The following is a 144,179-nucleotide window of genomic DNA, read 5'->3' as shown; positions in this document are numbered from 1 at the left end:
CAAGTCCAGATAGATTTTTCTTTATTCAAACAGAATTAAAGACTGGAAAAAAACGAAAGATAAGAACGAAACTGCTTGGGCCAATAGAAAAAAAAATCCTGTGGAACAAGGGAGTAGAACCACTACAGTGAAGGCTTGGTAGAGGAGCATAATTTTGAAAGAAAAAAATTTCAGAAAGTTTAAAATTCACTTAAAATACCTAAAATTTCACTGGAGTACTTCAGGAACAAAGGTCTGCGTGGGGACTTTAAATTCCGAGCCAAAGACAAGGCAAAAAAAAAAAAAAAAAAAAATACCAGGAAGTTTCTACATTGGCCCTAAAAGAGACTCTTCCTTTCTCTAGTCACCCAGTTGATGTCACTGAGAATTAGATTTGGGTCCCGTAGTTAATAATTACATGGTTGATTGATGTTATAGCCTTGTCAGATTTCATGTAAAAATAAAGGCTTTGGTTGGAAAGAATGAAACACTGAGATTTGAAATGGCTAAGATTTGGAGGATTTAGATAGCTCAGGATTTAGAGTGCCTCAGACCCCAAATCCCTCTGTTTCCTCTACCAGCAAAAGTAGTCTCTGTTGAGAGGCTCATCTTGCCTTGCTTGGAGACTATTATGACTTTATGTAAGGTAGCTAGTTTGGAAGAGGATGTCAATTTTCCCCGTGATCTAACTTTAGTACACTTCAGTGCCTTTAGATCAATAGTGAGAGCTAGATAGCAGCATATTCCTAAGGGTCAATTATGAACCAACCCAGGAGGAAAAGACCCACATTCCAAGAGAACTGTAACATTTTCTAACTTATTTTGGGTAGGACGTGGGAAGTATGGCTTCCATTATGGAAATATGGAAGTAATGGCTGCGGAGAATTCTAGACTAGATAGGATAAAACACAATTTTAGAGTTTATTTATATAGCTGCACTTAACAGATTTTGGTTTTAGTGTTCTAGCTTGAGGATCTTATTTGTTTGCTTAGTTGGTAAGCCAAAATTGGACTCGATAGTGGTTTGGACTGAATAAATTTGAGATACCAGACATAATGTGCTTTATTGCAGAGGATGAAATAAGATGATTAGTGATATAAAGATGGATATAAGGTGGATTTATCATGTGTAAGTAGTTACCTTCCAACCCTGTCCCCTGAGAAGACACACCCTTCATCAAGACGTGGGAAAATACACTAGATAACTAATGCCAATTCCCTAGAAAAGTGCTGCACTGGAGGCTAAAATGAGGGGCGATACTGCCTTGGAAATATGTCCCCAGATTTTAGTGGAGATAATGGGATCCTGGGGTAGCAGAAGCTGGGAATCAACACTTAACCTCAAGGATCAAAATGGATATGAGTATCATAATAGGCATCAAGCCTGAGATTTTTTTTTATAGCAGCTAATTGATCACTAAGACTGAATTGCCTGGATAGCCCTCCAAAATCTAAATTAGTGTTTAATAAGCAACAGAACTCTAGATCTAATGAACCAAGGCCTGAATTGGGTCATTACCTGAGTCAAATGACAGATTCAGAGGCTTCAGTAAGTCTTCCTTCTAGTCTTCCCTAAAAGGATCTGAAACCACTTCCAGAATCATAAAATACTGATGATTAGGTTAGGATCAGAGGAGGAAATACCCAGAATTTTGGAGAATTACAAACTACTGGTTGGGAGTTATTTCCTGGGAACACAGAATTCTACCTGTGCTGTGCTGTATCCTTTATAGTGGAAGCTTATGGAATTCAGGTGAAAAATGGAGAATTTATCTTAGTGTGAGCTAAGAGAGTCCATGAAGCTATTTGGTGTTTGTTTCATCAATGCCTAAATGTATAGTTGGAATATACTTTTTTTTTTTTTTACCATCTTTCAGAATCCTCAATTCCTGTCTTTGTCTCTCTAACGTGTGGTGGAACATATTAGTACTGATAGAAAGCATGATTTGGAAGTCCCTGGAGTTCCCATTAATTAACAAAATTGTAAGCCAAAGCAATATTTATCCCTGAGGAAATCAGGTGACAGTACGTTGCCAAATATTTGAATGATGAATCTTAGAGAACAAGAATAATTATTACAAGTTTAATCAAGTGTGACTTCAATTCTAGCTGCTGTTGCATTGGACACTCTGGCAGGTGGTACTCCTCAATAATCTTGAAAGTGGCTTTTTTCACATAGCAAGGATAGCTGTATACTTTTACCAAGTTACTTCAGGGTTATGTCAACTCTCCGACTCTAGATATTAGTTTAGACTGAGAGACTTGATAATTTTGCCCTCCCATAAGACATCATGATGATAGAACCCAATCAGAGATAAGAAGAAGATATCTTTGACCCTTCTTGCTTAAAATGTGGGGGTGGGGGGAGAAAGGGGCTAGGGAGACACTCCCTCTTGCTGTGTATGAGTTGAGCACTTGTGAGGAATCTAAAAATGTGATTAAAGAAAGTGTGTTTAGATAAATGAGGTGAAGAATGTTTGGCCAATCCACAATCCACATGTTTTTGCCTTTGCACCAAATTCACTTTTAGGACTCTAGATCACATCATGCCTAAAAGTCAGAACTGGGTGAGGGCTTGACCAGGGAAATGGAGCTTATATCTATAGAAGTCCCTACTGGAGAGAAAGAAACTAAAATTCGGGTTTCACTTCCTGCTCTTCTCTTGGTGCTGGATTCAACTCTACTGTTCCTGGAGTTCAGTTAAGGAATTCCTTGCTGGTTTATCATTTGAGAGTCCAGCCCCAGAGTGGATTAAAGATTTAAACACAAAACATGACACTTCTACCACTCACAAAACTCGAAGAATATATCAGAAAATATTTAACTAATTTCAGAATTGACAAGGAATTTAAAATCATAAAAGCAATGCAAGAAATAATAAGATATATTTGATGGTATACATGTTTCATATTTCTAAACACCAAAACAAACCTCAAAGAAAACAGAAAACTTAGACAATGTATTTATGGCAAATAAGACAGGCAAAATGTCCTTAGTAATGATATTTAATGAATAAGAAAAACTACAAAACAGGCATTCTTATTTGCAATTGCTACATGTATAAATTGGTTCAGTTTTTCTGGAAAGAAGTACACCCATGTCAAGAGCCTTACACCTAATTATTTGACTTAGTTATTTAATTTCTAGGAATCCATTCCAAAGACATAATCACAAATATGGACAAGGTTATGTGCTACAGACTTTCTATTGGGAAAATTATAAACAATTCAAATAGTAAACCATAGGGCAGGTAATTGCTTAATAAATTATGGTCTGGTCAAGTGATAAAAAAATACATGAGGCCATTAAAAACATATTTTTAAATAACATCAATAGCATAGTTTGAATATGCTCAAGATAAGTTGTTAATTTTAAAAATAATCAGTAAATAATCTATACACACAATTTGATTAATAGATATCTATATTAATATAGACAGACACAGAACTACATTTATTTTTTAATGTAATTTATTGTCAAATTGGCTTCCATACAACACCCAGTGCTCATCCCAACAATTGCCCTCCTCAATGCCCATCACCCACTTTCCCCTCTTCCCCACCCCCAATCAGGCCTTAGTTTGTTCTCTGTATTTAAGAGTCTCTTATGGTTTGCCCTCTCTGTTGTAACTTTTTTTCCCCCTTCCCTTCCCCTATGGTCTACTGTTAAGTTTCTCAAGATCCACACATGAGTGAAAACATATAGTATCTGTCTTTCTCTGACTGACTTATTTCACTTAGCATAATACCCTCCAGTTCCATAGCAGCACTTTCAACAATAGCCAAATTATGGAAAGAGCCTAACTGTCCATCAACTGATGAATGGATAAAGAAGATGTGGTTTATATATACAATGGAATACTACTTGGCAATGAGCAAGAATGAAATCCTGCCATTTGCAGCAACGACATGGAACTACATTTAAAAGTTAGCATTGTAGCTTTGCGCCGTGGCAGTATCATAGCCGATGAGGTTTATCTGAGGTGCGATTATTGCTAATTAAAAGTTAGCATTGTAGTATCCAAAATCTATAAAGAAGTCACCACACTCCACACCTGAAAAACAAATAATCCAATAAAGAAATGGGCAGAAGACACGAATAGACACTTTTCCAAAGAAGACATCCAGATGGCCAACAGACACATGAAACAGTGCTCAATGTCACTCATCATCAGGGAAATACAAATCAAAGCCGCACTGAGATACCACTTCACACTGGTCAGAGCGGCTAAAATGAACAAATCAGGAGACTATAGATGCTGGCGAGGATGTGGACAATCGGGAACCCTCTTACACTGCTGGTGGGAATGCAAACTAGTGCAGCCACTCTGGAAAACAGTGTAGAGGTTCCTCAAAAAATTAAAAATAGAACTACCCTATGACCCAGCAATAACACTGCTAGGAATTAACCCAAGGGATACAGGAGTGCTGATGCATAAGGGCACATGTACCCCAATGTTTATAGCAGCACTTTCAACAATAACCAAATTATGGAAAGAGCCTAAATGTCCATCAACTGATGAAGGGATAAAGAAGATGTGGTTTACATATACAATGGACCACTACCTGGCCATGAGAAAGAAGGAAATCTGGCCATTTGTAGCAATGTGAATGGAACTGGAGGGTATTATGCTAAGTGAAATAAATCAGTCAGAGAAAGATAGGTACCATATGTTTTCACTCATATGTGGATCTTGAGAAACTTAACAGAAGACTATGGGGGAGGGGAAGGGGAAAAAACTTACAAACGGAGAGAGAGGGAGGCAAACGGTAATAGACTTCTCAATACAGAGAACAAACTGAGGGTTGATGAGGGGTGGGGGATGGGCATTGAGGAGGGCAACTGTTGGGATGAGCATTGGGTGTTGTATGGAAGCCAATTTGACAATAAATTATATTAAGAGAGAAATAAAGACAGACAGAGAAAGAAAGAAAGAAAGAAAGAAAGAAAGAAAGAAAGAAAGAAAGAAAAAGAAATCCCCAGGTGATTCTAATGCATAGCGCACACACACACGAAAGTTAGCATTGTTTATATTAGAAAGTGATATGCTGTGGACAATTTAATTTTTCTTTGTTATATCTCACATATTTTTAATACAATACATGTATGCTACTGTCATTACCAGTAACCAATATGAATTTAAAAATTAGCAGGCCTGTTTTATTCATTATTGTGATGTCCCTTATCTCACCTCTTCTGATATTTTAGAATACTTTGGGGAGTAGCTATGAGATGAATAAATTTGAAGAAGTGCTTTGAAATATCTTTCGAGAGGTTATTGGTGACTGGTCTGTTTATGAAATTTTTTAAAATAGTCCTACTATTTTGGCCTGTGCAATCTTTCCATTATTTGATATTTATTTTAAAATATGTAACAGCTTCTCTCCTAAGATATTTTAAGGCAGTTTACAATACAGACTATATGCAGTAAGTTCTTTTATAAGTAAATGAAAATGTTAAAAGCAAATGGAAGCATAGGGCTAGGGAAAGAAGGATGAAGCAAATAAGGTATTGTTCGGCATTGCCATGATTTATATGACTGAGCATTAGACATGACTCTTGTGTGGCTAGCACAAAGAAAAACCAGTGAAAATATCATAGGCCTTAATATCAGGAGGGAAAATGGCATGCTTGGGGAATGGAGTAGGAGTGGGTGGGGAAAGGGTCATTAGAATGTTTTTCTGGAATGGAGCATGTGTGGCTTGAAGTCTTCCTTCAAAGGTGATAATGGTTAATATTTCTCTGCCAGACATTCTGTCATAATTAATGTCTGGCAGAAATAGGTGTTAGAAAAAGACTCTCCATCGGCTTCTCATGTTTCTGCAAGTCCTCCAACTAGAGGTGCTGATTACCTTTATCTTTACACGGATTTTTGTGTAAGAGAAAGCCTTTAAATAGAGAGATAGTGTCTCCCTCTAGAGCAGAAGGCAGGTTTACTTCCTGTCCAATATGTTAAAGACAGTTTTTTCCTCTAGAACAAGTCACATGGGTTTGCTTGGTGCCCATTATAAAAGATCAGGGTTCTCTACACATGGGGCTTTTGAGCTGTCATTCAAATTCATTTTGTGTGTCACATCCACCCGCATCCCTGTCTCATTTGCATGGGATTTGAGATAAAGAGAAGTGTAGCAACCAAGGTGCTTCTGCTGCCTGCTGTGCATCCGTGAAGCTAGAAGATGAACTCATTGGCTTGAAGAAAGGGTACAGTTACAGACTCTCCACAGTTTTCCAAAACGATTTGAAAGAGGAGGCTTTTCATGAAGCCCCAAGGGCTCACAGGCCTGGGCAAGTCTGTCTGAATGGATGCATACTGAAGTGAAAGTCAGAGAAAGGAGGAAATCGTTGATAGCCAGCGAGGGCCCCAAGTTAATTTATTTAAAGGAAACTAATTGCAGTGCACAGTATGTGAGTTAATCAAACAGGTTAACAAGACAGGTAACAACTCTAGCAATTCCTGAAGTTAATGGCTGAAGCAATGGCTCAAAAATGTAATTATTTTCAAATATCTTGTAATTCATGTTGAAGAAATCAAGCTAAAAAGATGTCTCCTTTTTGTGTAACATTTGTACATAATGACACCAATGCAAGGCATGCTTAAGTCTTCACACTTCAAAGAAATGACCTTTAAGCCACACTTAGGGAAAGTAAGCTAAAATCAGTAGGCATTCCAGTTGCCAAGGACACTTGTAATCATTTCCTTAATTGTCTTTGACAATCTTATCATTAAAGATGTGCGACATTAATTAATGATGGAACATCTATTCCTGGAAAAATAGGCCTTGGAGGCACAATAGAGAGCTTATTCTTCCTACATTCTTTGTGAGCGCTGTTTCTACAGCATGGGTCATCCATGTTGCAAGCGTTGCCTGGATGGCATGTAAACATTTGGAGCACTCGATTGTATGAGAATTGGATTGAATAAAATCAATGCTGATAATGCTGAAAATATGTTCAAAACCGATGTTCCCTAAAGAAGCTTTTATGCCTAGATTAGTATCAGTGTTTAATTGACAGCCTCTTCACTTGGTTAATTACTTGGTCTATTGTGGCAGGGAGAGGGAGGAAAGGACAAAAAGCATTTGTGTTACGAATAGTTGCCAATAAGGGAATTGAATGAGAGCAAGCCGAACACCCTGCTGCAGAATATTATATTACATAAAGTCTTCCTTGTATACAATATGAATTTTTTTGAATGACTGTCCTTAGAAAAATGGAAATTGTTGAAATAGACCCTGTCTTTCAAAACACAAATTAGCGCCTTTGTGTTTTTAAGATACCATGGAGGACAAACTCTGGGGTGAATTTTTGCCTTCGTGTACCATCTGCTGTAAATAAAAGGATACAGAAACTGAGATATGAAAGCACATGTTGAGGATTTATCCTTTGTACCTTTGAACTTCTGTGTAAATTAAACTTTTTTTGCCACCAAAGGAAATATAAATTGAGAAACTATGAAAACATATGCACACATTTATTCTTTATACCTTTAATTTATCATACGGTAGTTTATAATAGCTCTTTCTTTTTTTAAGTTTATTTATTTTGAGAGAAAGAGAGTGTGAACAGAGGAGGGACTAAGAGAGAGAGAGGGAGGGAGAGAATCCCAAGCAGGCTCTGCGCTGTCAGTGCGGGGCTCTACCTCACAAACCGTAACATGGTGACCTGACCCGAAATCAAGGGTTGGATGCTTAATTGACTGAGCCACCCAGGTGCCCATGAAATAGCTATTTCTTTCCTAGATTCTTCTGAATAATTTATGGCAACCCCTATTTACTCTGCCATAGCACCATGATGTTCAAAGATAGTGAAAATATAAATAGATTCAGAAAAGGAGCTAGTCTTAGTTTGTCTTCTTTTCTGGTACATCCTCATCAGTCTGACTTCCAAACGTTGGTGCTCCCAAGACTGTCTAAGGCTCAGCCTGTGGTCCTCTGCTCTCCTCTTTTTCCATGTACTTCTTTGGTGACCTCATTTAGCCTCATGGCTGTAACTGTCATCTATATACTGATGACTCCCTTGATTGTATTTCCAGCCTGTGCCTCTTCCCTGAACTCCACGTGGATGTCTGTTGAGTATTTTCAGCTTACCAAGTTCAGCTTTAAACCTCTGTGTTCTCCTTCTCCTCTGCTCCTCCCACAGCCCTCCTGTTTATTGCTCCATTTTCTCCCGACCACCCTATCATCCCTACAACTGGAGTAGATCCCAGAAAACACTGAGGGTTTTTTAAAAATCTCTCACCACTTTATCATTTCTTACTTATATATTACAATAGTCCCCTAACTGAGACCCTTCTCCCATTCTCTTTCCTCTTTCATACTATTTTTAGTTGCCTTTATTTGAAACCTAAGTATTTTACACATGCTACCTATTTTAATTCTCATGAAACATTTTGGCGTGAGCACAATTACACCAATTTTATAGACAATATGAAGATCATAAAGGTTGAGGCATTTATAAGGAGCAGAACGTGACTTTAAGCCCAGCCTTTCTGATTCCTATGTTTATGTTCTTTCTATTAAACCGCAGCATGTATTATATTCAGGATATTAAACACCTGTTAACATCATGAAAACATTGGTCAGACCAGTTGTTTTCTGTCATCAGATACTGATGGAATGAATACTTCATTTTCAGGCATTGGTTTTGTTAGAAACAAACCTGTATCTGCACTTTAATAAGCCTCTTCCTTTGTGTGGGCTGGACACTGAGCAAGTCACTGTCCTTTGTGGGAAAAGCAATGGGAACATTGGACAGGGAGCCAAGGAAAAGCACAGGGAAAGAGCATGACTTGGCTCTACCAGTCAAAACTTGATCTGTGCCACGGGTACTCATTCAAATGAATTTATGGGCTTTTTAAAAAGATCATCATTAGTGCCAAAAATCAAAGCCAAAGAGTCAGGCCATGCTGAATGATGTGAGGGACACTAAACAAGTAAATGGTCAGGCAATTCCTACAGTTTTATCTCAACGTGCATCATACTTGGATTAATATTTATTTATGCAAGATATTTATCTTTTTGTTTCAGTTGGAAAGAGAACTAGACCTCACAAGTCATCTAATTTGTCCTTTTTAATTTAGGCCTAGATTGGTATGTGTCCAAATGAATGAGTATCTTCTGTGTGCTTAAAGATTTCTAGACCAGAATTACCCTCCATTGCCTATTCCAGCAAAATGGCAAGGATCGTTACACTGATGGCACGCTGATTTCTGTACATAAATGTGATATCAGCCCTACTAAAGCCAAGATTAGAAAACATTTACTGAGTGCTTTTTACATGCAAAGTAGGTATTATTATTCCCAGTTTGCAGGTGAGAAAATTGAGACTCAGATGGATTAAGTAACTGGCTAACATCATACCACTAGTTAGTTGCAAACATTCTCTCTGGGCTGTACATCTGCAGCCTAGTGTCCCTCTCCTCTGTGATTATTAACATGAAAATGTAGGACAACAAAAGCAAAGGCAAACACCTTACACTTGGATAATGATGTTTTATTTACATAGAAATGTAATAATTCTGCCCTTGTGAACACAGGACTTCACACACAGTTAACATCATATCATAATGCCACTTCAGTGGACTCATGGCTGTGACTTTATCCATAGAGAAAACATTATTCAGATGAAATAATAATTGAATATGCTTAATTTGTTTATTGTCTGTGGTTCCCCTCTCAGAGTATTCCTCTTAACCCATAAAAATGAGTTTATTATTACTAGAAGTATAGTTTCGTATCCATCATGCTTAAAGTCCAGTTTAAGAATTTGAACCACCAGTCACTTTAATAATGAAATATAGCAGAATGTTGTAGCACCAGCCAATTCTCTAAAGAATACATTGATACCATAAGATACCTTCTTAAAACTGGTAGATGCAAACAAAACTGTTATCTGATTTGTTTATAATCCCTGTGTAATATATTTGGTTTGACTCTAGGATATACTCGGATTTAAGATTTACTATGCCAAGATTGCAGTGAGATTTCCTAGATATTTATCACAACGAAAGAAACGCCTGTAATGTTTATCCCAGAAATTCACACACGGAATTACAGTAACCTGCTGCTCGTTACAGGTTAAGAGGCACGTACTTGTGGAATTCAATGCCTTAGTGATAGGGCCATAATTTGACAGACATGGCTGTGTTCCTGCCAGAGGCACAGGTCTCTATTTCAAAGCAGGCAAAATGAGAAGATAAAAGTAGAGAAAGAAAAGATCTAGGAAAGAAGTCAATTGAAAAAAAAAAAGATTAATAATGCTTGGTGGGTAGCAAAATAAATCACATACCAGTTCTATAATTATTCCAGGTTTAAATATACTAGTGGGTATCTGACTAATTTGACTACAAAAGTCTATATTACTCATTTTGACTCTTAATTCCTTAAGTCTAGAATTTTCTTTAATTCCTACACACACATACACACATGCATGATTCCTTATAACATGAATACATAAATACAATTATGTATTTAAGTCTAGAATTCTCACCTTCTCATCACCCTTCAAACCTTACAAATGAGCTGATTTTCCCATCTGAGGAACTGAAACGGGTCATGTTAAGGTCACCAATGTTCTCCATGTTGCCAAACCGAATTGAAACCACCTTCCTCATCTTATTTGGTTTATTGACCGTGTTCAATACAACTGACTATTCCCTATTTCCTGAAAAACTTCCTTCTCTTAACTTCTATGAGACATATGCTTCTGATTTGGGAGATGTCATATGACAAGGCAATTTAGATTGTGGTGCCAGACTGCCTGGGTTCGAATCTCAGCTCACACACTCACTGACTCTGTGATCCCAGCAAATTAATTGTCATTGACCTATAACTAACCATTCTCATATACAAAATGGAATGAAAATAGGATTTGACTGATAGGGTTGTTATAAGGAATAATGAGCTAATATTTATAAAGCATTTAGAAAAGTGCCCTGCGTATAGTATGCAGCGTAAGAATGTTGGCTGTTATTTTATTACTAGCTGTTCCTGACTTCTTTTCCTTAGTCTTCTTTGCTGACTCCACTTAACCTATAAACATTGGCATTCCCTGATGTCATATCTCTACCTATGCCTTCTTTCAGTCCCAGGGCTTCAAATTTCATTAATTTGTTGATGACTCTCAAATATAGATCATCTATCCTCTAGACTCCTGACTCCCATATACAACAGTCTAACTCAAAATAGCCTAAATGATAGACAAACAGATAGTTCACGTAACAAGAAGTCCTAAGGGAAAGTTGTTGTAAGTAACAAGTTGATTGATTTAGTACTGAAAGATATCAGTACAACCTCAGAGTCTTTATGTTTTTTTCACTTTTTCATCTTTAACACATTAGCTAACTTCCTGGTCACAAGATAGCTATAACATTTAGATGCAATAATGTCTAATACAGGGTTTCTCAACCTTGGTAATATTAACATTTAGGTCTGGATAATTCTTTGCTGTGTGTATAGTTCTATGCCTTATAGGATGCTTAGTGGTAATCCTGACCTGTAAGCACTAGATACCAGTAGCATCCAGATGTTGCCAAATGTCCCCTGGAGTACAAAATTGCTCCCAGTTAGGAATCACTGGTTTAGTGAAAGATGAAACTAACTCCTTTTGTGAGTCTCCTTTTATAGATAAGGGAACCCTTCCCAGAAAACTACCCTTTAGATCTCTTTGTGTGGGTCTCTGTCACTTGCCTTTTCTTGAACCAATCACTAGCCAGATAGATTGGGTTGCTATAATTGGTTTATAGTAATTAGCATTTACTCTGGGGATAGGACTAGACACTTGAACAGAATTGGCTAGACCTTCAAGAGAGAAGGGGATGTTGGGAAGAATGAGCAAAGTAGGTCTCACCTACTTTGTGTTTGCACTGAGATTAAAAGTTAGTCTATACCTTTCTTATCTCATATCCCACCCCTTTCCTCATCACTCTATATTCCAGCCACACTGTTTTTTCTGTTCCTCAAATACACACTCCTCATTCCAATGTCAAGCCCTTTGTATTTGCTAGTTGCTCTTGGAATTCTCTTTCTTCAGTCCTTTCTATTGGTCGTACTTTCTTGTCATTTAGGTCTCAGATCAAGTATCACCTCCTCAGTAACTCCTAACTTAAATTAGCATCCTTCTGTCCAGTTACTCTCTATTTATTTCCTATATGGTAGCTGCTACTTTCTGAAATATATTTTGTTCAATGCTGACTTCCGTCCAACAAAACGTAAACTGCTAAAAGCATGAAAATTTTCTTTCTTGTCTTTCATCATATCTCAGTAGTGACAATAAGACCTGGAATATTATAAACACTCAATAAATATCTATTATGTGAATAAGGGAATCAATGAATGAATAACCTGAGAAAGGTATTCTGGAGCATATGAGAGGAAGCACCTGAGAAATTCTCAGAAGTAGCTGAGGGACAATTTAGTGTGATAATTTTCAGTACTCAGTCTGGAACAGGCCTATTACATAGATTTTGGAATGTAAAAAAATACATAACTTGACTTCCACTTTATGCCAAGATGGAGTAACAGTGACAGGATTCACTGGCCTACCTTAAACAACCAGAAACAAGCCAAATATAGGAAACAATTGTTTTCAGACAATGGACACCAGGCAGCACAGGGCAGCAAAACTTTTTTTTTTAAACTTTTATTTAAATTCTAGTTAGTTAATATACAGTGCAATATTGGTTTAAGGAGTAGAATTCAGTGATTCATCACTTGCAAAACCCAGTGTTTATCATAATAAGTGCCCTCCTTAATACCCATTTCTCATTTAGCCCATCTCTCACCCCATCCCTTCACCGACCCTCACTTTGTTCTCTATCTTTATTTATTTTTTTTTAATAAACTTTGTTTTATTTTATTTTTTTTTAATTTTTTTAACGTTTATTCATTTTTGAGACAGAGAGAGACAGAGCATGAATGGGGGAAGGTCAGAGAGAGAGAGGGAGACACAGAATCTGAAACAGGCTCCGGGCTCTGAGCTGTCAGCACAGAGCCCGACGCGGGGCTGGAACTCACGGACTGCGAGATCATGACCTGAGCCGAAGTCGGACGCCCAACCGACTGAGCCACCCAGGCGCCCCTGTTCTCTATCTTTAAATGTCTTTCATGGTTTGTTTTTTTCTCTATCCGCCATCCCATATGCTTATCTGTTTTATTTCTTAAATTCCACATATGGGTGAAATCATACTGTATTTGTTTTTCTCGGACGGACTTATTTCACTTAACATAATACACTCTAGTTCCATCCACGTTATTGCAAATGGCAAGATTTCATTCTTTTTGATTGCTGAGTAATATTCCATTGTACATACATACCACATCTTCTTTATCCATTCATCAGTCAATGTACATCTGGGCTCTCTCTATAGATTGGGTATTGTTGATAATGCTGTTATAAACATTGGGATGCATGTGCCCTTCAAATCTGTATTTTTGTATTCTTAGGATAAATACTTTGTAGTGCAATTGCTGAATAATAGAGTAGTTCTATTTTTAGCTTTCTGAGGAACTCCATACTGTTATCTGGAGTTGCTGAATCAGTTTGCAATCCCACCAACAGTGTGGTATCCTTGCCAACACCTGTTGTTTCTTGTGTTGTTGTTAGCCATTCTGACAGGTGTGAAGTGGTATCTCATCATGGGTTTGATTGTATTTCCCTGATGGTGAGTGATGTTGAACATCTTTCCATGTGTCTGTTAGCCATCTGGAAGTCTTACCCTCAGCAATGAGACAACAAAAAGAAATAAAAGGCATCCACATCATCAAGGAAGAAATCAAACTTTCACTATTTGCAGATGACATGATACTCTATGTAGAAAACCCAGAAGACTCCACAAAAAATTGCTAGAACTAACATATGAATTCGGCAAAATCACAGGATATAAAATCAACGTGCAGAAATCTGTTACATTTCTAATCACCAATAACGAAGCAGCAGAAAAAGAAATCAAGGAATCGATCCCATTTGTAATTGCACCAAAAACAATAAGACACCTGGGAATAAACCTAACTAAAGAGGTAAAACATTTGTACTCTGAAAACTATAGAAGACTTCATTGAAAGAAACTGAAGAAGACAAGAGAAATAGAAAAGCATTCCACGATCAGGGATTAGAAGAACAAACATTGTTAAAATGTCTATACTACACAAAGAAATCTACACATTTAATGCAATCCCCATCAAAATACCACCAGCATTTTTCACAGAGCTAGAACAAACAATCCTAAAATTTGTATGGAACCACAGAAGACCCCGAATAGCCACAGCAATTCCTGAAAAAGAAAACCAAAGCTGGAGGCATCATGATTCTGGACTTCAAGCTACATTACAAAGCTCTAGTCATCAAGACAGTAAGGTACTGGCACAAAAACAGCCACATAGATCAATGGAACAGAATAGAAAACCCAAAAATGGACCCACAGCTATATGGTCAGCTAACCTTTGACAAAGGAAAAAATATCCAATGGAAAAAAGACAGTTTCTTCAATAAATGATGTTGGGACAACTAGACAGCAACATGCGGAAAAATGAAACTGGGCCACTTTCTTACATCATATACAAAAATAAACTCAAAATGGATGAAATACCTAAATGTGAGACAGGAAACCATCCAAATCCTAGAGGAAACACAGGCAGCAACTTCTTTGTCCTCAATCAGAGAAACTTCTTACTAGACATGTCACCAGAGGCAAGGGAAAGAAAAGCAAAAATGAATGATGGGGACTTCAAAATAAAAATCGTCTGCACAGAGAAGGAAACTATCAACAGAACTAAAAGGCAGCCTACAGAATGGGAGAAGATATTTACAAAAGACATATCTGATAAGGGGTTAGTATCCAAAAATATTTGCAAATGACATATCTAATGAAGGGTTAGCATCTACGAAGAACTTAGCAAACTCAACACCCCAAAAACAAATAATCCAGTTAAGAAATGGACAGAAGACATGAAAAGACACTTTTCCAAAGAAGACATACAGATAGAAATTCTTAATAAATGGGAAACAAACTAGAGGAGCCCTACCATGCCCTGCTTAATGCCTGGGGAGTCTTCAGGCCACCTTGCAGGGAAGGGGAGCCCAGGCAGACCCCAGTAGTTTCTCATAGTTTAAGAGATGGAGTTGGAGTTCAGGGATACCAAGGTTATTAGAGTTTGCAAGACAAAATACTGGAGAGGAGAATGCTGCACAGAGACAGAATTTGGGAAATTTACAGAGTCCCTCCACCCACTATCTACACCTGAGGACTGATCAGCATATGCATGTAAGGAAACTATCTTTAGCTTGGGGGAAATGTCCTAAAAGAAGCAGATGGAGCAATCCTAGGAGCTGTCATTGGGAATGGTATACGTTCAACAACCAAAATGTAAAAACCTTATAATATACATGGAATCAGGCATACTCTTCTGAAGGGTATTGCCTCAGTAGTGCAGAAAACTTGCTTGAGTCTACAGGCTGCTCCAACTCTGCCTGACAAAGCTTAGTGACAAACCTTGAAAGGACGAAATGATTTCCAAGTAACTTAGCTGCGTGAGCATATCAGAATGGAGACAGAATGCTTAATGAAATACAAGAATATCTAACATTCGATAAAGTGAAATTCACATCTAGCATCTAATAAAAAATGCTAGGCATGCAAAGAAGTAGAAAATGTGACTCATAAGAAAAGCCAATGAATACAAATAGGTCTAGAAATGTCACAGATGGTAGAATGGATAAGAAAGGGCACTAGAGTTGCTATTACTACAGTCCTTATGTCCAAAAAGGAAGAGGAAAGCATAAGGATGTTAAGAGAGATGTGGGAGTATTTTTAAAGGCAAACTGAATTTTTAAAATGAATACTATAAATGTCTAAGATGAAAATACAATGAATGAGACTAGTAACAGGTTAGAAACTGCATAAGATTAGTAAATTTGAAGAGATAATTTAAAAAATAATTAAGGAGGAACAAAAGCCTGAAAAAACTCTACAGTTCCAGTGATCTTTGGAAAGACTTTCAACAGCGTCACATAGATGTAATTAGAATGCCCAGAATGGGAGGGGGTAACAGGAGAAAAAAATTGTGAATAACTAATGCATGAAAATTAAAAAAATTTGATGATAAAAGCAATAAACCCACAGATCCCAGAATTGCAATGAAACCTAAACATAAGAAACATGAAAAACTATCCAAAATACATTACAATCAGATTGCTTAATACCAATGGAAAAAAGACAGAGTTAAAAAAAAGATATACTGCACTCATAAAACAAAAGTAAGAAGACAGTGCACTTGTTGTGATGAGCACTGGGTGATGTATGGAAGTGTTGAATCACTATATTGTATACCTGAATATAATATAAAATGTATCTTAACTATATTGGAATTAAAGTTAAAACAAAAAGAATTGAGGTGCCCGGGTGGCTCAGTTGGTTTAACGTCTGACTTCAGCTCAGGTCATGATCTCATAGTTTGTGGGTTCGAGCCCCACATCGGGCTCCGTGCTGACAGCACAGAGCCTGGCACCTGCTTTGGATTCTGCATCTCCATCTCTCTCTGCCCTTCCCCTGCTCACACTCTCACTCTCTCTCAAAAATAAATAAACATTAACAAAATTTTAAGTTAAAAAAAAGAATACAGTGGAACATTTTTAAAAGGAATTTTAAAAAATTATGATGTAATTCATATACCATAAAATTCATCCTTTTAAATTGTACAAGTCAATGATTTTTAGTATAGTCACAATTCCTTGCAACCATCACCACTATCTTTTATTCCAGAATAATTTTATCACTCCCAGAACAAACTGTTCCCATTAGCAGTCAGTCCCCAATCCCCACCCCCAGCCCTAGCAACTACTAATTGACGTTTTGCCTGTGGATTTTCCTGTTCTGGACATTTCATATGAATGGGGTCATACAACATGTTATTTTTGGTATCTGACTTTTTTCACTTGGCATAATGTTTTCACAGTTCACCAATCTTATAACAATTATTCTTCATTCTTTTTTATGGCTGAATAGTATCATTGTGTTGATATACCATATTCTGTTGTTCATCCATTCATTAGTTGATAGACATTTGGATTATTTTCACTTTTTGGCTACTATGAATAATTATTCACATCTGATACTACTTTTTGTATGGATATATATTTTAATTTCTCTTAAGCAAATACCTAAGAGTGGAATTGCTAGATCATTTTGTTTAACTTTTTAAGGAAGTTCCAAATTGTTTTCCACAATGGCTGCATTATTTACATTCCCACAAACATTGTATGAGGGTTCCTATTTCTCCACATCCTTACAAACCTTTGTTATTGTTTATCTTACTAATATAGCCATCCTAATGCTTGTACAATGGTACTTGTGGCTTTGAATTGCATTTCCCTAATGACTAATGACTAATGATGATCCTTTCATATGCATATTTGCCACTTGTATATATTCTTGGGAGAATTATCTAGTCAAATTCTTTGCACAATTTTTAAATTGGGTTATCTTTTTATTGTTAAGTTGTAAGTGTTCTTTATATATTCTGTATACTAGTCCCTTATCAGATATAAGATTTTCTCTGAATAATTTTCTCCCATTCTGTGGTTTGTATACAAATTTTCTTTGATGTTGTCTTTGAAACAAAAGTTTTTTTAAGTTTATTTATTTTGAGAGAGAGAGAGAGAGAGAGAGAGAAATAGAGAACCAGTGGGGGAGGAGCACAGAGAAAGGGGACAGAGGATCCCAATTGGGCTCTGTGCTGACAGCAGAGAGCCCAATGTGGTGCTTGAACTCACAAGGTGTGAGATGATGACCTGAGCTGAAGTCGGATCCTTAACTGAGCCACCCAAGTGCCCCCAAGGTTTTATTTAATGTTTATTTATTTATTTTGAGAGGGTGAGAGAGAGAGAGAAAGAGAGAGAGAGCACGTGGGCAGAGAGAGAAAGTAAGAGAGAGACAGGGAGAGAGAGAATCCCAAGCAGGCTCTGCACTGTCAGCGTTGAGCCTGATGCAAGTCTCAAACTCATGAACTGTGAGATCATGACCTGAGCCAAAATCGAGTCAGATGCTTAACTGACTGAGCCACCCAGGCATCCTGAAGCACTAAAGTTTTTAATTTAAGTTTAATTTGTCTATTTTTTTCTTTTGCCACTTCTGCTTTTGGTCATATTAAAAAACCATTATCTAATCCAAGGTAATGATCATTTACACCTATGTTTTCTTCTAAGAGTTTTTAACATTTTAGCTATTATGTCTAAGTCTGATTCATTTTTGAATTGTGGCAAAATACATGTAATGTAAAGTTTACTACTTTAACCACTTTACGTTTATAGTTTAGTGGCATTAAGTATAGCAACATTGTTGTGTAGCCCTCACCATCATCCATCTCCAGAATCTTCTCATTTTGTGCCATCAATACTCAGTACCCATTAAACCAGAACACTTCGTTTCCTCTCTTCCAGCTGTTGGCAATCACGATTCTACTTTCTGTCTCTATGAATTTGGTTACTCTAGGTACCTCATCTAAATGGAATCATATAACATTTGTCCTTTTTATGACTGGTTTATCTCACTTAGAGTAATGTCCTCAAGGTTCCTCTGTGTTGTAGTATGTGTCAGAATTTCCTTCCTTTTTTTAGGCAGAATAATTGTGTGTGTGTGTGTGTGTGTGTGTGTGCACGCACATTGCATTTATCCATTCATCTGCTTATGCACACTTGAATTGCTTTCACCTTTTGACTATTGTAAATATTGATGCTATGAACATGGGTGTACAAATATACACTGGTTTTGCTGGTTCATATAGTAATTCAATTAAATTTTTTTGATAAATACCATACTGTTTTCCATAGCAGCTGCACCGTTTTATATTGCCAACAACAATGCACCAGAGTTCCAATTTCTCCACATCCCTGTCAACACTTGTTTTGTTTTGTTTTGTTTTTATAGTAGCCATCCTAATGGGTAAAAGGGGGTATCTCATTGTGATTTTTGACTTGCATTTGCCTAATGATTAGTGATGTTGGGCATCTTTTTATGTGCTAGTTGGCCATTTATATGTCTTTGGAGAAATGGTTTTCAAGTCCTTTACTCATTTTTTATTCAGGTTGTTTGGTTTTCTTTGTTGAGTTATAGAAGTTCTTCAAAAATGTTTAAAATGTTTTATTTATTTTTGAAAGAGAGAGAGACAGAGAAAGAGATAAAACAGAGAGAGACAGAGAGAGAAAGACAGAGAGAGATAGAGGAAGGGGCAGAGAGAGAAGGAGACACAGAATCCAAAGCATGCTCCAGGCTCTGAGCTGTCAGCACAGAGCCCAACGCAGGGCTCGAACTCATGAACCATGAGATCATGACCTGAGCCAATGTCGGACACTTAACCAAAGGAGCCACCCAGGTGCCCCTTATAGAAGTTCTTTATATATTCTGCATATTAACCCCTTATCAGAGGTATGGATGCAAATATTTCCCCCCATTGTGCAAGTTATATTCTCACTTGATTGTGTTTTTTGGTGCACAGAAGCTTTTAATTTTGATGTAGTCCAATGTATCTATTTTTTGTTTTGTTGATTGGCTTTGGTGTAAGCCTGGTCCATTTTGAGTTAATATTTTATTATGATATGAGCCAGGGTTTCAAATTCATTCTTTTTCATGTGGCTAATTGTTTCAGCTTCATTTGTTGAAAAGACTGTTCTTTCCCCCATGGAATTGTCTTGGTGTTTTTGTAGAAAATCAATTAATTATAAATGTAAGGGTTTATTTCTGAACTCTCATTTCTAGTCCATTAATTTATATATCTATCTTTATGTCAATACAATGCTGTCTGATTGATTATAGGGGTCTTATCATAGGTTTTGAAATGCGTAAGCCTGAGTTTTTCAACTTGGTTCTCTTTCAAGATTGTTTGGCGATTCTGGGTTCTTTGCATTTCTATTGGAATATTACAAAATCTTGTCAATTTCTGAAAAAAAAGTTAGCTTAGATTTTGATGAGGATTGCATTGAATCTGTATGGCACCTTGAAGATTATTGCCATCTTAATTTTAAGTCTTCCACCATATGAACATGATATGGTCCCATTTATTTAGATTTGTTCTAATTTCTCTCAATGCTGTTTTATGGTTTTCAGTGAATGAATCTTAAATTTATTCTGGCAAATTTATTCCTAAGCATTTTATTCTTTGAAATTATAAATGGAATCATTTTCTTAATTTTAAGTTTGCTCACTGCTACTGCAGAAAAATACAATTTATTTTTGTATATTGCTTTTGTACCTGGCGAACTTGATGAAAAGTTTGATAATAAATTCTAAAATATTTTTTGTAGATTATTATTTTAAATGTACAAGATGATATCATCTGTAAACAGAGATAATATTAATTCTTCTTTTCAAGCTGGATGTCTTCTATTTATTTTTCTTGCCTAATTGCCCTATCTAGAACATTCAGTACAACAATGAATATAAGTGGCAAGTGTGAAAATTCTTGTCTTGTTCCTGATATGGGGAGGGGGGCACATGCAGATTTTCACATTAAATATGATGTTACCAGGGGGTTTTTTTCTATATGGCCTTTATCAGGTTGAGGAAACTCTTCTACTTCTAGTTTGTTGGATGTTTTTATTGTGAAAGGGTGTTGGACTTTACCAGATCATTTTTCTACATTTATTTAGATAATCATGTGGTTTTAGTCCTTTATTCTATTAAAATTGTGTATTACATTGATTGTTTTTGTATGTTGAACCAACCTAACAATCATGCAATAAATTCCACTTGATCGTGGTATATAATACTTTTAATATGTTACTGAATTCAGCTTGCTAGGATTTTACCGAGTTTTTGTTATATTATGCACCCGTATTTATAAAACATATTCGTCTGTAGTTTTCTTTGTCTGGTTTGGGTATCAGAATTATACTGGTCTCATAAGATGAGTTAGGAAAATTTCCCTTCTCTTCCGCATTATGAAAGAGTTTGTTAAAGGTTGGTATTAATTTTTATTTAAATGTTTGATAGGAGCGCCTGGGTTAAGTGTCTGACTTCGGCTCAGATCATGATCTCACGGTTCATGGGTTCCAGCCCTGCATCAGAGCCAGGAACCTGCTTCGGATTCTGTGTCTCCCTCGCTCTGCCCCTCCCATGATTGTTCTCTGTCTCTCTCTCTCTCTCAAAAATAAACATTAAAAAATTAAAAAAAATAAGTGTTTGATAGAATTCCTCCATGAAGCCATTTGATCTTGGGCTTTTCTTTATGAGAAGTTTTTAGATTGCTAACTAAATCTTCTTACTTGTTTCAGATCTATTCAGATTTTCTTCTTTAGTCGGTAGTTTTTGTCTTTTTAGTAATTTATCAATTTGATCTAGGTCATATAATTTGTTGATAAAGTTATTCCTAATATTCCTTTATAATTCTTTTTATTTCTCTAAGGTCGATAGTAATGTTGCCTCTTTCATTCCTGGTTTTTAGGAACTTGAGCTCTCTCTCTCTCTCTCTCTCTCTCTCTCTCTCTCTCTCATAAATCTTAAGTTTGTATAAACTTCATTAATCTTTTCAAAGAAACAACTTATGCTGTGCCTGGCTGGCAAAGTCAGTTCAGCATGCAACTTGATTATCAGGGTTGTGGGTTCAGGCCCCACATTGGGTATAGGAATTACTTTTAAAAAATCTTTAAGATAAAGAAAAAAAAGGAACAACATTTGGTTTAAGATATAGCCATTTATGGCTAAATTTCCCTCCAAGTGCTGCTTTACTTGCATCCCATAAAAGTTGGTACACTGTGTTTCACTTCATTTATCTAGAAGGTTTTCCTAAATATCCTTTTGATTTCATTTTGACCCATTGATTATTTAAAAGTATGTTGTTTAAGCCCCATATTTGTGAATTTTCCAAATTCCTTTCTGTTACTGATTTCTAATGTTATTCCATTGTGGTCACAGAACATACTTTGAATGATTTCAGTACTTTTAAATTTATTGAGTCGGTTCTATGGAAATAACATATTCTGTCCTGGAGAATGTTCCATGTGCACTTGAGAAGAACGAGTATTCTGCTATTTGGGGTGGGATGTTTTTTAGATGTGTGTTAAGTCTAGTGGTCTATGTGGTAATCAACTCCTCTAATTCCTTGTTGATCTTCTATCTGGTTGTCCTATTATTGAAAATGGAATACTGAAGTATCCAACAACTGTTGAATTGTCTGTATCTCTTTCCAGTTCTGTCTATTTTATTTTGGGGCTCAATTTTTAAGTACTGTGCCGATCATTATTACATCTTGATGAGTGAAAGATCTTTTTTAGTTTTTGATTATTGATAATTGGGATACATAAAATATGTAAATTCACACACAAACATATCACTATCTGTATTTTTGACAAAAGTTTATGCCTTACCAATATAAAAATTCTGATAAATTCTATTTCATGAGATTCCCATAGAAAAGGGAAAAAAATACGTGGTGAATTTGCAGTACTCTGTACTACATAACTGAGCACATTCTCCAGGGGAATAACTTCTTTTTTAATTAGGTATTGGTGAAAATTGAGAACGTGGCTTATAATTTTACACATCAGATAAAAGGGAAAGTTTTCTAAAAACTAGCTTCTACCTCAAAATAGTTAAAACCTTGTTTCTCCTCTACTGCTCATTCTTTGGGTATTGGGGTTATTACGGGACACTGCCAGAGAATTTTCTCTGCCAGCAGGCTATTTTGTTTGATATTTCCTCTGTTCCTGGCCCTTTGTGTCACAATGCTGGATGAGTTGTCCCAGCAGGCAGAAGGAGTCTTCCTAGGACAGCTTAGCTACACTCAAAAATGACTGCCAAACACATAACTGTATCTCACTAAACCCCAGCTAACCATATCTTCAATTCAACTTCCTGTTGGCCAGATTCCAAAAAGGATCACAGCTATTCTACAATGCCACCCCAGTATGAAGGCAAGAGTGATTGAGGGAAAGTCAGAGTGGAAGGGGATGGTAGACTCACCTGTTGTCGTTATCTTTCTTTTGATGATTTTACAAAAAGATGACACATACACACATGGTTAAATCTTGGAAGGCAACCTGCACAAAAGTGAAGGGACCTGAAATTTAAGCTTATGTACTTTGTTGTAAATCCACCTCTGGTTCCAACTCAAGAAGATTTGTTATAGAGAATAGCTACCATTCACACATAAAAACCATTCCGTTGCTGAAAATTCGTGCTCTTCTTGGAACCATCACCCAAAACTCTTTTCTCTTACACCTTCATTTGGTTAACCGTATTTACTGAGCACCTACTATGTACTATTGTTCTGTGCTCAGCCCTGGAAATGCAATGATGTATAAGATACACATGCTGTTTCCACTCAAAGGGCTCAGAGCCAAAGGCAATACCTACCTCTCTCTAGCTGGAACACTTCAGGTTTGCAATCAGCTGTCTGCCCGCTTAGGCCTTGTCCCACCGTGACCGATTCTTCAGGCTACATGCAGGCTCACCCTGGCCTAGATCACCATACCATAGCCCAGTTCACAGCACGAACGTGGGTTCCCATCTCTGGACTTTAGGGTCAGATTCCTTACACTCAGTAATAAGGCTCCTATTGCACTCCGTTGAACGATTCGGTGAACTCATTTCACTGTGTTTCTATCCCATTACCCTCGTTCAGCTCATGAGAACTTCCTTCTGCTGTTTGCCCTTTCCATCCTGATGTTCCTCTTTTTGATCCTCGTTACCTCACTTGCAGAATGACCTCACTCTGTGCAGAATGCTCCCCACACCGACTATTTCACTCAATGCTGCCTATAACCTGCGCCAAATCCTCCCTGGAATAAGTGAGATAGTTTATCTTCATCACCATACACTTTGGGGAAAAAATGATAAATTCACTTTCTACATAAAACCAAATTACTAATAATCATTTAGTCCTTAACAGGAGCATGATACTATAAATTTGGTAATCTTTTATATATATATATATATATATATATATATATATATGTGATTTTAGGTAATTCTTTCGATGTTAGCTTTCAGTTAAGAAATCATTGTTTTTTAACTGGAATTTTGGAGGAAAAGGACATTGAAATGATGAGATCTGATCATATCCATACACAACAGCAGTATTTCTTTAATGTTTTATTATTTACTTTTGAGCGTGAGAGAGAACACGAGTGTGGGAGGGGCAGAGAGAGAGGGAGGCACAGAATCTGAAGCAGGATCCAGGCTCTGAGCCTTCAGCACAGAGCCCAATGTGGGACTTGAACTCATGGACCACGAGATCATGACCTGAGCCAAAGTCAGACGACTAACCGACTGAGCCACCCAGGCGCCCCCACAACAGCAATATTTATTGTGTGATCCAGAGCTAGAGTTCGTTGAGGTGGTGTTTGGCTGGCCTCTTTAGGCTGTCTCCCCAAATTAGCGTTGCTTGCCAATTCAGATGTAGATACATGAAATGGTTGCCAGGCAAACGCGGAAGGACATGTAATCTGGCTGCAAAACATGATGACCTATCTACTAGAAAGATGAATATAACATAGACCCGGAGATGGGCTCACATTCCACTCCGGATGCTTAAGAATGTGGTAAGAAGCGTATTTAAACCTCAAGGGGAAATGGTGAACTTGAAAATGTACTAGCTGAAATGTGCAAAAGGCTCAGCCCAACCTTCTCTTGTCCTTAAGGATTTCAGAGAGTAAATCCACTATCACTACCACGGACTTGCTAATGACAATCGGGGCCCACATAGACAGAGCCAAAATCAATTATATGCAAATCAAATATTCCAAGTACATAAACAACCTTTGTAATCGATGAGACATGTGTGGCCCTAAGGATGAGGGGAAAACAGGTGTATGGTCATTGTTTTCTCAGGGCTGGTCACATGAAAGGAGAAAGCAATGATGCGTGCAGCTGTATTTATATCCTGCATTCAATCATGGAAAATGCAGCATTCAATTTCATTGTCCACCCATTGAAAGTAAGTCTAGAATAATTCTTTTAGGAATCTCGCAAGTTATCTGGACACAGAATTTAGTCCTTAATTATGCAGCTCTGCTGACTTTTAAAATGTAATTCCAGTCAGTAAACAAAGTCCTTTGAAATTTGTGAAGTCAAGGTAGTTAAGACATATATTTTGTGAGAGTCTCTTAGAAAAAGTGGCACCATCCCATCAGAGCAGGCACAATGCCTCTCTTAACAGATGGCTGGGAGAGAAGGCAGCCAAAAGACCATGTATGAACAACAAATGTGCTTGCTAAGGGCGGGAGTCCAAGTGGCGAATGTCGAAATTGTTTTCCATCCTAAGCTTGCAGGGCTGTGGCAAAGGCAGTGGGGAGTCAGTTGACTCTTGTACGCTAAAGTGACCAAACAGCTCCCATGACTGTAGGAAAGGAGACCAGCAGACTTGGGAGTGGCAGAGTGTTCTGAATGTGCCATTATAATTGCTTATCGCCCTTGTGCGCTTGTGTAGAAGTTCTTCTTGCCGTCTGTTAGCATTGTATTTTATCTCGTTTTCATTTTATAAGCTAAAACATGAGTGTCACAAGTACACAGACAGGCAATTTGGCATCTCTAGAGATGAGAAGTATTTCTGCTAGAGGGATCAGGTACAAAGTTACATTGCTCAAAAAGAGAGACATTATTTACAGGACAGGAGCTGTCTTTGATGGTTTTCACCTTTCTTATTGGGCTCTAAGCAACTTTCTGCCACATAAATGTGGGTAGAACTAGTTTATTGGCTTCTGTCTTCTTCAAGTGCTATAAGGATGTAGTGAAACATCTTATGTTTTGCTTACATGTGACAAGATCTCTGGGGTAAAAAACTGCAATTTATGTGGATTTCGAGGCTGTGTTGTTGAATGACAATTTTTACATGAATGTGAGTTTTTCAGTATAGTCTATGAATTGAACCAAATTTTACTAGAGACACCATTTTATTGAAGTCTAGTGTCAACAGGTGAAGGCTGTGGAGGGTGTGCGTGCGTCTGTAGGAAAATGGGTCCTCTATGCAAATGACTATATCCGTATGTCTATGAACATGACAAAGTGTTAATTTCGTGGAATTTATCTATATTAATTCTTCAAAAAAGTAGATTTATTTATTCGTTTTAAGTATTCTCCTGAAATGATACCAAAATGTGACAAAGGACAGAACCGTGAGATAGAAAACAGGTCCCATTGTAAAATGACACCCTTTATTTTTAGACTTTTTTAGTTTTTAGAAGTGATCCCGCTTTTTAAATTATTATATATTCACAGTGAGTGAAGGTAAGAGGCAAGGAAGATCCCTTTGGTGCCATTTGTGTAAGCCTGTGTAAGAAAGCCTACTACTGGGGCGCCTGGGTGGCGCAGTCGGTTAGGCGTCCGACTTCAGCCAGGTCACGATCTCGCGGTCCGTGAGTTCGAGCCCCGCGTCGGGCTCTGGCCTGATGGCTCAGAGCCTGGAGCCTGTTTCCAATTCTGTGTCTCCCTCTCTCTCTGCCCCTCCCTCGTTCATGCTCTGTCTCTCTCTGTCCCAAAAATAAATAAACGTTGGAAAAAAAAAAAAGAAAGCCTACTACTGCTTCTCCAAGAGTAACCCACCAAGCCACACATCCCCCTCCTCCCCAAGAAAATTTAGGGAATAATCAATTTCAACCTACTCTTTATCAGATTGAGTACACTCTCTATTATATTATTATTAGGCCCCACTCATGTTAAATATAGTGTGGCGATAAAGGCATTTTTAAAGTCATGTATTTTCATGTGTTTGAAATAAATGAGAATCTTTAAGTGAAAAAGACTCAGTTATTGGCTCAAGAATTCTCCCACCTGCTGAATCTCAATAATACACCATACATTTATTGATTATTCTAAAAAACTGATGCAGTTTTGTGAAATACTTTCACAGGAATTCTTTCCACATCTCTTTGCTGCATTTTGTATTTTGAATTTCTAGGATTGAAAATCAATCATATGCTGACAACTCATGTTATTAAAAAATGTTGTATATAATTTACCAAATCCAGAAATATTTTCTCTAGCTTTTATCAAAACATAAATTTGGGCTACCTGGGTGGCTCAGTCGGTTAAGGGTCCGACTCTTGATTTTAGCTCAGGTCATGATCTCGCACTTCATGAGTTCGAGCCCCACATTGGACTCTGCACTGGCAGCATGGAGCCTGTTTGGGACTCTCTATCTCCCTCTCTCTCTGCCCCTCCCCTGCTTGCATTCTCTCTCTCTTGTTCCCCCTCTTTTAAATAAACTTAAAAAACAAACAAAAAACATACATGTTATTTATTATGGTAACTTTTTTGAGTTTTTCATCTCTGGTTTAAAATAATGTTGCTTTAAAACAATGCAGTTTATAATGGCCTTTGGGTCATTGTTGAAATTACTAAATTCTGTTCAGAATCTAGATCGGAGGTTTAAACTTTTAATTAATGTAAATTTTATAGAATTACAAAATAGAGTTAAAGCTTACATTGTTGTAGAATAAGAAAAAATAGTTTTATAATAGTGGAATATTTAATTTAAAATGCTGAAAAAAAATCTATCAGTTTAATACGAGAGGTTTGAATTCTTTAATTATTGAGGCAGTGCTGCCCTCTACTGATAGTATTAGGAAATTAACTTCATTTATTTGATTATTACTCTCATCACCTAGCACAAAGCTGGTTAATTTAGGCTCCTGTTCTCATTCCTGGTTGCACATTAGAATCACTTGGGAAGCTTTTTAAACAATGCCCATTCCCAACCCCTAAAAATGTTATTTATTCACGTATGGCCCAGCATCAATCATTTTTATAAGCTCTCCTGAGATTCGAATATGCATCATATTAAGAAATGCTAGTTATGGCACGGAACTCAAGTATTCACAGTTAGAAAAAGTTGTATCCCTGCCACCAGAGCGTTTAGCACACGCATGAATACGATCTCTTTCGTATGTTCCACACTGGCATTTTCAGAGACATAGTTTCTGGTCCCCAAATTTCCCTGATTAACCACCGGCCGGGTCAGCACACATGCACAGCAGGATATACAAACATGCATGTGGAAACACGTATACATTCACGGTCTCAGAAGCCAGCCTGTCCATCCTACTGCGTCTTCTGCACCTCCTCTTACTGCCAACTTCCAACCAAAACACAGCCTTCGTACTGGAACTCAGAAGGCTCTAAAACTGATGCCAGTCTCCTTGGCAAGAAAAGGGAACAAAAATAAGAGGATGACATTGAAATTGAAAACAGGAGGAAGTGTTTCTGTATGTTGAAGTGTATGTGTGCGTGCGTGTGTGTTGTCTGTGTGTGCATGTTGGTGTGTGTGTTTCTGTGTCTGTGCACGTCTCTCTGTGCAGATGTATCTGTGTATGTGTCTGTGTTTGTTGTCTTCTTCATCGGGATACAATTCCAAGAAGAAAGGGATTTTTATGTTTTAGAACAATGCTTGGTATACAGTTGTCACTCAACAGGCATTGTTTCATACACAGACATATAAATGAACAAATGCATGAATGAGTAGACTTATGTGTGAAACAGGGTGAGAGAGTCTGATTGTAAATAAATGTTCAAGGCTGTGCAAGAAAGAAGAGGTAAACCCAAGCCGAATGAAAGAAAACACCTATCCAACTGAAAGACTGAAAATACATATTGTTGTTCAAAAAGCGATAGAATGAAAATAAATACCCAAATTGATAATAAATTTGTGGAAAGATGTGAATTATGTCAAAACCCAACCATTTCAAGACTAGCCTTAGAGTTTCTTTAAGAACACCTGGCTAGAAACAAAACCAATTGGTTATCTCTGGAGGATTCAAGGGAACCAACTCATTATTTTGCTAACTGGCAAATAGAAATAATAGTCATTTCTCTTGCCTTTCTTATCCAAACTCTATCACTGGGTAACCAAATACTAGTATACTTCCGTAGAACTATTCCAATTAACAAATGAATAAGAAGTCGAATTAGAATATAATAACTTTTCCACCCACAAAGAATGAATGGTTTAGGCACTGAGCATCAACAACTGTGAACAGAACAAAAGGAATGATAATCAGGTGTTAGATGGAAGAACACGCCCACTGCCTATGAAGCCTTCTTGCTGAAAAGAATTAAGCCTAAACCCGGCAAGCCTCTAGGTCCAACTACCGATATATTTTTTCCCAAACGTGCAGTATTTTATTCTTACCATAGTTATACTATATGCAGAAATAGGGGGCCACAAAGGCACCCCCAAGCCTATTTAACTATACCACTGAGATGCAGCAGACAAAATCCTGATTCTGGAAAATTCTATAAGACAATAATCTGGTTTCATAAAAAATAAATCACAAGAAAAAGGAGAGTCAGTGGAGGAATGTATACATTAAAATATCTTAAAAGACATATCAACCAAGCACAGTGTGTGCACCTTATTTGGAACTTAATTCAAAACAAACTGTAAAAAATTAATCACAGTTATAGGCAGTTGGAATTTGAACATTTACTGGATACTTGTTATTAAGGACTTGATAATTTTGAGGTGTAAAACGATTATTTATGTTTTAAAAAATCATCCTTATATTTTAAAATGAATACTGAAATATTTATGAGTGAAATAACATGTGTGAAATTTACTTGAAAATAATACAACCGAGGGAAATTAGTAGGGGTGCAGACACTTTGGACTGGCCCTCTGTTAATAACTGTTGAAGTTGGATGGTGAATATATGGAAGAGAGTCCTATTTTTTAACTTTTGCATAGGTCTGAAATTATCCATAATAAATTTTTAAAAAATTATCCCCTGAAAAGCTTCCTCACTCGCATAGGAGAGTTTGGGGAGGGATGTTCATCACAAACTATTTTAGCAATGGAGAACAAAGAAAGAGGGTAGAAAGAGGGAAATACTTTTAACAGATTATGTTGTGTCCATGGTAAGCTATTTATTCTTACTGGTTTTCTCTGGAAGTCCATTTAAATAATGCAATATCACCATCAAAGCCAGCATGCCAAGAGCATTGCCATTTGCTCTGAGGAAGAAGGAACCCCTCTTTGTGCTGGGGGCGGTTGTGGGAAAGAAAAAGAGGAGAGGAAGTTGCATAACTGTTGTTTCACTAGCACATGGAGAATATTTATTCGTTCTTTCTAGGGATATTTTTTATAATATATTTATATTTTTGCTATTTAGAAGGTATTTTTTTTAAGTTTATTTATTTTGAGAGAGAGAGCACAAGCAGGGAGGAAAGGAAAGAGAGGGAGAGACAGAGAATCCCAAGCATTCCCCTCACTGTTAGCGCAGAGCCTGACCCGGGACTCAAACTCATGAACCATGAGATCATGACCTGAACCCAAATTATGAGTTGGATGCTTAACCCACTGAGCCACCCAGGTATCCCTAGAAGGTATTTCTTCTTGGGGCCCTTATATTTTTCTTTTCTGGGGAATAACTTATACTGTTGTGCTTTATTTCTCCTATCCTGTAACACAAACTGTCAGCAAAATGTAAGGAGCCTTTTTTCTCCCCATTAAAATGTCATTCTGTACTTCAGAGCAGGTGCTTGATTCATAGAGGACCCATAAAATGAAAGAGTTGGAACTTATAAATCTGGTCCTCTATTCTCGCAGATCCAGCAGAGGGAGCAGTGAGCATGGATTTGCAGACCCCAGAGAGGATGAGGCTACTTCAATGGGAGATTGTAATTAGACACAACTGTTCACTTAGGCGCTGGTTTCCTGCTTCACCTCCATTTTGCCGACGCTGGAGCTCCAGGTTGGCGAGTGAGCATCCATAAGCAGATTCTATTCAGTCCTTACCCTACAGTCATATAAGATTCTTCCCCATGTAAGATAATGGGGAGCCAGGGGACATAAATCCAAGATTCTCTTTTTGTGTGTGATTTTAATTCTTCTTCAGAGCTAGAAACTTAATTCTATCCATTTATTTAATGGAGCTCTTGGCATGCTGGCTTCGATGGCCATATTGCATTATTTAAATGGACTTCCAGAGAAAAACAATAAGAATAAATAGCTTACCATGGATACAACATAATGTATTAAAAATATTTCCCTCTTTCTACCTTCTTTCTTTGTTCTCCATTGCTAAAATAGCTAAACTAGTCCTCCCATGCCCTTTTCCTCTTCTCTATTTCCATTTCCTCAAAGCCTGGTCAATAGTGATTCAGGAGCCTATTTTTGTACTGTCCACGTCAGGTTCAGGACAGACACTCAGATAGGAAACATGTTCTGTTGTGTCTAACCAGGTGTCCCTTTACATGCCCCAATGATAAACCTTTCCCATAGAGGCCCCAGGACAAGTGGGATAGCTGCTTCTTCATATACATTCAGTCAGCAAACGTGAGGCCATAACGGGCACTTTTTGTGCAGAGCTGTGGGACAGTGTAGCTCCGTGGACAGGATGAGGCACTTGGCACCTTTTCCGCTCCTTGCCTTTGAAAACGAACCAAGCCACAGAAAGAAAGGCTTAAAGGGGCCGTGATAGCAGCTGATCCACTTTGGCCTTGCTGTAACACTCTAAGAACACACCAGCTCAGCTCTATCAAATCCTCATTCTATAAAAAGCAAGAGAGACCGGCACCAGCTTAACTGCCTCAGTGATAATGAATGTGGTTTAACTCCTCGTGGGCATCGGCCTCCTCCTTCATTGACCGTTTTTCCCATAGGACCCAGAGAGGAGAAAACTCGAGACAATGTGTCCCGTTAAAATCACTTTGTTGTTGTTGTTTAGGGCAATGGAAATTAGTCCACGTAGTGTCTCTTGAAGGAGGAACTTTCCCTCTTAAATCAGAAAATCCATATTCTAGATTAGTGTTGCTCAGACTTTAGAGTACATAGGAATCGCTTGCAGATCTTGTTGGACTGCCGTTCTGGAGGACAACCAGATATTCTGAAAGGGTCCAACCTGGCTTCTCAATGTGCGTCCATAATCAGCCCCATTGGCATGATCTAGGAACTTATGCAAAAGTGAAATAGCGTAACCGTATTTTTCCCTCCGTATGTTCAAAGATCTCTGATGCTGAGATGATGATTTAAAAGTACCTCATTAGGTGCATATTACATGTTAACAACTACATACATATTCACTCTAATGCAAATAGCATTGTCTTATTTTAATATAAAAACTAAAGCTCAAGAAAGATAGGTAATTTGTCCAAAGTCACATGGTTGGTAAGTGTCCCCAACCAAGTCTACCAATGCCAAAGCTAGGGCCGTCGTTGCCACTCCATGGTGCAATGAAAGCCTTCACCCCACAACTGACCCCCTGTAAGATCCCCTGACTGCTTGCTTCCCCAGCCTCAGCCATTGCTTGATCCTCCTACTGAGTTTTTTTTCCATTGCGCTTGCTTTGTCTGCAGCATCTGCACATGACCTTGTGCAACACAGCTGGTTAACAGCAGTCATTCATTCTTGGGGCATACTCTGTATTTGGCTTAGTTGGGAGAGATCACTGTGTCCCCTAGAGCAATTTACCAACTGTCTAATCTTAATTTCAGAGGGTTTCTTTCTCTAGTGTTTTACTAAAGGATTTCACTTTATTTTCTTCACATTGTGATTAATTCTATTTGTATTCTCCTTTTAATATGCATATTCTCATGTTACACTGTCAGATTCAGGACAATTTTTATGTAATTCATTTCCTAAGGGGCATTTTGATTTTCTTGCAAAAATTGATAATCACTTCTGAAGACTTACAGATTCTTATGGGCTAGCTGCAACAGTTTTCCCTAGTCTTTCCCCAAATGCCTACATGTATTCATCCAATAAATACTTTCTGAGCACCCACTCTAGGCCAGACATTGTGCTGGGCTCGAGGGTATAGCTTTAGCAAAATATACATGGTCCTTGCTTCCATACAGCTGTATTCAATTATGATTTCCTGGTAAGCTGGCTTCAGTTCTTGTGGGCCTTTCTGTATGATAGCAGAATTAAAACCTCAAGTGGAAAGCCTGAAAAATCTAGGAAATTTTCAGTTTTGTATGGAGTATGGTGTACTAACAAGAATAGATTAGGAGTTTGCACACCTGACCTAGCTCTGTTTTCTTCTCTTCCTTTCCTCCTTCTCTCCTCCCTCCTTTTTTTTGTATCCATCTCATTGTTTTGCCCTTCTCCTACCCCTCCTCTCTTTCTCATTAAATATGCACCCAACATTGTGGATACAGAAGGAATCTGGTATAAGAGACCCCTGTCCTCACAAAGCCCTGAGTACGCTGGGGAAGGCAGACGCTGCTCATTTTAATTACCAGAAAATTGTGTGAGAAGTCATTCAGTTTCTCTAAGGCCTTGTTTGTCTGTTTTAAATGGTAAACATAGGGCGTGTGTGTGTGTGTGTGTGTGTGTGTGTGTGTGTGATGGGGTTGAATTTAACAGTTCTTTTAACTCTTAAAGTGTCAATATTCTAAACAAAAACTTTACCGCAAAGTAGATATAATAGATTATAAAGTTTTTCATTCATATATAAAAATTCAATTAATGTACAGCATAATAAAGAGAAATGCGCATGCTTGCAGTTTAGAACTCTTCAGAATTGAACGAAGCCACCATGACACAAGATAATCTCCTCTTCAAATTTAGAAATGTTTTGCTACCACTCTAAGTGATACCACGTTCCCCTCCTTCTCAGTTACAGGACTGGAATATAACCACCTGTAAAGGTGATTGGCATAGGATATATAGGAAATGTAGGTAAAGGGATATAATCACCTGTAAGGTGTCTGGTAAAGGATAGCAGTCAAATAAAACGGTAGAGTTGCCCTTCAGACACCTGAATTACAAATAAAAGTTACCCTTAAGGACTCCTTTCCCAGCGTTGGTTTAAATTGATTTCATATATAATAACATTATTTATGCATATAAAGTCACAAAACTGGATATAAATCTTAATAAACAAAATAAAATTTCAAATCATATATAAACAAAATTACAAAACCAACACTATTCATAGTAACATTTAATTTAACGTGACAGATGGTTTTGTTTTGATGAAACCAAGCATCTACTTGAAACACGAAAGGACGCTGATGGCCGGGGTGTGGGTTCTTGTATCAGGGGTGCTGTCACTGCTGAACGCAATGCAGAGACTCAGTGTCCCGGTGCTTTTTGGATTTTGATCTACTGTGCTCCTGTCATTCCTAGCATGCACATCATTTGGCCTTCACTTGGCATGAATGAATCAGTTAGGTCTGCTTTTATTCTTTTCTCATTAAGATACAAACCATGAAATCAGTTATCTAAACAGCTGTAGGCACCAAAAGCCAGTGACAATTAAAATTAGACGATCTTGATTAGAGAGTGAATATCCAGATGACTCAGAATAGTTTTGTATCACCTTTGAAAGATTTTTATAAAGTCATATAATTTTATTACATATAATATATTTACAAATTTCACATATGTAGAGGCACCTGGGTGGCTCAGTCAGTTCAGCCTCCAGCCTTGGCTCAGTTCATGATCTCATGGTTAGTGGGTTTGAGCCCTGCGTTGGGCTCCATGTTGTCTGCTCAGAGCCTGGAGCCTGCTTCAGATTCTGTGTCTCCCTCTCTCTCTGTCCCTCCCCCACTCATGCTCTGTCTCTCTCTTCTCTCTCTCTCTTTCTCAAAAAGTAAATAGACATTTAAAAAATGTCTTATTTTTTTAATGTCTATTTATTTTTTGAGAGAGATGGAGACAGAATGCGAGTGGGTTAGGAGCAGAGAGGGAGACACAGAATCCAAGGCAGACTCCAGGCTCCAAGCTGTCAGCACAGAGCCCGATGCGGGGCTCGAACTCACAAACTGCAAGATCATAACCTGAGCTGAAGTCGGATGCTCAACCGACTGAGCCACCCAGGCGCCCCTAAAAAGATCTTTTAAAATGTCACATATGTATAATTACACATAGGTATATATATACATATAATCACATGTATCTATATGTATATATTGTATGTCTTTATAATTATATTATGATTCAATATACATAAATATGAATATATTTATAAATTTTATATTTATACATTTATAGAAAATAGAGAGCTTACCGATACTTGAAACGATGTCTGAAATTGTCAGTTTGAAAATAAGCAGCAATAGAAAGCACTGGAAGATGTTGGTCAGTGAGTGATTCATAAAAGCCAATCTGAAGGGTGAGATCAAATTTACAAATTTTATTTGTCTTTGGAGAAATTAGAAAAAAGAGGACTAGATAGATTTCTGTTGAAATGACTTACTATACTTTCTTGTCAGGGAAAACCATCTTATTCTGAAATCATTTGCTTCCTGACTTTTCTGGCAATGACACATCCTTTCAGTTGTAAGATGGGAATAGTGTAGTTTCTTTAAAGCATCATCATTGCTTTAAAGACTTTTTAAAAGTATTTATTTATTTTTTAGAAAGAGAGAGAGAGAGAGCACGAGTGTGAGTGGGGGAGGGGCAGAGAGAGGGAGAGAGAGAGAGAATCCCAAGCAGGTTTCACACTGTCAGTAAAGAGCTGCACATGGGGCTTGAACTGAAGAACATGGGATCATGACTCGAGCAGAAGTCAGGGCTTAGCCGACTGAGCGACCCAGGTGCCCCAGCTTTAAAGAGTTTTAAGCCTCCTTTCAATTGTTCCAGATCAGTCTGACAATTCTGTCTCACCTTGTTGAAGTTGAATAACCTGGACCACCACAGGATTTGGGCCAAATCTTTCATTGATTTCTAATGATGCTGCTACCAAGCCTAAATCACTTCCTCTCCCTGGCCTTGGTTTCCTTCCAGGTAAAGTGGAAGCCCTCTTAGCAACCCCATCGGATTGTAGTCGGATTCAATGAGAGGGAACATGGTATTAACCTCTCTACACAGAATAGCAACTCAAAGAGTTTGGGCAGCCTTCCTCTCCACCGTTGGTCAGCTTCTGCAGGAGAAATGTCACTGAGACAAAGTTTCAATCCAGAATTGTTTTACTTCAAACTTGAGACGAGATCGAGCAACTGGTACCTGCATAAACAAAAGGATATTTTCACATCCTTTCAGTTATTCTCCACAGAATCTCAAAGTGTTTACAGATCTGTTTTCTCAAGATGGGGGCAAGTTTCCTAACGCACTGTGGGTTATAATTGCTCCAGGACCAACGGTGTAGTGAGAAAGCAGTGAGAGTACCTTGGTTGCCATACCTGAGAACTCTGCCCAGGTTCAGAGGTACCACGGTCAGGGTTTCCATTACACATCATATCTGGTCTTGGATTCAGTGAAGCACAAGCCAGCAGTAAGAACTTGAGCTGCAGATTTTGGAGGTGAACACAGCCCTGCTCTTGGCATCCAATGACTTTTTGATCCTCTGTCCTACCTCAGTTTCCTTCAATATGTTCCAGCCAGGCCTGTGACCTTCCATGTGATGAATTTTCCCTCTCATGGACCATGCCAATTTTTTCTTCCATCCCTTAGCAGTTCAAACTACTGTTCTTATCCATGTTGTCGTAATTTCCAAACCTCATGGGGACATTATTCTTAGCCAGACTCAACCTCAGCCCACCTTTCTTGAAGTTTGTGTGTGTGTGTGTGTGTGTGTGTTTAATGTTTATTTATTTTTGAGAGAGAGGGAGAGAGAGAGAAAGTGGGGGAAGGGCAGAGAGACAGGGAGACAGAAGATCCGAAGTGGGCTCTGCCCTGATAGCAGAGAGCCAGATGCAGGGCTCGAGCTCTCCAACTGTGAGATCATGACTTGAGCCGAAGTTGGCTGCTTAACTGACCGAGCTCCCCAGATGCCCCTTCCTTGAGGTTTCTAAAAGGAAGTATATGCCCTCTGACTTCTTCTGAAACAACCTTCTACTCTAACTCTGGCTTTTTAGTTACTTTTATCAGCATCATTTCTGGTTTATGCTTGAAGAAAAGTCCTGAGTTCCTGCTCCCAGCTCAACTCAGTCTGTGGATTCTAACTAGGTCGTCTGGACTGGGACCGGGTTTTTCTATTGATACCATGGCTCTGGTTCTGTTGAACAAGTAGTGTAGGGCAGTGGACACAACACCCAATGGGAAACTCTGAGTCCAAGTTTGTAGCCCCAGGTCTGCCACTCACCGACCTGGTGATCCTGACAAGAGGACCTTCTTGGGTCCCGTTTCTCATCTGTCAAATGAGGCGAACTATGGCTGGCCTAGTTCTCAGCACACATAAAAATCATCCCAAGAATGGCAAAAATTGCAAATTTGCCTGATGCGGGTCTCACTGTTTTAAATAAGCACAAAAAAAGTCTGGTAAAAATTGGTTATTGAACTTCACCTTGACAAATCCAGGGCCTATTAGATTATGTCTGTGACTGTACTGGAACTCTCCCCTTCTGGCCCAAGTTCAAGTACTCTCAGGTTCCCCATCTGAGCATCTCATTGCTGCCTCCCAACCCCTGCCGTTCTCCTACCTTGGGACAAACTTTCTAGCTGCTTTCTGAAGAAATGTGCTTAACCTTTTCATTCTTGTGATTTTCTTAATTGATCTAAGTCAGGAATTGTATTATGGAGGTCATCTGGTAGTACTAATTTACAGGGGTGAATGGCTACTCTATAGTGCTCACTGCTTGACAGATTTTCAACATATTTTTGTTAAATGAATTATCAGTTTAATGAATTGAATCATGATGAGAGGGAGAGCTGGTTTAAAAAAAGAAGGATGCATTTCATCAATGTTGATCTGTATCTAGGGATATTTTGGATATTAAAATTAAATAAAGATCTTCAGACATACATGAGTGAGATCATTGAAAGTTGATTCTTTCACAGTCCCTGCCAAGAAGGAGGGGATCATAGCACCTGAATCTTCCTAGGGTACCCGGAACATTTTTCACAGCCACTTCCTCTTCCTCACTTGTCGAACTGAGAACAATTTCAAGAACATTACATACCTATGGTATGTGGAATTACAGAAGTAGTTGCACAAAACAATTTAGCATGAGTGAGGATGGTCTAGGGTGATCTCTTTTAAATTTTTTTTTTTCAACGTTTATTTATTTTTGGGACAGAGAGAGACAAAGCATGAACGGGGGAGGGGCAGAGAGAGAGGGAGACACAGAATCGGAAACAGGCTCCAGGCTCTGAGCCATCAGCCCAGAGCCTGACGCGGGGCTCGAACTCACGGACCGTGAGATCGTGACCTGGCTGAAGTCGGACGCTTAACCGACTGCGGCACCCAGGTGCCCCTAGGGTGATCTCTTTTAAAACTCAAGTGCATCATTGACCATCCATTCCATAAACATTAATAGACGGAGGCTTTGAATCTCAAATAGCCATGCTGAGAACCAAGGTACCTAATAGAGGAAATAGAAAATGAAAGTCTGGTCTCTTATGTCCCTGGAGGCACCTCTGCAAATGGTAAATCTCCTTAGTGGAGAAGAAAATGGTAATATGGAAGGAGCTGAAATAGCAGTCAATGAGGAAGCCTGGTTCATCCTCAGAGGGCGGAAATAAGAATACTTTTGTAGCTTGTAAACCTTATTTTATAGAAGACTAGAGATGAGTGGTCTTAAATCAGGCAAGTCAATGGTCTTTTCAGTAGAGAACTTTTCATGCCATTATTTGGACTCTAAATCTGATGAGACTTCAGAACAAATAAGAACCTTTTCCAAATGAGAACAATCAGTTTAGGCTTAACATTTGGGGAAGTCGGAGACTTTTTTTTTTTAGCTGTCCATGATAAATCTGATGTTTCACTTGAAAATAAGCCATAGAAGTGACAGAGGAAGGAGCTGAAATTCTCCTACCTGAATAACGTGATTATACAACACTATCTCCTTCACCTCCATGTGCTGTTTTAAAGACTTCCTCTTGTACAGACAATAACACAGCCAGCTTGAGATGCTAAGTGATATTTAACCCTTGGCATTTTCTTATTGGCTTTTGAGTTTTGTGATAAGTAGGTCTTTTTCCTCTCAGGGAGAACTGATTGACACTTATGTTCCACCTAATGCAGTAGTAAAAGATTTAATATAAGTGGAACGTGGTTGCTACAGTATATTTTCGGGCACTAAAGTTCGAGCAAAATGGAATAAGGGCCAGGTGGCGGTATCTACAAACTGTGCTAATAGCTCCATCAACAGATGTTTAATGTACTTAGAGTTATTCTCCACATCCTACTGTTGCTAATACATTTCCTCCCATACCTCCTCTCAACACAAAAATTTTGAGAGGAAAGGAAACATTAATAACCCCAAAGTGTTTAATTTTAAAGGATATTTAAATCTTAATACTGGTCATAAGGTGACCTATTTGACCACTGGATGGCTTATTGCAGGCTCCAATAATTTTGTTGCCATCATTAGTAAAAGTTGTTAACCAAGAGAAGGCTTAAAAATGTATAGGTCTTCTCCTTTATTTACCCTTGGCTTGCACACTGCCTTGAAGTTATTTTTCAATGGATCGAAAATATAGAAGTGCTGTACGGTGATGTTTTAGCCTTGGGTGCAGGTGAGGCCAGCCAGCTGCCTCACCATGTATGGAAAGGACACTGGTCTGCTAAGCAGAGCCTCTGCTTTCTGTCTAGAGTTTTCAGTTGTGTGGTCAGTCCATCAAGTCAGACAACCAAGATGGATTAGACAATTTTAGAGACTCAAAAGTCAGTATCAGAGCATGCTTTTTTTTCCCCCCTCTTTTTTTTTTTTTTTACTACAGTTGGAAAAAAAGAACGAAGAGGTGATTCCCTTCAGTGCAGCACCTTCAGGGAGATTTATTTATATGATTATCCTGGCTCCAGGTTGCTAGACACAGAGAATGGGGGCCTGGTGGGGATTAGCTAAAGGACAGAAGAGGCCGTCCTTTGGCTCTTTGAGACAGAAAGGTAAGCAGGCAGGATGGTTTGGGAGCATGGGGTTTTGGCCCTCTAAAAGCTTCCTAGAACAATTTGAAGCAACTGTGGGGAGGAAGGGAGGGAACAATGTGGCCCAGCCCATAGAGGAGTCCCTTACCCAGGCAGCTACTTGGACAGATCCTTCTTCTCATGTACCCCATCCTTGTGTCTCCGTGTCATCTCCTTTGTCTCTTTTCCTCACCTCTTCAGATTGTCAAGCTCTTCCATTTTTAATATTTTTGTATGAAGGAAGGGGCCTACAAATAATGCGTCGGGCTCCTAAAAGTCATGATGCAGCAGTGCTCGAGCATTCCCGTTTGGCAAATTTTAACCTGTTCTATAATTTAAAGTATTCTAAACATGGGTTAGATATCATCTGGTTAATTGGCAAATGAACATAAGAAGAGACAAGGCATCTTAAAACAAAATTACAGCAGGTGGATTTTCTGTAACACTTGTTTTAGGTTAGACATCAACAACAATAGAAAGAATAACCTCATCCCTAAAATTAGACTGAAATGGAAGCACCATAGGATGGTTGAAAGAGCTTTGGAAAGGAAGCCAAAATGCTATCTCTAGTTTGTTCCTAGTGAGGCCTTACCCAGCTATGAAAGTTTGGGAAGGTCACCCAACCTATGTGGTCATCACTGTAATTCAATGGCCACTACTGTCTGTCCTTTCTAAACTGTAAAATGTTTCTTGATCCTAATCATTAAGTGTCATTTCTGCTTGAGAGAATGCCCACTGACATTTCTGCTTGTAGCCAAGAACACGGAAGAGGTTAAAGTAGAAGACAAATTGAGTAACATGAATCCTTGTTCTAATACAGATTAAAATTGTAGAAGGGCTCTGTCTTATGTTGGATCCTATTTCTATTTGGTAACATTAGCAATTATAATTTAAAATATTTTCTGGGACACCTGGGTGGCTCAGTCGGCTGAGCGACCGACTTCGGCTCAGGTCATGATCTCGCGGTTTGGAATTCAAGCCCCGCTCAGGCTCTGTGCTGATGGCTCAGAGCCTGGAGCCTGCTTCGGATTCTGTGTCTCTCTCTCTCTCTGACCCTCCCCCATTCATGCTCTGTCTCTCTCTGTCTCAAAAATAAATAAAAATGTTTAAAAAAAATTAAAAAAAAAAAAGAAATGAACTTGAGGGGCGCCTGGGTGGCTCAGTTGGTTAAGTGTCCAACTTCGGCTCAGGTCATGATGTCGCGGTCCGTGGGTTTGAGCCCTGCCTCGGGCTCTGTGCTGACAGCTCAGAGCCTGGAGCCTGTTTCAGATTCTGTGTCTCCCCCTTTCTCTGACCCTCCCCTGTTCATGCTCTCTCTCTGTCTCAAAAATAAATAAATGTTAAAAAAAAATTAAAAAAAAAGAAATGAACTTGAGAAGAGAAAAGCCATCTTAAAACGAAGCAACATGATGTGGGTTTTCCATAATTTAATTCTACAATTTGAAAAATATCAACAGCATGCAGGAGAGGCTGCTGCTCCCTTGAGAAGAGAGGGATGTGCTGAGTTTGAGTAGGCCTTTTTTTTTTAAGTTTACTTATTTATTTTTCAGACAGAGAGTGCACTTGCACCAGTGGGGGAGGGGCAAAGAGAGGGAGAGACAGAATCCTAAACAGCCTCCATGTTGTCAACACATCCTGGGGCTTGAACCCATGAAGCAGGAATCCTGAGAACATGACCTGAGCTGAGACAGAGAGTCAGACACTCAATCCACTGAGTCATCCAGTTACCTCTTGAGTAGGTCCTGTTTCTCTGTTTCTTTTTTAATGTTTATTTATTTTTGAGAGAGAGAGGGGGTGGGGGAGGTGCAGAGAGAGAGGGAGACACAGAATCCGAAGCAGCCTCCAGGCTCTGAACTGTCAGCACAGAGCCCCACGCGGGGCTTGAACTCACAAGCTCTGAGATCATGACCTGAGCCGAAATCAGACACCTAACCGACTGAGCCACCCAGGCACCTGAGTAGGTCTTTCTAATGAAGAAAGGCACAGGGAGGAAGACCAAACAGAGAGGAAGACAAAGATATTAAAATGAAGTAATAATTTAAAGAGATTACATAATGAGTTCACTTAAACTGCAAATAATAATTACAAAAACAATGATGTGAATTATAATGGGAAAACATGATTGAGACATAAAAAACTAAGAGTGTTTTCTAACACCTTTTAACTCATGTCAGTAAGACAGAATTCATGTTACATATTTTATTTTCACTAACCTTTTCCTGGTTGTAATATCTTTGAAAAATACAGAAAATATAAAGAAAAAAGCAGCCTAATTCCTATATCATAGTAAACACTATTTATATATGGTGTATTTCTTTTCAGATATATACATTTAAAAATAAAAGTTGGATCATCCTTTATAAACTGTTTTATATTATATGCCTCTTTTTCTATATTGATTTTCATGAATATTTCCCACAAAATCAAATAGTATTCACAAGCATGGTTTTAAGGACGCCAAAATATTTGTTGTCTGGGTGAAACCATTCCTCTGTTGTTATAAAAATATCACTATTCATCATCAGATGCTAATGTGCTGTTAGAAGCAACAGACTCGATGTTCACGTAGCAGCATGCACAGATCTTTTTTTTTAATTTTTTTAAATCTTTATTTATTTTTGAGAGAGAGACAAAGTGAGAGCAGAGGAGGAACAGAGACAGAGGGAGACACAGAATCTGAAACAGGATCCAGGCTCCGAGCTGTCAGCACAGAGCCCAACGCAGGGATCGAACCCATGAACCACGAGATCATGACCTGAGCCGAAGTCGTATACTTAACCAACTGAGCCATCCAGGAGCCCCAGCAGCATGCCCAGATCTTAATCCTAAGTGGGAAAAAAAAGTAGGAAACAGAATGAGATGTATAATGTAAAACCATTCGTATAAAAAACATGTGCACGCAAAACAACAGTTCACAGTATACAAGAACAGCGCTCAGCACAAATACTTTCTATAATACGGCTTTAGCCGTGTTAACTAAAGGTGAACATATTCTCTATACTATGACTTACAGTTCCACTCCTAGGCAAAAGCCTGACGGAAACATGGACATGTGTTCACCAAAAGATGAACTACAAGGTTCTCAGCAACACTAACAGCAAATGCAAAACCAGAACCTACTCAAATCCCATTGACAATAGAATGGAAATGAATGGCAAATAGTCACAAGCTGGGATGTTATACAGCAGTAAATATGAACAATCTTCAGTCGCACACAAAAACATAAATTAATCCTAAAAACACAATGTTGAGCTAAAGAAGCCAGATACATAAGAGTGAAAATGGTATGGTTCTGTTTATATCATGTATTAATGTATTAATCTCTCCTGTGTCAGGATAGGGGCTCCCCTGAACTGACAGTGACTAGAAGGTGCCCAAGAAAGGCTTGTGGGGTGTTGGCAACATCTGCTTCTTGATCATGGGGCTGATGGCTGAACGGGTGTGTTCAGTTTGTGAAAATTCACTAAGCTATACACTTAGGAGAAGTATAACTGTCTCTATTCTTATGATATTGCAATATAAAAGTTTTTTTTTTAATTTTTTTATTTTTAAGTGATCTCTACACCCAGCATGGGGCTCGAATTTATAACCCCCGAGATCAAGAGATCAAGAGTCACATGCTCTACCAATGAGCCAGCCAAGCACCTCAAAGGTCTTTTCTTAAGTTACACATTAAATACATTAGAGCGGCTGCTTATCGGGGAGGAAATGAAAGAATGAATGAACGAATTTCAAGTGTATGGTTTTCAAGAACTTCTTGCTGAGGAGTACCAAGGAATTTCTTAATTTTACTGAGTTTTAGAAGAGTAAATCGTTGTTCACCATTGCTTCAGGGCTTTTTAGAAAATGTGTGGTGGAGGATGAAATTACATAAGCAACTAGATATAAGTCTTGTTACTAAGAATTGGGGTAATTAAATCTTTTTTTTTCTTTTTTCTTTTTTTGGAATTTGGGTAATTAAATCTTATGCTTTGCCAAAAGTGAAATTAATGTGTGATAATTATGATTCAGAAAGCTACTTCTTCTGCCTTAATGTAATGTTTTCAAAAGTCACCTTTTTAGTCATTTTTATTTTTAGAACAGAGTACTTATTTCCCTTTATTTTTCTTTTCTTCACATTTTAACCTCAACACCAACCTTTCCAAATGTTGCTGAATGCAATCCCAGGCACTTCCTGCTGGAATGAGGCATTTTTTCCTTCCAGAACAACCTAAACAGATTAGAAATCACAAAATGCTTCTGATTTTAATTCCCTGCAGAGAGTTGCTAGAAGAGTTGTTTTAGGTTATCCTGGTGACATTTATTAAGACCACAAGGTGCAGAGATAAGACCATCAGAGATGTTTATTCTATTTAACTATTTAGATCCTCCCACACCTGCTTAGCTCAGTGACCCCAACTATCCTATAATTGCCTATATTAAATGTTTAGTGAGTATGAGGCAAGAACATACCAGCTTAAGCAAAATGCATGTGGTTTCCCTTTACATCAGTTTTTGTGGATCGTTCTAATTCCACTTAATGGATAAGATGAAAAGAACTTCACTAATTAAGTCATTTAGTATATGAGCATATTGCTAAGCATATAGGAAAGCTTTCACCAAGCACTTTAATTTTAATTTTCAGTATTATAAACATAATTGGCACCAAATTTAATCTACAAATAATTTTTTGGATCCTCTAATTCTGTTTTGGAAAAAGGATGATAATTTTTGTAAAGAAAGTCAACTTAAATTTTCTCTCTTGTGTGATTTAAAAAAAATTAACTTTGCAAAAACATCTAGCAATTGAATCATTTCTTGGTATGTCATTGCTTTTTCTTTGAGTTTTAAGCCAAAACTGACAATGTAATGTTTGGACACATGACTTATTGACATATAATTTCAGAATGACATCCTTTTGCAATGAACTGCAAATGCATCCCTGTAGCAAACTCCTTCCCTGTATTCTTAATTTTTTCTAATTGCTGATTTTTGCAAAAATTGAACGCTATGTCATAGTATTGGGTTCCAGTAGACCTCTTCAGGTCTTATTCGTGCATGTGCATATATTGCTTTATGAAATAGATGCAGATGCATATAACTCTTCGTTCTTGAGGACATTCAATGAATAGGAACACAGAATCATGTGCCCTGTGGTTTACTAAAGCCCCATGGAAAACCCTACTGCAGTAGCTATGCAAAGTTCTGGTTAAACATTGTCCCAGCGTTTGCACTGCTCCGTCTGTTGTTTTTACGCTGAAGACTCAGCCCAGGTTGGAGGCAGTATTGACTTTGTAATTAAACCATTTTACCTTCAGAATTTTGTAATCACTGCATTTAAAGCCATCTGTTGTGGTAAGAGGGTAAACTCTTTTTCCTTTCAAGGTAAAGAAAAAATCTACAGTGGCTTTTTTTTTTTTTTAACTTTCTGAGTCCTGATTTTAGGGCCTTGATTTGGTCACATGTAAGTGGAAAAATGGAGGAAATTCTGAGTGATGGAAAAGGAAGGCTGTCATAGAACTCAAAACGAATGCAAATGAAATACCTGCTTCTCCTGTTTCCTCCTGTACATGCAGAGCTATTAGTATCAGAGGATGAATGGGGTGATATTAAAGATAGGTTTTGGTGTATTTCACAGTGTTGGAAATTTTCCTTACTAACTTGTCATGATATTGTCAGGACTCTAAGAGTGTACCTTTGCTGTGGGTAGCATGGTTCTTTTTCCAGTCAGTAAGGAGGGCTCATGACACAAACAGAACGATTCAGGAAGGGGAAAATACTTTTCAAATAAGTGGCTTATGAAATGTATTGGCTTTGCAGTGATGTAGAAGATCTAGGCTGTGTCTTCCCCTTCCCAGAAAGACGACTCAGAAGAGTGGCCTAATTTGCACCTCTGTTAAATCTTTTTTTAAAAGTCTATTTATTTATTTTGAGAGAGAGAGAAAAAGAGGGAGAGAGAGAGAGAGACCGCATGCAAGAAGTTGCAGAGAGAAAGGGAAAGAGGGAGAGAGAGAATCCCAAGTAGGCTCCATGTTCAGCAAAGAGCCTACTGACATGGGGCTCAAACTCTCAGACCCGTGAGATTATGACCTGAGCCAAGATCAAGAGTTGGACGCTTAACTGACTGAACCACCCAGGCACCCCTCTGTTAAACCTTCTTAAAGGGCAGGAAATTAATCCCATACCTCACCCCCACATGGTGGACGTGAGTAGTGTCTGAACTACTATAAATTGTACCTTTTGCACTCAGGAAATGTAGCAAAAAGGGTTTGAAAATACAAACTTTGGAGTTAGAACAGAACCCAAGTCATGGCTTTATCACTTTCTAGCTTTCGGTCTTGGGCAAGTCACTTAATCTCACTAACCTGATGTCCTGTCATCTATAAAACAGTGAAGATAAAAGTACCTCTGTCACAAGGTTGTCATGGGGTCTTTATAAGATAATGTGGTAAAATACCTCACGTGGTGCCTGGCATGTAGGAAGCGTAGAGAAAATCTCTTTGGGTCTCAATCAATTGCTCTACTGGAAAACAAATACTTGAGGCATTTCACCTTTAAGTTTCAGTGTAGTTCATCAATAGAGATAACTGGATATGTGGGCTAATAGTGGACTTTTAAAGCAATTTCATAGTTCTATTTGGCTGACATCTATTATGTATGTTCATTTGGGGAGAGAAGCAAAACAAAGAAATAACTGCCAACCATCATAAAATTCATTATTAATTGAATAATTCCTCCCTCCCCCAAATAATTTGGAGACTGAGCAAAAAGCCCAATTCAGAGATTCCTCTTAAACATCCCATAGCTAGCCAACAATAACTGACTGTCACTTGGGACAGGGGTGCAATGGGGGTGAGGAGCAGGGCACAATGGCAGAATTGTATAATCTCAGAATTCAAGCTTTAACCTCACAACGCCTGGCTTCTTTAACTCAGTCCTGTTGCTTACTAGATGTATGACTTTGGGGAACCCTCTAACGTCTCCAATATGTAGTTTCCTCATCTGTAAAATGAAGATAACAAAAGCACCGACCCCATAGAGCTGATATGAAGATTTACCAAGGTAATGCATATAACCTATTTAGCACGATGCCTAGCACATAGCAGACACTCAGTAGATTGATTTTTTATTTTAAGAATGCCATAATAAATTTGTGATGACTGTCCTTTGAACATTGGAATTCAAGATAAGAGAGTTGCCACTGATGTCATGAAGGTTCAGAAATAGTTAAGAGTATCCAATTTCCCTTATAAGTTTGCTCATCCTCTGCCAAATTCAAGGCTTATTTTCTTCTTTTATAGAGTTATTGTGACCATATCAATAGGAGCTATTATTAAAACCATGCCTATGTCAGATGACCAATAGGTCAATGATCTTTTTACCCTGAAATGGGAGATGAGTAACTTACATTTAGCGGCCCACCATGGTAGGCACATAAAAATTACTTAAGGAATGTGCATTCAATTGAATTGTATCAATAATGTAGTCAATCCTCGAAACGATGGATGTGAGAAAATGTTCATAGGATGGTTCTGATTAGAAACGAAATAAAAAGACAAACAATAACTTCATAAAAATTTATCCTATTTATGTTTAGGAAAACTATGCATAATTTTATTTGTCATTTGTCATGGTAAGCTTGTAAGTATTTATAATAATCCAAAAAATTCTGAAACTTATAAAAAAAGTATTGCATAAACTTATGAGGGCACATTAGGATACGTAACAGTCCTAATTGGTAAAAAGTTATAGAAAATCTATAAAAAAAATAAGTAAAAGTATGTAGGCTTGAAAAGAAACTAAAGCTAACATGAGGAAATTATTTTGGCAACTGCAGGGATTTCTTACTGCTTGAACATCCCGCGGATTAAAAAAAACCCATTTCACATTCCATAATCAGTTCATAAAGCAATACCTTCTAGAACCCTGAATATCAGAGAAAGTGCTATTTCCTTAAAACTCAATCTGCTTTACAATTCCCATGGAGTAGGAACTTTCTCCTGGTTGAGAAATGGGTGCTTTCACGAACCAGCATCTGGCCTCCTACAATAGCTTAGCAACAGATCAATGGTGCCGTGTTCAGCTATGGACAAACTCCTTCTCTCTAAGCATGGGAGGTAGGATGGCAAACTCTGAAGTCTTTCTGGAGGGAAAACTGTGTGTCCAACACAAATCACAGTCAGAAGATTAATCTTATACTGCTTGGGGGGTTACAAGTGTTCCTTCAGGTTTTTATGTGAATGTATTAATAACATGCTATCATTAGCCTTTGTCCAGTTCAAATACTTTTCTTCTTCTTATCAGGATAGATAAAATGAGGTAAACCAGATGTGAGAGAAAGCACGGGAACCCATCAGCTGTGCATCAGCCACCCGATTGTTCTTCTATGACTGTCCTCATCTTGCTAGTCAACCGGTCACAGAGGCCACAGCTTTGATCTCAATCTGACTCTATTTGACAAAGCCAGTGGCAGATGCTGTTCATGGAGACGGCCGATTACAGACAATACCATGCTGAAGCAAAGCTATCTTCCAGCCATGGATACTCTGAAAGCTATCTCTTTAATCTGGGATATGCTTGTGTCAAGGAGTCCCAGAAATGAGGTGACTGTGGAATGGAAGGCATGTATTCATCACAGTTACAAAATCTCTCTGAGAAAGACAAAATTTAGCAGCAACAACGAAGTAAAAATTGCATATGCCATAAAATCATATAGATGCATTTTCAAGAAGTGACTACAAAGACTGATGGTATACTCAGGCAGCTAAATATTCTCCACTCTCCCCAGAACACGTCCACTCTCAGCTGTTGAAAGTAAGCTACAATAATAGAATCAGATGGTGGGGAGTTAATGTGCAGGCATGTGACAGATATCTTAAAAATCCATTTTGACCTTTGCTATCCCCATGACTTAGGAAGGAGATTTTGATTTCACTTCGGCCAATAACTGTGGGAAGAAAAATGTCATTTTAACAATTTAGTTCAAAGTAATCTTCACTACAAGATAAACGGCCTCAGTTGCCATAATGTGCAAAGAGCTTTTCTTTTGTTAATTTGAAATTATAACATCAGAATTGAGCAAATGACTTCGTTAATGTCAAAAGAATGACCTTTGAGTTTGATCTTCATGTTCAGGTGGGCACAATGCCCTGTAGTCAAGTCCCTTCCCGCCTCAGCAGCCCTACAAGTCAGATAAAATGGCACTGAGTTCCAACCACATTTCTTTCATGCTACACTTCAACGTCTTAGTCTAATCTTTTAAAGTTAATGAATAAAACTGAAGCCCTTTCTCAGTTTCACTTCCCTTTAAAAATTTCAAGAAGATACACTTATCTTTACGACCCGCAATCTCATGCTCACAGTGACATCACTCTGGGCTGGCTTGATGCTTCTCCAGACTCATCATTTTGGCCACTCCTCTTGTCATTCAAATTTGAGAGCTTCTCACCTTCTGAGCTTACTATTTATTTACCTCCACTACACACATTCTCCAAAAGCTTTTACTTGTCCAAACAGCTATTGGTTTAATTCTGGTTTTAGCTGGAAAGGTAAAAATAGTCTGCTGTATTTTGGTTTTCATCTTGGCCTTGGGAAATTGCAATAATTTCTCTAAAATTTTTTGTGTACATATCTGTCATCAACCAACCTATCACTTCCCCTTGACTTGGGACCAATATAAAGGGATAATACAGGGGTGCCCGGGTGGCTCAGCTGGTTAAGCGTCAGATTTTGGCCCAGGTCATCATCTCGCAGTTTGTGGGTTTGAGCCCTGCATTGGGATCTGCGCTGACAGTGCGGATCCTGACTAGGATTTTCTCTCCCTTTCTCTCTCTGCCTCTCCCCAACTCACACTCTGTCTCTCTCTCTCAAAAATAAAGATAATTTTTTTTTTTAAAAAAAGGGATAATGTAAAGAGTTTCCTTAAAAACAAGGCAAGTATTCAGGGTTTTTCTATCCACAAATCCGGTTCATCAGGTTCAAACAGGGCTTGCTCAGTGGCAAAATTCTCAAGAAAACACATATTAGCTCCAGGTCACTAGCAAAATATTCAACATTTTTTTTATGATAGCCACTGTAACTACCCTTTAATTATCAACTCCTAAATATGATATTGTATATATTACAAGATATTTTATACTTATTCTAATTACAATAGTAATCAATAAAATTAAATAATTATAAGAAATCATGAAACACAAAGTCTCCTATAGTTTTCCCCACCCTAGAAAATCACTATCAACAAAATGAGGCCTAACTCCCTCCCCCAAATTTTCTTAGTTATGTTTATTCTCCCCCCTCCACCTCGCCCCCCAAAATATATGTTTTCAAGAAAAGTGTGATATCATGTATATGAATTTGCCATCTGTTTCCTCGTCTTCTACCACAGCGAAATGTTTTCATGTTAACATGTGTTTCAGAAAAGCACTAGGTTTTAAAACTCATTTTGGAGGAGGGAAAAAAAAACCCATTTTGTGGAGTGTTTGGTTTCAGAAATATCTAGTTACTCCAAATATCTACCAAATGTGTTAAGCTCAAATGGAAAACAAGAAGATATTGTTCAGTGAGTATCTTATCCTCTTAAATGATGGCATTTCCAAAGGCTCAAACAATATGGAGAAAAGCATGACTTCTCATCCTGCAGAGGGACAGACGCAGAGGTGGTTGCAGGAGTCCCTAGGTATCCGTATTCCACCAGGATTCACTGTGAAGTCATGAGGAGTCACTGCTCTCTGGCTTTTTCCCTATTCTTCCTTTCCCCCGTACCCTTTTTCTTCTTTTTTCTGTGTGCACATTCTATGATGATTCTAATTTTAAAAGCTTGCATTTGTTGCAGGACATTATCATTTCCATTACGAGAGTAAGTGATTTTTTGGGAACCACTTGCATCCAGTGTTAATGCTCTCTTTTTAAAAATGAAGACTTTGAACGCATGGAACGTGCTTGTACTCAAATGATATACAAATTCATACAAGAATATCTATCTTGTCTTATGCCTTCTTTCTGTTTCTCTTTTTTTCCTTCCTTTCTCTCACTGTGGTAACCAGGGCATAAGGGCAGCTGGAACATGTGGCCTTTTATTTGATCAAGGGTAATGATCAACCAGGCCCAGAGGAAGGTGGGCCAGCTTTCCTAGTTCACCTGTGAAAGAGAATCTTTTTACGTGCTCTCCAATTGTGAGTCCATCTGTGCCATCATCGAGAAGGAAAAATGTACAGAAATAAAGGAGCTGAACACAACAGGAATGAATATTTGAAGTTCATTTGAATATGCATACATAGGGGCTGCCATTCTATGAATGGAAATGTGTCCTTTATTCCTTTCTGTGACTCGAAAGAGCCACAGATGGGTTGTTTTTGTTGTTTGCTTGCTTATTTTAATTTTCTTCTCCTGCATCATCATTTTTGAGTCTTTTGCATTTATCTTTTTTATTTTTTAGATTTTAAACAGAGGGCACAATTCTCCAGGTTATACCAAGAAACATCAAAACATGCAGTTATATGTTTGCTAATCATCGTTTCCAGAACAAATGGTCTTCATTTGTGAAGAAAGACAAAGTAGGGGAATTCATTCCTGGGCTTTCTAAATATTTGCTATACTAGTATGTCTCTTATAGCCCTTGAGGAAAATTTATACAGTATCTTGGAGTTCCTATGAATTCTGACTATTTTTCAAATACAAGTCATTCGAAGTGATGTTAACACGTCAGATTTCCCAAGTTTCTAATGTAACAGCTTGTTAAACACCATTGGGTTTCAGGGCCATTCTGATGCTATAAGCACCTTTCTTGCCCATATTGGATTCTATATGCTGTTTCTTGGGCAAAGGACTCAGATTTTAATTATTAGTACTACTCTCTGTTCAGACAAGCACCAGAAAATAAAATGAAGCATACCTGCCAATGGCTGTTGGCTCTAGAAACCTCATGTTACCACACCTCAGGATAACAGTGCTTGGTGCTTAACAAGGCTTGTTGATTGACATACTAATTACTTCATAAAAGGCTTCCAGAACTGCTATTGGAAGGTAGTGATAGTTGGCTGTGAGGTGAGGGCAGTGGATAAAGAATTGTCATGTCTGCTATGAGGCTCAGTGGGAAAAAACGGGGAAAAAGAAATAGAAAAGGGTCATTGGTAGAAAGTGAGATTATTAGGAATGAGAAGAAGATAGAACAAAGGAATCTAGAAAAGTCACATGTCATCCTTACAAGACTTTTTTGATGTTACTATCTTCACAGTATGACTATTCTAAATTTTATATGCATTCATGAAATTAAAAAGACAAAGCATTAACTTCCCAGGTTGTAAGAATTACAACATTGTAAGTATAGCAGGACACCTTCCCCACATTTCTACTCCTCACTCTGTCTTCCAGGTCGCACATGGAAATGGAGGAGTGAGTCTGAGGGGTGGGCTGGGGGTCAGGAATGGAGTAAGGATATCTACTGTGCATTTTACTAGGTTTTACTAGGTAATTTAAAAAGCTGAAAGTTTAATATTCACCTGTGGACTGGCCTAAATGTGTCTATGGCATGTTATTCCTATATCAGAACTTCCTGCTTCACCTAAGGACCAGGAGAATAACATAGCTTTGTGTGTTCTCTTTGTGTGTGCAAGGCATTGGCTTAAAACCTACCCTAATTCAATTCAGAGAGTCAGGGAATTCTATGAGATGTGACTGACCATTAACTTGGATTTTTGCAGAAATCTGTGCTCCATCATAAAGGTTTTGTGGCTATGTTGCTTTGATAACCGAGCTTGTCTTTTGAATCAGCAAAGCCAAATGATGAGGTCATTTCATTACTGTGGAGCAATTAGGAAAGAACACAATGTGGTAGAGAAGTCTTTCTGGTTAGATTCTGCTCTCACTCACCGATCACAAGGTCCATCCCATTTTTCTTCTGCCAGGATTTTGCAGGAGGGCTTGGAAGAACAAGACTCGCTGCAGATTCTGCCAAAGCTTGTGAATAGATCATGAACAGCATGTGAATAGAGAATGTTAGCACAGGGTAGTGAGAAGAAAAACAATAACAATCAGTGCGCCCCAGTGATGTAGCCAAGCCTGGATAAGAACACTCTTCTAGTATGTCACTCCTTCATTACCTCCGTCTCTCCTATACCTTCAGTGCCTTCCACCCACTCTGCCACCAGTTGTTTTCCTGTAGTCCATAATCCATATCCGTGAATTAAGTCCATATCCGTGCTTAAACTTTTCCCAGTCAAAATGAAGAAAACAAGCAGCCCTCTTTTAACTCTAGAGGAAAGATGTTTAAGGAATGTCCCATACTCATGGTCTTCCTTTCCTCACTTTCCATTTACAGCTCAGTCCAAACCCATACAAGCTGGCTTTTGCTCAGAACCCTCCACTCAAACGGCCCTCACACATCCCACCGGTCTTCACATTACCAAATGCAGTATCTTCCAAATCTCTTCTTATAGAGCATCTACACTGTGTTTGCCTCTACTGACCATCACATGTTCTTGAAACTCTCCTTGACATCAGATCATAACTTTCCCCTTTTTCTGTTCTCAGCTCTGACCATCCGTCTCCTTCACGAAGGTTCTCTCTGTCTTCTCTTTAAGTGCAAGATTTTCTCAGGGATCTTCTTTTGGCCCACTGTTCTGCCTACCTATGAATTCTCCCTGGGCAGTAACTTTAATACTTACAGTTTTAACCAACACCTTATCTTAAAGACCAACAAGTGAAAATTTACAGCCTTTGTAGTTCCCCTGAGTTTTAGACCAGAAATAGGTCCATCCAGGCATACCTCCAAGGCACCTTAGAATTAATTTGGATAAAATGATTGTTTCTTGTGACTCTTCACCCATGTATCCCTCACAGAAACGCTATACTTGCTCCTATTTCCTAATAAGTTGTTGACATCAGCACAAACCAAGTCTCCAGGTCAGCTGTTCTTTCCTATCGCCCTGCCCACCATGTCCATCCTCCACAGCCAATTAATCAAGTCTTGTCTCCTCTCTTTTGTAACCTGTTGACTTCTACTGGAATATTATAGAATCTTCCTTGCTAAGTATACAGATTGTAGAAACCCAAAGAATTTGGGCACAGCTTTTATATGACACATGGGGCTTTGTCGCATGAGTTACTTGTATTCCAACATAAGCACGAACGCATAGACCTGCCTCAAAAAAACAGTCCAAACACAAACTGGTTTTGTTAAAATGACTTGGAAAAGTCCTTGATTGTTGAGTGCTGCTGTTTGCACTGACCTTGGGTGGAAAATTGGATTTTATTCCTTCGTGGGGATGTGTGGAAGATTTGTCTGAATCATTCCTTTTATCTAAGGGAATTTGTAATACACCAGCCTTGAAAACAGAAGGCAGATGAGTTGCTAGGCTATTGAGAGGTATGTTTGCATGGATGAATACTTTCCAGGGAGGGAGCCATGTGTTTATAACCTCATCAATATTAACTGAACTTGAAAGAATGAATTGTGACATTGACATTGATAGGGGATCAAATCATAATCTCCACAGTGCCCGAATTTCACTTGATTTACCTTGCTTCCTTTCTACTTGCTTGTGCTCTCCATTGGGCATTGTGTTCATCCTCTCTTACCTAGACTGCTGTCATATCCTCAGGGATATGTGAACATGGATATTCGTGTGTCAGAAGGTCTTTTTTTGGCAGTGAAGGCCAACAAGACTATTTTGTGATGGTCTATTCTAAAGGAATCATAAAGCAGTTGCTTTTTACATCCAGCATAGATGTTAATGTAATTTGTTTAAAAAATGATTAGAGAAGACAATTTAGGTAACACAGACAAGCTTTATTTAACACTTCCTGAAACAACAGTCTCCAGTCAGAGAACTGCAAAATGGAACGGAAGGCAGGCAGCTTTTATAGGATAAAGGATAAGGAAGAAGGAAGGAAGCAAAAAAGCCCAGAGGTGGCCTGGAGTTTAGGGACTGACTGGTTATCATATATTTCTGGGGAAGCACAGCACTTACAGGAACACAGAAGTTATCTAAATCTCTATTTGCTGACATGGTGCCCTGGATAGGAGAAACTCCATCTTGGTCCTAGAAATACACTTCAACAAAAATATTCCTTAGGGTTGTCGTGACGATTAAAAGTTCATATCCACTACTAGTATTATTAATATTTTGCAAATAATTCCCATTTAAGAATATTTAAATAATATTTAGTTTTTTTTAATTTTAAACACTTTTAGGGTGACATCCCCTTGCCCCACTTCCAAAGTAGGCAGGTCAAAATCGTGTGGAAATCCATCCATTGTCTAGACATGCCAACTCCCAGACATGCTAATAGCTGACTAAGGTGTCGCAAGAGTTTGGTCTCCTGGACGTCAGACATGCCAAAAGTACCTGGGAAATTTAATTCATCATCTGGATGATTTCATATGTTTAAAACAAAAATCAAGTGTGTGTGTTTTCATGTTGGGGTTCAGTGAAAACAATGCTAGATTAGAAAATATTCTAGGCCGTATTATTTTCAGTGAATCAAGAAATTTCCATCTCTTTGGCACCTGGGTGACTCAGTCGGTTGAGCGTCTGACTCTTGGTCTTGGCTCAGGTCATGATCTCACAGTTCATGAGAACCCCACAACAGTCATCAGTGAGGAGCCTGCTTGAGATTCTGTCTCTCCTTCTCTCTGTACCTTGCCTGTTTGTGCTCTCTCTCTCAAAATGAATAAATAAACTTTATTTTTAAAAATAAAGAAATTTCCACCTCTTTCCCCTTTAAAAAAAAATTTTTTTTTTTAATGTTTTTATTCACTTTTGAGACAGAGAGAGACAGCATGAGCAGGGGAGGGGCAAAGAGAGAGAGAGACACACACAGAATCTGAAGCAGGCTCCAGGCTCTGAGCTGTCAGCACAGAGCCTGACGCGGGGCTCAAGCTCACGGACTGCGAGATCATGACCTGAGCTGAAGTCTGACACTTAACCGACTGAGCCACCCAGGCGCCCCTTTTTCCCCTTTTTTAAAAGTTTATTTTGAGAGAGAAAAGCAGGGCGCATGTGCGCAACAGGGGAAGAGAGTGAGAGAATCCCAAGCAGGCTCTGCTCTAGCACGGAGCCCAGTCAGGGCTTGAACTCACACACTGTGAGATCATGACCTGAGCTAAAATTAAGAGTCAGACACTTAACGGACTGAGCCACTCAAGCACCCTTGCCACCCTTTTTGTTTTAGATCTAGACATCTTTTTTTAGACTAAATCTTCAACTGTAAAAAGTTGGTTGAGTAAATTATAATATATCCATATGAAGAAATTCTAATAGCTATTAAAAATCTTCTGTCAAGGGAAACTAAATAACAGAAAAAATGTACATCATCTAATACTAAGCATAAACTAAGTATACACAAGAGAGATGTTCTTAAGTTGCATATGCACACAGGTATGTACATGTGTGTAAAAGTATAGATTTTATTTGTAAGAGGTAGGATTATGTGTGGATTTTCCCCTTTATTTTGCATTTCTGGGCATCTTTTACTTTTGAGATTAGGAAAAATATGCAAATTTCTATAAAGGAAAAATATTCTCCCCCATCTTATCTAACAAAACCATTTATTACTGTCTAGTTGTCTCCCCAGAGTTATGAACATTTGCTAATGAGACTTAAACTCCCAATAATAGATGGCTTATTCCACTCACTGTTGCACTGCTGAACTAATATCTATGGATAAAGTTTTAATATTTTAAATATTTTTTAAATTTACTTAAGTGATCTCTACACCCAACGTGGGGCTCTAACTCACGATCCCAAGATCAAAAGCCACATGCTTTTCCAATTGAGCCAGCCAGACGCCCCGAAAGTTTTAATGTTTTAAACTGAATAGACTCTTCCCTCTTATAGCTTATTTTTCTCTATTATAATCTAAGAAATAATTATGAAATATTTAAATTTATTAAAAAGTATACAGAATAACACTATAAACACCAATGAATCCATCACCACACTGGCACACACATCTGGCATTTTGCCAGATGTATTTCATATCTTTTTTTTTAAGAAATAAAGTGTGTAAGATAAAATTGAACCTTTACTCAGTATTATTACCTTGCCTCCCTCCTCAAGGTAATCATTATAATGAAGATACATACAGCTGACCTTGAACAATACAGGGGTTAGGGGTTAGGGGGACCAACATCTACTCCCATGCAATCAAAAATCCACAAATAACTTTGATTTCCCCAAAACTTAACCTGCCTAATGTTAAATAGCCTACTCTTGGTCAGAAGCCTTACTGATAACATAGTCATTTAACATTATTTTGTATGTGATATGTGTTATACACTGTATTCTTAAGTAAGCTAGAGAAAGGAAAATATTATTAAGAAAATCATAAGGAAGAGAAAATACATTAACAATACCGTACTGTATTTATAGAAAAAAATCCACACGTAAGTGACCTGTGCAGTTCAAACCTGTGTTGTTCAAGCGTTAAATATATACACCACCCAACCATATATTTATATTTTTACCACATATTTATATATATAAACAATAAATACTTTGTGATATGATTTTTTTAATTTACATAAATATTAGATTTTACTTATGCTTTTAAACTTCTTTTTCCACTCAATATGATCATCTTATAATTTATTCTTATTCATATGTGTAATTTTAATTCATGACTTTTGTCTATAGTATTACATTGTGTGAATTTTTTCTTATCCAATTATTGATGGTCATTTAAGTTCATTCTAATTTTTTTTTTTCTGTTGCAAATAGTGTTGTTAACAGCCAACCATCTGTCTCCTTAAGCAAAAGTACAAGCATGTATTTTGGGTGTGTGTCTGGATCTTATGGCTTCAAAGGCATTTTCCAGTCCTCTCCAATCAACCAATCAGTGAGTTAATCAATATTCACTGAGGGCCTACTCTACTAAGATAAATAACTAGAACTTAGTTTTTAAGAGCAGACTTGTGTTTCCACTCAATGATTCAAAATAAAATCAAATCTAAAGACAAAAAAGTGTGACTATTATTGTAAACCATACAAGACTCTTAAAAACTGAGAATAAACCGAGGGTTGATGGGGGGTGGGAGGGAGGGGAAAGTGAGTGATGGGCATTGGGGAGGGCACCTGTTGGGAAGAGCACTGGGTGTTGTATGGAAACCAATTTGACAATAAATTTCATATTTAAAAAAAAGAAAAAAAAGCACAACTTTCTTCTCCAAGGAATATTTCAGACTGGTGACTATGCCAGGGCAAGCCCATTTTCAGTGAATTTTCATACTTTGTGCAGTTCCAGTCCCTTATTAGATAACAGTGACTGTTGATTCACCCTGGTTCTTGCTTCATTGTGTTATTTGGTATACAGCATCCTGACCAATGAACCCAAGAGTGATTATTCATTCTGTGTTTAAAAGTGTTCCTTACATGCAGTTTTCATTAAACATGTGTTTATTGTAGGAATGCACCAATAAGCCTAACGATCACCTCAGCCACCCTAGAATTTACAGTCAAGTTCAAGAGAGAAAAATAACATGTTCAGTGTCATGTTGGAAAAGTATAGGATCTAAAGGGAGCTTATATGAGGGACACTAACCTGGACTTTGGGGTTTCCAGGGGAACTTCTTAGACAATGCAATGTCTGTACTGGGAGATTAAGAATCATCCAAACACAGGAAAGGCAGAAGACAAAAGAAGAGAGTTTATTGTGTTTATTGAATTCCTGTGTTATTAACTTGTTTTAAATCTCAACCTTAGCCTCAATTAAGCCTATCAGCCTGTACGTCATTGAGGTCTAGCAAGGTCTATTTCCTCAGTCTTTCAATATCACTTTGTCACACATTAGAAAGACTCAGAATTGAGCCAAAATTTTCCATTAAATAAGGCTTCCTTCAATGTTGTTTGTGTCAAATACTGATGTCCTGCAATATTTTAGATCCATTAAAGCTATTGATTTTTATAAGCATTTTATCTCTATTGACCATTTATCATTAATATTCCTACACGTTTTACTCTGACCATAAAACATAAAGGAAATCCCAGTACCTACACAGTGATTACCTTTGACATCAAAAATCTTATGAATCTTCTATCTGCAGACAAAATTCCAAAGAGTATATGCATTATATTGATTAATACTAGGTCCAAGCAGGAAGAGTGAAAATGCCCTAGGCCCATATTAATGAGTCTGGGCCTTGTTCTGAGGTCAAAGAAAAGCCATAGGCTGGTCTTGAGCAGCGGGTTTAAGGAAAATCCCTCTGGAAGTGATAGAGAAATGGATTGAGTTGCGGCTAATACCACCATCCTGGAAAGAGATGAGAGTGTGCATGAGGATGCTGTCTATGAGGATGAGGACGATGAGATGAGAGCTCAGAAAGATAATTAGAAGGAACAATGTGAAGGAAAAGGGGGCAAGGAGGGAGAGGTTAGGGAAACTTCCTGGCTTCTGGCTTCCAGAGCACTGTAATGACAAGAGGGAAAACACGGTGAGCACACAATCTGAGAATAAATCAAGTGGCTCCTGGTCTGCACATGCAGAGCTTCGGGTACCTGCAAAACATCTTGGAGGAGACACCCAGTAATCAACTGACGTTCAGCTTTCTGGCATGAAGGAGTGCTTTTGGCTAAGGTAAAGGTTTTCCTTCCAGTAATAATAAAGAGAACAGAAAGCACCTTGTCCCCAACCTGGCAGTTATGAAGGCATTAGGAATGTCCAACACTTAATAATTTTTTATTATAAATGTCACCAATTCTATTTTTAAAAATATGAATTTAATTGACTTTTAAAGGGAAATAAAAACTAATCAATGAAAATATTGTCTTCCTAATATAAATTTCCACGGGAAAATCACCTATTTTTATAGCTGCTTATTACAGGCCTCTGAAAACAAAGACAATCAGACTGAAATAAACATTGATAGCTCACTCCCAGAATTATTGATTAATCGAGGAAGGACTTGCATCATTGTATGAAACCAGTGAAATATATATAAGCACAAATTATTTTTAAATATTGCTTGCAATAATGTTTTCATATCTAACAATCAGACCATATTGTATCTTGTGAGTGTCACTTCTATGTAACCATATTGGCGTGGTTAATGATTTACCACGTTTTGCTTTTTTCCTTTACTTTTACATAATAAATTCTTATTTAATTACACCAGTTTAGGTTATCTTGCTGGACAACTCTACCAATACAGCAGTCTACATGACACATAAAGGCACACAAGAACAGTTTGCACTGCATTCAATAACATTACTGATTCCATTGGGATCTGAAGAATAGTGATAATTAAAAACAGTTACCATTTGTTTAGCCTGTGCAATATGACAGAAACGATCCTGCTAAATATTTTATAAACCTTAGCTCCGTTAACACTCACAAAACTTTTTGTGGTAGATGGTATTATGAAGCCCATTTTACAGATGAGGAAAATGAGTCTCAGAGAAGTTATTTGTCACACAGATAATGTGGTTTTAAACATAGATTTGCCTGACTGTACTAAACCTTTTCAATTGCTACATATTGTGTGTGTCTCTACTTTGAAATCATAGTTTATGTTAATTCTGTCTTCATATTTTATTTTATTATTTTTTAATGTTTGTTTATTTTTGAGGGAGAGACAGAGCATGAGTGGGGGAAGGGCAGAGAGAGAGAGAGGGAGACACAGAATCTGAAGCAGGCTCCAGGCTCTGAGCTGTCAGCACAGAGCCCCATGTGGGGCTTGAACTCAGAACGGCAAAATCATGACCTCGGCTGAAGTCAGACACTTAACCAACTGAGTCACCCAGGTGCCCCATCCTGTCTTCATATTTTAGCAGAAACTTGAAAAGTCACTTCAAAGCTGTTATATAAAGGCAAATCTGTGGCTCTTGGGGTGGTGCCTTTCCTAGAACTTAAGACTAGCTCACAACATCCTGATGCTTCTTAGTCCTTACTGCATCCTATCTGAATCTTTTATGGTCTCATCTTTTCAAATGCAGAGCCCAGGAAAAGCTGAAAAGGAGTTTCACTGGGGCAAGCCACTTAGAACTGAAGCCTCTGACAGGGACAGGCCATTCTTTTGGGTTTCCTGAATTCGCTAGTCCATTCTTGGCCACTTTTCCCTTATATTCCCTGGGAGCATTAAGATGTGAGATAACTCTTGATGTGCCAAGGGGTTATCTTTCATCAAAGGATCCATGCACTCTCAGAGTGGTTTCTTTGGTGGTTTGTTGTCCAAGTACCCTTAACAACTCTCCCCTCACTCCCCCCTTCCCTCCTCCCCAGGCTCCCGCAACTGAATACTCAGCTTCCTGTCAAAATACATCAGGTACCATCTTCAGGCACACTTTCTAGTGGAGGGTTGAAATGATATTGTAAATTATAGAGGTACCCAGACAATGAGTAATAAGTAAAAAAACAGTCTATATGTGGGGAGAAGGGATGGCAAACAGTACACACATATTACCCCCCAAATTGACAGGCAAGAAATCTTGCCATTTTGTAACATAAAATATGGTAACAGTTTTATTTTCCACAGGGATCATGCAGAGAGCATTAATAAGCTAAAGCACACAGAGCTAAATGACAAATCTTGATTAACAAACTACCCACAAAGCTCATATTTGCCTCGGTGTGTTTAAAGATGCTTGAAGGCTGTAAATCCCTGACCCTCATTCTGACTATTGATTGGTAAGAACAACACCCTTGTTTTTAACTAATAAAAACAATGGTTTCTCTTTACTTTAGGGCAGGTATCATATTAAGTAGTTAATTTTTCACTTTCGTAAATGTGTTCCTCACCCAATTCTCACTTAAAGACCCTATGACATCTATTTTAAGAAGGTCACCACATCACACTGAGAATCTTGGTTTTGACCTTCTCTTCACCTTTAGTTCCCTTCAATTTTAGGGTCACATCAGCAATACAGGAAAATGCATTTGAAAGCATTAACAAATTTTTTCTTCCTTGATATTTAAATACCTTTTTCATGGGAGAAAGTCTGGGATTCAATTTGTGAAAAGGAATAGAGAATTGTATTAAACATTATTTGATTAGCTGAAATCATCATTTTTAAAAAGAGAACAAAATTAAGACCTTCATGAAGAAAACCAACAACTAAAATGAATACAATGTTACATGTCAATTATATCTCAATTAAAAAAACCCCAAAAGATTAATTTCCTTAATTTTGTGTTGTCATAGAAGACATAAAAGGGGCTTAAAGCTTATTTTTAGTAGTGGATTCTAGGAAAGCAAGGGTGTTTGTTGAAAATATTTTAGCATTTCAAAGTTTATAAAAATCTCAGCTTGACATTCCTACCAGCCTTGTCTAATACTTTGTGTATCTTCATAATCATGTTTCTCATGTTTCATCACTAAATCACTATGATTATCATTAAAGTTTGAAAGCTTCAGGAGTTTCTCTCTAGATTCATTCTGGCTGCTCTCCCTAACTCTTTGTGCCCCTTATCTTTTCATCTCTTCTGCCAACCCTAGGTTCCTTACAGGCTGCATTCCTGTCCTGAACATTCATCCCGCCTGCCAAGCCCTCCCCCACCCCCCCACCACTTCCTTCCCCAACATCACCTGCTTTCCATTTATTCTTCTAGTCTCAGTATGTCACTTCCTGCAAGACATTTCCCTGACCAGCTCTCCCCACCCCATCCCTGCCCTGGAGGCATCTCCATGGGCTCAACTCTTATTATTATTTCTCTGAGCCACCTTCACTTCTTTTCACAATGTCAATTGTGTAGATGTTACAGTTAATGTCTGCCTTACCTCATAAACCGTAAGATCCATGGGGGGGGGGAGGGGAACCTTATCCTTGTTATCAGCGTGAGCAGACATATTTGTTAAAGTGGGATAAAATTGAATATCTCTTGGAAATTTCAACATGTTAACTCCTTAACAAAAAGCTAACCAAGGCTAAGAACATGACCAAGACATTTCATTAAAATATTCAAGTAATAAATAGAAGTCTTGAGATTAAATGAAATATTTGTAAATAATGAGATAAGGTTTTTAATAGGAACAGGAATCTAGAAGTATTCTACATTTATATGTACGTCCAAAGCTTCCCATCCTATTGAACGAACAGAGAACTAGAACTTTCTAGTTATGACAGAACTTCTAGATATGACAAGTAAAACAGTCAATCTAATGAGTGGTCAATTTTATCCCCATAAACATCTGCATGTAATACCTATTACATGAGAATTTTAAAGAAGAAAATCAGAGATCTCTCCAACTGGATTAGATGCCAGAAAACAAAAAACAAAAACAAAAACAAACAAACAAAAAACAAAACAAAACAAAAAAACCCTAAATTACTTTGGTCATTCTGGAAGTAGACTATTTTTATAAGAAGAAACATTTCTACCATAATATCATATAGCCAAGATGAAGAAAAATTAAGCACTATTAATAAGATTTTGATATTAGAAAACTAATTGAAAACCTTTTTACCAAACAGAACAGAGATAAGCCCTTATTTTGTAATCAAATATCTCAAAATTACTGAATAGATTACTCATTGGAACTACCAATCATTTCCAACCATTGCTAACACCTATAATCAAGGAGTAACTGAAATTTATTTTCTTTTCATTTAAGCAGTGTGCTTTTGGAACAGACAAGTTGCGTTCTCTGCCATTTACAAACTAGAGGATTTAATTTAGAATTCTATAATTGAATGAGATAGTACAATAACCTTTTATATAAACTCATCATTTCTTATCTTTCCCAAAGCACAAAATGTCCTGTATGCCATAATCACCATTGTTTACTTTTCTGGAAGGTTTTTGTTTAAATTTCTCTAACTGACCTGGGATTATGAATCTGCCTTCAAAATACACTATGAACAGTTTGCTACTCCAGTCCTTATAAGAGTTCAAAGCTGTTATTGTGAAACTTGTAGGACAACTAATTTTGCTTCCTGTTATACTAGAAATCTGAGTACCTGTAATATCTCTTTCCAGGGAGTTCATACATATCACTCTCATTTGTCTCCTGCTTTTTTGAAAAATTGGAACTTTGGGTTTGGGTTTCAGAATTCATTTATCTCAAAGCATTTTTCTTTCTTTCTCTTTTTTCTTTTTCTTTTTTGGGGAGTTCGTGGGGGAGAATGCACTACCTGGCAGTATTCTTTGTTTTTGTGGACTGCGTTTGAGCATAAATTTATGAGCATAAATTCAGTGGTTGGAAAACATCACCGGTGATGTTTGCTGTTTATCATGTTTGCTGGTTATCTAATTTGATGTTTATCATGTTTTTCTGAAGAAGAGGAACATGCTGCTGTGGACTGGTGACTGTAGTCAGGGAAGCTGTACTCTGAATGGCTAAATGGAGACCATGTCAATAAGGGCTCCAAGGGTAAATTTGGGAGAGCAGGAGAGAATTGGGCATTGTGCCTCACTGGTCAGGATGGCACAGTCTCAGCTCTGGTGTTCTAGAGTCTAGGTCCAGGCACCTACCTGTGGCCTCAGTGTCTTCTTAGGGGGGCCCACCCATTGCTGCCTACTGGACCCCTCTCACAAAGCTGGTCTCTAGCTCTCCTTCCCTCTCTTTCTCCCTGCTTCTAGTCCTACTCTTCTGCTTGTTTGCTTCTCTAAGCCATGTGTAGGAGTTTCACAGTCACAGTAGCTGAAGAAATCATCTAATTGGGTTAGTTGGATACTATTTAATGTAGAGTGCCATTACTGGTCAGAGTTTGGGGACATTCATCTCACAGCCTACTCCATTTCTCCATGGAAGTGTTACTCGCTTTATTTCTTGCCACAGTTCTTCATTGTGCAAATCTGTCCCACACGCTGCAAGATATTCACATCCCTGGTCTTGACACTAAATGCCAGTGCACCCACCGGCTGTCTTTAAGTATCATGTGAGTAAAAAATATTCTCTTTCCCACATCCAGAATGGGTTCTTGACATGGGCGGCCCCGAGAGTCTCACGGACTTTTTTCTCTCAAAGCAGAAACAAAGAGAAAGATTTTACATCACAACTGTAATTAGAATTTAGCTTAAATAATTTTTTAAAAAATCCTTTCTAACCTGAAAGCATACTTGGGAACATATAACTGAGGAGAGCTCTAACTTTTCTCCACCACCTGGAGAGAGGAAAATAAATCAGATCTCCTTTGATTTGTAATTCTATGTTAATGACATAGCTGGGTTTTAGTTTTTCTTCAAGCTGTTATAAAATAAACTCTTGGCTTCTGAATCGTATTGAGTCCACCGAATTATTTGGAATGCTCATTTTTCCTTATGCCATTTATCTATAGTAACCACTAAAACACAAGATTTGAAAGATAGTACTTCAAGAACGGAGTATTTAAACCTCTATCTTTTTTATTTCTACCCTTAATTTTGGGCTTCACATAGGCATTAGCTTGAACAGGTCACTTTTTTTTTCTCTTTTTTTATTTATTATTTTTGAGAGAGAGAGAGAGAGAGAGCACATGAGTGGGGAAGGGGTAGGGGTGGGGAATTGAGGATCCAAAGTAGGCTCTGTGCTGACAGCAGAGAGCCCAATGTGGGACTCAAACTCACAAACCGAGATTATGACCTGGGCCAAAGCCGGACACCCAACCGACTGAACCACCCAGGCGCACCCAGGTCACTTCTTTATAATTGATAGTCCACAACTTCTAAAAATTACTTGATTTACTTTTAAAAACAGAAACACTAGAAAGCTAGGCTAAGATCCTTTAACTATATTAAAATTAACCTAAAGAATACCAGAAAAAGCCTTGCGCATCCAAAGTTTAGATCCATGAAGGAAGCAATTCTAGAATGATGAGTGCAGCTGAAAGGCAGGAAGGTATTAAATGTCTCAAGCTCCTTCTAAGTAAAATTAATGATGCTGTCACTTTTAATTCATGCAGGAATGGCACCACCTCTCCAGAGGCATTTGGAAACATAGATGTTGTTAGTTGTCGCAAGGCTGGGTGAGTGGAGTGCTTTGGTGTTTGAGTGCCGGGGATACTAAATCTTGTGCAATACGCAGAATGATCCTGCAAAACAAAGAACTGTCCTGCCTGAAAGCCAGTAGTGCCCACAATAAGAAACGCTATTATACATCTAATAGACATAAACCCAAGTCCCACTGCTTGGGGAAAAGAGCAAGTTAGTCTTCCTGATGTCAAAATTTAGCACCTTGTCATTGTACATGAAACCCAGAGATAATGTTTACTTTTCTTCTGCACTTCTCCCTGCTCCATATAATTTTCCCTCATCTATGAAGGGGTTATCAATCCAGGGTCAACTATTTATACTGAAATGCTTTGCAAACAGGGTTAAAGAAAACTTTAGCGCCACTACTAACATATTCCTTTTTTTTAAATTTTTTTAATGTTTATTTATTATTGAGAGACAGAGAGAGACAGAGCATGAGAGGGGCAGAGAGAGGAGGAGACACAGAATCTGAAGCAGGCTCCGAGCTGTCAGCACAGAGCTCAACCTGGGACTCGAACTCACAAACTGCGAGATCACAACCTGAGCCGAAGCCGGATGCTCAACCGACTGAGCCACCCAGGCGCCCCTAACATATTCCTTTTTAATTCCTGATATCTCCCTCAGTCACCAATCCTTTAATTGTACTAAATGATGCTTATGCTTCTTTGAAATTTCTTTTTCCTGCTCCTTTCACTCTGCTTCCATGTAGTCTCTGCACTTACCTGCTGGACATCTGGATGAGAGAAATAGCCTCTCAAATAGCCCATTCTTGGGCTAGTTCCTCTCCTGTCTGGTCCTCCTCCCTTTCCAGCTGCTGCTGGCTGTTCCTTAAACAACATGTCCCATATTACTTTTTACTCAAAAATCTTCAATGAGCTTCTACTTCCTATCACATCACCCCTTCTTCATCATATCAGAACTTACCAAAGGCATTGGCAGGGGTTTTTTTTTACAGTCGTATTTTCATTTTCATCTTTTCAACTTGCATTTTTCAATGTGCCTGACGTAAAATAGATGCTGAGTATATATGTAATTACTATATGGTGGAAATTTGGCTCTTAATTTTCAAGACTTATGTCCAAACATTTCTTAAAGCTGTTTTGCTTTTCACTTCAGTCCAAGCCCTTCATAATTTCACTCTCCTTTGTATTCTTACAATATTACTACAAATCATAGAACATTTATTTCTATTTCTCATCATTTGTTACTGTTGCAGAACTTTCTGCTCAATTAATTAGCTCATAAACTACATGCTACTAAGCAAATGGTAGCAACACTCTGAGAAGTCCACAATTAATTTTTTTATTGCTTTCTGAAAACAATCTGCAGTTTGTCTTCACCAAATTACATCATGATGTATAATGGGTATTTGGGGCTTACAAATCCTTTAAAAATGTACTCGGAGCTCATAGTATAACCCAATCCTTAATACAAATAATAGAAGTCCTGTCATATGACTGTAGGAAAAGCCTGTGAAGTTAATGGAGGTCTCCCATTACAGGCCATGAGTCTTGCAACAGACCGTTCAGCTAAGATATACAAAAATGAAAAGGAAACAGACCTAGATAGATGGTGTATCAAATTCTATTAACTCGTATGGAATGAATTCCTCACTTCTGAATTTCTCTTTGCATTCAGATGGTCCTTGAACACTCATTCACTCTTAGTTTATAAGCCAAGTACTTGATTAAAGACTGCTTCTAAATCTTTAGAAGTTCAAATGGTCTATAAGCCACAATTTCCTTATATTTATATGCATGGAGATGATATGAAAATATTCTTGAATTATGATGTTTTCACCAACCAGCTTTACTCTTTAATTCAGTATCCAAAGGAACTTTGCCTGTGAATCCTAAGCATTCTTCAGAAACAGTAACAGTTCTAAGAGCAATCAAGTATTTAAAAATATTTTCATACTTTATTTCTTTCATTTCTTCTTACCTTTCTTAAATAAAGAGGGAAAGCATTCATAATCTCCGTTCAGTTACATAGAATTGGAATACTTCTATGTAACAGAACTCATCACACTAATGCACAGGATTGAAAGTCAAGCAACTTTGGTCTAGGCTGAATTGAATTAAGTCTTGACCTTGTAAACATTTCCACAGGAGGTAGAACACACACACTTGACTTTTTGTCAAATAAGGGATAGTAAACAATGATTCTGAGACCCTAATAAATTAAAGGTATTTTAAAGGTATTAAATAATTTTTTCTTTTCATAGACCGAAGATGAAGCAGCACACAGATTTTCAATAAATTAGGAAGCAAAATATTAAATCTTCATAGCTGAAATGTTTGCATCTTCAAAGCTCCAGTGGTTCAATTTGATAATATTTGAAACTATAATTAATAACAAGATCACATTTTAAACAATTTGTGTGCAAGGCAAAGTCTGCAAGTATCTCCATTCATTATGGAGTTGTCCATAGTTTTGTACCAGTGACTTGAAAACAATGTCCTGTCACTGTATATTCCATTTTCTTTACCCTGATGGCAATCTGAATGAACAATATTTGAGCAGTAGAGATTCTTAGTTTCAATCCTCACTCAACATTGTTGGTTTAAGTGCCTCCAGCTGCTGTTCCCATGAACACAGTGTTGATGGGTGGTAAAGAGGACACCATTTCTCTACCATTTGCTCCATGGGAATCCAAGGTCTCTTGAGCTGGATACTGATTGGAAGCTCCATACATACATTGGGACGTGGAGGAAGGAATTGGGGTTTGCAAGCTGGATGCTGTAAGGGAAAATGTAATCAGCAATTGAATATTGACTGACATTTTTTTTCCTTTCCAAGTGCCACTCATTTTAAGCCTCCTGTATTTATTTTTGCATTTATCACCCATATCTATGCTATTTTCCTAGAAATTGTTTTGACTTCTACACATTTCACAAAGAAAACTCCATTTCAAACTTAAATTCAGACAACTTTATCACCAAAATATATCCCCAGTCTACTTCCTCTTTCCATCCACACTTCCTCAATTATTCAAACCCCCGTGTTCTCTTATCTGGACCCACACAGCCGCCTCCTAACTAGTCTTAGGACTGTCACCTTTGCCCCACCCTCTCATTCTGCAGGGAACAGCCAGGATAATGCTGCTGATGTATACATCAAATTGTTGCTGTTCTCAAACTCTACAAAGACTTTCCCCCACTCTTAGAATAGAATCCAAGCTCTTTGCCCTGGTTCGCAACGTCTTCTGTGAACTGGTCTCTGCCTTCTGATTGATGTTACTCTACTGTCTTCATTCACCATGCTCAAAGCACATTGGCCTTTCTTGCTGCCCACTCAGTTTTCCTTGTTCCCACTTCAGAGACTGTGCACTTGTCATCTCTTCTGCCACCACTCCACCATCAGACCTTCAAGTCATCGCCTCCTAATCACTCAACTTTCAACTCTAATATCTCTGCCTCAGGATTCCTTTCCCAACCATCTTACCAAAAGCAGTTTCTCCATAACCATGTGTCATTTTACCCTATTTAACTGACTTCAGAGTACCTGACACTATCTTTTTTTTTCTGCATTTGTCTATATAATCATCCCTCAATCTCTCCTTCCTAGAAGGTAAACTTCTTATAGGCAAGAACTCTGTCTGATCACCACCATAACCTCAAACTTGGAATGAAGTTTGGCACACAGTAGTTGGTTCTCAAAAATTTGACCACCTGGCTCTCTGACACTACATTTCCTTCATGTATGGTTGCTGGCTTCTCATTGCTGTTTTTCTCATTTTTCTAACTACCATCTTCTCTGTCCCTGGAAACTAGGTTTTCTAACTAAGGAAACATAGAGTGGGTCCTAAGTTCCCTCGCACTACTTACCCACTTACTCTGTTCCCTTTTTTCACTCAGAAGCCCTCTTTGCTATTTACTTGTAAGCCAGCTCTGACAACTAAAGCTTAGAATCCATCCTACACCCAAGCTATGTTCCATCAAAGCTTCCACTATCTCTACGAGTAAACAGAACTAATAGTAACAATAGCAACACAGTACATTTTAGTCTCACGGTGAGGAAACTTCCTGAAGTGGAATTTTCTGCTTCATTAGAGTAACCTAGAAGCAATGACCATCTGCAGATAGCATGAGATGAGCTGCTAGACTCTGCTCAGGGAGCATCTGTGATGGTCACAGGGAGGGAAGAAGTGCTTCCTATTGAGTTATTGGAAAAGCACACTGAGAGAGGAGAGATGGAATTTATCTTATTTTCCCTTATGCTCCAGCTGGGTGTCAATGGCCTTTACTCCAGCTAGCTTGAAATCTATTCCATTGGAATATTTCCACCATCTCATATAAACATTAACACTCTGCCTTGATACTTACATGCATATATACTTGCCCTGTGATCCCTTATTAGCCATATTGGAGATTAAATCTATACATATATTTTTGCCCCCTTTTTCAACTCACTGATGTATGGAGTTCCTACCATGTGACAGACACTTTGCTGGGTGCTGTTGATGTACAAATTGTACAAGTACAAGTTGCAGGATTTTCCCAGGGACAGCAACCTGGTTGGAAAAAGATGCTGGGGACTTTATGGCAAACACACCGTTTTGTTCATTTTTACTTAAACTACATGTAACAGAGCAATAAAAATAGCAGCATTTTCTACAGAGCTGTCTAATCACATTTTACATACAATTGAGAAAATGACAGCAAACTCTATCACAAATCACCATTTTTTAAAACTTGGAGTGGTTTTAGGGTACTAGTGGAGATTATGGGGTCCAAAGATACCTCTTGGCACTGTCCCTGGGTCCAACTGTGAACAGGAGAGAGTGAGAAAAAGACATCATTACTGCCCTCGTAAAACTTAAAGTCTTTTAGGGGCACCTGGGTGGCTCAGTCGGTTAAGCGTCCGACTTCGGCTCAGGTCACGATCTCACTGTCCGTGAGTTCAAGCCCCGCGTCGGGCTCTGTGCTGACTGCTCAGAGCCAGGAGCTGTTTCAGATTCTGTGTCTCCCTCTCTCTCTGACCCTCCCCCGTTCATGCTCTGTCTCTCTCTGTCTCAAAAATAAATAAACGTTAAAAAAAAACAAAAAAAAGTCTTTTAGACTGCATTTGACAGATTATATTCATGTTTTGCATACATAGTAGGTGCCAGCTATTTTTTTGAAAGAATAAGAGATTTAGCAGTGGGTTGCAGAGTGACCAACAGACTGAAAAAGGGGAGACTGTTACCAACAGACACAAAAATATGACTTTCGATCCAAAGTGATGAATCACTTGTAGGAATATGACCTCCAGGTTTACCTCAATAGTCACCCTCCAAAGGAAGACTACCTACCTGAGGTCAGCAGCCTTTTAAAATGTTTTCAAGAACTACTAAAATAATTTACCTACTACTGGAGTTCGACACGCAACTGATGGTGATGTGTCTGCGTAAAATGAGCTGGTCTGCTTTCTACTATTGTCATCTAAAATGTTAAGTGGATCGTGGATGTCACTGTAGGGAGGCAGTGAGCGAACACTGCTGATGACAGAAACATGTTGGTTCACCATCGATCCGAGTCTGTGAGACTCTGGGTAGTTTATGTTGCTTCCATAGTATCCTACAACAGAAAAAGTCAGGAATGTATTGTTAACGTACTACAAAGAATATTCCAGGAATGAAAAAAAGGACAAGATAATAGGGAGGGGCCTAAAGATGCCATATTATAAATATTACATTCACATCCATCTTTACTATAGAGTTGGATTTGTGCTTGTATAAGGATACGCTTCACTCTGCTGGGGTTTTTTTGTTTTTAAAAAAATACAAAGGAGTTATCCTATTATTAATTTTCAGATGTAAGACTACATCTCTCTCATATTTTCCTCATCTAAATTAACAAGATCTTCCTATAAAGAAAAAAAGCACTACTAACTTCTCACAAAGATTACACTACTTGTCAAATACCAATTTTATCTACAGATTTATGTTACTGGGAGAAGGACTGGTCTACATCTAGAAGAGAGGACACAGAACCCACATTGGTGGCTGAAGAAAGAAGTCCACAGACCTTTCCAACTCCCTAAACTTTAAGTGTTTTATCAGACTAATAGGGGGCACAGTTTCTGTCCTAATCTGTATGATCTGCTGCTAGTTCTCTGGAAGAAACATTATTTACTACAAATAAAATGGACAGAACATTCTTCTTTTGGGCTTATTAAGGGAGATCTCAAACACACAGTTTGACATAGTATTTTTTTCATCATTTGTGGCATTTAAAAGGGCAACTTAAAAAAAAAAAACCACAAGAATTGTATCTGGAAGAAATTAGCTCCAAGTGTCTAAGATTCCATGATCTTTGGAAACTTTACGTGGGATGGCATACTACTCAGAGAGGTGGAGCTCAATTCAATGTCTGATTTTGTCTTACTGCCATCTCAAAAGCCAGGAAAAATTCTTTAAAAATTTTGGGGCGCCTGGGTGGCGCAGTCGGTTAAGCGTCCGACTTCAGCCAGGTCACGATCTCGCGGTCCGGGAGTTCGAGCCCCGCGTCAGGCTCTGGGCTGATGGCTCGGAGCCTGGAGCCTGTTTCCGATTCTGTGTCTCCCTCTCTCTCTGCCCCTCCCCCGTTCATGCTCTGTCTCTCTCTGTCCCAAAAATAAATAAACGTTGAAAAAAAAAATTAAAAAAAAAAAAATTTCAATACCATTCGGTGAATTAGGAGGCAATGTTGTTCCTTGGCAGCTGGCAGCGCCCGCATTGCTCAGGAAATTGAAGCTTCCTGTATTTAAAAACTGCATACTGTGTGAATCTTGGCTGTGTGAGGATGGTCCGTAGCTGGAAGGTGGTCGAGAATTATATGGAGACCCAGCACAGCTGCCACTGAAGAAGTCTCTAGAAAGCTGCTGTTCACTCCAGGCCATGCATCGACCATGCTCTGGGCGATGAGGATAGACTCCTGATGGGGGGTGAGGCTGTGCCCTAAACACAGTCTGATAGTTAGAGTTGGTCCCATAAAAGTCATGGCTGGTTTGAGGATGAGTTGGATAAATGGGCTCTGGGAATGTTGAGCAGTGGGGTGGAGCTGACAAGACTGGGCCCACACTTTGAGGTCTTCCTGCCATTGGTCCCTGGTTAATGACGCTTCCTCGGCTCGCCATGGCTGGAGAAATGGGTGGTGTCATCAGATGACCAGTGTTCTGGGAAAGGTCCATTTGACCTGGAAAAAATTACCAGAGCCTTCACAAGTGGCATATAAAAATAGATGGATGCATATCTTTAAAAATTATTCAAAAGATTTATCAATATGCTTTTTTAAAAAAATGGTTCATTCTTACTCTCTAAAAATTACAGAACTGGGGAACATTAAAAACCTAGGTTTAAAAGATACCATCACAAAAAAATAAACAAACAAATAAATAAAAGACACCATCACAATACATGTATATTTCACAATACTGAAGTGTTTTACACTTGATCATGGCCAAAAGGCCGAGAAACAATAATAGTGAAGTGTTTTGAAGTTAGTCACTATGAACAAAAGTCTGCGATGGTTTCATGCTTCCATGGGTATGAAGATGGTTAGAGCTCAAGCTTGGGAAAGTCAAGGGATCTGCTCTTCACAATTTCCCATAATTAAAAAAACAAACTGAATGTTAAATGGTTTGATTTTTAGGATAACAGAAAAAGGCAATAGTGTCAAAATGCCCATGGCTTCAAAGCAAGCCAATTCAAAACATCATGCAAACACCCCTGATCAACAACGAGTTATGAATGCCACCCACTCTGAGGGTGTTTGATTTTCCACTGGTGGAATTGGGCCCCTGAACTATAAGGCCCTCCCAGGTTTAAAATTCTGTGTGTCCAATGAAGTTATATATTTCAGAAAAGACATAATGCAAGAAGCAGACGTAAAATATCATCTAGTAGTGAGTTCCAGCCACTTAACATTTGGACTGATACAAAGGGGATGCTAGACCAAAGATGAAAATTATTATAATGGTTTTCTAAAATGGCCAAATCTACTTTTTAATGGAGGAGAAATAGTCTCCTCAAAAGCCAAAAACAAATAAGAGGCCCAGTTTTTTGACTCCCAAAGCATCTTCAGGATTTTATGTGTACCTAATCTAATTTTTTCTTCCACTTAATGAAGATAACTATTCGTATTTCTGATATAACTGAGAGAGCATGTCACAGTGTGGTACCTATGTTAATAATGGCATTGATAAAAATGTGAATGAAAAATGTTGAAAATCACAGAAACTTTACAAAGCTTTCATGCAAGTTAGGTAAGACAAGTCTTGTTTACTCTTTGAATGCCTGAAGGTCACCAGTTTTGAAGAACACACAGGAATAGGCTCCTGTGAGATGCACTGAAGCCCAAATGTTTCCCAGTGTACCTGTGAGCGGCATGGTGTCTGTATTCCCAGCAGGAAATGGGTGTAGAGCAGAGGGTAAGCCTCCAGGATGACTGGATGATAGAGGAAGATAGGGTGTTTCCACATGGCTTTCATTCTTCACAGTGTCACTGGAAACAGTGCTCCCTTTATTACGGTTGGCCAGAAAGCAAGAACTCGGAGAAGCAGTGAAGGCAGCTTTACTTGCATCTGGAAAGATTTTTTTTTCTTAACAGGAAAGCTAACGTCATTCTCATATTCCTAGTATATAAGCCCAAGAAAAGGAAACTGAAAACGCTTTAGGGTCATGTCATAAATCTGGAAACTCCGGGGAAATATGTGCCATGGGAAACAAGGCTGGCAGATCTCTGGTCTTGGCAGTGGTGCTGGATTTTTGCTGTTGTTGCTACCTGTACCTTTGTGAGTGTGAGGCGTGTTCTGAAGGGCGCCAACCACCACCCCGCCCCCGCCCCGGGAGTGGACAGTCGTCAAAATGCAAGTCATCACATCCCAAATGGACATGCTCTCTTTCTTCTTTAAGCTCCCATAGAACTTCTTTCTACACCATTTATAAGGTGTGTACCACAGGTGTTGTCTTTAATTCTGATTATTTTTTTTATTTTAATCACCTAGCTACCTTAATTGATTTCATATCCTTTAGAACTTCCAGTAAATTCCTCTGACTACTCTAAGTATAAATGGTGGAGAGAAAAAATAGTGCTCCCATGGTGTTAATATACTGTGTTAGTGGTAACACGCCTGGGGAAAAAACTCTGAGACTGTTATAGCCCCACACAACATGTGCTTACAAATTCTCGAACTTGGGTTTAAATACAGAAATACATAAAACAAAGTATACATTTTAAATTACCTGAATTCTTCATATACTTGTCCAATAAATTCTGTAACTCCTGCTCTTTGTCATTATTGAACTGGGTCTCCATGGCAAGGAGAATGTATTCATCAAGAAGCATTCGGATCAAATGGAAAGAACCTTGTTTGTGGATGGGAAGAGGGAGAGGACAATGTGAGATGAAAGGAGGGAGAGAAGGAGAAGGAAAGAGAAAGAGAGAAGTCGAGTTATCTTTGTGACCATCTCACAACACTTTACAAGGAGCAACTGAAATAAACAAATACTTGTTGGACTTTAAATGACCTGCTAAGACCAACATGCTTAACTTGGGTCTCTAATCTTTCTGTGTACCGCCTGCCCAGCTCACTGTGTATACTGTCCTGCCAGCTCTTTGGCTGCTAATTACATCAAAGGAAAATACGGATGAAAGTGAGACATGCTTTATGCTTTAAGAGGGCACACATTGGAGTGTGATAAGCTTTAACCTGAGGAGAATGAGCTCTACTCTGCTGTATTTCTGTTGACTTTGTACTAAATAATTAGACAATGGCCACCATGGGTCTGAAAAAAAGTATCAAGTAAGATGTCTTTCTAGCCTGAAACAAAGTTCCCTTTGGTTTCAAAAAACCAAGAGAGTTATTTTCATTTGGAAGTTGTCTTGGAAAACCTTAAACTTCTTTGAAGAGATTTCCCAACAAAAGTCTGTTTTCATAATAAAGTCAGGCTTCAGTGTGGTATGTTTTAAGAAACCTCACACAAAACCAAGATATTTCAAATAATAGGCTCAATACATTTTGTTCATCCTTCAATACAAGTTCACTGATTTTATCTAATTCCACTGAGGATTAAATAAAAACAACTTAGTAAACTGTAACCTATTTTATAATGTAAAGATTTCTTGGAAAGCTAAATGCAGGAGTACTGTCCACAAGACAGCATTATAGCTGCAAACTAAGAATCCCAGAAATTTTAGAAAAAGGAAGATATTCAATTTTTAAAAGAGCTAACTTGACTCAGTTTGTTTCACAAGTCAAATCAATCAGGAAAGAGGTTTCAGAAACATATGAAAGCATGTCTTCTCAGCTGCTCTTTGACTGCAGCTATGCAGTTCCTGAAAAAGATGCAAAAATTTGCCATATTGCAGTTGGTGCCTTTGGAAAATCATGTACTAATTACTGTTTACTTGCCTGTCTAACAAAAAAAAAATTATCCAAGCACTGATGGGATGTAATGATAATAGCTGCCATTCTAGAAGTGTTCACCGGGTACTAGACTGTGTTTTTATATATATTGTCTCACTAAAGTGCCAATACAACCCAGCAAGAGGGATATTCATCCTCTTCGACCAACTTGGAGCAGGGGGTAAAAACCCAAGCCAGAGAGAAGCAGTGTTAGGATTTAACTCTGCATGCGGTCTGACTCCAAAACCCAGGCTCCTACCTACCATTCTCTATGGCTCGACAGTCAGGTTTGAGCAGTAACAGTGCGACACGTTTAAAAACTGATAGGAAATGTGACTGGAAAGTGAATTATGTATTCAGATAGGAAGAGCTTTATAAAGCACTTAGGATACCAAAACTGGATGCATTGTTCAAGGTGAGGTTATGCATTACTCGAGCACCAAAAAAACTCCACTTGAGCAGAAAGTCTTGAGCCCTCTTCTTTAATGATCTTCCATTTTGTTTGCTGGTCTACAAGTAAAGGAACAAAATGAAACTATAAAATCTGTCATCTCATTACTACATGCATCCTGCATAAAATCAAGAGGTTGATAAGCTTTCTGACAAATGGACAGATGGCATGACACGCAATTTATTTTGTCAGATATAATGATCTGTCCAGGGATTTTAATTTTAGTCTGTCTTTGCTGTGATTTTTAAGGTTGATAGATCTTTATTCTGTATGGTTTTGTTACCTAGCAGAATCAGACAACACAATGAAATAATTTACAAAATACTTCATCTCTTCATTTTCCTTTGACAGAACTTTAAAAAGAACAGAAGGTGAAGTGTGAAAGAAGGGTTATATATTTCTGTGAATGATTAACTCTGACTTCTCTGGTCCTGAATGATAATCTGTTTTCCTTCCAGGAGGAAAAGAAAAGTCCCTACAATATAACCAGTTTCCTTGATACAGAATGGCTAACACCAACTAGTGATGGATCTATTTGCTCTTATATTGCCTTGTTTCATGATGGATTGACTTGCAGGTTAACTGAAAGAGTTGAAAAAACACAGAAAATACAAAATACTGCACTCCCAGAATTTAAAAATGCAAATACTTAAAACCACATTTTCTGTCAGCATTTATGAAAATTTGCTTTTTAGAGAAGGGTCAGATCTTTTCAGCTTTAAAAAAATTTTTTTTAATGTTTACTTATTTTTGAGAGACAGAAAGGTGAGCAGGGGAGGGGCAGAGAGAGAGAGAGGGAGACAGAGAATCCAAAGCAGGCTCCAGGTTCAGAGAGGTCAGCACAGAGCCTGATGCGGGGCTCGATGTGGGGCTCGATGCGGGGCTCGATGTGGGGCTCGAACTCATGAGCGGTGAGATCATGACCTGAGCCAAAGTTGGACACTTAACCGACTGAGCCACCCAGGCGCCCCAGATCTTTTCGGCTTTTATCTTTCACCACCTATGTTACTCAGCTGTAACTGTACTGACTGACAGGGAATGCATAGTGTCTTGTAGTTCTTTGTCAAGAAATGATGAATAGAATTGAATCTATGCCCAACACTCTCAAATCTGGTCTATTCCGAATTTTGATATTTGGGCCACCTTATTTGCAAGTCTTCAAGAGCTTTTCAAGGCATTTTTACACACAGACTATCACCCCTCCCCCACCATTCAAGGAATTACCAGTTTAGCATTTACTACTAAGAAAAATTTTATTTTCTGAATCTGTCATTGAAAAATACCTTAATAACTCTCTGCTCTACCACGGTATCCAACCATTCAATAAAAGCCTCCACGGTGGCATTCTTCTTAAGAAGATCTTTCAGTTCTTGGAACACTGTGATAGAATCATCTAAAATGAAAAAAGAAAGCAGAATATTACTCTACTTTGAACTCAAGAGAAAACCTAAAACTAGGAATCATTTAAGAATTTTGTAGCATAAAAGGGAAAGACAGAATAAATTAAATGTGTTAAAGAAATTATTTCATATCCTGAGAACAAGGAGCAAAAAATCCTTAGTTTTTACTCTTCAACATTTTAATAATAAGTGTATGTATTTTGGCACATATTGAAATATAGGCTTATGTATTATATAAGCATGTATATACTGGGGAAGAGTAAGTTGTCAGTATAGTTGATTATTCATTCTGAGTCCAAAGCTTTCATTAAATGCAACAGCTTCATTGAAAGCTGATGAATGAAATAAGCTAAACTTGTTGATTTCCTGCTTTCTGAACTACTTTTATCTTTAGCCAAAATTAAACTCTGCACTGTGGAACTGAACCACCTACATGAATAATCTTTCATCTTATAAAAGTTAAAGGGGCCATTTAGAACTACTGTTTATTAAAGAATTTGAAGTTTACTGAACCCCAAAGGGTAATACAATTTTATACTAGGAAACAGAAAGCAGGGCTGATGTTGGACCACCCCAGAGAGCAGCCTATCACTTGTGCAACAGCCTATCGGAGGCTACACTTTGTCTTTTTGGAGAGAGAGGATGGGGAAATAGTGGATTGCTGTCCCTTGAAAATAGAACCTGGTAGTCTAGTCACACATATTAGCTTGCTAACTCTGTCAGATTGTCCAAACCTGCGCAGGTAATTTCTGCTTTGAAAAACAGTATTATATTGAGACATCATTTTGATATGCATCATATACCATATGATGCTAAGAGTGTAAAACACACGGAAATGTGTATGCATATAAAGTTGGAAGAGAGCTCACAACACTCAAAAACATGTTCATTATTGCCAAGTTATTTCTTTTTTTCTTTCGTTTATTTTTTACTTTTTTGGTTATTTCTTTTAAAAAAATTTTTTAATGTTTGTTTATTAGAGACAGACAAAGAGAGAGAGAGAGAGAGAGAGAGAGACAGTATAGAGAGACAGAAAAAGAGGGAGAGAGACAATCCCAAGCAGGCTCCACACTGTCAGCACAGAGCCTGATGTGGAGCTCAAACTCACGAACCAGGCGATCATGACCTGAGCCGAAACCAAGATGTCACTTGTGCCAAGGAGTTGACAGACCCAGCTCTAAACAGGAAGAAGACTTACGTTCAGTGTAGATATCTGATTCAGTGTCTGTGCTGCCAGAAATGGTGAGAAGGGCCTGCGATCCAATACTATTCAAGTCAACCTTTTCAATATCAGATACCATAGAATTCACAACATGCTGGTCGAAGAGAGCTGGTCTGGCAATCTGCATAAAGAAAGTAAAAAAGACACTAAACTATATTATCAAGAGTCTATCTAAAGAAAAGTTTTGGCTTCTAGAGAAAAAGTTCCTTGAGACAAAAGTATCACAAATGCTTTATTTTAAAACTAAAAGCAATAGCTGAGACTCATGATCATCTCTGTTAAAGCTTTAAAAACTATTTTTGGAACTAGAAAATGAATTTTTTAATTCACAGTCATACAAGAAGGATTTTACAATGTTATGCTTCTTATCTAGAACTAGCCCAATCAAGTCTTTTAAAATTTAGGGGGCTAAAAACTTCCACAAAGCAAACAATCATTTGAGAGGAGGGGAAATATATATTTTTAACAATATACAAACCTGTAATCCTAATTTAAGAATTACTTTTTTCTTCCTATTTGAGAGATCCAAATTAGTAGTTTAAAATGTGTTGTTTGTGGGTTTCACATAAAATATTACATGGGCTCATTCCCCACAACCTTAATTTTTATTAACTGGATTCATAATGCAAAGAACTACTTTGCATTTTACATTGCACTCAGAAATTTTGTATTTTTTTACTTTTTATTTTGAAAATATTAAATTTACAGAAAAGGAGGAAAGATAGTGCAGAATATTTCCATATTCTCCCTATCCCCCTTCTCCTATTGTTATCACCTTATCTAACCATTGTTTATTGCCCAAATCAGGAAATTAACATTGGTATAACACTGGTAGATAGACTACAGACATAATTCAAATTTCCATCAGTTTTCCCACTAATGTCCTTTTTCTATTCTAGCATTCACTCTGGGGTCTCACATTACATTTAACTGTCTACTTAGTCTTCAATCTCTGAAAATTTCTTGCTCTTTGCTACCAGAGGGTTTTTTTTTTTAATCTGGTGACTCAAATACCAACATACCTGAGCAAGGTGTAAGAAAGATGTTTGCCGTTTCAGAGAAGATACAAATCTTCGCACGATAGGTATCTTCTTGTCAGTTAGAGCTTCTGGCAAGTTTTCCAAAGATGAAACAACCCACTGTTCCCAATTTTTGGCAAAATTTCTTATATCTGCTAATAAGCTACACACACAAAAAGACTTATGTATTAAATGCTAAATTGTTCAAAATGCATTAAATAAATGTAGTTTAATGGAGGTATGCTATTATTCTGTGATTCCAAGAACATGACTTTGAAGTCTGATGGATTCAGCCTAGGTCTGCCATTTATCACCTTGGTCAAAATACTCAATGTCCTCAAGTTCTGGCTTCATCTATTAAATGGGAACACGATTAGTATCTATGTCACAGGATTATTACTAGGACTACATAAAATAACTCATGGAGATTTCTCTGGTCAAATGTGGCATGCAGAGAGTAATCAATAAATAATACCTTATTGTTAATATTAACTCATGGTTCAGTCATTTTTGATAAAATATTTCTGGGTAAATGTAAGTATGTACTTGATTTTGCATATAATGACTTCTTGAGAGATACTGCATAGGGATCATAATGTCATTTCAGGTACTTACTATTAGTGTCTAGTAATATATTTTTACAATCCAAATATGACTGTGGGATAGTGGGATACATGATCAAAAATGTACTATAGAACCCTATATAGAAACTTGCAAATGTTGGTTGTGTGTGTGCACAAACATTTATACAGAAACACAAAAATTTTAAAATCAGTCAATAATCTACACATTCTACCGCAACAAAAAAGATCTAAATTTATATTTGGGATGGTGCTACATATTGGCAAGCAGTGACATAATACAGGAAAAAGAATAGAAAATGGAGTTAAACAGATGCTCAATTAAAATCCTGACTGTTTTTTAACTAGTTAACTTACTTTAGGCAAATAAATTAACTTCTTTCTGCTGCCAGGTTCCTCATTTGTGGATTTGGGATTGTAACAGCTACTGGGGAATAGTCTAACAAGTTGTGTTTTTTAAAAAATCCACTGTTCAATGATAAGAAATTGGTTAAATGAAGTATAGTATTTTTCAGACGCTATGCAGCCATTTAAAAAGAAAATGTTGAGAGGTGCCTGGGTGGCTCAGTTGGTTAAGCGTCCAACTCCTGATTTCAGCTGAGGTCAGGATCTTGCAGTTAGGAGATCAAGCCCAGCACCGGGCTCTGTGCTGGGCATGGAGCCTGCCTAAGAAGCTCTCTCTCCTACTCCTTCTGCCCCTCCCCTGCTCACACTCAATCTCTCTCTCTCTCTCTCATGTTTTTTGTTTTTGTTTTTGTTTTTGTTTTTTACTTGAGAAAGAGAGACAGAGTGTGAGTGTGGGAGGGGCAGAGACAGAGGGAGACACAGAATCCAAAGCAGGCTCCAGGCTCCCAGCTGTCAGCACAGAGCCTGACGTGGGGCTTGAACTCAGACTGTGAGATCATGACCTGAACCAAAGCTGATGCTTGACTGACTGAGCCACAGGTGCCCTGCTCTCTCTCTCTCTCTCTAACAAAGAAAGAAATAAAAAGAAAGAAAGAAAGAAAGAAAGAAAGAAAGAAAGAAAGAAAGAGAAGAAAGAAAGAAAGAATTGAAAAGAAAGAAAGAAAGAAGAAAGAAAGAAAGAAAGAAAGAAAGAAAGAAAGAAAGAAAGAAAAAATTGAAAAAAAGAAAAATTTAAAAAATAATGTTGATCCATATCTGTTGATATGAAAGATTTTCACTATATACTGCAATTATAGTATGTATACTATGGTTCCATTTTATTAATGTGTATATTTACAGGTATTCTTAGAAAAAAACCAGTGCATTAATGTGGAGAGATCAGGAGTATTTTTTAATGCATTTATGCATGTTTTCGTTTTCTACAATAAACTACTTGCATATTTAAGAGATAAATACATAAATATTCTGCTTCAGGCAGTTGTAAAATTAAGTAAATAATTTATGTAGTCTCAAAGCCCATGTTGTAGTAATAAAGGTCAGCTATTATTACTATTAACTAATAATGCCTGCCCCTAAGTAAGCACAACCATTCTGTTGTGACACAGAAATGTTAAGTGTACTTAATTCAGAGATCAGATTAGATGTTTAAAGATAACATATTGATAATTAAAAGAAACTATTGGTCTGTACAATACTATTATATAAATAAATAAAACGATCTACAGGAAAAAGTAAATCAAAAATAAACTTTGTTTTGTCAATCATCATGTATTTATTGAGCATCAACTATGTCCATCCTACGTGTATTTGTGCCTCAAATACTAAAATAAATTTCATTTTTTCATTAGGCTTTATTTACAAAGAAAAATTTTCGTTTTTATTTTTGAGTTTTTATTGTTCACACATCAGAAAGTTTTTGTGAAAAATCTTCAGGTACCATTTCAATTTCAGATTTTTTTTTTTATTGAAGTATAATCGACAAACAACATTATATTAGTTCCATGTGTACAACATAGTGATTTGACATTTGTGTACATTGTGAGCTCATCACCACCATAGTCCAGTTACCATCTGTCATCAGTTACCAGAGGGGATGCAGGTCCTGGTGGGCAATATGGATGAAAGGGATCAAAAGGTATAATGTTCCCAGGATGGGGAATACAGTCTATTTAAGATCTTATTCCTTTGTTAAAAGAAGATGGTAATTCCATTATGCCACTTTATGATTTTGCAGTTAAGGCCAATAATAATAAATAATAATGTTAATAAGTAATCTTTAATAACAAAGATAAAATAATTTTTCTTATAATTTTTATTATTGTGGTTTATTTTCCATCAATTATCCCCATTTATCTTCCTGTAGCCAGTTTCTATTGAAGAACTTCTCAGTATTTCAAAGGTCAGTACACTTAAATATTTATTTTTCACTTGGACATCTCTCATATTAAAAGGATTTCAAGATTATTCTATCAATTTTGCTCAGTGAGGTTTGAGTATAAGGATTGAGGCACATCTTCTAACTAATACAAAGGGACAGGAGCGGGAAAGTAATCTTTATAAACAAACGGATTGTTATTTAATGTTTTCCTTTAATATAATGGATAGGGTTAAATTCTACATTAAGAAACTACCACATTTTATTGACTGAACCTACCTTTCAGGCATTTCTTGCATTGTTGCAGGAATGAGTACATCTGTAAGAACCTTAATCACAGCAAAAGAGAATTAACATAAATCCTTACTTAGTATTTTTGTCGAAAGACACTTATTTGTCAATTACTTTTCATTCCTAGCTTTCTAGAGAATAATATGCTAACTCATTTCTGGAAGTTATACTTTTATCTCTAAAATGAATGTATGTGTGAGGTGATGTGTAAGAAAGGTGAGGGGTGGGGATCTAGAAACATTACAATCCTAGGTTAGCCTAGGAACACTAATATCCTGGGTCCAGAGAGTTAATTATCAGAACACAAAGAATAATGAAAAGATGGTCAACATCACTCATCATCAGAGAAATACAAGTCAAAACCACAATGAGATACCACTTACACATGTCAGAATGGCTAAAGTTAACAACTTAGGAAACAAAAGATGTTGGCAGAGATGTGGGCAAAGAGGAACACTTCTGCACTGCTGATGGGAATGCAAACTGTGCAGCCACTCTGGAAAACAGTATGGAGGCTCCTCAGAAAGTTAACAATAGAACTACCCTATGACCCAGCAATCACACTACTGGGTATTTATCCAAAGGACACAAAAATGCTGATTTGAAGGGGCACATGCACCCCAATGTTTATAGCAGCACTATCAACAATAGCCAAATTATGGAAAGAGCCCAAATGTCCATTGACTGATGACTGGATAAAAAAAGATGTGATATGTATCTATATACAGTGGACTATTACTCAGTGATCAAAAAAAAAAAAAATGGAATCTTGCCATCTGCAATGACGTGGATGGAACTAGAGTGTATTCTGCTAAGCAAAGTAAGTCAGTCAGAAAAAGACAAATACCATATGATTTCACTCATATGTGGAATTTAAGAACCACAACAGATGAACATAGGAGAAGGGAAGGAAAAATAAGATAAAAACAGAGAGGGAGGCAAACCATAAGAGACTCTTAAATATGGAGAACAAACTGAGGGTTGCTGGAGGGGTGGTGGATGGGGGAGATGGGCTAAATGGGTGATAGGCATTAAGAAGGGCACTTGTTGGGATGAGCACTGGGTGTTCTATGTAAGTGACGAATCACTGGGTTCTACTCCTGAAACCAATACTACAATGTATGTTAACTACCTTGAATTTAAATTAAAAATTAAAAAGAAAAGAATACTGAAAGAAAGGGCTAGACTGAGTCCTAAACATGGATGAGGTGGGTAGGACCTGAGAATTAGTAGAAAGAAGAATTTAGAGAGTGTTGACTGATCCCAGCTCAAGAAAAACTAGAATAAAGAAAGAGGGGACAAAATAGGATATGAGCAATGCAGATCCATTAAGCTGACTGATAAACTGAGTGGTCCAGCCTGAGGAAAAGGACCAAGAGGAGAAGATATTTCAAAATGTGGGTAAACCCTAATCTTCAAAGGCCTATGTAGCCTACCAGAAAAATGTACATGTATTCCATGTGTATAAGACAGTATTGTATATGCCCAGTATGTTAGTTACCAAGAATTGGACTTGGTAATCATGTACTGTTTTATGGACTAAAAGTTGACCACTCTCCTGAGAGGAATGAAGATCTTCCAGAAACTCATTCTGCAATGAGAATTGTAAATTGCTCTATTTACAATGCTTACTGTGTCTCCCTGGGTCCACTATGAGGAGAAAAAACTTAATTCATTTAGAGGTACTTAAACTCAGGACTTTTGTGTTGAACTGAAAAAAAAAAAAACAACAACAGACCATTTGTAAAGAAAAAAGAAAGAATATGCTTTAAGAATATTTCTTGGGGCACCTGGGTGGCTCAGTCGGTTAAGCAACCAACTTCAGCTCAGGTCATGATCTCAACAGTTTGTGGGTTCAAGCCCCACATCGGGCTCTGTGCTGACAGCTTGGGGCCTGGAGCCTGCTTCTGATTCTGTGTCTCCCTCTCTCTCTGCCCCTCCCCTGCTCACACTCTGTCTCTCTCTGTCTCTCAAAAATTAATAAATGTAAAAGAAAAAATTTTTTAAAGGAGTATTTCTTGGAGGTACTGAATGGTGTTCCAAAGAGCTTTACTTTGATGGTGGTAAATGTGTATGCATGAGACCCGGGGGCTTTTCTTATACCCTCTCTTGGAGCCACCTTATTTCCCTTTTCTGCTTACTTCTTCAAGTCTTAAACATTGCAATCAGTTACTGCAAACTAAACCTTTTCCCTCTAAATAATGATACTCAAATGCAACCCAGAAAAATGAGACAATCCTCACTCTCCTTTGTCCCTCTTCAACGTGAATTTGAACTAAAGGCAGAGAATATACTGCACTTGCTCCATCCTCTTATCCTGTGATAGGGAGAACTTAACAGAGGATGAAAATATGGGCTCTCCCATTCCGGCTCAAGACTACCTACCAGTTCTTGGTGTGCAAAGTTGCTTCCAGTCTGAGTTCATCTAGCTTCTGCTGAGAACCTAATAGTAGCAACCAATTTAGGACGATTTATTTTCTAAATGCTTAACAGGGTTCTAGTTTGGGTTTTCTTGCAAACTCAGATTATGTTTTAAAAGGAAAGGTTTTGTTTTCCTTCTGACAATTGAACAGGTAAGTGCAGACAAACTCACTTTAAAGTACCCAGATTGCAACACAGTTTTCTCCCTCAGCCTCGACCTTGCTGTTGCTCTAACTAAGGAACTGACTGTCAGGGAATTAGATTCTCCCTCTTCCCAGATAAATGTTTGGCTAGAAGGCCAACCAGTTCATCTTTGTTTGTAATGTCTTCATGATCTTTCTGTAGACATCTGAATACTCTTATTTGGTTTTAGAACAGAAATGAACATTAATACATTAAACCTAGAGATTTCCAATATTTTTAAGTTGTTAATCCCATAAGAGTGTTTAACTCTGCTTTTCCCCCAGAAACAGACGGTAAAAAAGCCATCATATTATTCACTCTGAAAACACCTTAAACAGGTAATAAAAATTAACAAAATTTAATGTATTAGTGAGTATGTCATATTTTGAATCATTAACTGTAAACAGATTGATTTTATTTCAATGTAAATTTAACCATAACACATGCACAATTAAATACTTGTTTCTCATCAGAAAAAAATAATACTGTCTCTCCAGCCAGAAATAACAAATTTATTGAACATACAGTGCAAAAATTTAGATAGAATACTTATAAAGAAAACATGCGGTTTGTGTTTAAGACACCCCAAAGAGCTTACCTTATAAAGAATTGAGTCACAAACACAGAAAATGTCAATGATAACAGGGTTTTCAAGCAGGGGAAGAAGGTGATCAGGCATTCCTTGCCAAAAGTGTAATAAGAAATGCTGGATCTAGTTATAAAGCAAAAAGTATAAACATTAAGATTCTTCCTTAACATGAACTCATAAAGAACAAGACAAGAAAGTATACACAATATGATCAGCAAAGCATTCTTTGTCGTCCTTACCTCTTCAAAGTTTCCATTAATTGCATTGTCCAGGATGCACTGGCAGTGAGTTTTATACATCATTATGAGGGTATCAACCTATTTCAAGGAAGAAAACGCTTAACCAAAGAATCCTTTCAATACTGCCTTCATTTGTTTATGCATTCGTTTGTCCAGCATGCATTTTTTAAGCTCCTATTATGGACCAGGCATTGTGCTCAATGTCAAGGAATCAAAAACAAACGTACAGTTCTTATTTCCAGGAACTTAATGCCTTGTGAAGGGAGAAAGGCAAGCAAATAGACAATTACCGTATAGTATCATAGGACAATGAAAAGCTGATTGAGCAAGGAGCTTTGGGCCAAAGCAACATTGTGTTTTTCTACCTAAGAAGAGAATTACCTCTGATTGCAGAAATACACACAAAATGGTAAAATACATCAAGTGTCCACACAGTGTTTTATTAAGTGGGTGGTGGGCAGTGTGGCATAGCAGTTTCCAGTTTGGGGTCTGGAATTGGTTAAACTGAGTGCCCAGTTCAACTGCACTACTTTGCACAGGTTGTTTTGTCTCTGAACCCTAAGCTTTTTCTCTTCAAGTAGGATAGTAATAACATATTACCCACATGGTATTAAAAAGATTAAATAAAATATCAGGCAGATAGAAGAGTGCCTGGTACACAGTAAGATCTCACTAAATATTACTCGAAATTAGTAATATCGAATGCCTCATAAATTTACCCAAAAAATATTTGAATAGTTAATGCCCATTCTGAAAAGTCTCTGCTTCCATGTTACCACAGATATTTGGATTGCATAGTTAAAACATGTTAAACGTATTCTAAAATCTGTAATGGATTAGAACTAGATAATATTTTAATAGATTAATAATAGTCAAATATCCGTATTTTACAAGCTAGAAATATCACTACCTGTTACTGGTTGTGTAGTCTGTGTGAACAAGAACATGGCTTAGAGGTTACAGGTGTGAGTTTTTACCTGGATTTGAATACTAGCTCTAACCTGCCACTTACTAGATGTATGATGTCGAGCAAGCTACTTAACATTTGTGTGTTTTAAATTTCTCATTTGGAAAATAGAGATGATAATAACAGTACATTTCCAATAGGGTTGTTATGAGGACTAAACAAATGAACACATGCAAAGTGGTTGGAATAACCCATAATACATGCTGAGAGACTGACCATTAGATTTACTTTTATCCCAACAGTATCTAGGGTGGTGATGGCAATGGGGGTGTCCCACTGTAACCCTCCAGTCTCCAATATTTATCCTTACAGCCTAGTGACAGCACACATCTTTGTTATTCAGCTCAAAGCTGTAAAATGATGACATGCAAATTACCAATATCCCTGCAAGGAGGTATACTGATTACAGGACACCTCTAGCAGAGTATGTCACCATTAATGCAATTGAGACATGGTCCATATTTTAGTCAATGATATTACATCTTTAAATAGGTTTCCAGGACATATTTTTAAAAATAAGGATAAGGACAGTATGAAATACAGAAAGGAATTCACAACTGTTGTCAAAAATTAACCCTTTGAAAAACAGTGTGGAGGTTCCTCAAAAAATTAAAAATAGACCTACCCTATGACCCAGCAGTAGCACTGCTAGGAATTTACCCAAGGGATACAGGAGTACTGATGCATAGGGGCACTTGTACCCCAATGTTTATAGCAGCACTTTCAACAATAGCCAAATTATGGAAAGAGCCTAAATGTCCATCAACTGATGAATGGATAAAGAAATTGTGGTTTATATACACAATGGAGTACTACATGGCAATGAGAAAGAATGAAATATGGCCCTTTGTAGCAACGTGGATGGAACTGGAGAGTGTGATGCTAAGTGAAATAAGCCATACAGAGAAAGACAGATACCATATGTTTTCACTCTTATGTGGATCCTGAGAAACTTAACAGAAACCCATGGGGGAGGGGAAGGAAAAAAAAAAAAAAGAGGTTAGAGCGGGAGAGAGCCAAAGCATAAGAGACTCTTAACAACTGAGAACAAACTGAGGGTTGATGGGGGGAGGGAGAGAGGGGAGCGTGCATGATGGGTATTGAGGAGGGCACCTTTTGGGATGAGCACTGGGTGTTGTATGGAAACCAATTTGACAATAAATTTCATATATTGAAAAAAAAATTAACCCTTTGATCCCTGAAATATAAATAAGCTTTGATCCCTAAAATATAAATAAGCTTCTTTCTTCACAAGTATTTCCACTTATGTGTTCAAATGTATTCTTTTGTACACAAATCAGTTAAAGTTTTTAATCTTACTATTGGTACTACATTTGCTTATTTAATATTCACATAGTCTTCGGACTATGTAAATTTTTATTGTAGCATTGCATTATTTACAAACATAATTTTGCTCAGGTTTCTGAGAATAACACACCACCTTATAGAGGGCAGGAGCAGAGGCAAGGCTTATCTCCAGTAAAGTTAGTATGTGGTGAGGGTGGTAACTGCCTTGAGTGACACCATGATGAGGCAGAAAGTGGTCCCTCAGCTTTGACCAACCCCCACCTCACTGGGATCAACTTTTCACTGGGAAGTCCCATCTTTTCTGTCTCAAGAAAGCAAGTGCTTAAAGTGCTTAGCTTCAGCCCCACCCTTCTTTCTAGAAACTGACAAGTTATTTGGGGAACTGGGATACTGGCTAAGAAGGTGAAAAGCAGCATCCAACTGTTTTCGAGGGACAAAGAGGATGTTAGTCCCTAGTGCTCATGATGAGGACCGCTGGGAATGAACTTAGAAACCAGGGGTTATTTAAGCATCCTGATACCTGAGTGAGAAATGATCTACAGACCAGGGTTTCAAGTTGAAACCAGGTAAGGAATTCCAGGTAAGGAATTCCTTGGAAGCTAGTAGAGAAATTGAAATTAACTATTGAAACATGCTCATTTCTTTTTTTTTTTTTCTTTGTTGCCCTCTCCATTCCCCTCTCTTTCACCAGGTAGATTTACTTACACAGCAAACATCTTCATGATATGCTTACATGTAAGCAATTCTTTCCACAAAGGGACCCAACAATACTCTACTCCAAAGAACCATGTTCCCTGGAGTCCCACTGATTTCCACAGGTTTCTCCACAGACTGCCACATGAGGCATCCAAGTCTAAAGTTATAATATCACACCTTACAAGATTAAAAAAAAATGATGTGATAATCTCAAGAAATATGATGGGAGAGGAGAATGGTAGAAAGTGGACATACTTCAGGGGACTTGCTTGGAATCAGCATCTGAGAATTATCTTCAATATTTTGCCTATTCTTAACAGGAATAGTAGGTCATCAGAATAAATCCTGGAAATGACTGTGCAATTCTACTTATCTGTCAATAGATCTTTTTATCAATGCATTATTTTTATTTCCAGTTTCTACACAAACCCACTACTAAGTCAGCTGGACATTAGTTAATCACATTCCTCTGTCTTTGTACCTCAAGAATACGGACTGACTTAACATACTGTTAAAGATATTTTCCTTGGGGCGCCTAGGTGGCTCAGTCAGTTGAGCATCTGACTTCAGCTCGGGTCATGATCTCACTGCTCGTGATTTCGAATCCCACGTTGGGTTCTGTGCTGACAGCTCAGAGCCTGGAGTCTGCTTCACATTCTGGGTCTCCCTCTCTCTCTGCCCACTTCCTCCCCCAGCTCACACTCTGTGTGTGTGTGTCTCTCTCTCTCAAAAATAAATAAATGTTAAAAAAATTAAAACAAAAGATACTTTCCTTAAATGTTAATAAGAAATGAACTTTGGTTGAAAAAAAATGCGGAAATCATTATGCCCTGATTTAATAATGGATGCTGCCATTAGTCAGCCAGTAGGAACTCAGCAAATGACTTTAGAAGTTCAGAAATAGAGGAGGATTTACTCTTAGATTTTACTATATAAGCATTGAAAAGTCACATTAAGGATTATTTATAAACTGAATCCTATGAAACTGTTTCTTCCTTAACTTTCAAAAAAATTGCAACTATAACGGAACACAGAATTTTAGAATGGAAAGGAAGCTTTGTCAACTTCTAGTATAGTCCTTGCCATTCATCTAGATATTGCCCCCTCAGTGCTAGGAACAAATTGTCCTAGACAAGTGCCTGATGACTGCTGAAATTATATGAAGCTAATCAAAAACATAAAGCTTATAATTAAACTGCATGTGAGAGACACATTCTCATATTTTCTTCCTTGATATTGAGTTTTAGATAAAAAATAATCTTCAGTATTTTGAGGTTTATTTTGCCAACTTCTGACTACATACTATCATGGAGATGGTAAATAATTAATTGGAAAGTGTTTAATCAATGTTAGTAAACATTTGTCCCTCCTATAAATCAGTCAATTATGTTTGATTATGCAGATTTCTGACTGCTTCCTGCAAATGCCATGAGATTCCCAGCAAATGGCGATAGGGAACCAACATATCAGAAAATCAATAAAGAAGTATCTTTAATTGATACCTTGTCTTTAGAAATGCATCCCTGGTACACAAGGTGTTGAGCACTGGGGAATTCTGGAAGAAGTGTTCCAGTTTTTGAACTTAGTGAGTATTTACGAGTGAAGCCACCCTATAATTTAGAAAAATGAAAAGAAATAAATCATTATCAACTATTTGGCTCTGAAATACCATTCTAATAAAATAGAAACCCATAAAATATCATTTTTCTTCATCCTGCAAACGATGACAAATTAAGAGATTTTGGTAAACTGTTCAGATCATTCAATTGAACAAAGAAGAGCTGTCAGCAGAATCGTTTCCAATCATAAATAATTTCATAGTCAGGATATTTTCCCTATTATTTTGGATTTTAGTTTTGAACATTTGTCGGTTTATACAATTTTTAGAAATTTAATTTTAGTTCACATTTGTTAATGGCATAAGTTTTGAAAGACCTACTTTAGAACTGTTGAATTTGAACTATACGAGGATCAAGAATTGCCAAATCCATTTATGGATTGTGTAAACAAGATGATAAGAAGTTAACTAATTTGTTTAGTCTCAGAAATAATTAGTGATAGCTTGGGAGTGGAGCTTAAGTCTTCTCATTCCCAAATTGGTACTCTGGACTTTCTCATCTCAACCTTACCCCACCCTGAATTTACATATGTGTTCTTCTTTTGATCCCTTGGAGAATAGCACACTTCTAGTAGTCTTCAAAAATTAGAAAAAGTGACAAAAAACAAATAATATATAATGCCACAGGGTTGATGTACCTACAAAAAATCCACACAGAAAGAGAGAATGCATATTTGTGATGGAACCAGAGCCTCAGCAAATCTGTCTCCCAGGTCATAACTAATTGTTCCTGCCCCTCAAACAAAGTTTTAGCAAACTGGATCGTAATAAAGAGTTTAGGCAAAGAATGAAATTGTGACTATAGAATAGGAAGGAAAGTATTCCTGGCAAGGACAAAATTTCATTCTTTCCCATAGTTTTCCTATATTTTCTTCTACAGCTTTTGTATTTCTTTGTTTGTCTCTGTCATATTGAAGATTTATTGCTTATACAAGTTAGGTTCCTACCCTGTATTATCATTCCCAACATTTGTAGACTATTACAGACTTACATGTTAAATCACTAAGAAGTTGGGAGGACTTTCAGTCCTCAAAGCAGGTATTTTAAGAACATTGATTTCTCACTGACGGATTTGATATAAGCTTTCAAAAATTTTTTATTAAAAGTGCAGTAGAAATCTATTTCTTTCAGATTAGGTTTTAGTTTTCACCCTTGTTATGCTTTATTTTCAAGTATGGATAGAAAAGAATTATTCTGATTAAATAATTCTTAAGGATTTAAAAAAAAATTTTTAAGTTTATTTATTTTGAGAGAGAGCGCAAGGGAACAGGGGAAGGGGAAAGAGAGAGGGGGAGAGAGAGGATGCCGAGCAGGCTCCGTGCTGTCAGTACAGAGCCCTATGCAGGGCTTGAACTCATGAACCATGAGATCATGACCTGAGCCAAAAACAAGAGTTGGACACTTAACTGACTGAGCCACCCAGGCGCCCCTAATTCTTAAGAAATTAATAAAGAACTACTATATAAATGATTAACTATCATGAACTGATATATTAGCACAGTTAATCCCAATCCACTCTACTTAATCAGTCTTAAGAATTCAAGATATATTTCAAATATTTTTGATGCTTGGATTTGTCATTTATGAGCATGAATCATCGTTGTACAGTCAAAGAGTGGTATTGTCAATAAGTTGGGAAAATAATAGGATGTGAGAAGTAAAGAATTTAATCTTAAAAGGAGGAAAAAGTAATTGGCAAAGAATATGAAACTAACATTTGATAGATAAACATAACAAAAATGCACTTAAATTCTAATTTTAGGAAAGTTTACATTGTTTTCTTATGCCTTTTCTCATGGGTGGAAAATCATGTTTATTCATCCCAAAATGTAATTCGGTGAGATTGGAAAAGAGAGATAGAGAAACAGAAACCAAACAATGGCAATACATAGTGTTGTATTAAATCTAAGTTAGGAATATGAGAATAGTCTCGTTTCCATTGACAAATATGATTAATAATCAAAAATCTTTCCACAAAGGGAAAAAAACAGGCTCAGAAGATTTAATAGGTGAATTTTGTCAAGCATTCAGAAAGCAGATATTTCAAACTTAAAAGATTTTTTTTTCAGACAGTGGAAAAGAAGAACCTCTTTCCAATTCATTTGAAAACTTTTATGCCAAAACTGGACAAGGACAGAAAAAGAAAGAAAAATCATAGGCCAATACTGGTTATTATCATACTTGAAACAGTACCAAATAAAATACTTGCAAACCAAATCCAACAGTCAATAAGAATGATAATAAACAAGTCAGACTTAAACACACTACATTGACAGAAGAAAAGGTGGGGTGGGGGGTAGAATACCATATGTAATCAACTCAATTGATCCAAAAAAGTATTTGTTAAAAATGCAGCCACCATTGGGGCACCTGGGTGGCTCAGTCGGTTAAGCGTCTGACTTCAGCTCAGGTCATCATCTCACAGTCCATGAGTTTGAGCCCGCGTCCGGCTCTGTGCTGACAGCTCAGAGCCTGGAGCCTGCTTCGGATTCTCTGTCTCCTCTCTGCCCCTCCCCTGCTCATGCTCTGTCTCTCTCTGTCTCAAAAATAAATAAAAACATTAAAAAAAAAATCCAGCCACCATTCACTTCTCTTTCTCCCTCTCTGTCTATGCTAGAAACAGAAAAAAAATTCCCTAATCATTCAATAATCTATCAAAATATCAAAATATCAAAAAATAAAAAATATGAAAATAATCTATCAAAAACCCGCAGCAAATATCATACTTAATAGTAAATAGCAAGTTCATTACTATTTGACCTGTTTCGCAAGAAATATTAAAGACGGTCTTGTGGGTTAAAATGAAAGGACACTAGACAATAACCTGGAGTCATATGAAGAAATAATGATCCCAATAAAGGTAAACACATGGGCAATTATAAAACCTGGTATTATTATAACAATAGCTGTAACTCCACTCTCTGTTTTCTACATGATTTAAGAGACCGCTATGTCTCTTTTAAAAAAAAAAACAATTAGTCTAAAAGCTAGTATTATTGTAACTTTGGTTTCTAACTCCACATTTTCTTTTCTACATGATTTAAACACTAATGCATTATTAAAAACCAAATATTAGTACATGTATTTTGGACACACAATTTATAAAGATGTAATTCTGTAACATCAATAACTGAAAGAGGTAAGGACCAAACTTGAAAGGAGCAATGTTATGTATATTATTGAAGTTAAGCTGGTATAAATTCAAGTTAGAATGGTATAACTTTAGGATGATAAATGTAATCCCCATGGTAACCAAAAAGAAATTCGTTGCATAATATACACCAAAGCAAATGAGAAGGGAATTAAAATATTCACTACCTAACAACAGAATACACATTTTTCACAAGTGCACATAGAACATTTTCGAGGTTACACCATATGTGAGGCCACAAATTGAGTCTCAATAGATTTAAAGAGATAGATATAAAACAAAATATTTTATCTGGCCAAAATGGCATGAGGTTAGAAATCAAAGCAGAAGGAAAACTAGGAAAATTCACAAATTTGTGGAAATTAAACATACTCTTTTTTTTTTTAATATTTATTTATTTTTGAGAGAGACAGAGAAAGAGCAAGTGGGTTAGGGGCAGAGAGAGGGAGACACAGAATCTGAAGCAGGCTCCAGGCTCTGAGCCGTCAGCACAGAGCCCAATGTGGGGCTCGAACCCACAGAGCTGTGAGATCATGACCTGAGCCAAAGTCAGGCGCTCAACTGACTGAGCCACCCAGGCGCCCCAAAACATACTCTTTTTTGAAAATTTATTTATTTTGAAAGAGTGAGAATCGCAAGCAGTCTCTACTGTCAGCACAGAGCCTGACACGAGGCTCAATCTCACAAACCATAAGATCATGACTGGAACTGAGATCAAGAGTCAGACACTTCACCGACTGAGCCACCCAGGCACTCCAGTAGATCAAAGGAGAAATTATAAGGGAAATTAGAAAATTCTTAGAAATGAATGAAAATGGAAACATACTACATCAAAATTACAGGATGCAGTGAAAGTGGTGCCAAGGAAATTATAGTTATAAATGCTTACATTAAAAAATCTCAAATCAACAATCTAAGTAAACAACTTCAGGAACTAGGAACAGAACAAACTAAACCCAAGTTGGGCAGAAGAAAGGAAATACGAAAGATGAGAACAGAGATAAAATGAAATAGAGAATAGACAAACAATAAAGAAAATCAATGAAACCAAAGGTCAGTTCTTTAAAAAGGTCAAAATTGACAAATTCATAGGTAGACTAACTGAAAAGAAAGAATAAAGAAGACTCAAATGATTAAAATAAAAAAAGGAAAAACTCCTGAGTCTACCGAGAAAGGATTTTAAGAGAATACATGAACAAATGTACATCAACAAGTTGTTTAACCTAGATGAAATGGATAAATTCCTAGAAACACAAATTCTAGCAAGATTGAATCACAAAGAAAGAGAATACAGTATCTGAATCAGTCTCTAATCAAGGAAATTGAATTAGTAATCACAAATCTGACAAAGAAACGCTCTGATCCTATGGTTTCACTAGTGAATTGTACTAAACATATAAAGAAGAATTAACACCATACTTTCTTGAAGTTTTCCCAAAAATTGAGGAGGAGGGAACACTTTTTAACTCATTTTATGAGGCCAACATTATTTTGATACCAAAGTCAGACAAAAACACTACAAGGGAAAAAAACAAAACAAAACAGGCCAATATACCTTATGAACATTCATGCAAAAATCCTCAGCAAAATACTAATAAAGTGAACTCAGCAACATGTTAGAAAGATTATACACCATGACCAAGTGAGATTTATTCCTTGGATGCAAAAATCAATCAGTGTAATAGACCACCTTAACAGAATAAAGAGAGGAAAACACATGATTATTTCAATTGATGCATTTGACAAAATTTGACACACTTTCCCAATAATAATACTTAACAAACAAGGAATTTACCTCAACATAATAAGAGTCACATCAAAAACCCACAGCAAACATCATATTCAATAGTGAAAGACCAAAAGTATTTCCCTTAAGAGCAGGAACAAGGCAAGAATGCCCATTTTCACTGCTTCTTTTCAACATAGTACTGGAAGTCCTAGCCAGAACAAAAGTGCATCCAAATTGGAAAGAAAGAAGTAAAATTATCTGTTTGCAGATGATATAATCTTATATGTAGGAACCCATAGAGATTGCACAAACACAAAAAAACCCTGTTAGAAATAAGTGAATTTAGCACAGTAACAGGATACAGTCAGCATGAAAAACTCAGTTGTATTTTCATAACAATGAACAATATGAAAAGAACTAAGAAAACAATTTTACTTACAATAGCATTAAAAAGAATAAAATACATGGGAATTAACTTAACCAAGGAGGTAAAAGACTCATATAATGAAAATTATAAAATAATGCTCAAAGAAATTAAAGCATAAAGGAAAGACATCCTATGTTCATGACTTGGAAAACTTACTGTTAAGATGTCAATAGTACACAAAACACTCCACAGATTCAATGCAAAATCTTAATGATTGTTTTTGCAGAAATAGAAAAATCCATCCTAAAATTCATATGGACTCTCAGGAACCCCAAATAGTAAAAACAATCTTGAAATAAAAACTAAGTTGGAGAAGTCACAATTCCTAATTTTAAAACTTACTAAAAAGCTACAATAATCAAAAGAGAGTAGTGTTGACACAAAGACAAACATAAGAACAGAACACTCAGAAGTAAACCCTCACAAAAACTGCCACATGATTTTTGACAAAGGTACCAATAGCGTTCGATGGGGAAAGGGCAGTCTTTTCAACAAATGGTGCTGGAAAAATTGGATATCCACAGGTGAAAGAATGAAGATAAGCCTTTACCAAATACCATGTAACAAATTAATTAAAAATGAATCAGATATTCAAAATATAAGACCTAAACTATGCAATTCTCAGAAGAAAAGATAGGGAAAAATCATCCTAACTTTAGATTTGGCAATGATTTCTTAGATATGAGAACAAAAACAAAAACAGACAAATTGGACTTGCTAAAAATTAAAAACTTCTGTGCATCAAAGAACACTGCCAACAGAGTAAAAAGATAATCAATGGAGTGGGAGAAGATATTCCCATATCATATATCTGATAAGGGATTAATATCCAGGACATATGGAGAACTTGTAAAACTTAACAACAACAAAACAAACAACCTGCTTCAAAAATGGACAAAGGATGTGGACAGACATTTCTCTGAAGAAGATATACATTAGTCAACAAGGACATGAAATGATACTCAATATTGCTAATCATTAGGGAAATATTTCAAAGAAGAGAACTGGCCAATAAAAACCCTAAAAAATGCAACCTTATATTTTTGATGCAGTTATTCAAAGCAATTTTCAAATGAAAATCACAGGTGCCGTTTTGCATCCATTGGATTGGCAAGAACTAAAATGTCATTCAATGCCATGTATCAGTGAGAACGTGGAACAAAAGGAATGCTCACACATGGTTGGGCAGATATAAATTGATATAACCATTTCGGAAAACAACTTCATCTTAACTAGTAAAGTTAGACATGAGCGTATCCTAGAACCTGGAATTCCATTTCTGCACATGTGTGCCTGGAGGATGTTCATGCACTAGTTTTTCAGAAAAAAAAGTCCACCCCTGTTGAGATGAGCACTGGTTGTTGTATATAAGCGATAAACCATGGGAATCTACCCCCAAAACCAAGAGCACCCTTTACACGCTGTATGTTAGCCAATTTGACAATAAATTATATTTAAAAAGAAAAGAAAAGAAAAAAGTCCACCAACAATGGAATAAATAAATGCACTGTGATATTTTCACAGTGGAATATTACACAGCAGCACAAATAAGGGTATTAAAGCTACCTATACATCAACATTGGTCAATCACAAAATCTAATGCTGGATGAAACCAGAAGGTCTACAAAAAAATGAATCCATTCTATGTAGGGCACATAATGAACAATACACTGGCAATAATAAATGGGGTAATAAAACAATACATAGAATTATTCATCATTTTGAAGTATATGGTTCAGTGGTATTAAGTATATTCATATTGTTGTGTAGCCATAACCACATCGTTTAGGTATATATTCATAAGTGATCAACTTTAAGGAAAAACAAAGTAGTGATTAACACCAAATTTTGGACAGCAGTATCTTTTGGTAGGTGATTGGGACAGGGGCACAGAGAGGACTTCTCTCCATTAAGCTGTGGGGTAGATCTTGAATTTTTATCTTAGGTTATTTTTTAAATGCATGGGTGCACCTGGGTGGCTCAGTTCATTGAGCATCCGACTTTGGCTCTGGTCATGATCTCGCAGTTCATGATTTCGAGACTCGCGTTGGGCTTGTGCTGATAGCCGAGAGCCTGGAGCCTGCTTCAGAATTTCTGTCTCCCTCTCTCTCTCCCCCTCCCCAACTCGCACTCTGTCTCTCTCAATGATAAATAAACATTAAAAAAATTTTTAATAAAAAAATAAAATAAAATGTGTATGTGTGTGTTATGAACAATACATTTCCAAATAAAAAGAATGTTAGAAGGGCTCCTGGGTGGCTCAGTCGGTTGGGCGTCTGACTTCAACTCAGGTCATGATCTCACGGTCCGTGAGTTCGAGCCCCGCGTCGGGCTCTGTGCTGACAGCTCAAAGCCTGGAGCCTGCTTCGGATTCTGTGTCTCCCTCTCTCTCTGACCCTCCACCGTTCATGCTCTGTCTCTCTCTGTCTCAAAAATAAATAACCATCAAAAAAATTTTTTTAAATGTTAGAGTGCTAAGGAAACACATATTAAGGAACAAAGTATATCTATTATATTTAAATACTTATTTAAAACTCTCATCTTGATAAATAGTAGTTTTGTGTAATAGACGCCAGCAACATTTGGAATCAACAGGAGGCAAAAGTGCCGAAAGAAAAACTTTAAAAATTAAATTTGTTGGATATGTTAACAATTGTGTGCAAAGTTGGTATAAATCAAATAATGTGCAGTCCAAAACATGTAGCACAAAAAGAAAGAAACAATTGATAATCTGGGAAAAAAAGTAAAACACGATCATTTTAATTACACTAATATGTTCGCTATTTTAATTGCACCAAAACTGGTGCCCGTCATAGGCCAGTTACAGAGGTCTGGGAGGTGTGTGTGGGGGGGGTGTGGGGGGGTGTTCCCCTCAACCAATGACTTCAGTACTCTTGGGTAAACTATTAAGTCTTATTTCCAAAAGAAAACAAGAAGAAACCTGCAGAAAAGAAACCATATGATTAGAAGGCAAGAGGGTCTGATTTATGAGGAAAGATTAAAGGATTTAAGCAGCACAGTTTGGCTAAGTGATGACCAAAAGAGAGCATGATAACAGTCTGTAAATATTTGCAAAGTATATACCAAGGAGGGAGGATTTGTTATTTATCTTGGTACAAAGTTGTTAAATGGCCATGAATGGCCGATGTTAAGGAGAAGGAAATTCAGGCTCAGAGAGACTTCCTGGTTGAAATGAAAAAAATCAAAGGGGCTGGCTCCCTAAGAAATAATGACAACTTCATTACTAGAGCTAGTTAAAACAAAATTTGGTGCACACTAGAAGATTCACAGGAAAAGAAAGGCTTTCTTTGATCAGGACAAAGCATTGAGAGTAGGTTTTGTTAGTTTTATTCCAGAGGATGAAAGGATTCTGAAACATTCTCTAAGACATTTCTGAAATTTGAATCACTACATTTATGAATAAAAATGTAAAATAATCAAAATTCATACCACAAGCTGATAATTACTCTTACCATCTTCTTCCTGTCCTTTTGTTTTACTTTTCTTATTTTCATTTTGTTTTCTTGTATAGTGTGAACTATTTAAAGCTCAAAAAGGGGGTGGATAAAGAATAATAAGTAGCCATGTACTAATCAACCAGATTGAGACATTACAAATTTGAAATATTAAAACAGTCTCTGTAGCCTTTCCTAATCTTATTACCTTCCTCCCCACAAGAAATAATGCTCTTCATTTAGTTTATATCATTCCCATTTAAACCTCTAAAAATTTATCTCATATGTAATACTCTTAAGCAACATATACTATTGCTTTAAAACTCGTAGAATACGGTATATATCCTTCTACATTCAATACGTTTTCTTCACTCAACTTTAGGTTTTTGAGATGAATCTAATTTAATTCTTGTAGCTATAATTCATTCATTTCCAAAGCGGTATAGTATTACCTTGTATAAATATATTAACATTTATTCTCTCATTGTATCATAATGGCCATTTGTTTTCCAGCATTCTGAGATTGCAAACAATACCGCAGTGTGCCTGCTTGTGCACCGTGTGAAGGTTTCTCTAGGAATACAGTCATACGGCGTGTGCACCTTCAGCTTTACTAGTGATTGTCCCCTCTCTTGTTCCCAAGCGTTCCTTTGCTCCACATGTCTGACAACGCTTATTTTCAGACTTTTGACTATTGTTATTCAAAAAATAGTGACATGACCATTTGTTATGGTTTTAATTTGCATTTCCCTGATGAAAACTTCTCTGATTAAGTTGAACACTTTTCACATGTTTCTTGGCAGGAATGGTATCCAAAATATTTGTTGACCCCATGTTATGGTCAGTCAGGAGGGGTGCCATGAATACCAATACTATTTGCAGTTATTATTTTTCTACTTGTATGAATTGCATGTTTATATACCATGTTATATTTCTACTGGGTTGTCTTTTTATCATGGAGTTGAGTATTTTACATGTTCTAAAATAGTGCTGCCCAACAGAACTTTCTGTGATGCTGAAAATGTTCTGTCTACACTGCAATACTCTATATGATTATTATGGACCTGAAATGTAGCTAGTGTGACAGAGAAACAAAATTGTAGGTAATTAATAGCCATATGTGGCCAATAGCTACTATATTGTACAGCATACCTGTATATATTAATCCTGTCACTCATATATGACATGTAAATATCCAGTTTTATTTACATTTGAAGCCACATATACATATATTTGCTTTTGTGTCCTCTTTTCTTCCTAATTAACATTTTTCCATGTCATTAAAAGAGATTTTTAATAAATGGCATAATATTTAGTCCCATAAAAGTCCTATAAATGATGTCACCATGGGGCACCTGGGTGGCTCAGTCGGTTGAGCATCTGACTTCAGCTCAGGTCATGATCTCACAGTCTGTGAGTTCGAGCCCCGCGTCAGGCTCTCAGAGCCTGGAGCCTGCTTCGGATTCTGTGCCTCCCTCTCTCTCTGCCCCTCCTCTGCTTGTGGTCTGTCTCTCTCTGTCTCAAAAATAAATAAAAATACTTTTTAAAAAAATGATGTCACCATTTCTTTACTGGTAGTAATTTAGGTTACACAGTTTTTCATAGTTGTCGATTACAATTTTTGCATAATATTTTGTAAGCATTTTCTGTTATTTCTGTATATGAGATTCATGCAAAAGTGAAACTGTGGGAGAAAAACCATGAACACTTTGAAGACTTGACACAGATCTTACAACTTTTTATCCAGGGAGTTTGGTCAGTATTCACCAGAGGGATACGAAACAGCTTATCTCACCAGAACTTCACCAACATCATCATATTAATTTCTAAATATTTGATAATTACAGAATTCAAAATTTTATTTATTTTTTATTTATTGGGCAGTCCATTTTTCATGCATTTATTGCCCTTTTCTTCCTTATGTGTATTTTCTATTCATGTCTTTTACTGTTTATTGTCATCTTCATAGTTTTCTATAAATTGATAGGATTTCTTCACTTAATAGAAATATTATCCCATTGTCATATTTGCTGAAAATATTTTCTCCAGTCTTTCTTTTGACTTCAAATTTTATATATCACGCTGTTGATACAAAAATAGTTTTCAATTTCTCCACTTTATATTTTTCCTTTGACTTCTTAAATTTTCGTCTTAGAAAATCATTCCCAGCAGCTCTTTCTGCCCACAGGTTCTGTCCCCGTGCTTTAATAAAATCACCTTTTTTTGCACCAAAAAAAGGGAAAATCATTCCTTATCCAGAAATGAAGTAGATAAAAATGTTCCCTTCTAAGTACTGTTTTTATATTTAATAATTTATATGAAATTCATGAGGCATAATTTTTTTCCAAAATGGTCAATTTTTCTAACATCATGCTATGAAGAATTTTATTTATTTATTTGATACTACATCCTCCTCCAAAAAACAATTAAGACAATTTACTGAAAAAAAAATTTTTCCTTCATTGGTTGTAATGTCTCTTTGATCATACATTAAATCCTTATTTACACTAGGGTCTTGTTTTTCAGGTATCTAATCTCTGTTATGGATTTATTCTACCTACAGTTGAGTTTATATCATAGTGTCATAATATTTTGATATCTGCCAAACAAGTCCCTTTTCACTATTCTTATTTACATTTCTCTTAACTATTACTTTCTGTATATCCTTCTACATTAAATGTATAGTCATTTTAATCATTTCCAAAAATCAATTACCCACTCAAATTTTTATTAGAGTATTAAATGTCTAAATTAATTTAGGAAGAATTGGCCCATTTATAATATCTAACATACCTAGCCACTCATGTGGTATGTCTTTTCATTTAAAATTTTCATTTAAATAAAAAGCTTCTGCACAGCAAAGGAAACAACAAAACTAAAAAGCGGGGCACCTGGGTGGCTCAGTCGGTTGAGCATCCGACTTCGGCTCAGGTCATGATCTCACTGTTTGTGAGTTCGAGCCCTGCGTCGGGCTCTGTGCTGACAGCTCCGAGCCTGGAGCCTGCTTCGGATTCTGTGTCTCCCTCTCTCTCTCTGCCCCTCCCCCACTCATGTTTTCTCTCTCTCTCTCTCTCTCTCTCTCTCTCTCTCTCTGTCAAAAATAAACATTAAAAAAAAAACTAAAAAGGAGCTTACTGAATGGGAGAAGATATTTGCCAATAACATATCTGATAAAGGGTTAGAATCCAAAATTTATAAACAACTGATACGACTCAATACCCAAAAAACAAACAATCCAATGAAAAAATGGGCAGAAGACATGAACAGACACCAACAGACACTTGAAAAGATTCTGAACATTTCTCATCTTCAGGGAACTGCAACTCAAAACTACAGTGAGATATCACCTCACACCTGTCAGAATGGCAAAAATCAAAAGTGCAAGAAACAACCAGGTTGGTGAGGCTGTAGAGAAAAAAAAAAAAAAACCCTCTTGCACTGTTGGTAGGAATGCATACTGGTGCAGCCACTGTGGAAAACAATATGGAGGTTCCTCAAAAAATTAAAAATAGAACTATCTTACAATCCACTACCAATGTTTCCCAGCTAAAATCAGGCACTTCTCTCCATCTCTAGAGCTATCATCCTCGTCCAGATATTCTTTCATCCAGACTTATCCCCAAATCTATAACATGATGCTCCTTGTTTGCCTTCCTATATGTCAGTGGTTGACATTTGGTAACATCAGAGACATTTCTGCTTGTCACAAGAGGAGGGTGTGGAATCTGGTGAGTAGAAGCCAGAGATACCATGATGTTGCTAAACATCTTGCAGTGCACAGGACATCCCTCACAACATAGAATTATATAGCCCAAAACATGAGTAATACCAAGTTTGAGAAACCCTAACCTATAACGTTACATCGATTCCATCACTGTTACTCTTTTTCCTGACTCCACTCCAAATTCCCACTTATTCTCAGTTCTTTCCTTGAATGTCACTTCCTATGGAAAATGTCCCTGACCACTTAAACTAGGTTGATACCCAGGACACCCCTTATAATTGCATATAATTACTTTAAAAGATATGTTCTGCTACACTGTAAAAGAGAAATTCTATCCATTCACTATTTTGTTCCTTAGTATCTGTAACTCCATCTATCAATTAATAAGCATGAGCATGAGTTTTAAAAAGTAGAACTTAATTCAGAATTTGAAAAAAGCAAACACATCTCTCAGCCTCAGTTTCCTTAGCTGTAAGTTAGTAATGCTAACACCGATTTTCCCTACCTCACAGTTAGTAGTGTTCAAATGAACTGTAACACATGCAAGTTGACACTGGAAGTCTCACGTCCTGAGCAAACTATGATGGTTGATCACTCAGGTACCAAATAATTTTTTAAAATTTCAGCTTTGAGGGGTGCCTGGGTGGCTCAGTCGGTTAAGTGTCCGACTCTTGATCTCAGCTCAGGTCATGATCTCAAGGTTCGTGAGTTCAAGCCCTGCATCAGGCTCTGTGCTAACAGCATGGAGCCTGCTTGGGATTCTGTCTCTCCTTCTCTCTGCCCCTCCCCTGCTGCGCTCTCTCTCTCTCTCTCTCAAAATAAGTAAATAAACTAAAAAAAGATGTTTTTAAATAAAAAATAAATAAATAAAATTTCAGCTTTGTTAAACAAAATTCCATTATTTTTTAAGTGTTTAGAGTAGTTCCGAGCCTTTAGAAAGCCCTTGTGCTAATTTCTATAATCATCATAATAATGATGCTTTATTGTTGCTGCAGTCTTTGGAAATGTCAGCTATATGACAGCCTAACAAAAATTTTTTTTTTTTTTAATTTTTTTTTTTCAACGTTTATTTATTTTTGGGACAGAGAGAGACAGAGCATGAACGGGGGAGGGGCAGAGAGAGAGGGAGACACAGAATCGGAAACAGGCTCCAGGCTCCGAGCCATCAGCCCAGAGCCCGACGCAGGGCTCGAACTCACGGACCGCGAGATCGTGACCTGGCTGAAGTCGGACGCTTAACCGACTGCGCCACCCAGGCGCCCCAAAAATATTTTAGTTTAAATTTGTTAACAAGATCTACACCCGAATTTGTAGTGCACTCTTCTAAGGAGGAAACAGTACACTGGGGAAACATTTTTTCTTTTATTCTGTAAAATGAGCCTTGCCATACACATGCCGTAATAGCTGATGGCTCACTAAGTACCACCAACCTCATCAAAGTGGTAGAAAGAACACCTGAGAGAAATTACTTAAATTCCCTATTGACATAAACTTCAGTCAACTGAAGTGTATTTCTAAGTCAATATTTTTGCACTTTCACAATTGTTTATCTAATAAAGAGCTATTATTTCATTGATAAAAAGAGCAATCTAGAGGATTTTATTATGTAATTAGCCATTAACTGTATTAAAAGCACTGGTGGGAAGAAATTGGTCATTTCAAAGGGTTGGGGGCTTTCTATTATTTCTTAAGATAATATGCTTGCATCATTTCACCAAACTAATGGAGTTACAACCTCAGGTCCAGATTTACCACACAACACATTGTCATGTGCCCTTAGTTCTGTGGCACCTCTTTTTAATGATTAGATAACTTGAGGATAATGAAGGCCTTATCGTGTGCCTAATTAGCCATGCAGTCCCTAATGGTAGTCTAACTCATTTAGATAAAGTCAGTTTGCTGATCTGTTCGTTGGTTGGGGGTGGGGAGTGGAAGGGGTGTCTAGGGAGAAAGTGTGTGAGTGTGTGTATGTTAGAGAGATGTACCCTTTCTCCCTAGTTCCCTCCTCCACCATCCACCCTGTCTCCACACTGCAGAAGAGGTCAGCAAACTGACTATACATACACATACACTCACACAAAGTGGTTAAAACAAACCACAGCATAACATTTGGGTTTCTTGATAACTCTTAAAGGTTTTGTCTAAATGGGTATATTCCGAATACAAATTCCTTCCATATCCTCAGCTTTAGACTTTTTGTTTATATTCAACTGGAAGTGTCTTAGATCTGTAAAGGTCTTTTTTTTTTTTTTTTTTTTTTTTTTTTTTTTTTTTTTTGCAGTCTCTTAAGTATCTGATATTAGGTGAGAATAACTGAAAAATTACCCTTCCTACGTTAATTGGAAATTGTTCAGTAGGTCCATGTAAAGAATAATCAGTAGCCCCAAATCTAACAGCTCTCTCTGAAGTTCTCAATCATTTAATGGGCTCCTAATAAATTAACATTTATTTCTATATTTGCCAATGAGGACGGTTAGCATGTATTATTTAGTTTGTAGTACATATTATAGCAGATAAAATAGAAATGAAAGTAATTCTTACCTCATTCTTCAGCTTGCTTCCAGAAAACCTTAAAAATCAGTATATTTTCCATTAGTTAACATGTAAATATACAGTTATAGCAATCAAGGAAATGCAGAGGACCCACAATAGGGGTAACTTTGGATCATGATTAGCAAAAGAAACCTGGAGAAATCTGCTTGATTTTCAAAGAGACCCAAGCCTTCTTATCAACTTACTTAAAAAAATAAATCTATTAAGGAAAAGTAAATGAAGCATATTTAAGGAAATCTGATAAGATCTGCAAAGAACATTTGATATTAAATATTCATTTGTATTCTAGCCTGTATTTTCATGTTGCAGTTAGTTGTAGCCAATAAGCTGCCATTATGTTCTTCACCATGTCTGAGTTCATCTTAGTATGACTCAGGTGAATAAAATTATTTTTTTACATGTCACTTTACTTTTCAAAAAAATTTATTCTTTTGAGAGCTAAGAGGAGTTCTTGGTAAATCATACTATAAGGCAATCTCCGATGCAGATTTAATTACTAAGAGCTCCAGTATATGAAAAATAGTAATTGTATATTATCACTGGTTTTATTGGATATCACCCCAATAACGACCTCCTCCTGATGGTTAATGGCAGGTTAGAGAAATGTGTTATGATCATTTGTGTATTCCCTTTCACAGAGACTCAAACAGGGCAGTAACTTTATCTCACTTAAGGTAAGCTGGTATTCAAAGCATGTATTATTAGTGATGAGTTATCATAAACTTTTCATCTTTGTAAGGTACTGATGAAGCACAGAGATTTTTATGTTATTTTATATTATTTTTAGAGGCTTTATAACCAACGTGGGGCTCAAACTCATGACCCCGAGACTAAGAGTCTCACGCTCTACCAACTGAGTCAGCCAGGTGCCCCAAAGACAGAGATTTTTAAAACAGGTTATTTCTTGGGGAAAAACATACATTTTCTGCCCTTATTTTATTGATTCCAGCCTGAAAACAGACTCAGCCTTGTGAGTAAATACTAATTTAAAAACAATTCTGCTTCCTTGATTTTTCCTTTTCATCTCTCTGGTATACCTTGTTCACTATTAATTTCTCATTAGTGATCAAAAATTACATAAATTACCCAATAATCTAGACCATATCATTGCAAATGTCCATACAAAGTTGAAATTAAGGTCTGATGCTTAAAAGAAAACATTTCAATAAGCAAAATGAAAAAGTCTTTTATTCAACTGCTATTATGCATATTTCAGGAAATGCAAAGAATTTGTCTTGAAGAAAGTAGAACTCTACCTTGTCAGGCCTTTTCCAGAATAAACGGAGTGGTAATATGCACTGCTCTCTTTGATGCCAATCCCATAATAATGATACCTAGAGCAAGGACAGGAACCAGCTCTGTGTTAATGAAGGAGTTTTTGGAAGGGGAGAAGGAGATAAAAGTACAGCTGAGGGAAAGAACAGCTAAGAACTGCAACCCTCTGATCACCTTCCTTTCCTGATTTTTTTTCAAGTAGCATCTTAATGTGTTAAATCGCTTTGATGGTCATTAGTCCTACTTATGGTCATATTTCTGGCTCTAGGATTAAAAAAGGAGAACAGCCAATCCCCTTCTAACCTCTAAAATATAGGCTTCAAAACCAAAAAAATTCATAAATGTAGACATTTAAATGTAACCACTTAAATTTGTAAATGTCAGCACTGGCTCCAAGTATATCAAGTGTCATTCTGCTAATTACCGGTTCAATTTGAATTTAGTCAATTGAAAAAGAAAATGATAGGTTTCCTTTATAGTATATCTACTGGATGGAGTAAAAACGTATGACATTGTATGGAGGAAGATATTAATGTCGTGCATAGGAATATATATGAAGCATGTGATCTTTCAAACGTTATTTTCCTCATGAGGAATGAGAAGCCCAATTCACTGTCATTTTCACTTCAAACTTTTGTGCAACAATGAGGGAAAAAAACTGTACCATGAATCAATGGAAATATGAAACATGGAATGTAACAGCGTCACAAATACTTTATTATAAATGTGTCTATGGATCCTGAGCCACTCACAAGTATAGCATTTCATCAGTTCTCAAGTTGTAGCTCATTCTCTTAAGCTGCAGACTCCTGACTTATTACACACCCAGGCACAAACACTATAATATTACACAAAAGCTAATCAAACAGTGGGAATTCAGTAAGGCTGGCTGAAGCCTAACTTCTGCCTTCCCTTTCCTTCCCAGCCCAGCACATGCAGCAGCACCATTACTTGGTTACCTATTGTTTCAATTTGCATTCATCTAAAATCAAGCAAGGAATGAAATAAAAGCGAATAAAGGGGTTGCCAGGGGACTCCGCTGTAACCGTATTTAGAATTTCATAACTTAGTATCATCATCTGAGTTTAAAGTGGACAAGACAGTGCAGATCTAAGTTTCAAGGCCCCTTTTCTGACCTTAGCAATAAAAAATAAAATAAAATAAAAAAGACTTGGCAGAACAAGTCCACCTCTAAACATTCCCAAGGCCCAGAACAAGAGTACAAATGAAAGCCCACATACCATATACTTAAATATTCAAATCTAAATCAAGCTTAAAAACTACTACATAAAATAACCCTGTCCTCCTAGCTTGACAGTTTTCCTCCATACTGATCTGGTAGGTGGGTTTGAATCTACAATTCTTCCATGTGTGAACATGGCGGTGGGAGAAGAGCCACCCTTAGCCCTTGTCTTCACAGCCCCTGCTCTTTTCTTCACTGTGAGGAGCCTCTTGTGAACACACAGCCTCCATGTCCAAGATCAATCCAACCTTCCAACCACCACCGCCAAAGAGCTACCTTCTGGTGGCTCAAGTCTATGTATAGTGGTGGAACATAGCACCCTTCTCAGGATGGATGGGGGGAAAGAGCCCCACATAAGAGGGAGAAGGCAAGTCTGGGCTCTTTGGACAAAGAATTCTGGGGTTCTGGGGACCTGAAACGTGGGCTGGAAGGAGGATGTGGTCTCTCGATGGACACATTTATTCAGGCTATGGCCCCCTTGTCTCCTGGGGAAGAAGAAAGCTGGAGGAGGGCCAGAATAGAGCCCCCTAAACTGTGAGGCCCAGAGATGGGTTCTCTCCCATTAAGTTCTAAGGGCAAAGAAGTCACCTCTGATGACCCTGGGCTATTTGAGATAGAAAAGAGTTTTTAAATATGAAAACAAAAAATTACACATATTATACAAATGTTTTCAGAAAGAGCTATTATATTTGAGAAACAGTAATGGGGGGGGGTGATCAAGGTGAATGGTGATATTTTATGATTGCGGCACACTGGGAATAAGTTTTCAATACAAGGGCAATAAGTAGCCTGTTAACCTGAAACAGAAGAGGTGGGTTTTTTTTGTTTTTTGTTTTTTGTTTTTTTTTGAGGCGGTGAGGGGTAAGGGGAGAGACAGAGAGAGGGAGACAGAGGATCTGAAGCAGGCTCCACACTGTCAGTGCAGAGCCTGATGCGGGTCTCGAACTCATGAAATGTGAGATCATGACCTGAGCCGAAGCTGGAAGCCTAGTGGACTGAGCCTCCCAGGTGCCCCAAACAGAGGAGGTTTATAACTGCTCAAGTTTTACAATACAGAAAATAATCCTATAGTAGAAGAAGAATAAAAAACCCATCAGGTATAATGAAACAGAGGGGGAAATGGAGGAAATCCAAAAGTGATGGAAACCCCAAAATACGGAAATGACTAAGTCTCCAGTGAGAAACTAAAAGAAGGAAGCTTATTTAAGTCGTAAAGACCTTACCAAAAGCATTTATATTAACAGAAATAGATAAGGAAAAGACCTAAAAACCATGAAAACAATGAGCAGATTTAGAGGATATTTGGCAAGTGTATTACAATTAATAATTATTATAAAAAGTTAATGAACCTAAGAGTCTGAAATAAATATTAATATTTTTAATCAAGATATAGAACTAAGATATCAAAGGGAATTTCTTTCTATTAGAAGAAATATAGCAAAAGATGTTTGAGAACAAGCAGATCTATTACAATGTAAATATATTGTAATTTCATTTTCTCTTGCAAAGTTTTCTATTTATTCTCTAGAGACTATAGTTTAAATAACTATATTTCATCCACTTGCTGAAGCAATATATGTTAAACATTGCTTTAAAAGTTGATAATTTTCTTTTATTAGAACGTTGATCTTTTGTTTCTCATCTATAATCTTTTTTCAATATGTAGATAATATTATATCATGGTAAAGTGGTTTGTCATGCAGATTTGAGAAGAAATTACATTGCCCAGTGGTAGACAAAAGTCACTGGGCAAGTCAAAGGGATGACCAGGAGTTCAACAAATATTAGAAGACATACTGTGTCCTGACAACTATGCTAGATGTCAATACGATGAAAAAACAGACATGGGAAATCAGGGCAGGAAATTATACCCTTGTTCATGGCTTCCTGAGCCCGACCACTTGCCAGTCATGGAACAGTGACCACAGTGACTAATACTGAGGCACATTTTACTTTCATTTTTAAAAATCACCTGATGATCAGGTTCTGTAAAAACTGCACCATCCTTTAGCACTCAAGAATCCTGACTAATATGAATTTGTAATTTTTTCTTACTTATGACTTTTCAGGAAAGGGTATTCTGATTACACAATTCATTTGTTCCTTATTTTCTAAAATGACTATTATTTTGCCCTCTTCTTTCCAATAATAGGCAGAAGCATCTTTAAAAATGGAAGTGTATAATATTTCCAACTACATTTAGAGTCAAGAGTTTACATCTTACGGCCCCACCCCATCCCCAGCAAAAGAAAATCCTTTTAAAATAATGTATTTTATTAGTAGGCTAGATGTAAATGCTGCTATCAACCCAGACATGCACTGAGAACTCTTTGTTTCAGTGGGTCATGTTGCCTCTGTACTTGAGAAGCAAAATCTTTATTATAATTTTGTATCTCAATTTTATTTGTGTTTAGAAATTCTTAAGTGAAAATATTTTTAATATGTTTGCACTCAGTATAAACACTTCCTCTTCTAGCTCAGCACAAATCATATTAAGCAAGCATTGGTAACTAAAAAGAATCATTAAGACCTATACCATTGATCTGGATTTTTCTTATTTGATGATCCATATGTAAACAAGGACTTCTAGAATGTAAGCTCCCTATAATAGGAAATCAGTAAACGTTTGTTGAATAAATAAATAACATGAAAAAAGTTAGAAATAATAAAATGTCATAAAGAACACTTTAGAAACAGGATTTTTTCAATTAAGGGCATGCGTATAGTATCATATACTTAAATATATCAGCACAATTTTATTTTTTTTTTTTTTAATTTTTTTTTTTTTTCAACGTTTATTTATTTTTGGGACAGAGAGAGACAGAGCATGAACGGGGGAGGGGCAGAGAGAGAGGGAGACACAGAATCGGAAACAGGCTCCAAGCTCTGAGCCATCAGCCCAGAGCCTGACGCGGGGCTCGAACTCACGGACCGCGAGATCGTGACCTGGCTGAAGTCGGACGCTTAACCGACTGCGCCACCCAGGCGCCCCAGCACAATTTTAAATTTGGTAGAGATCAAAGGATTTCTTGTCTAACATGATATAAGGAAATATACTAACTCCTTTAACCCTACCACAAACACAGTCTGAACTTATCTATCACCGTCACAATTACTTGTTCTCATAAATAACGTGTTTTCTCACCTTGGTGCTCTTTGTTGAGTTCTTCATGGGGAATGCCCTTATTCCTTCATGTCCTCATTTCTTACTCATAGCTCAGGCATTGTAATTTTAATGCATGAAGCTTGCCTGGTTTCTCAGGAATCTAAGGCCTCTATGCCCTTTGAACTCCTCTCTTGGTCATTTATCCTATGCAGTTTATATCTCATACCATTGGTGAGTGTATACGTGGCTTACCTCTCCTACTAAACTTTAGATTTAGAGGAAGAGAATTGTATCTTTTCCTTCATTGATTTCCTCCTTAGAAATTACTGTATAGAAAAATCTTCATTTATTGGATGAATCAATGTATCCTGCTAGAAATTTAGACACTGATAAAACACAAATTCTTTTAAAGCCAATAGTTTCAATAACTTCTTTGTAGCACTGTTTATTCCCAGGTTACCAGTAAAATATTGGGGTTGAATAAAAGTTGTATAGCTAAACGATATATACAAAGGGCATGAAATTAGCATATTTAAGTAGAAAGACGATTGCTAGGAATAGAAATCTTAATATTTTCCAATGATCATTGTAATGCTTTAGCACGTCTCCTATCTAGTTTCTTCTGGAACTAATAAAATAAATCTTTACTCCTTAATCTTCCAGATACATGTTATCATTTGAGTGATGATTTCATGCCTTTGAGAACAGAGAAGAGATAATAAATGAGTAGCTCTGTCCTCCTAAAGGTAAACCTCATAAAACTAGGAAGAGTAATTTCATGTAAAATATACATGGATTTTTCATCTCAATCCTTACATTTTATAGCATTATTTCACCGTTAATATATTCCTAAAATAAGTTTGCTGCAAAATATTTGCCAGAAATACTCCAGAATTACAAAGACCTATGTTGGTGCATGCTGAATAAAAAGCACTGTCTACATAAGTGTGGGATAACTAGTTTTAATTAGTTATTTTTATTTATATACCACTACCCAATGCCTATTCTGTAGGTTACTCTGAATAGATTCCCAAACATTGCACAGTTCTTTCTCTCTATATGATTTTTACCCATTTTGCTTAAAAATGATATGTGAAAACTGCTTTAAAATCTTGGGTATGACTAGCTAATTTCTCTGAGAAAATGTTAGCATAATACAAGTAGTTTTGTGATTATCCAGCAAATTGTGTTCATTCATTAGTGTCAACTGTTCCTTAGTCTTATATCAAATAATAGATCATTTACATTTTAGGAATAAGGAAGATTTATTAATTTTTATGTCCACATTTTAAAGTGAACATGTTATAAAATAGAAAATATTTTTAATAGGACAAATGAAATTATTGCTACTCTTGCTGCTAAAATATTTACATTGCATCTAACACTTTTCTTCACTTGCTGATAAATTTCTACCTGCACCTATAGTTCTTCTTTCCTATTTCAAGCATGATATAGAATTCCTGAAACATATGTTCCTACTGAGCTGGTAGCGCTGATGTTAGTTTACACTACACGAATGATGACCGATAAGGAAATGATGGGATTAAGCTGTTCAGGGACTTGCAATAACTTACTGTGATAAGAGCAGCTGCCATATCAGTTTTATTAACCCACTAAATCACTACTAATAAATAAGATAATAGCTTTTGTCCATCATGTCTGAAAAGCAAGATTTGACTGATCAAAGTCTACGAGAAATTAAAATGTAACTTCAAATCAAACAGTCTACTGTGTACATGAAATCTACTTGGTGGTCTCGACTATCAGCTATCCTGAGCAATGGTGGGATACAGGCTCTTTTTCTTAATCATTGTATCCCTAGGGCCTAGGAAGTACCAGCACACTCAATAAAATGCTTATTAAATAAATGAAGCTTAATAGTGAAAGTTTTTTGATAGCGTATATCCTATCCTGCTATTTGCATCTTAAAACCTCTTTAGCACCATGCTCTGTACATTGATATAAATATGAATGGATTGATTATGGATATAACACATTTATAACATAAAATAGACAAAAATTGCTTTGCATTACTCTTTTGTGCCTATATGATTTTGTTTCATTTTTACTTTTTCAAAATCCAAATTTAAAAATACTGCCCAGAAAAAAAAAACAAAACAGGTGTATATTTTGGCATTGGTAGTAAATCAAAAGAAGAAAAAAAAAAAAAAACTCAAAAGACAACACAGTTTTATCTGGGTGTTGAGAATGTACAGAATCTGTCACTGGGGCTTCTTGGCAGGGAGGGGAGGGTGACAGTGAAGGAAGGGACAGAAAGCTGAGCTGCTAATGCCCCTGTAAACTGATTGGCTTTGTCCCCAGGGCACACTCAGGTTAGGTGTTCTAGGGTGAGGCTTTGTGACCCCAAGAGTTAACCTTTAAAGACTTTTTTCCAGAACTCTTGGCACTACTGGCTTCTTATGTAGAAAGTCAGACCTGCCCCTGGAAACAAATGTTTCAATTTTTAATTGTTTCTAAGTTTGACAGTGCATGATATCTGGTGATCTGTGATACCTACCTAGGTAGTCTGTCCATTTGGATTTTTGTTTTGTTTTGCTTTTAACATATCTGTTTTAAATATTTTATCTCTTCCTTTTGGCTGAATAAATTTTGCCTCATTTTATTTAGTTACACGTTTTCATCTTTCATGTTCGTGAGGTCCTTGAAAGTAACACCTGCATAAAGGTGAGTTGTGAGAACTGATCATTTTAATACCAGTTATGACAGAACTTAGGGAGAAAAACCTTGAAAATAGACACAAAATTCACTCTTCTTTTTTAGATCCTACCAATCACCTCTTTGTCACAAAGATCAGTGTTTCCCAAACTTTTGGATTTCCTACATGGAGTAAAATTTGAAAAGTAACATTGTTCCATGAACCCTAAAGGCTGCCAGGGACGGTTTTAGAAATAGTGGTGCTATCTTGTGTCCAGAATACATAAGAACTTTTTGAGTTAATCAGGATCAAAATCAATTCTGTCTGAAAGACTCAAATGAAATGACTGGATATACTCTAGCTATTCTATGAGAATTTGGCAACAATTGAGAGCTTATGTTTTTAGATAACCATCACTAAACAGTTATATAATGTCAATATATTTTAATAAATGGTCCACAGAACTTAAAATAAATTAATACTTAGTTTAAATTTTTCAAATAATTCAATAAACATTTAGTGATAGTATGTTTAAGGCACTAGAATAAACACTACCCCAACAAGTTTTGCAAAATTAATAGTAAAATTTGGAGAAATTATAAATTTCTCTTTCTCCAAAATATGCTAACTTTATTCATTTATCTTTCTGTTTCACAGATTGTTCATATTTCTATAGACATAAAATATTTTTCATAAAGATGTACATTTTTAAAATATTAAATAGCCATTAAAAATGATGAATGTGAAGATAATATACCAAGATAAAGAAATGCTTGGGACAAAAATTAAAGGGCGCAGGTGGATCAGTTGGTTAAGCCTCCAACTTGATTTCAGCTCAGGCCACAATCTCATGGTTCGTGGGTTCGAGCCCCACATAGTGTTCTGCGCTGACAGCAAGGAGCCTGATTGGGGTTCTCTCTCCCTCTCTCTCTGCCCCTCACCTGCTCTCTCTCTCTCTCTCTCTCTCTCTCTCTCCCCCCCCAGTAAATAAATAAATAAATAAATAAATAAATAAATAAATAACAACAACAACAAAAGAATAATTACATCAAACCATTGCCAACTGCAAGATTCACAAACTCTCCATCTTGCCCTATCTTTCAACATATTTGTTTATGTATGGAAAATTTTTTCCCCAGGATATCAAAATATCAAAAAATATAACAAGCAAGTTATAAAAACCAAATGTCATACTGGGAAAGAAGGAAAAAAATTCAAATTTTAGTAATTTGCTCTTGGGCACATCTGCTTTTAGATATCAAACAAATTTCCTGAAATTACCACATGTTGGTCCATAAACCTAAACACTGGAGCCTCACAGAGTCACAATGGACAGGGTTAATGATTCATCCCTAATCCTAAAGGCTCCTTTTAGGATTAATTGACTTTCCCAGCAGCCTGCCTGCCTGCCTTCTTGCAGATCCTGTGAAGGGGATTTCTCTGCATTGCTTTGCCTCTTTTTCTACTATTTATCTACTTCCAACATTATCTCATCTTTCTTCTACCCACACAATTCAATAGGAATCAAATTCAGTAGAAATCAGCCAGTTAACGTGATTCAAGTTTGATAAACAAGTTAGAAGGGAAGAGCCAATTCACTCTTTTTCAATCTGGCATTTCATTCCTCCTTCTCACACCACATACTGTTAACACCAATAGGGGTCAATTAAAGAAATATTAATTGGTAATCAATTATGTAGCCAACAACAGAAAGGATATAAAAATGAATGAGACAAAGTCTCTATCCTCAAAATATTATCTTTTGAGGGGAAGAGATGAGGTAATTACACACTAAGAATGAACCAATGAACTGCTGTGAGGCTATGAAGAAAGAGCCTATAAGAAAGTCTCTATCCTCAAAATCATAATGGACCCTGAATGTCAAAGTGAGAAAAATTTGAGCATGACAGAGATACAATTGAATTAAAACTGTTAGAAGGCCAATTTGGAAAAACTGTATTGAAAGGACTGGAAAGATACAGTGAAAGCCAGATTATGAAAGTGAGGATGGAGAGAGACCGATTCAAGAGAATTCATAAAGTAAGATTTATTTTTTGGCAAGTGACTAAAGCTGAGCTAGCCAATAAGGTTGCTCCTAGCCACGTGTAGGTAGTGACCACTTGAAATATGACTAATCAGAATTGAGATGTGCTGTAGGAATAAAACACACAAACACTTAGTGGGGAAAAAGAATGAAAAATATCTCAATAATTTTAATTTTGATTACATGGTGAAATGATACATTGGACTAAATAAAACATATTAAAATTAAATAACACCTGTCCCTTTTTACTTTTTTAATGTGGCTACTAGAAATTTTTGAATTAAATATGTGGCTGCATTATATTTGATTGGGCAATGCTGAACTAGATGTTGGGACGGAAGAAGACATTGGATGAGCTAGAAAATGAATGGGAGAAGAGGGAAGGGGGCCTGGCAGTTCTGTGACAGAGAAACCATAGGAGAAGTTTTACATATTGATTTATTTTAAGAGGGCACTGTCAGCAGGTTCACATGCTAGACAGGTGCCAAGGAGGATGAGTAACAGTAAAATTGAGCCATAGGGTTTTTGTCTATGTAAAGAAATGGACTGTTACCATGTGAACAATGGTAAGATAAATGAGCACAGCTACTCTTTCGAGGAATAGCAATGAGAAGGAAAATAATAGAGCAATTGTGAAGAGTACAGCAGGTCTGAGATGCGTCTGTTTTTATCAACATAAAAGAGATCTGAATCTGTTTGCAGGCAGAAGGAAAGGAAAAACTGAAAACACAGTGGACAGAGGAAATAATGGACAAGTAAGAATGTGTAACGTGTAACTCTACAGAGATTGCCACAAGAGAAAAGAAAAGCTAAAATTATCAAGAGAACTAACTCTATGTTTACATTAAGAGATGACCAAAGAAGTCATTTGTGGAGGTCATTTGTCTTGAAGGGAAAAGAAGAGGATATTGAAATTATTATCTGGGAAAGAAAACCAAAGGAAGAACCTGAACCATGCTTCAACTCCTGACTTTGGCCTTGCTCTTTGGGAGTGCTGTGGTTCCATCTGGCCACTTATTTAGCCATATATACTACCCTTTCAGGGCACCAGTGCCTTCAGTAGTGGATTTAAGATTGTAAAAATGATTTTTTTTATCAGAAGAAATAATATATTATGATTTTTCAGTATAAATTTTGCTTTTTAAACATTATTCCAAAATCTACTTTTTTTCTTTTTAGTTCTTACAGTTGGTAAAAAATCTGCTTCATCAAGAAGAGAACACGTGATTCCATTCACTGATAAAAACAATACTCATTTTATACGTGTCAATCCTCCTATACGGTGTATCATATGTACAGATCTGATATCTATGCTCATTAACATATCTTACTTTGAATGGCCTCTTGTTCCAAGTCGCCGAGTCGTTAAGAGGGGGAATTTCTGGCGAATTGTCTAAAAAGAAAATCAATTACTTTAGTTTTTAGGAAACGTGTGGTTCTGTTGCAAGCAACTTGTGGCCAGTTAATTCAAGAAAGTAAATGTTGAACTTTGGGTAAAATTTAGTCTGGAAGAAGTAATATTCTACATACACTGACAAGCAATTGATAAGCAATAATACACCAGCAGAGGCAAGGAGGTAGTTTTTTTTTTTTTAATATGAAATTTATTGTCAACTTGGTTTCCATACAACACCCAGTGCTCATCCCAACAGGTGCCCTCCTCAATGCCCATCACCCACTTTCCCCTCTCCACGCCCCCCATCAACCCTCAGTTTGTTCTCAGTTTTTAAGAGTCTCTTATGCTTTGGCTCTCTCCCACTCTAACCTCTTTTTTTTCCTTTTTCCTTCCCCTCCCCCATGGGTTTCTGTTAAGTTTCTCAGGATCCACATAAGAGTAAAACCATATGGTATCTGTCTTTCTCTGTATGGCTTATTTCACTTAGCATAACACTCTCCAGTTCCATCCATGTTGTTACAAAGGGCCATATTTCATTCTTTCTCATTGCCACATAGTATTTTAATAAGATTGTTTTACTGCCCCGTCTCAATTTCCAAAGCGAATCATACCAGTATCTGCTTTTGCTTCATGTTGCTTACTACCTTATGTACCTAGAGGAAAGACTTGAGTGTCTTTACAATAATTTTATCCAGAGATTTATCAAAATTAAGTATCAACCTCCAACTCTGAAAAAACACAGGAAACTTTCTCAGCAGTGTTTTAAATTGTTTCTTTTCTATGTCCCTTTCTCTAAAATTTGCTAAAAATTAGCATCCAATTAAAGAACAAAATCTGTTCTACATATAACAGGAATTGTATGATCTCCTAAGGGGCTCCGCAGCAAACTGTTTGTATATGTCAGTTTCTTGGGGGAACCAATTCTGTAGTTTTAATCAGATTCTCAAGATATTTCATCACTCCCCAAACAGTTAAGATTACTGCCATAAGGTGGAACAAAACAGTGCAAAAATGGACGTTAGCAGTTGTCTTATGCAACTTGCTCATTTTAGGGAATAAGTGAACTGAGTTTTGAAAAAATTAAGTGCTTTTCAGAAGGCTTCACAACAAATTTGTCCCTGTCTAGGCCAGAACCTGAATAATGAGATTACCATGCACCATATCACACTAACTCCCATAAGCAGAGAGGTTTCAAAATAAGTTTATAAATTATTTGATTTTCAAAAACTGAGAAGCTCGACTATAGTATTCATTATTTTCTGGACAATGAGTCCCTCTACAGGTTAGAATTTAGATTTCAGTTTATATGAGATGCAATGTTTGAGCCCTAAGCTTCCTATAGTTTTTCTAGAATATCCTAAGTTCTTAGCAGAGCATGAAAAGAATCTCGAAGGAGAAACATTTCCCAAGAGATTGATATCCTGTCTTGATTCTCAAAATAACATCAACATACATAAATATGATAATGCCAATTCTACAGATTCCCATCCTAACCATACAGTTGGGTAGAAAGGAATGTTTTTAAATAAGCGATGCTTCACCAATTCTGTCACAACATTTTAGAGTTTGGGGTATAAACATACTCAGAGTGAAATGGAGAATCAAGGGAACTATTTCATGAAATAAAGTAAAAATTATTAAAAACTCATATACTTGAACTAGCTAAATAATAAACACAATCACCAGTTGCATTAACAAGATACTTGTCACCACCACTTAATTTTACTTCTCAATACAGGCTATACCATACTCTTTAATGCATCCCTCTTTGAAGGGAAATGTCACTGCTCAAATGGAGATTCCTTTATTATTTTTTTTTAATTTTTTTAAAATGTTTATTCATTTTTGAAAGACAGAGAGAGACAGAGCACAAGCAGGGGTGGGGTGTAGAGAAAGGGGGACACAGAATCCGAAGCAGGCTCCAGGCTCTGAGCTGTCAGCACAGAGCCCGACGCGGGGCTTGAACTCACGAACCGCGAGATCATGACCTGAGCCAAAGTCGGACGCTCAACCAACTGAGCCACCCAGGCGCCCCAAATGGAGCTTCCTTTAATATCACATTAAATCATCTGATAGCTAAGGTTCTAATATTCAAAACATATAGTAGTTCCAGGTAAAACCTATAATAGGTAAAATCAAGATAAAATGCTTGTGAAACAAATTTCTTAAAATTCTGTAAAAAAATTTACTTAGATGCATTTGTTTCTATACTGTCTTCCAGACATGACTTTAGCAGTAAAGTAGTATGGCCAATATGTGTCATTTACCTTTCCAAAGGTGGCTGCACAGGCTGGCTCCAATTTCTCTTTCCTGCAGAAATCTAAATAGTGCGCATAAAGGATGCACCGTGGTAAGCAAACTCCCTCACACACAATGTAATTCTCTTCAAGCCTAAAAAAAAAAAAAAGGCAGAAAATTAGGTCAAACCTTTTCTTTATTTCTCCTTTCCTTTCCCCTTTCACATTGATTTAATGACTGTTTTGAATACAGACGCTATACAATGAGTTCATGAGCAGACATGAGCAGACCTTCTTTATTCCGGATATTATTAAAAGTCAGATCACAAGAATTAATGTTAGAAGAACAAGAACCCCAATGAATACCTGCTAGTGGAGTTAAAATACCCTGGTCAATGTAAAACCACTCCTTTCTGGTCTGTATCTCAAAGAATAGGTCTTATTTCTATGGAAATCCTCACTATTCATTATGGTTTGCTCTGTGAGATGCAAATATGTATGAATGGTAAAACTGAAGGAGATGGTGTTTTAAAAGACTATTCTCAACACTAATGGGCTGCCAGGTTTCAGGCTGGCAAATGCCTACAATCTCTTACTTTCATTCCCAAACTAGTCCTGAGCCCTAAATGGTTAGGGAAGCATGATGATGCATTTATTTGCAAAACACCTAAGAGTAAACTCACTTCACTGAAGTCTGAAATGGTACTGATCTACTTCTACCCTATGCCTTTTGCTGTGATCAAGTACCATAATTGCCTGAAACATACCATGCACTTGAAACATAATGTACTTCTCTATAGATGTCTCCAAATATGACATACAAATTCAACTCTGTTACAAATGCAATTGTATAAATTTTGAAAATTTAGACACAATTCTATTTGAATGTCTACATTGCAATTAAACACAATTTATATAAATGTAATAATGTATACTCAAGTGTTATAAATACCTAAACAGCAATCGAGAAATCAGAACGTGTAGATTGTATTCCCAATTTTCCTAACAATTCAGTAGGTGATATTGACTAAAATTTATGTACACCCATTTTCTGTATAGTAAAATTGTAATTATTACTATATAGGAACAACACAATATTGAGCATGCATTCAGATTAAAATTGAGTGAAACTAGTCACATCTCTGATTTAGCATATTCCCTAAATGCATGAGATAAAAGCTAAAGGAGATGTTCATCAGACTTTAAAGCATCAGATGTTCATACTTCTTTGAAGAAGAACAAAACAAAACCCAGTCAGATTTGCATCCACAAAACTAAACCTAGCTGACAGTTGAAAACTGGAGTTACTTAGATTTTTCATTTTAATTTTCAGCTCCAATTTTTAATATCCCCAATAATCTATATAACCATGAGGGAAAATTTTTGAAGTACAAATAAGTCACTCAGTTTCTAGAAAACTCTATGTAACACTCTTTTATAGGGAAAGTTCAAACAAAAGTATAGCATTTTAAATTTCAAAAAATGAAAATCACTAAGAAAACATTCAACTATTTAAAAATTATATTTTAATGGCATGCATAAAATGTCAACTGTTCATGTGGCTATTTAATGTTGTTGCAGGCATTGTCTTTATCTTCAAAATACTGGATAATCCCATCCATGAATATGGCTAATTTGGGGTATAACCTGTTTTTCTTTAATTATAATGCAATCACTCATATTTATAAAACAAAAAAACAAGTTTGTTCCCATTCACTCATTTGAGGGAAAAACTGAAAGTGATAATTCAGCAGTTCTCCACAATATATCTTTAAGCAATACTGCCCCAATTATACTAATAAAATAGCTGTATCTAAAATATTCCAGATAATTAACTCAAATATTTACTGCCCCAGTGTATTTTTAACCAGTCAGTGTGACATCAACTTCAATAGTTAAGCCACAACTTTAGAAGAATATTTGGTTTAGATTTCAAATATTTGAAAAGGTGTAAGTATATAATCACAAAAATTTAGTATATGCAAACTGTAATTCAGGGTTTAAATAGCTGAAAAAAAGTTAGGGTTTTTTTTTTTTTTTTTTTTGCTAGATTTTTAGACATTATTTTTTTCTATTGTATTTTTCTAAGGTTTAGTTCATACTTTACATACATACAGATTATACAACTAATCAGTAAATAAACCTTTTAAGTTATTTGCTTGTTACTTGTAACTTGGAAGGAAATATATACTCCTATTCACACTATGTGGGGAAGCTTAGAGTTTTTACTTTAGATCCCTTTTCCTTTTTGATCAATATTACAAAATGCTCTTCATATGTAGAAAGCCTACTGATAAACTCTTGGTTTTAAAAGAGTTTCCATAAAATCCAATTCATGATATTTCATCACAATAAATCATATATGACAGGTGCTATAAAAATAGTTGAACATTTATTTAATAGAGATATTTTAACTGAATTTTCAATATCTTCTAGTTCAAATGCATTTCACCTAATGATCAGTATACAATTGTTTATTTGCCCTCATATGGATAAAGGCAATATTTAAGATCCTTCCTCCTTTTAAGGTGGTTTGAAGAATCATGTTTTATAAACAAAAAGACGATCAAATAACAAGTATATAAGGACCGAATTGATTGCATGTTAAGCAAATAAGTCATAAAAAGCATTCATTATTGCTGACATTTGATGAAATTATAGTTTACGTCAATAGTGAATAAAGTGATGGGTTTTTGTATTGCAGATCATTTTTCATCAACACTAGACTAGACTATGTCTCCAAACCAAACATTCATTAAAAAAAAAAAAAAAAAAAAAAAAGATTCATTTTCTTTTGGTATCTTAAACTTGCCCCCAAAGTTTGAGGCAGAGGCAAATTGGGAAAAGCAGATTCTGAAGATACTGACTTTCAAAACTCAACGGGTGCTGAAAAGTATCCCCCGTGGGAGACTTACCACTGCAGGGTGAGCTGAGTCTGCTTCTTTTTATCCTTCATCATCTGCGTGACGGTTTTCTTCTGAGAGAGGTGTAGATCGGCTGCTTTGGTTTTGCTGTCGTGACTGTCTGCATCCTCTTCTTCCGAGGAAACGTTACCATTGCTTAAACGCATTTCTGATTGCAAGTTGAAAGGGTGGTAAAGACAATCAGAATGCAAAATCAGTGAAGGAGCCTCTAAAAGTACCAAACTGGTGCCAAACTGGGTAGCCCAAGGGGGTGGGCAGGGGGTTGAGAGGGGAACTAAGCCAAATCCCTTGGAGTTCATTTCTAGGTGACCAACGTTTTCCTGGGGAAAATACAAAGATCAGGACGGAACATTCTCCATGTATGTTATGTCTGCGGTGTGTTTACTTTTCCTGTGGGGTGCCCTTCTTATAATTCATCCCCTTCCCAGCCACATCCCCCGAGGGGGCAGAGCACTCACCCGATTTAACTCCCGCCGGCAGCTCCGGGTCTTCCCCTCTCTCCGCGCTGCCCAGCGCGCCGCCGGCCGCCGCCGCCAGGTACACCCTTTCCTCGGGGTAAATGAGCAAGCCCTTGCCCAGGAGCGGCCCACAGCACTCCTCCTGGGCCTCGGGGGAAACTTGGGGCGAAGGCTGCGCCTGCGCCTGCAGGAAGGTGTCGTCCAGCTCCGGGACCTTGGCCATCCTCTGGCCGCGGGAGACCTGGGCACCAGCCGCACGGCCCGCGGAGCCCAGAGCCCAGGGCGGGGCGGGGCGGGGCTGGGGACCTGCGGCCGCGGGGGCGGGGGCGGAGACGGCAGGCTCCCGAGCCCCGCGGCGTCGCGGCGAAGGAAGGCCTTGCGCTGGGACTGCGCGGACCGAGGCGGGACGGCCTTTCTCCACCTGTCCGCGGTTCCGGCAGACGCTCAGCTCGGACTCCCTTCCTCACCTGCGCCTCTCTCCCCTGAGTCCCATTCCCCACACCTCCCCCCTTCTCTCCGCCCTTGCTCACGTCTGGCGCGGGGCCCGAGGGCACTTTTCACATTCACACCCGGAGCTCCCGGAAAGATCTGAGAAAACCCCACTCTCTTCCCGAGGGAAGAGCTACTGCAACTGTCTCCATCCCTAACTCGCTCGTCAGACTTAAAGGACGCACTGGCCCCGCAGCCTTGAATCTGCGAGGCCAGAGCACCACTCAGTCTTTGCACAACCTGGGCCGGGTTTATTGATTCTCGGATTAATCTCAGGGGTTGGGGAAGGCTCTCTTCCCAGTGACGGGGACGGACGCCATCGCATCACACACGTGTCCAGACTTCCCTGCTCGAGGGTGCACCCTCGAGGGTTCTGATCCCAAGCCTCGCCTCTTTCGAGGATCTAACCTTCAGCATGGAGGAAACGATTCAGTTGTTCCCTGCAATATTTTGTGACTTAAAAGCATCCCTGACAATTCCTCACCTATTGTACCTACGGGTAGTGCAGTGGACGTTGCTGTGATGAAAATTGAAGCCGCCACATTTCATTTCCAATCTAAAATGGCAAGGGAGCCATGTGGGGTGGAAGAAAAGGTAACTTGTGCTCTCTTTAAGAAGTCAGTAGAGAGTTGGGGGTGTGTGTTGCCTGACTGCCACATAATCTTCCATTCTTTCCATTTCTCTTCTTTCGACAAATATGTGCTGTGCTTACTCTATGCCTAGTGCTCCCCAGAAAAAGCAAGGAAGCTGTTTTGGTTCACACTGCCTCGCCACAGCCAAAAACCTGTCATCTTCTTGTGGAGCATTAGAGAGAGAAATCACCCCTTAACCCGAATTTAATATTAAACTACATTACATCAAAATTTAACTTAGAAAAACCAAAATGGGACTCGAGGTGGTGGATGGCTGAAGGGTGAACTATAGAGAGGAATAATATGATCTAAGAGCATTAACCTGCTTAGGCACCCAAGATTATGGATATATTTGAAACTTTCCCTGTTTTTAGCACCACTTGTTGGGAAAGGCATCACTTTTCTGTTGAAGGATTTCTCCCTACCGGGTACCACCAGCAGCTGGGTCCAGGCTGGAACCACCCACCCATTCATGCACCCAAACCTGGGAGGCTATACCTCCCAACCAAGGGACAACTTTGCATATCAGTTTCCTCTACCTAGGCCTTAAAAGGCCAAAGAACTTTCTCAGTGCCTGGAGCTTAGCTCTACAATACTACAGTTTAGAATGTTCCCCCTTTATAGAGACACCTTCAGACATAGATTAACTCTGTGTATGCAAAAAGACTCTGCTATTTATATCACATAATCAGAAAAGAAAATATTCAGGAAAATGACTGGGAATTCTTTTTGAATTTTTAAAAATACAGACCACTTAATATCCAGGCTAAGTGTGTGTGTGTGTGTGTGTGTGTGTGTGTGTGTGTGTGTGTGTGTTACAGACACTAAATGAATATCTGGCAATTATCCAGCTGAATTAATCAAAGGAAACAAACCAAGCTCACTGAATGCCTTCCATGAACCTTTTTGTCTTAGTTTTAAGTAAACCATCTGCCCTACAAAATAACATGTAATTTCTTTGTGCTTCTAGTCAGAAATATAAACTATAGACCTATAATAAATGATGAAATTGAATCAGTAATCAAAAAAATTCTACATAGAAAAGCCTAGGACAAAAGGCTTCACTGATAAATTATACATGTTAAAAAAGAATTAATGCCAATTCTTCTCAAGCTTATGAGAACCAGTAAGAACAGTGCTCAATGGGGGGGGGGGGGAATGTCATTATTTAAATTTTTACTTGTAGTTATAATTAATCTGAGCTCATGAAGCCAATATTTTAAAGATGTAATAATGATAAGTCATAAGATCCTAGGCAGGAAAACAGTTAAATATGGAGAATGATCTCTTAAATAGTGATGCTTAACATTTTTTTTTACATTCCCTTTAAGAAATTTTTGTAAGCCATAAACTCTCTCCCTGGGGGAGCAGGTGTGGGAACCCATGGATACACTCACATACCTACACACAAAATTTTGTATGCAATTTGTCAGATCCCAGGTTTTAAAAAATCTGAGAAAGTTAATTCAGTTTTAAGAAAAGGGCATAATGACATCTGAAACAGGAGATTCTTGGTAGTTCCCCAATGACAGTATCTTTGTGACTGGAGGCACCACATTAAAGGGGAAAGAAAAGGAATTTGGAGTCACATACATTTTCACTCATTCTCTTTGTGACTCTGAGTCCTTAACCTTAGTTTCCTTCTCCCTAAGTTTTCTGAGCACCATTTCCCCAGCTTCCAATCCTTTTGTTTCCAGTCCCCAGCTCCACCACCACCACCTGAGAGCAGGGACTGCCTTTGGCTACCAGACCACCAATGCCCACAGGCAAAGAGAGCCCAAGAGTGTCTGTCCACTCCCTGGGTACCCTGGGTATTCCTTAGCCAATGATTGATGACTAGGGAGAATAAAAGCTTAATTCTTTGACTTCATGGTAGATAAATCTGAGTTCCAATTTACAACACAGAGCTTCTTTGTGGAATCAGGCTGAAGCATCCATGCTGGACAATTCCTGAAATCCCATCCTACTTTGCTTTCTTCCTCTTCACTGTCTAGCTACCTCTGTTCCCTTGCCTATTTCTTCTGGAAACGTTTCCTTAAAAATCACCTTTGGGGTGCCTGGGTGGCTCATCGGTTAAGTGTCTGACTTCGGCTCATGTCGTGATCTCGCGGTTTGTGAGTTTAAGCCCTGCATAGGGCTTTGTGCTGACAGCTCAGAGCCTGGAGCCTGCTTCGGATTCTGTGTCTCCCTCTCTCTCTGCCCCTCTCCCACTTCTTCTCTGTCTCTCAAAAATAAATAAATGTTAAAGATAAATTTTTAAATCACTTTTGTAGATGACTACTTAACTCAAGTTCTGCTGACAAAGATCACATTATAGGGCTTATGTAAGCATTAAATGCAATATTATAAAGACAAACTTAATACAATGCCTAGAACAGCAAGCTCTCAATGAAAGGTATCTAATAGGGGCGCCTGGATGGCTCAGTCGGTTGAGCTTCCGACTTAATGAGCTTCAGGTCATGAACTCAGGGATTCCTGGGCTCTGTGGCTTTGTGAGTTTGAGTCCTGGTGACTCTGCTGCAGGGCCTGCTTGGGATTCTCTCTCTCTCTCTTTCTCTCTCTCTCTCTCTCTCTCTGCTTCTCCCCATTCATGCTTTCTCTCTCTCAGAAATAAATAAACTTAGAAAAAAGTATCTAATATTATATTCTACAACCTTATATCTCTTTTAGTGCTCAGAGGCAAGGAAAGAAATTTTTTTTCTTTCATGGCAAAATGATCCTGAGAAACATCTTTCTTCTTACCTAGGCTATTCCTTGGGCTTAGTATGATCTGGAGTGATCACAAACTATGAAACTTTCTTCTGTAAAAGCACACGTCTCCTCTAATTTTTTTCTTTTCACCAAGATTACTTTTTAAATATAAAATGTACTTTTTATTCTGCCTTCAGGTAATAAATTTCATGTCATTGCTGTTTTCAGATAAAAGTAAGGACAGTTACGAACTAACAACACAGCCCAAAAATACACGAAGCAAATACTGAATCTGACAAAGGTGCCAAGACCCTTCAGTGGGGAAAGAATAAACTTTTCAACAAATGTTGTTGAAACAATTGGACATCCACATGCAAGAAAAGCCCTTTTCCACAAGAATTTAACCCTCCTTCGTGCTACATACAAAAATTTCCTCAAAACAGATCAAAGACTTAAATATAAGAGCTAAAACCATGCAGCTCTTAGAAGAAAAACTGGGTATAAATCTTCATTCCCTTGGGTCAAGCAAATATTTCTTAAATATGACACTAAAAGCACAGGCAGCAAATGAAAAAAATAGACAAATTAAACTCCATTAAAATGTGAGCGTCTAAGGATACTATCAAGAAAGTCAAAAGACAACACACAGAATGGCAGAATATTTGAAAGTCATCTATGTGATAAAAGTCTAGTACCCAGAATATATAAAGAATTCTTACGATTCAGCAATCAAAAGATAATAGCTCAACTTAAAAATGGGCAAAAGATTTGAATAGACATTTCTCCAAAGAAGATCTACAAATAGTAAATAAGCACATGAAAAGATGCTCAATATCATTTGCATTAGAGAAATGCAAATTAAAACCACAGTGAGATAACATGTCACTCCCACTAGGATTAGAATAGCTGTAATTTTTTTAAGAAAGAAAATAAATGTTGGTGAGGATGTAGAGAAATTGAAAGCTTCACACATTGATGGTGGGAAGGTAAAATGGTGCGGCCACTGTGGAAAACAATTTGGTAGTTCCTCAAAAAGTTAAATAGTGTTACCATAAGAGCCAGTAATTCTACTCCTAAGTATATATACTCAAGAGAACTGAAAACATATGTTCACACAAAGTCTGAACACAAATGTTGATAGAAGGATTATGCATCATAGTCAAAGTAGATACAACCCAAATGTCCATCAACTGTATTGTCTGTATTGAACAGATCAATACAATTTGGCATATCCATAAAAGAGAATATTATTCAGCCATAAAAAATAACGAAGCGCTGAGATGTGCTAATATGGATGAACCCTGAAAACATCACGCAAGTGAATGAAGCCAAATATAAAAGGCCACATATTGTATGATTCCATTTATATGAAATGTCCAGAATAAGCAAATCCATAGACACAGAAAGTAGATTAGTGATTTCCAGAGGCTAGAGGTAAAGGATAATGTGGAGCAACTGCTTAATGAATATGGAGTTTCTTTTTTGGGTAATGAAAATGTTCTGGAATTAGTGGTGATGGCTGCATAACATTGTGAGTAAGCTGAAGATCACTGAAGTGTATGCTTCAAAATGGTCAAATGGTGAATTTTATCTCAATAAAGAAAAAAATTTGAATAAGCAAGGTCAGGTTATAAAGAAACAACTTAAGAATCTGCTACATTATTACCAGATAAAAATCACTGGTTTGGACAAATTTCACAGATTTATTCTTAAAATATGAGCCATTACTTTTGTTATTGTCCTATAAACTTCAATGGATTATGTCTCCATTCCTTTTTCAAGTCTCATTTCTTCCTCCTTCAAACTTGGTTGTGCCATGTTAATTAAAATTTTTTTTTAATGTTTATATATTTTTAAGAGAGAGAAAGAGCACGAGTGGGCAAAGGGCCAGAGAGAGGGAGACACAGAATCCAAAACAGGCTCCAGGCTCTGTGCTGACAGCCCCAGGGCTGTCAATGTGGGGCTCGAACTCAGGAACTGTGAGATCATGACCTGAGCCGAAGTCAGACACAACCAACTGAGCCACCCAGGTGCCCCTGTGCCACGTTAATTCTCCAATTCTCTCTCTCTCTCTCTCTCTCTCTCTCTCTCCCCTCCCCTTGTCTCTCTCCTCTCTCTCTCTCTCTCTCTCTCTCTCTTTTGAGTTTATTGCATGTAGGGTGAGAAAGAAAGAGTGGGAAATGGAGAATGAAGAGGAGAAAGGAAAGGAAGTGTTAAGAAATGATTGATTAGATTGAAGGAGTCAGCAAAATAAAAAAGGTAAAGATAAAATACATCTGGTTGGTTAGAAGTTAAGACACCAAGCTGATGGCTCCAGTCTCCATATGGGCAGAACCATTTTTTCCATAACTGTAGATCAATGTAAAAGGTAAATTAACTGGAGAAAATCCAGGAAAGGGGTTTTCTAGGAAGCTACAGCCAGATTACATTGGGCAGTGATCAGGGCTAGGAAAGGGACTGTTTGGTTGGAAATAGAGTGGGCGGCAGGCCCTAAGGTTATTTGAAGGAAGAATCAACACTTCCTGGTGACTAATGGGCAGGTCTTGCGTGCAACAGAAAAGTTATTTCCCAGATTGCAGTCTTTAGGAGCTATCAGGGAAAATAAGTAATTTTCATGTAAAATAATTGCTCAGCTAGTGGCTCTGATCCTGCACCAGAACTCATTACGGTCATTGCCAAACACAATGTTACCAGACAGACAATGCATAACAGCTACCTCTTTTACCACTATCATTCCAAAAATAGACATGTGCGTTAAGCTCAGAACAGGGACTTTAGCCGGAACTGGGGCCCAGAGCTAATAACTCAACCCTGAACCAGAAGTGTCTGTATCGAGAGCATGCTGCTGAAATCCATTTCAGTGTCTAGACATGTCATCAGATTTTCCTTGAGCTGTGATGGGATAGTCTTCTTAATTTGTAACTCTCCACACTGTAAATCCTAAAGAGTGACTGGTGCAAATGTGTTTATTTTGTTGTTCTATGTGTTGTTTAGAAAAATAAAAATGCCAGAATGGAAAGTATTTGGGTTCTTGTTACATTACACTCATAACTTTTCTTCAGATTAAAATTGTTTCAAAATAAAATTTTAAAAGTGCAGTAAGCATTTTGTCTTTAGTAAAAGTTGACCTACACTTGTTTATTAAAAAAAAAGATATTTACATAATTCTAGGGGTGTATATGTATACATCAAATATATTAAAGCAAAGGAAATATTTGTTTTTAATACAATGCTGTTAAAAACAGAGAGTACATTTAAAATACTGTAATATTCACTTCCATAGCTAAAGTCACTCTATCTCTTATTTAAAGTTACTTTATTCAACCTTTACATCCAGTGTCTCCAGTAACCTTTGTCCTTCACATACAAATAACCAGTTAGCTCTGTCTCCATTTCCAATAAAAGACAGTCTAATGGTCTTTTTTAGATTAATATAAAACTAATTATATGTTTCCAACAGTGAAGAAATAGGCTAGGTTAGTTTGTGTACAAAAGTAAATAATGTGAGGCTTTATGTGTATTTGAGAACATTATATTGCATTGTATACTATATGTATTATAATAAATATAGTAAATAGCTAAAATGACTTGCAAATCAAATTAAATATTAGATGCATATGTTAGATAGCAAATGATACATCGTAGATATCTACCAAATACTTGTTACAAAAATGAGTGCAAAATGGTGGCGACTCTCCACCCTCTCCTCCATTCAACCAAAAATAATTTATCATGACCAGAGGATTCAAAATCAGGTAAGACATGATTTTTCTCCAATCAGTATTCTCAGTCTAGTGGAGGAGGCAGATACATTAGAATACAACGTGATAGATATCAAAACTGTGGTATGCACAAGGTTGTCTAGGAACACAGAGCAAAGAATGACCAGCTCAGGTGAGACAACCTTGGCCCAAGAAAGAGACCCAGAAGGTTTCCTAGAGAATATAATATGTGAACTAGTCTTGAAGGATTTGTATGCAATCACAGGTGGAGATAGAAGGAGTGGAATGTACACAGGCACAGAGTTAAGAAAGAACCTGGCTGGTTGGAGGAATCAGTAACTGGGTGCATTTGGAGGATAAGCAGCATCGTGGAATGTGAATGATCATGAGTTGAGATCAGGTCTTGAGGGCCTGTTCAAGCTAACCAATATATCTTATAACTAATAATAACACATCATTGAGGGGTTTTAGGAGGAAAGTATAAAGAATGAGTGGATTGTGGTGAGGAAAGTTAGGAAGACCATGTGATAAAACAAAACAAAGGCTTGGACAAGGACAATGGCAGTGAAGATAGAAAAAAAAAAAAGAAGTGATTCAAGAACATATTAAGGGTTGTATGGTGATTGCAACAGATTTTTACAGTACTGGCTGCCCCAATGATTCATTCATCCTCTATTTATGCCATTGGGTAATCCCATCCTATGTAGACTCTGAACGTGGCTATTAGCAGACCTCAATCAGAGGCTTGAAAAGCACTTATGCATTGGGGTTTCACTTCCCTCACTGAGGCTGAAAACTCTGAGACCATCACTATGTGGCCAAGCCCAGGATAGCTTTCTAGAAACATGTCAAACCCATTATTCTAGTTGATAGCTAGAACTAACCAATAATTTTAATACTAAAACCAACTACCAGACACGTGAGTGATGTAAATGAAACCATTCTAAAATAATCAGCCTTTGGCTGACTTGCCAGGTGAGTGCAGCACCATGAGTGAGGCTCATGAGTAAGCTCAGCCTAAATTGCTGACCCACAGAACTGTGCACTTATGAATAATTGTGGTTTCAGGCCACTAATATTGGGGATGGTTTGTTACACAGCAAAAACTGACTGACACAGTAATGGATTAGTTTATAGTTTATAGCCTTGAATGCCACAAAAAGTTGGTGGAACTTTAGAGACATAAGAGTAGCAGAGCTAGTGGGAAAAGCAGTTTGAAAAATGAGTGTGGAGTGATTTTGTTCATTTTGGGTGGGTTTTTTGTTCACTTTTGTTTTTTTAGGTAAGGAAGAATAGAACTCAAAGGTGAGAACAATTTTGAATAATAAAAATTACTTCAAAGAGTTCGTGTAAATATCAAATGCAATTATGTACCCAAAACGACAAATGAAAAATTATCACCTTATAAATCTGTATATGTGTAGATTATACATACTTTATTTTCTGTCTGGCTTTAGGAATTTACACAAGTGGTTATATACATACAGTGCACTTTAAAACAGCTCACTAAAGTTTCTGACTATAGGCAGGGTATAATTTTCACAGACATACTTCTCCTTCTATTCCCAAACCCAGAGAATTGTGCACTTGCTTCTTCAAAATGAAGTGTCCATGGGGCGCCTGGGTGGCTCAGTCGGTTGAGCGTCCGACTTCAGCTCAGGTCACGATCTCGCGGTCCGTGAGTTCGAGCCCCGCGTCAGGCTCTGGGCTGATGGCTCAGAGCCTGGAGCCTGTTTCCGATTCTGTGTCTCCCTCTCTCTCTGACCCTCCCCCGTTCATGCTCTCTCTCTCTCTGTCTCAAAAATAAATAAATGTTAAAAAAAAAAAAATGAAGTGTCCACATAGAGACACATGTTATGGGTGTAAACAGAATAAGATATTACAAGTGTGAACCCTAAACTGTCTAAATAAATTAAGCATGTTTAAGGCTAAACAAACTCAACTTTATTTTTGAACTTTTTAGTTACAGTATTGTATTTACCACATATTTTCCTAGTGGCTTTGGGGCTGGGGTGCCTATTACTCCAAATAACAAATTATGTAACAAGATATGCGAGCTTATCAAGCACTTCATTTCAACACATAATGTGTAGCCCACGAGATGAAGGCAATAAACTGTTTCATGTCATATCAGTGTTCACTTGGGAGAAATGGGCAAGACCAGAATGCTTCTCAGCCTTAATATTCCTAGCATAACAAGGCAAATAATTGAAATTAGAAGACTTAACATTGGAAGCATAAATTTTTAGGCATGTTTTATCTACTGTCACGGATAATATAGAAGAAACCAGGTCATTTAAAATTTAGGCAAGTATGCATACATTTGATTTTTAATACTTTGTAATCAATAGCTGGTTTCAAATCTCTTTTTTTTTCTCAGCATACTTCTGTATATCATCCTTTAGTTGTGAAATACACTCTAAATGGTTCTTTTACTTAGAATCCCTGTTCCATAAATATTGAAGATTGTAGCTTTTATTTTTTCTCAGCTTTCCATTTTTTGTATTTTATAAAAGGGACATGTAAGTATGCTTATTATAATCATTTTGCTGTATATAATAATTTGACTAATAATTATTAGTAATTTTGACAAATACATTGCTTTTTATATACAATATTGAAATCAATAATGCTTTTCAGAACTCATGTAATTTCCTCAAGCTATACAAGATTAGTTTTGTTTAAATCATTAATTTTGTAACCTGTCACTGAGTGGAATGGATCACTCTGCCTACTAACTCCAGGCCGTGGTTCTAAGATTATGTGAGCAATGCATTTATTCCTCATCCCTCACCCTGTTTGAAAGGTTTTGAGCTCAATGCATCGTCTTTACTGAACAATTTATCAATTGGAGTTTACTAAGTAAATGCTACTCTTTCTATAACTTACTGCTTTGGGGTACCTCTAGGGGATACATAATCATAGAAGGGCATAATAAGTTAGGTCAAGAGAAAAGATAGTTGGTCATATCTAACACAAGGATTAAGATGATACTTCCTGAAGTTGGACCGTCTGCAGAGTTATCGAAAGATGTGAACAGATACCCACCTCAGAACCAGGGAATCACTGCATAAAATGGAATTTACCAAATAGTGTCACGTTATAAATTTGTGACATCGAGACAAGGAAAATTGGCCTGTAGAAGACATGAGGAAGGATAATGTGCCCCAGCCTAAGTCATAGTCTAAAATCTTAGAGAATGCTTTCAGCCAGATTATGGCTCATTCAGAAAGGCAGTGGGGAGGAGAGAGTCAAAGGAAAAAGTAGGGGAGAGTGCAGATGGCAGGTTGAGGAATGAGAAGGTGATAACAACTTCTCAGTAGCCTCTGTGGTGCTTTCCTGGCTTTTCACACCACAGCTCATGTAGAAAATGACAATGTCTCTATAGCATACTGGGCTGAATAGATGAGCCTGCACACAGAAAGAAGTACACTGACCAGAGATTCTGAACTACAAGAGACAGGCGACCAGTGCCATCTCCATATGGACACCCTGTTGGGAAAATGTTCCAGGGAACATCCATCACTTTTTGCTAGTATTCATCACTATATGCTCTTACCAACGTCTGGCACTGGCTTCATCTTCTCTACTTTGAAGAATAGGGAGGAAGTTGCTGGGCCATTTTCCAGCTCCTTGTAAATAAGGACATGGTATAGTTTCTCCATTTCCACAGTCAATTATGGAATACTATTAAGTGGATATGGTGTTACATGTAGAATATTTTTCTTGATTACCGTGTGTACTACATTTGAATGAAATAATTTAATTGTATTAGAAGGCACATACAATTTACATATCTTGTCTTTCCAGTTAGCCATTTATGATGATATTAAGTGAAATTTCAAGAGAATTTTTATTATGTTACATGGAATATGAAACTATAATATAAATATAAAATAAGAAAGTGCAAAATATATAGAAAGGTGATAGAACTCATTTTCATCCTTAGATGAAAATTATTTGCTGATCATGTTGGCATCTGAAAAAAACATCCTATATTCCAGGTTAAAAAAATAAAGATGAGGAGGAGTCAATAAGAGACAGAGAAGTCAAAAAGCAGGTGTGCTATTAACTTTTATAAAACCACAAATATCTAAAAACATCAAATGATTAATATTTCAAATAAAAATGTTTGTTGATCATTTTCCTAAATTCTGTAGTACTAACAATGTGAGTTTCCATAATATATGTCAAGCTAAGTTGAATTTTAACATTATATCTTTCAACATTAACTGGATGCATCAAAGTAAATCAGAATATGTAACTTTGAAAATAATGCACCAAATTAAAAAATTAAATGGCACACAGTACTAGAAGTAAACTATAGTAACATTTACACTAACAAGGAGAACACATAACGATTACACATTTTGGGTAAATCTATTTTTAAGTTCTGTTTGCTCATGTCTCCAGAAACCTAACTCACTGACACGTAGGGCAACTTCATCAGATGTGAAACCAAGTTGCATATTAAGCCTATTCACCAATGGACAGTAATGTGCAGTAAGCTTCAGTTTTATGAACTGGACAAATAGCTACTTCATCCTTACAGCATAGCTGTTATAACTGCTAATTTATAACTTAAATCACATCAAAAAGGTGGCTGATAATCTAACTATGAGTTCATTTTGAAGGGAGACATGAGAGACATAAAAGTTAATTGGTCCCTCCAGAGATAGTAGGGCAATTATCAAGGTCATTATATGACTTGCTGGTGGACCATATAAGGAACATTAGATTAATGGAAAATTCTCCTACGGCATTTCCATGAAATAATCTATGGATTGCCAGCTGCCTTCAACATTCACTTAGAGTTAGAAATAAGAAAATTGAAGAAGACTATAAAAAAAGGAAATTACAACAGTTGAGACAGGAAGTGATTAAGGTAAATAGAATTTGAGTTGAGCCAGGGTCATGGTAAGGATGGTTTCTGTTCTGACCCTGCTCTGGTGCATTTGTAATTAAAAGCTTATGGAGAGAAAAAGTAATTCCACAGTGCTGACATACGGCATATGTTAGACTTCCAATTATTTCATCATCCACTTTGATGTGAATGAATCCAAATATCAAGTTAGAAAAATTAGTACTCATGAAAATCTGTCGAAATATAAATGCATGTCATAGATCATGAAATTCTGAGTTTAACTTTGAAATTTTTTTTGATGTTTATTTTTGAGAGAGAGACAGAGACAGAGCTCGAGCAGGGGAGAGGCAGAGAGAGGGGGAGACACAGAATCCGAAGCAGCTCCAGGCTCTGAGCTGTCAGCACAGAGCCCAACACAGGGCTCAAACCCACAGACCCTGAAATCACGACATGAGCCAAAGTCAGACGCTCAACTGACTGAGCCACCCAGGCGCCCCTGAGTTTAACTTTAAAGTTAAGATTATAAAGTGATTAAAAAAAACTCATGACCTTCCAATGTTATTAAGAGTCACTGCACCAGAGAATACAACGATATGAATGATATCTTCACTGCTTCATTTGGTGAGCAGTAGGCATGATGATGATGTGCTTTCTGTAGTACAAACTTTGTGGAAAGTTCCCTGCAGGAAGTGGAGCTTCCTCCCTGTCAGGGATGCACTTTAACTCTTGTAAGGAGAGAAGAATATATCCAGGCTTGCTGAGTAATCAGGCTTCCCAGCTTCACTCAGCAAACCATCTCTGCACAACAGGCGGAGGACATCCAGAGAGACCTGGAACTCACATTCACCTGTGTACAGTCCTGAAGTCAAGCAGGGAAATAAGAAATGGTGGTAAGAATATGGAGAATGAGACAAAGGGAAATGGAAAAACTCAAAAGCTAAGTGTTGATATATTTGAATGCAAATTCAAGACCCAAAGGAAATAACCAAGATAAACTGAAAGGAGTAGAATTTGACCTAATTAGAAAAAATACATGGTAGAATAACGCACACCGAATCCTATAAGCTAGAATAAAGGAGCGAGTTCTTCAGGAATGAAAGAATAAATGTGAAGCGTTTATTAATATCTATATTATTAATTATATATAACACTTTTCTCATAAAGTTTATTATAGGAATTCATTAACTTATTGGGTTTTAATAATAACATATCATATACCAACCACATTATATGCTGGACACTATGTTAAGTACTTTATACATTATGTCATTTACCTTCACTGACTCTATGAGGTAGGTGTGAATATGACTTTTTTACAGATGAAGAAACTGAGACTCAAAAATATAAGTGACTTGCCCAACATCTCATGATTGGTAAGTGAGGAAATAAAGTGAACCCAGCCCTGCTTGATTTAAAGCTTCATATCTTAACCAGTACAATGTGAAGTTTCTTGGACACCCATACCAACACAAGGGCCAAGTCTGTCTCATACATGCTTGGACTAGTGGTTCTCAGCCCTACCAACCCACATCCCCACACCCCTATTTTATAGTAAATGTTTTCTAATATTCTCTTTACTACACCAAAAGAAATTCACAGATAACCAAACATATATTTAATCAATGAAATGTACCAGCTCTAATGTAAAGAGTAAAGAAAGGTTATTAATACGTAATAAGAATTTCAATGGATACATACTCAGGCATGACATTGCTAAAACATTTTAAGAAATCTGATGTTTGCATCTAAGCATAGAATCACCGTAATGGAAGACTTATACATGCAGAGAGTTTTTTTGGTAACTAAAATACATAAGCGGTACTGCCATTAGTAATGTGATTTTCTCAAATAGTAAGCAATTGTTAAATTTCTATACAAAATGTGATTATATTAGCATAAAAAAAAGAATTCAGGATAAGGAATATTATCAGAGATAGAGACACTGCATATTGATGGGGGGCAATTCTTTAAGATCTTAACATATACGCATCTGATAACAAAACTTCAAAATTCATGAAGCAAAACTGGAGAGAACTAAAGGAAGAAATAGAAAGTCCATAATCATAGAGATTTTGGAATTCATCTCTTAATAATTAGTAGGACAAGTAGACAAATAACTAGTAAGGCTATAGAAGATCTGAACAAAACTATCAGGCAACTTGATCTAATTGATATTTATAAACCACTGTGCCCAGCAATTATATACGCATTCTTTTCAAGTGTATGTAAAACATTTACCAAATATACTAAGCTATTAAGAAACAAATCTCTGGGGCGCCTGGGTGGCTCAGTCGGTTGGGCGTCTGACTTCGGCTCGGGTCACGATCTCGCAGTCCGTGAGTTCGAGCCCCGCGTCGGGCTCTGGGCTGATGGCTCAGAGCCTGGAGCCTGCTTCCGATTCTGTGTCTCCCTCTCTCTCTGCCCCTCCCCCGTTCATGCTCTGTCTCTCTCTGTCTCAAAAATAAATAAAACGTTAAGAAAATTAAAAAAAAAAAAAGAAACAAATCTCAGTATATTTCAAAAGGTTGAAATCTTACAGGGCTTATTTTGATTGGAATTAAATTAGAAATTGGCAAAAGAAAGATACCTAGAAAACCCCCACATTATTTGGAAATTAAATAATACATTCTTAAGTAACACATGGGTCAAAGGGGGGGGGAATCACAAGACAAAAAATACATTTTTAACTGAATGATAATAAAAACATACCCTATCAAAATTTGATTTTGAACAAAATTGGTGAGATTCAGCTAATGCAGTACTCACTGGAAAATTTATAGTTTTAAATGACTATACTAGTAAAGAAGAAGAGGGTTAAAATCAATGATCTAAGTTTCCATCTTAAGAAGTTAGCAAAAGAGAAGAAAATTAAAACTAAGTAAGTAGAAGGAAAGACATAATAAGAATGTGAGGAAAAATCATTTCAATAAAAAACAAACATTAAAGAATATTCAAAAAGTCGAATATTTGAAAAGATTCGCAACATTTATAAATCCTTAGCAAGAATAATTTTTTAAAAGAGTAAGAAAAACCACTCATGACCAGCCTCAAGTATAAAACAGAGACATTATTATAGAGTCTACATATAGCAAAAGAGTATTTATGAACAATGTTTGACCAATAAATTTTAAAATCTAGACAAAATGGACAAATTTCTTCCAAAATACATGTCTTCAACACTGACTCAACAAGCAATGGAAAATCAGAGTAGAGAGAGAGGGTGCAAGTGAGCAAGGGGGGGGGGGCGGGGAGAGAGAGAGAGAGAATCCTAGGAGGCGCAGAAGAGAGAGAGAGAGAAGCGAGGCTCAAGCAGGGCTCACCCAAAGCTGGGTTTGTGCTCACCCAAAGCCAGGATCTGAACTGAAGTCCAATGCTTAACTGACTGAGCCACCTAGGCGCCCCAGCTCTATTCTATTCTTAAAAATTGAAAGCACAATCAAAACCTTTTCCATAAAGAAAGCTGCAGGTCTGAATGGTTTCATTAGGGATTCCTATCAAATATTTAATGAAGGAAATAATATCAGTCACACAAGTTTTCAAAAAAATAGAAGAGGAAGGAATACTTTCTAATCATTTCACAAAGTCAGAAAAATCCCACTCCCAAAAGCTGCAAAGACATTATAAGAAAAGAAATTACAGACTATTCCTTGTAAGCCAAGACACAAATATCCTCAGCAAAACTGAATCCAACAAGATATTACAAGGGTGATACATTATGACAAAGAGCTTTTATCCTGGCATGCAAGGATACTTTGACATTCTAAGATCAATCAACATAATTTACTACATTAATAGGATAAAGAAAAACAAACATCTCAATAAACACAGAAAATGCATTTGACATAATTCAGCACCCATTCAGGTAAAAGCAATCAGCACACAAGGAAAAGACGGGATTTAATTGGGCCCACAAGGGGGAAATGATTAGAAAAAAAATAAAGAAATAGTTGAGGCAATGCTTTGCCTATTGTCTCACAAAAGAAATTGCCTCGGTAAAATTACTTTGCAATCTGGGTTTGCAAGCAGTCACAAAAGTGGTGAGGATGATGATGATGGTGATGATAACGATGATGGTGATTATATTCTATTCGGAAAACTGTTGTCAGGATTCAGAGTCTTGCCTACTGTCTTTGGCTCAAAAAAAAAAAAAATACAGTAGAGAAGATATCTGCACTTTCAGAGAATTCAAGTGAGCTAAGGTTTAACATGTTTTTCTAAAACTAAACCAAACTTACCTCTGGAGGCCCTATATAAGCTCGCTGGTAGATACTGTAACCCTATTAATTCAAAGTAATCTCATCGACTCCAATATCTAACATATTTACTGAGTACTTAGTATGTACCAGGCACTAGGGATTCATCAGTGAAAACAAAACAAAACAACAGAACAAGATCTTGCCTTTAAGGAGTTTCTACTCCAGCCAAGAAGATAGACAATTTAATAAAAATTGTGAATAAACAAGTTATATAACAGGTTAAAAGGACATAAGTATGGGAAAAAGGCAAAATAGTACAGGATGAGATCAGAGTGCTGTGGGTGGTGGGAGTACCAGGGAGGCAGGTGGGGAGGATAATTAATAGCATTAAATAAGATCAGCAGGATAGGCCTCATTGAGATGGTGACATTTAAGCAAATACTTTAGGGAGGTGAGGGAGTTAGCCAAGTGGCCATGTGGAAGGACAGTATTCTAGGCAAAGGAAACTGCTAGAGCCATTAGCAGGAACATGCTGAGGTTTTTTGTTTTTTGTTTTTTGTTTTTCTTTTTTCCGGAAGAGCAGAAGGCCAGTATGGCAGGAGGTGAATGAGCAAGGGGACAGTAGCAGAGAATGAAGTTAGATAAGTAATAGGGACTGGATCATGTAATGCCTTGAAGGCCCCTGTAAGAACTTTGGATTTTACCCATTGCAGAATTTTGACTAGAGAAGGGATGAAGTCCGATACATTTCAATATTCTCTCCGGCTGCTGTGTTGAGAATGGGCTACAGAGGAATATTCTGGTTATCTATTGCTGACACAAAAGAGTGTTATAAAACAACCACTATTTTATTATATCTTGATTGTATGAGTCAAAAATTCAGACAAGGCTCATCTGGGTAATTCTTCTGTTCCATGTGGCACCAGTTGAGGTCAGTTAGTGGTATTTTGCTGACGGAAGAGCTGTTCTGGAGAGTCCAAGATGGCTTCCATCACATGTCTAGTGTTTCAGAAGGTTGGGCTGAGATTGTCAAGTAGAGTACCTCCATGTGGCCTCACCACCACAGAGGACCGAGAGACCCTGGATTTTTGCAGAGAGCTGCCAGGTTCCCTGATTGTTCTGAGAGTCAGAAAGTGGAAGCTGCCCATTTCTTAAGAGTTGGGCCTAAAAACTGGCATAGTGCCACTTCTGTGATATTGTAGGGATCAAGGTAGTTACAGAGTCAGTCAAAATTCAAAGAGGGGCCACACATTACATATCACGTCTCTTTAAGAAAGAAGTGCCAAAGACTTTATGTCCTTCTCTACAGTCCATTCTCTGACCACAAATTACTTATATTCCTCCCACTTGTAAAATAAACTCCTTCCTCCCCCAAATCCGAAAATGTACGTTCTCCTATACCACTAGCTTCAGGCTCAGGTCCAGGATATCATTGTCTAGATCGCAACCCTGCCCAATCTTCACCTTCCCCCAACCTGTGAGATATTTATGTAATTAGGGTGGGGAATCTGCTTTGACATCCTCATATATTTTTTTCAAATCAACTTTACAAGGCAAATACTTCATGCTCCATTGCCTCGGGGCTTCCTCTTCACATGCTTTTGTCTCACAAGTCCAACCCCATCAATTGGAAGTTTTGGCTTTAAGACTGTTGTCTCTGCAAAAACTTTTCAAATCTTTTTTTTTAGAGCCTATTCAGAAACATAAACACTTTCTTTCTGTTTAATCACCATGAGAAAATGTCACAGTGCAGAATGGACTGGCTTGGAGGAAAACTGGAGGCAGAGACACCATTGACAAGGCTACTGTTTAGGCCTCTGGACTTATGATAACGTGGACCCAAGATCCTGCTTTGAACCGGCTCAATGATTTGTTCTCTTGCCCAATGGTAATGTTGAAAATGAAAATGATTTCTTCCCTTCGTTATATTGACTCAATCCAAAACACACTTTATTATTATTCTGTAACTTACCATGTCACAAAGCTCTTGAAAAGGTCTTCAACACCAAGTAAATGCTCAGTGCATGTTAATCATTATCATTATTAGTAGTGATTTATTTCTTAGAAACTAGGAATTTTCAGTTCGTTCACTAATTGAATAGTATCATTCTTTAGACTTACCAGTAGGTGGGGATGTTGAACAATATTTTTCTAGGTTGTTACAAGACTTGTTCCTGCTGAAAGAAAGAAAGAAAGAAAGAAAGAAAGAAAGAAAGAAAGAAAGAAAGAAAGAAAGAAAGAGAAAGAAAGAAAAAGAAAGAAAGAGGCCTGTGAATAAACAGTTGCCCTATTATGTTGCATAATCTGTTTTTAATGAAATTTCTTTCAAAAATTATAAATAACTTTCTAAAGCTTTCAAAATAACGACAAAAATGTCTGGATACAGCTTAGAATGTGAACCCTGGAGCTCCTATAGAAAGAGACTCTCACTGCAACAGGTCAACATTTCAGCCTCTTACCTCTTGACGGCTTAGTGGACGATAAATCAATATCTCATGTCAGTTTTGGGCTCAGTGCTTTATGAGTGGATTACAAAATACAAATAATGAATAAGTGCCTGTGTCTGACTCACTTACTGAAAATACTAAAGTGTGACTTCAGTTACTCTCTTTTTTATGAATAATAGCTATTAAGTGACTACTGGTTCCAGGTGCTAAATTAGAGGCTTTCCATATTTGGTACCATTTAATTTTCATAGAAGCATTAGGAAGTCAGTATTATTAGCTCTATTTTACAGATAAGGGAACTGAGAGAAATTAAGTTACTTGACTATGTTCATTCAACTACTAGATGATGGAGACAGAATTTTAACTTAGCCTCAGTTGACTCATGTTTTGTTTCTTGTCTGCCTAATAAGACATCAAACTTCATTTATTGATTTTTTAATCATCTTTTAAAAATTTATTTATTTATTTTGAGAGAGAGCAAGCATGAACAGGGGAAGGGCAGAGAGAGAGAGAGGGAGAGAGAGAATCCCAAGCAGGCTCCATGATGCTAGCACACAGACCCCTGTGGGACTCAAACTCATGAACCAAGATCAAGACCTGAGCCGAGATCAAGAATTGGACACTTAACTGACTGAGCCACCCAGGCGCCCTGATTTATTGATTTTTAAAAAAGAAACTAAATTAAGCATGTGTGTTGTAGGTCATAATTCAGTTTAAGTATCTAATTGATGGCCTGTCTGTTTTGTCCTAGAAGTCAGTTCTGACTAAAGAGCCCATGGGACACCTGGATGGCTCAGTCAGTTAAGCATTTGACTTCAGCTCAGGTCATGATTCTGTGATTTGTGAGTTCAAGCACTGCATTAGGCTGTGCGTTTACAGCTCCGAATCTGGAACCTGCTTCAGATTCTGTGTCTCCCTCTCTTTCTCTCTCTGCCCCTCTCCCACTCATGCTGTTTCTCTCTCTCCCTCAAAAATAAACATTTTTTAAAAATTATTAAAAAAAGCCTAAAGGTTAAGTGAAACTAGCAGATAATACCTGCCCAGCGTCCAAACTACAGCACTCAACAGCAAAGGCAGCTTCAGTCTCATGGTGGGGGTTTGCAGGCATCTATGGAAGCTGCCAGTTTAGCAACAAAAGAACAATGTTTTCCAAACTTACCTGTAAAGTTCTTTCCTTGAACTTGTCATTCTGACCTAAATGAGACACTATTTTTCTCTGAAACTTTAGGGACTAACAATAGAGAGGGATTTGAGAAGACAAGAAGCAGAATGCTAAAAAATATTTTAAATTTGTATGTCTAGCAGAATTTATAAAGAACTTCTTCAAATCCATAAGGAAAAGGACAAACCTGGTTTTCAATTGGGCAAAACACTTAGAACATGCACTTTGTGGAAGGTATTTCTATGTGGCCATATCTCTCTAGGGTGAATAAAGGCTAAGAATTGAGAACCCTGGGTGCTTGGGGGAGAAAGGATAGGTCTGACTACTTAACTCAACCCAGTGTATCCCATTTTATTTAGATTAAACAGATCCTTTTTTATCAAAGGACAATTAATAACATAATAAGGA

At 37.3% G+C, this 144,179-nt stretch overlaps 1 protein-coding gene and 1 pseudogene across 1 annotated transcript; one reads left to right on the top strand and one right to left on the bottom strand.

The window, feature by feature from the left end:
• Positions 1 to 3,916: 3,916 nt before the first annotated feature.
• LOC112863039 (U4 spliceosomal RNA) lies at positions 3,917 to 4,027 on the top strand (annotated as a pseudogene).
• Positions 4,028 to 67,861: 63,834 nt separating this feature from the next.
• RFX6 (regulatory factor X6) lies at positions 67,862 to 123,799 on the bottom strand. The gene is made up of 19 exons (XM_025925737.2): positions 123,569 to 123,799; positions 123,102 to 123,258; positions 120,217 to 120,340; positions 117,885 to 117,946; positions 107,486 to 107,563; positions 106,218 to 106,245; positions 91,075 to 91,182; positions 86,602 to 86,679; positions 86,372 to 86,485; positions 83,158 to 83,207; positions 80,020 to 80,179; positions 78,974 to 79,118; positions 77,659 to 77,768; positions 76,317 to 76,434; positions 74,762 to 74,884; positions 73,894 to 74,100; positions 72,201 to 72,713; positions 70,902 to 71,114; positions 67,862 to 68,295 (listed from the first exon to the last, which is right to left on the bottom strand). Exons 1-19 carry the CDS (start codon positions 123,789 to 123,791, stop codon positions 68,120 to 68,122), a joined length of 2,787 nt encoding a protein of 928 aa, XP_025781522.1. The 5' UTR covers positions 123,792 to 123,799; the 3' UTR covers positions 67,862 to 68,119.
• Positions 123,800 to 144,179: the final 20,380 nt, after the last annotated feature.

Source organism: Puma concolor, chromosome B2, assembly GCF_028749965.1.
Source record: "Puma concolor isolate L17-30 chromosome B2, mPumCon1.1.hap2, whole genome shotgun sequence".
In the NCBI taxonomy this organism is placed as follows: domain Eukaryota; kingdom Metazoa; phylum Chordata; class Mammalia; order Carnivora; family Felidae; genus Puma; species Puma concolor.
This window is presented reverse-complemented; position numbering and strand designations above follow the sequence as displayed.

Coding starts and splice junctions, on each gene's coding strand:
- RFX6 (XM_025925737.2), bottom strand. CDS start 123,791: ATGGCCAAGGTCCCGGAGCTGGACGACACCTTCCTGCAGGCGCAGGCG. Junction 123,259..123,568: donor GCCGGCGGGAGTTAAATCGG/GTGAGTGCTCTG, acceptor ACTTGCAATCAG/AAATGCGTTTAAGCAATGGT. Junction 72,714..73,893: donor AGACACCATGCCGCTCACAG/GTACACTGGGAA, acceptor AATTTTTTCCAG/GTCAAATGGACCTTTCCCAG.